General features: G+C 41.1%; 4 protein-coding genes across 10 annotated transcripts; 3 read left to right on the plus strand and 1 right to left on the minus strand.

The window, feature by feature from the left end:
• Positions 1–496: 496 nt before the first annotated feature.
• On the plus strand, positions 497–62531 carry pou6f2 (POU class 6 homeobox 2). Its single transcript, XM_034214162.1, has 9 exons — positions 497–698; positions 14387–14484; positions 19196–19415; positions 33365–33720; positions 45546–45686; positions 50308–50517; positions 52218–52371; positions 55525–55693; positions 59770–62531. Exons 1-9 carry the CDS (start codon positions 527–529, stop codon positions 60275–60277), a joined length of 2028 nt encoding a protein of 675 aa, XP_034070053.1. The 5' UTR covers positions 497–526; the 3' UTR covers positions 60278–62531.
• A 9496-nt stretch (positions 62532–72027) lies between these two features.
• otulina (OTU deubiquitinase with linear linkage specificity a) lies at positions 72028–73931 on the plus strand. Its single transcript, XM_034214146.1, has 3 exons — positions 72028–72252; positions 72455–72576; positions 73331–73931. Exons 1-3 carry the CDS (start codon positions 72139–72141, stop codon positions 73752–73754), a joined length of 660 nt encoding a protein of 219 aa, XP_034070037.1. The 5' UTR covers positions 72028–72138; the 3' UTR covers positions 73755–73931.
• Positions 73932–74482: 551 nt separating this feature from the next.
• Positions 74483–87353, plus strand: LOC117544715 (glutamic acid-rich protein). Of its 7 annotated transcripts, none has more exons than XM_034214051.1 (12): positions 74483–74596; positions 74757–74829; positions 75333–75667; positions 76277–76867; positions 77849–78064; positions 78518–78856; positions 79497–79564; positions 79667–79773; positions 79870–80013; positions 84234–84365; positions 85036–85305; positions 85796–87353. In XM_034214051.1, the coding sequence occupies exons 3-12, from the start codon at positions 75519–75521 to the stop codon at positions 86006–86008; spliced, it is 2229 nt and encodes a 742-aa protein (XP_034069942.1). In that variant the 5' UTR covers positions 74483–74596; positions 74757–74829; positions 75333–75518; the 3' UTR covers positions 86009–87353. The 7 variants fall into 7 exon arrangements, with proteins under 7 accessions (XP_034069942.1, XP_034069947.1, XP_034069948.1 ...); XM_034214056.1 differs by having other exon boundaries at positions 75379–75667; XM_034214057.1 differs by having other exon boundaries at positions 75382–75667.
• A 317-nt stretch (positions 87354–87670) lies between these two features.
• ankha (ANKH inorganic pyrophosphate transport regulator a) lies at positions 87671–96595 on the minus strand. Its single transcript, XM_034214058.1, has 12 exons — positions 96023–96595; positions 94812–95028; positions 94514–94632; positions 94173–94256; positions 93915–94085; positions 93678–93812; positions 92949–93041; positions 92779–92871; positions 89259–89388; positions 89047–89170; positions 88753–88852; positions 87671–88548 (listed from the first exon to the last, which is right to left on the minus strand). Exons 1-12 carry the CDS (start codon positions 96116–96118, stop codon positions 88417–88419), a joined length of 1494 nt encoding a protein of 497 aa, XP_034069949.1. The 5' UTR covers positions 96119–96595; the 3' UTR covers positions 87671–88416.
• Positions 96596–117574: the final 20979 nt, after the last annotated feature.

Genomic DNA, 117574 nt, shown 5'->3' on the forward strand with positions numbered 1-117574 from the left:
TGTCACCTTTGATCTCATTGTGAGTCCCCAAATGTAGGCAAATTGATATAATCACTGGTGTGTATTTTCACTCATGTTTTCTAGAATTCTATTTATTTCATGTGTTTCTCAGCGCACAGCCTGTGGACCTCTTTGCAGACTGCTGTCAGCTTAGTGTGTGCTGAAGATGAGGCACATGTCAGGTAGTAATGAGCCCTTGGAGACGGATGTAGGACAGTTTTAGGACTGCAGGGTATAATGGTAACGCCACACGATCCGTAACCGTTCTTCACCAGGCAGCAGCCGGCAGTATCAGCGGGGTAGCACCAGCCTCAGATAAAAGAGAGAGCTGGAGAGGGAGCGAGCGAGAGAGAGAGGGAGAGTGATGAGTGAGCGATAGAAAGGAGAAGCTGGGTAGAGAGAGAGTGAGACATAGAGAAGGAGCCGTTGAGGGTGAGACGCCAAAGCACATCTAACCAGGAGTGTTTTCTCTTTTTTTTCCTCCTCCCTGTTTCCCACCTGGGCTCCCAGCTCCCTCCAGGTCCCGATGATTACAGGGCAGCTGAGCAAGCCGCTGCTCTCCCTGCGCAGCGACATGAGCGCAGCAGAACTCCGGGTGGACGACAAAGCGGCCACCCCAGACAGCGATCTGAACGACGAGCCCCTGCTCCTGCCCTCCGAGGCCACGGACAGAGAGGGCACTCCAAACAAGCTGTACGGTATGTCGGCTCACGTCTGTTTCCTCTATTTCATAAAGTGTCTGTCTGAGGTCTGGTGCTGAGAGCAGAGAGCTTCCAGTGCTGGGACAGGTGTCAGCAGTGTCACGCAGCAAACTAACTTTCAGTGCAAGGACCAAATCGATGTTCGGCTCCCTCAAAGATTGGATATCTGTTTTGGGAAATTGTATTTTGTGTATTAAGATGTTTCATGTACTTTCAGCCTTCAGATTCTCCGATAGGGCAGTTCCTTCTTGTAGGGGACAGTTAGAAGTGTAGTGACAGTAATGCGGAAGATGCAGTACATTTGTATTGCACTCTCTGTCTTTAATATAGGATACACTGCATGCTTTATTACTGTTGCATATTTTGTGGCAGGAGCTCTGCATGGCCCTTCTGTATATTAAAAGTATTTAAAAGTTTAAACTGACAATTAAAAGTCAGATTGGACCTGTCAGGAAAATGTGCGTTCACCCCCCCGCCCCTCCCCCCTCACAACCCTGATTGTGTGCGGTAATATCGTTTCCTTTTTTGTTAATTCCAATGGAGAAAATATTATGTTTGTTGTAATGTTTGAATTAATAACAACTTATGCTGATACAGAATAACTTAGTGCTGCTGAGTGAAATTAAAACCTATCATTTATGTTTCTATCATCAGATGTATTATCATTTTATACTTTTTTAAATTGCAAGGACTTTTCAGTTTATTATCTCATTTTTGGTCTAAATGTTCAGTTTCAAATGATCTTCAAAATTAGCCAAATAAAAATAATCATCAAGGCTCATTATTTTTGTATTTAGCTCATTAAGATGACACTTTTTTTTTGGTTTTCTTTAAATTAATTATTACGTGGTCTGGACAAATGAAATCCCTGAACCTCATTATTTAGCAAAAAAGCATCATTGTATAAATTACCATTTTACTAAATGTATAAATTATTTTAATTTATACATTTGCTAAGATTTGTAAATATATGATAATGTAACTCTATAGTTTTACTGAGAGGAGAAAGTCAGAGAGATAATAATAATAATCATTACCATTATAAATGATAAGAAATCATTTAAAACTGAAAAGTAGGAAATAGGAATCATTTGCAGTGCAGTAACAGCAGATTAAAACAATGTGTCCCTGATGGATACATTTTACAATTGTATCTCCACTTAACAAATTCATTCCAAAACTCTTTTTAATTTCTTGAACACAGTAAGAGGATTTGAAGAGACCATTCTACATTTTTGCAAATTAAATGTAAATATTTTAATTATTTGTTTTTCATTAGGATGCATGGTGACACAAATCCCTCTCTCATTGCTTTAGATGCTAGTTTTTGTTTTGTACATTTATACAAACTATCTTGTCACTTCAGCTTGTCTGTTTTTCATTTTCTGAAAGTGTAACTGTGTGTTTATTTGTGTTGTGCAAGTAAGAGTGTGTAAGAGTGTGCAACTCTGGCATATACTTGTGTTATTCATTTATACTGCAGCAAACAGTGCATACTTTCAGTTGTTCTCCATTTCAATGGGAGTTGTTAATAGAATACGGTGTGTGTGTGTGTGTGTGTGTGTGTGTGTGTGTGTGTGTGTGTGTGTGTGTGTGTGTGTGTGTGTGTGTGGTGTGTGTGTGTGTGTGTGTGTGTGTGTGTGGTGTGTGTGTGTGTGTGTGTGTGTGTGTGTGTGTGTGTGTGTGTTGTGTGTGTGTGTGTGTGTGTGTGTGGTTGTGTGTGTGTGTGTGTGTGTGTGTGTGTGTGTGTGTGTGTGTGTCCTGGGAAGTGGCAGAGTATAGTTCCTATAGCTTTGCTGAACTTTGGTGATCGCAATAAAATAAGGATTTAGGCAAGGGAAAGCAAAATATAGCAAATCAGCGAGAGTTCAGCTGTCTTTTAAATCCTTTTTTCAAGAATAACCCGAGGCAATGTACTGCAGGATCTAAACAAGGGCAATGTACTGCAGGATTTGTCTCAGAAGTCTTGCAATTTGCTTTAATAAGCATCAAGTCTCTCTCTCCTTCTTTCTTCATTTCTGATCAGTCTCTATCCGAGTCCTCTCCTGCTGCTTTCTTGTTACTTTCTGCTTCTCTTTTCCAATTGCACACACACTTAAATGTTGTTAAATGCTTTAATATTCATTTAAATGTGCAGCTTTTTCGGTTTTATTAAATCGTATTGTCAATAAGAAGTCATTTAGGGAAACAGTGGGTATTACATTTGATCTATAATAGGATGTTGTCCTTATTTCGTGCTTCTGTGATGGCCTGTGTGATGGCTGGTTGCATCCTCTCCTGTGAGAGTTTTTCGGGGGAGATGGTTTCTCTCTGGCCGGTGGCTGAGCCCCGGGCGGTGCCATCGGCAGGTTTGATTTGGGAAGCGTTGCCCACATGACCTGTCAGACAGAGAGAAAGGCTGGGCGGATGTGGAGACGTAGCACAGTCGTGTCTTTTGCTGGGGGATATAAGAGGGAAGAATGAGAGAGGGTGGGGGTGGGAGGAAAGAGACTCAGCAGTTTTCAATACATTTCCTTAAATGCTATCAGACAGAAGGGAATGGTTTGCTGATATAGATAGTCACACATGTATTTTTTACTCATTTTGGAATCTGGTTAGTAATCTTTTTTAATATTTATTTGAAGATTGTGTGAACCTTTTGGACATTTTAACTGAATTACATTACCTACTGATTGAAGTCTGTAAAACCTCTCTAAAACCAATAAAGTGTAACACATGTGGCCATAAAGGTAAACGTATCCTGATTATTGACATTTTGAAGATGTTCACGTAAACACAAGCAGTTAACTCTCATGGTCATTAGGAGATTATATTATAAGTTTTCAATGTTGCAACATGAATGCCACATATATAAAAAAACAACCGTGAACTGAGCCTTTAAACTAAAGGCCTTTCATTATTCACTGGTTTTCTTTATGTGGTTCAAAACTGCGAAGAAGCCACCATATTACGTTTCTTTCCCCTTTACTTGCAAGAATATTGTGTAACCTCAGTTTTAGAGTATCCAAAAAACCTTGTTCGTCTTTACTGCTTTTATTTAGCGTAACCTCTCTGATACAGTGCTCCAATTTAATGACAGACATTTTCACAAAGACATACTCTCACCCAGGCACACAGCAACAGCACACACACTTAACAGTTTCAATGAAACAAGTCATGTTTTCAAGGAAATGCAAATGAGACCGAATTTGCTCCTCTAGAATTCAAGTATTACTGTATCAAACAATGAAGACATAACAACGAGGATTTTGAATGCAGTAAAACTGAACCCATCTTTACTACTTAGTTTAATAACATGCACACACACATTAATACACAGTGTATGATTGACATAGTTGTATGTTTAGCCTGTAAGTAAGTCTCCTGCTGATACTGCTAATTGGTTTTATACTCCCTTAATAAATATGCAAACACTTTTGTCGCTGGGGTTTTTTGTTACAAAAAGTGTAATAAAAAAAATGCAAGTTGTACCTTAATGTACTCACTAGGGCTGCAGCTATCTATTAGTAATGTATTAATAGGGATCAAGTGTTCTATCGATCATTTTAATAAGTAATAAGCACAAAAGAGAAAATAGTACAACTAATAACAACTAAAATAATCTACTTGTGTTTTTCTTAAGTTGTATAAAATATTATCCGGCAAAACTAAACCCATTTTTGCATTTCATTTCCAAATTACATTCTGATTTAGAAGGCTCCAGAGTAACATTTCCTGCCACCGTAGTGAACAATTGCTTTGACATTGAACATGTTTAATCAGCTTTGAACTCTGATATCGCTGCATGTGTACTTTGTGCTGCAATAACATGTGCCATGGTATTGTGGTATTTGTTTTGCTACCTAGAGCGCCCACCACAACTTCTCCTCCCTGCAGAGTTGATGTATGACTTTAGTTTTAGTCCCCTAATACTATGTATAAGAGCTGAGAAGGAGGAGGCAGTCGGAGACAATGACAGTAGCGGTCATGTTTGCCTAGAGTAAATTGTCCACCTTCTACACCCACCACATGCTTACTGCAGTGGTGAAAGGGTCGTTCTCCTAAAAGCTTGCCTGTGCAAATAGTATTCCACTTCAGCTAACAGGGGCTACGAGGCACCACAAACATCCTGCCGCCGTGTATTTATTCCAAGTAGAAGTGGACATTAGGTGGGAAAGCTGTGGTTAGTAGGGCAAGCCATTTTTTTCAAAGGACGGGATGGTGTTGGATGCGTACAGTTTCTGTCTTCTCTTCTCAAGCAAATCTCCCCCTTTCAGACATCAACAGACAAGATAATAAGACACTCAGAGCACAATTCCGTATTATATTCAGCAACCAAAGGCTCATCTCTTGTCAGTTTGCATTTACTCTCCCAAGGATGTGACGCTTCTATCATCATGCTGTCAAAGGGAGCCAGGCTGGAACGACAGGAGCACTCATTTCATACACTTACTGTCTACATGAAATGGTCTGCACTTATTCGGATTCTGCCAAAATGGTGGAACATTTTCACAAAGGTCACCTAGAGATCCCCCTCCCCAAAAGAGCAAAAATGAATCTTTCATTGATTCCTGCTATTGGAGGTCATTCAGAACAAAAAGTCCAAACCAAATGCCACAGCTTCTGAAATGCTGTTCCTATCTTTTATGTATTTCCAGGTCTATTAGGCTTCACTTACAATAAAGTGATATTCATTTTATCTGGACTTGACTGATCACCCACACAGGACTTTGTATGGAGAGTTCTTAGAGACGCATGATTAGAACAGTTGCAGACCTTCTTCCTTTCCTTTTAATAGTGCGTTAAACACATTTTAAAACATTTTTAATTGTTTTTGCATAGTTCTGCTCCAATTGTCACCTTTCTGATATTGTATTTGGCTTGAAAGAAACCAAATTCAGTTTACAGTTTACAAGAGGTCTGTTTTTTGCAATAAAACAGTTTTCTTTTTGGAGATAGCTGAAAAAAAGAAAAGAAAAAGGCGACAGTGGTTAGTCAGCTTCAAGCATATAGAAAATACATCATTTAAGTTTTCATAAGTTTCTTTGCTTCCAAATGGGAACTTGACTTCAAAAGTCACAATATGACTTTGATTAGATTTGACACCATCTTGTATAATTCCTTCTTATTATAAAACTGAAAAATACACTATTTGTGTATATTCATTTTGCATATTTAAATAATAAATGCATACTTCTTTGTATTATCATTATTAGTGTAGATATGGGATAAAACTACTGTCTTACGTGCAAATTCTCACACACACCAAGAGACACACACACACACACACACACACACACACACACACACACACACACACACACACACACACACACACTGCTGGAGGCACACTTTCTTATTATTTTTGTGTAATCAGCTTAGTGGGCAGGATGCATGATGGGATAGGCTGCTTGCTGATGCAAAGAGCCTCGTAATGTTGTGTGGTGAGGTTAAGTAATAAAGTGGCGCAAACGCAGCGCTGAATGGGCCGCGCAGAGTAAATAAGAGAGGATAAAGGAGACCGAGGAGGAACACGTCTCTCCCCAGGAGGTGGATCTCATTATGAAAACAAGCTTAATGCATGTCTGTAAAGTAGGTGTAATACATCTGCTAATGTGCCCGCAGTGCCCATGGCTACAGCAACACAATCGCTGCGTGGCACGGAGGACAGCAAGGATGAGCACAAGGCACACTTCTTGTTTTCAATGTGAACAGCAGTAAAGGTCATCAGGTTTCACGGATGCTTGCTTAGGCAGAAATGACTTTGAGCAAAACAAAGAACTTCCTTATAACTGCCCATATAATTCTCTCTGGTTGGTGTATTCAAAGTTAAGAAGATTATTGTTGCCTTGACTAGAAAGTATTCCAAACAAAAGCACATAACAAGTTCTGTAGGTACATAGCTGTGGCGAAAATAATTCGAATTTCAATATGCATTTATTTTAGCTATACACTGTCTTTAAGTTGGGAATTCATTTTCAGATAAAAACACGGTTTTTTTGTTCAGCATGCGCTCCATAACCAATATCAATAAGCCTTTCATGTAGAGCTAACAAAGAGGCGTCACATCTCCCCTGGCACGGACACGGTTGGTGTTGTTGAGATGTAATTGAAGCTACAAGGGTCACATTTTCGGAATAGAAATTACAATCTTGTCTTTGACTTGTGTGGCGTGAACCAGAGATGCATCCCACAGCCCTTGTGTCCTTCACAAGCCTTTATTATTTATAACGCTCGCTCTTTGAGCAATGACCAGTACTAATGCATAACCTTCTGTCCTTCTGGCTGATTCGCTTCCTTTGAAACCAAAGATTGAGGCAGGAGAAGTGGGTGTATGGTGGATGAGGCAGGGGTGTGGGTGGGTAGAGGAGAGGAGGGGGGGTTGCTAGTATAGGGCAGTGGAAATCCAGGCTATCGAGAAGTTATTATGTTTTTTTCCCTTTATATCTGAGGATGTGGAATAACACTGTGATGATTCTTTCCTCCAGAATAGAGTTATGGGCTTCAAAGCAATACTATTTCCAGACGTCCCTCCTTCTACTATTTGTCTGCTCCACCAGAATAATGTGTTGGGAGGGGTTGTGTGTGATGGGGTGGGCTGGGTGTCTTTTAGCTACATGATTATTTGCTTGTTTCCACCTTTACCCACTGATCTCTGTAAATATCCCTGCAACAGGGGAATACAGTAACAACTAATGCAGGAGCTTTCCCAGATAAACTCATTTCTACATCAAGTCTGATTAGCTTGCAGTGAAAGTAAGATATAGTTGTGTATCACCTGATGGTTTCCTTTAGTGACTGAGCCTGTGCTGCAGCGCGGTTGTGATCCATTGTTATTATACCTCTATGACAGAAGGACCGGGTGAGGAGGGGGGAGAGGTGGAGGCTTTGAGGGGCAAGGGGTAGAAAGTGGGACATAGGCAGCATTAGTGCCGGATAGCCTGGGGGGCCCAGGCTGATGTGTCAGGCATGACATGTGGGTGTCTAGCCCCCAACGCACACACACAAACACACACAAACACACACACACCGCAGTGGACCATCCTCACACCCCACTGGCTACTTTTAAATGTCCGGCAGCTGACCAGACGCAACGCAGGATGGACACAAAGCCAGAAAGATGCTGTTTAAAGTGATTACAGTTGAAAATACTGTGTTGTACTTCAGCTGCGACTATTGATTATTATTCAATTCTGTTTACTATTAAACAATTATTTTCCTAACTCTTTGAAAATATTGCATCTCAACTATTTTCACAATTCTCAATAAAAGGGAAAACAAATATATTTTTGATTTACAACAATGTAAAACAGAAGAAAACCTACATATCCTCAATTAAGCTTGAAAAGGTGATTGTTAGACTTTTTGTCTTAATAAATAACCTCAAATGATGATGTTTTGGGAATTATTGTTATAAATTCATATATAATATATATATATATATATATATATATATATATATATATATATATAATCGATTTAATTATAGTTAAAGATGCCAATGATTTGTTATGGATTTGGGTTTTTTGCTAGGAAATAAACTTCATTTTTTTATCAACTAACTAATTGAGAATCATTTTGACTGTAGGCATAAAAGCCTTGGCTTTCTCCACAGATCAAATATGAGACACTTGAGAGAGGAGAGCCTTTATTCAGCACAGGGTTGCAGGCTGCCGGCAGCAGGATCCTATTTACAGCAAATATCATTGAAGTAATTTAGAAGGAGGAGCACCAGTGAAGCAGGCTTCTCCTAAAAGGCTTACAGCTCTCTAAAGCTAGTCTTCCTCTCAGCGTCCTGCCTTCACTGACGCCTGTAAAAGGATGAGAAATAATTTGGATTGTTATTTGCCTCTTTCAACCCTGAGCTAATCAGGTTGACATTGCTTTGGGAATGAGGAGGACGCTCTATAACAGATGTGCTCATGTGCAAAGTGTCCCAAGTCCCCCCGTGAAGATGCAACACAAAGCCCCCCCCTCCTCTTTCCCTTTCCCTTATCCGTCCTCCTCTCTCCATCACACCATCTTTCCTTCTTGACCTTTGAAATGGGCATTGCCTCACCAATTTACCTCCCTCTGGTCCCTCTCATGCTTGTGCTGCTTCCATCTCCACTCCAGCATCAGGGGAGAGGCAGGTAAGAGCTGGAGCACTCTCACGTCAAAGAGCCTTTTGGTGAAGACCTGTGGCCCCCAAAGAGAGCATAAGTGTCGCAGCACAGGGTCCTTACTGCTTTAAGCATCCTCCGCATGCAGATCCTTCATCCATTCATCAGAAAGTGGCCGCTTACTTTCACAAACTGAAGTGCACTATTTTTGCTTTGTTGTCGAGACATCTATAAAACCATTGCGTCCTCTCTGACTGTCCTTCTTCTTCTGACCTCTGAGTGACACTGCTTGTCGCTTAACAATCACCTCAGAAATAGCCCTAGAACCGCTGAGGTGTAAAATCCTTTCTGTTCGGCACACTCCACGGCACCACCATCTATGTAATTCCTTAACTCCATTATTCCACTTTGTGCCAGAATAATGAATGAGATAGATTTTTTTGTTCTCCCCTGTAAGGTCTCCCTTCTCGCAGGATGAAGAATCAGGCTTTAATGTTAGAGGCCCGCAGAGAGTGCTGTGGCCTCTTCTCCCTCTCGCCCTGAGCTGGCTCTTAATTAAGGAAATGACAGCTCTCCTAGCAGCAGTAGCCATAATGTAGCTAATAGTGTTACAGGCAGCCGCTCAAAAGTCCGTCTCTGGTGGTTTTCTATCCCTAGAAACACTATTGACCTATAGCAGCGTCTCCACCCCGGCCTCTAAACAGAGTATTACTACCCTGCTGGTCCAGAGGGAGCCATCTGACTAAGAGCACCTGGAGTTATTGGCAGCAGATTATGTCCTGTGTTATTGTTGAGGGCTTTGGTGGGAGTAATGAAACACTGAGCTAAATCACTGGTGAGTTTGGCTCTCTTACATTCTACAAGGAGTTAAGTAAATCACTATAAAGCAAACATTTTATGTTATAGTCTTCTTTGCAGCGCCATTGGTTGTTTGTAACATTACTCTTTGGGCTTTAGATAGAGAAGTGTAATGAGCTGTCGCTCTACATTTCTTTCTATCTCAGCTCTCTCTGCAATGCAACATCAACTTTCAAAGTGGTATTAACAAAATCAATGGTCAAACAATCTGGGACAATTGGTTGTGTATTGATGGAATTAAAGCTTATGTATGATGCATTTTTTTCCTTTGTATGTCGGCCCATTCTTTACGCTTGATTAGCTCACAGATCGCTGTCCCACTAACGCTCTGAATCAACAGCGCGACACACATTTGATGATAAAAATGATACTGCTGTTTTTGTGCTATAATTCTCTACTTTAATAGTTCAATTTATTATAATAATTAAGAATGTAATCATCTTATAATCTTCGCTCTTTTTAAATGTGTTCACATGTGAAATTGTTTTCCGTGGATTCAATTTCAGTTGAAAATGATTGACACCATCTTAATAGCAAACACATGCACTCAGCCAGGCATTTTCAAAAGGACCATTATAAAAATGGGGGTTGGCTGTTCATTCTGAATAGCCTGAATCGTTACCAGGCCTCTCTCGTACATTTGACAACTTACATAATGCATTTCCACTAAAATAGCTTAAGTGTTAAAGCTTCTTTTATGGGCAAAAATTGATTCATGAATGCTTTGAGGCAAAAGCTAACATGAACACAAAGCTTTCAATAACAATTTTTTTTCAGACTGTCAATGTATGAAGCGATTGCATTAGACAAGGTGGCATGCTGATTGCTTTATGAAATCCAGGCTAATTGTTTTGTGGTGTAGTCCTTGGGGCACCCTGCATTAAGACCGGCTGAACCAAGTCAAATAAATATGGCTCTTTGCCCCCCCCCCAGCACGCACACACACCGCACAGAGAGACCTTCAGCCTTGTGTGGCATTGAAAGTCGCTCTCCAGTGGCCACTTTAGTGATCAATGAAAGAGAATTTATATAGTGGTGGCGGATATTGGCAATATTCCCATGACATAAGTCACATCAAATGGCACTCTGTGTTCTGTATTAAATATAATAGTTTCACTTGTGTAAAAATGTTTTTTTCATTGAATATAATACATCAGTATGCTTTTTGAATTGATTAGACCTGATTCAAGTCATTCAAGTCATCTTCTCACTTTCAGTATAGGCCTTGAAAAACGTGCGTATCTACATTTAAACTGTTACAACGCCATTTAAACTGCTAAGAAAGATGAAGCCTGAATGTCCCAGATGAATGTAAAGCTGTGTTGAATGTGCATCGCCTGTTCCTTAATCCAATTGGCCTCTTCTTTCATCTCTCCTCACATCAACGCATATATTCATTCCATTTTACTCATTGTATAACCTCTGTATAGAACTTTCTTTTTAGTCAAAGTTTGATCAAGACATTTCCCCCTGTATATTATATTAATCTCCATCTGGAAATCCATGTAATGATCATTTACATTGCATAAGTACATTTAAAGTACACAAAAGAAAAGCAAAACATGTACACAATTCAAGTAATAAAAAAGAATTAAAGACCGACTCCCTGGGCTTTTCTCCTGTCAGCTATTTAATTTAGTTAAAGAAATTACACAAATCCTTTGGGGGTAGATGTGCATGTGTAGTTATTTTTTATCGATTGTTTCGCCCGCGATAAACGTGTTAACGTTACAGATATTTGCAAGGGGATGAAGCTTTCTAAGTTATTGTGAAATGAAGGCATCAAGGAATCGTTATTGAGTAAGTCTCCCACACTTTCTCTCCGATAGAATACATTATTCACAACAAACGTCTTAACTACAGTCATGAGCAATACAGTTTAGAGTCATTGGTAATGTTATAAAGTCTCATCCCTTCATTATAGCTGGATACCTTCATTTAGTTAATTAGCTTTGCTATGATGATAAATAGGTAATTTACTGGCGCAAAAGTTTTCCTGTAGCACTGCTGCATTTATTTCATGTTATCAAAGTGTGGCAAATATCCTTTGAGGTGGTTTAAAAGTGGCTGTTAAACGACATAGAAAGACTGAAAGGCATAACTTAAGTGTGATCACATCCACGGTGAGAACTAACTGCTCAGACTTTACCTGATCAAATCCGGGAAAAAACTAATATTGCCTTCCAATGTTTACCCTATAAAAACAAATGTGAATTTATACAGCAGATTATGATGAAATTGTTCTTTATCTGTCACTTTATATCAACTCTAATCCAGCCACAAAGTCTTTGCTGTATGTTCAGATCTTAATGCCAGATACTGAGTGCACAGGGTGGGGCTAGCGCACACCGGGATCCATAATGGGTGAAATAATTGGTTAAAAGAGACTGGCTTGTCAAAATATCCCCGCGTTGCGAGGTTGATAAGCGAGAGGATGTGGACCTTCATCGTGAAGCAGGGCCAGCAGCCAGAGGTAGAAACCAGCTCGAAAAGCAGGCTCCCCCTGGGCTCTCACATCAGCCATCAAATGCTGGAGGTTTGCCACTCACCAATTATTTGGATTTTATGTAAAGATGAAATGATTTAAGTTGGCGGACGGGAGGTTAAAATGTAATGCTTGAATATACTTGACAGGCAATGAGATCTTTCTGGCAAGGCTTTTCTATAGCCCGCTTTGCATGAAGCTTTTCGAAAAGGACTAGGAAACCACTGCATGCAACGTTTAACAAGAGAACAACGTTTCATTCCTTAAGACACAACTTTTCACTGCTTTATTTTTTGAAAAGCAGGAAATATTCCATTTGGGAAATCGATGGAGATCAGTGGAAATGTGATTACATTTTTTTATTCATTACCAAAATTGTGTGAATCAATGAGGTTTGTGGCCTTCAAACACATTTCCACATAGATAGCAGGACTTCATTTACAAAATGCACTTTTGCTGTTGCATGAAAGAAACTTTAAAATATGTATTATTGACTTGTGAGGGGTTTTGTGTCATATATTTTAAAAGATCATTATTTGTGAATAACCTTTTTGAAAAATGATCATATTAGTGTTTAATAATAAAATAAGCCAATTGTATTATGCCACTGTACATGTTTTACCAGTAGGGGTGTAATACATGTATCTGTAGTTAATAAAGCCATTTTGTTGTTCTTATCTATGATGAAAAGGAGACATTTCTTTTTCTTTTCAAAGAATGGATTAAAAAAGCTTTATCCACCTCATGTGTATTTCCTCTATGTCCCTACACTTGTTTAACACTTCCTGTCTATTTAGCTAAAGTCCTTTTTTTTTTACATATTAATGAAATAATTGAGTTTCTAGAGCTCCTGAAAGCTTCCAAATACTTATTTCTCTGTAACTTGAAATATGACTAAATAGGCGACCATCAATTCAAAGTTACAGTGTGTAGGATTAAGAGCGATACAAGCTGAGATTTAATATAATAATCATAACTATGTTTTCATTTCTTAATAATCACCAGAATTATTTTCCATTTATATAAACCAGCAAATAATACATTTAAGTAAAGAGCTGATTAAGAAATAATGCATTTTTTAAATGTTGTTTAAGCACTTCAAAACAAATACCTTATGTTTTCATCATACAAAGAAATGCCCTTCACGGCCTATTCATGCTCACAAATCAATTAGGACTGGAGATGTAATTCCACTGTATTGACATCCTCTACGAAAAGAAACATGGGTCCTTGTTTGTAATAGCAAATAGTTGTATTTGTTTTCTTCAGCAACTTCACCATCTTATAACAAAAGACATTCCTCCTCTGAACCAACATCTTTTCAACACTGAAATTAGAAGACCTTGTCAGAAAATCATCCACTATGTCTTTGCCATTTTGATTGGATATATGTCCATGTCTATTATAAGTTTGGCACACTCTTGCTTTAGTACGATCTAAGTGTGTATCACATTAAAATATTCCAGCGATTAGTTTCTGTCCTTTTAAATGAATACTCCCAGAAAGTTAAATTAAGTCATTTTCAGTCAGGTGGTATTTCTCTTCTGAACAGTCAGTTTGGTGAAAGGCATTCCGAGAGACATTTACATTTTTCTGACAGTTTTTTCTGCAAGATTTACTCAGAGAGCTTTTGTGTCAACACTGAGGCATCATGCCATCTCGATATCATCGAGGTCAAAGGGTGAGGGTCAAAGAGCCTCTCTGAACTTTTACCAGGATCCACACTCAGTGCTAAGAGAGTCTGTGAGATGGTGATCGGCACGATATCCAATCGGCGGGGTCCTTTGTTTTCCCCGCAGCCATCAGCAAGCTTATTATCATGTCCCCGTCTGCTCCACTCCACTCTGCCCTCATAGCAAACAGGTCTAATTGTGTCTCGTAGCTGCAGGCTCACAGTGGAGGGGGTGGGGGGGAGTGGGTTTAGATGAGTAATACTCGGTGATGTAAATGGCTGAATAATATGGCCCCAGCGTTTGTGGTGGAGCTCTATCTCTCAGCGGTAATCTAGGCCATCGGGGACCCGCCAGTATGCATCATCCCCCATCAATGAGCCTCTCCGCTGGCTGGTCATTTATTCAGCGCTGCAGCGGTTATTGATAAAGCACTTAAGTACAAATTCCCCTCCTTTCCCAACTGCCCTCCTCCGCGTTGTAATATCACAGCGTGGTCTGTGTTGTGTGTTTATCTACTTATATTGTCTGTGTTGATCTAAGGTGCATTCTTTGTTTGTTTGTTTCTCTTTCTGCACGTTGCTCTCCCAGGAGCTTGTGACGGTTCGGTCCAGTCTGACACCAGCAGCAGTCCTTCTGAGCAGAGTCATCTGGGCCATTCCCACCCAGCGTTCTCCATGGGTCAACAGGTGAGTGAGGGCCAAACACAGCACCACACATTTAGTAAAGCCAAAACTCCCTAAATAACTCAAGTTGATATGAGTTGTGTCACCTCTACTATAAATGTTAAGGTTTGCCTCTTGCTTGTTAAGCTTACAGAGGTCTGGAGATATTCCTTTTCCAAATAACCCTGACATAATAAGATGTAGGACAAACAAATCTAAAAAAACTTTTAAAAATGTGCGCTGTTGAAACCAGGATTTTCAAGTAGCAGTTTCAGGTGTTTTTACACAAATCCTGACATATTATTACAGATATAACACATGTTGGAGAAGCTACTCAGATGCAATAATAGCCTATTTTATTATCTCCAGATTGGCTTTTGTTATATGTCTGTTTAAAGTGTCTGGAATCTGGACTTTAAGTCTTAAGTACATCAAAATAACATGTTTTTATTACCTTAAATGACATCCTATTCTACCTGACCGATGACCTTCTAAAAATACTGTGAACAATGTAACGGACTGAAGCAGAGAGCTGCCAGCCTCATCAGGTTTAACCACCTGCTCCTCGCCTAGAGCGCTCAAGAGGGAATGGGAAAAAACATGAAGGCGCAATACTGACATCAGTGAACATTTCAACCACATGTTTTATGCCAAACAAACAATTAAACAAACCCAAATAAGGTTATCATAAAGGCCCCCTGAACAAATAAGGATGAATACATAGAAATATGGTCACATTGTAACGTTATCGTCCCATCCCTAATGGCAGCCGTGATGTGAGTGACTTGATAGTTTCAGTTATGAAATCCTATTTCATTGGTGAGTGTAACACTCTGGAAGACCCTCACAGACACACTGATAGACTGAGGGTCATTTTCAGTTAGAATGTGAAATAGTAAAGTATTTTGTCATCTCACATCAAATGTAATTGAGTGGTGGCACTAATGAGCCGACAATACAGGCCTTGTCATAACAAGCAGGACAGCAAAGAGCCCGAGCCTGCAGCCCTGTTAATAGCTCAATCAGGCATTGTCCTATCTGATTGGATTTATTGGCCTGGTGGCTCTGCGATGTTTAATGAACATTTATCTCATTAGTGTTGCTCAATGTCACCGCTCAACACACACTCAGAGCGTCAGGTTTCCTTTACCGTCTTTAATAAGGCCATTCTCCCTGCACTCAGTGTAACGTACTGTACTGACAGTCAATCCTCATCGGGATAAACAAAAGAGGAAACATGAGAGGAGGAGAGTCATTCAGTTTCGTCGGGCAGGTTTACAGGGTGAGGAATCCCCAGTGAAAGAGTCAATCTGCTGCGAGCGGAGATGAAGAATGAGCTTAATTAAAAGCACTTTTCTGATTACCGACACCCTCGCTGGTGAGAGTCGCAGTTTGTGTAATAGATAAGAAATAAACACTAAAGGAAAGCATCTGCAGCAGGCAGTTACAGTCTGAGCCGCAGCAGGAGCCCTCAACAGTCACCATCTAATATATTAATGCTGTCAGTACAGTCACTGTGAAGCTAACACTTTTCAGAAACAAAGGCGCTCCGCACGACATACCCAATTCTCTTGTTCCAGGATCAATATGTTTTGATAGATTCTCGCTCCAGAGCCGGATATTGTTCGAACAACCATTATCCGATGGTAGTTTACCCAACATGAATCCACCTTCCTTCTGTTCCCCACTTGCAGTTAGGATGACAAAAGTCTGCTATCTGGGTGATTATGGGCAATTTCTCAGTGCCAAAGCTGCCAAGCAGATAGAAGGGCCTATTCTCCCCTGATGGGCAGAGAGGCTGGGTACCGCATCCTGTCCTGAGTGGGGCTGCTTCCCCATCCAGAGCCCAACACACACCCTGTCTGTGGGCCCCTAGGAGACCACTTCTCAACACTCAGCTGTCAGGCCTGCCAAGCACTGTACAACAGCACCTATGGAGAGGAGGAGTGAGATTATCAGGCGAAAAGACAGAAAGTGAGCTGCTTAGAAATCTAGATGAAGGATGCTGGGGATCCTCATAGAAAAGGCGTTTGTTGTGGCTGCAGAACTGAGCTAATTGTGTTCACGCTAAATGTATTATAATATCTCATTTTGATGTTTACTTGCACAGTGTTCTCATGTTGGATGAAGATCATAATCAGTGTTAAGCCGGCACAGCAAACAGCCTAAAGACCAAGATTCTTTGCAAGAAAAAAAGGCTTCTCTTGGCAGCTGCCTGTGTTCCTAACAGCTGCCTGTTTCTCCAAAGCTGCCTGTAATGATAAATAAATCAGGGGCTACATCTGATAATTGCAGAATTGTCTTTTAATGTTATTCCCTTCTATGTGAGGCTGTCTTTGCTGTCAAGCCTGGCAGTCTCATTTTGTTTGACTCAGAGATGAAATGTTCAAAGAGCGTCTTTGATTATATGTTGCTTCGGTTCGAGATTACATTTAGTTTAAAACGCAAGATTAAACATATGTCACTTGCAGCTAACAAACGTCCCGCCTTTGTTATTGTCCTTTGAGGATTCTTTGAGCCTTCAAATTATTAATTCATTTTTAAAGTTAATGGCAAATGTCATTTTGGATGCTCTCAGATGCGTCAGATATTGTCATTTGTTATGCACGGTTGGGTGTATCAAAGCAAATGTTGAGAAAAGAAGAATCCTATATAGTCTGTATGATTACTCCTGCCAACAACAATCACCTGACAATGCTCTTTTATTCTTTTAACAGCTAAGAGCACAAACAGGTATACATTTGTTTTAGAACTCGCTCTGAGGTCCCTGTGCACGTTGTGGCCTTAAACCCATGTGACCTCGTACCTCTTAAACTGCAATCACGGATTGTGTCGGAGTGGGTGCAGGCACTCTGCGCCCTGCAGGGTTATCACAGTGACACGCCTGTCACCCCGGAGCACCAGGTCTGGGCGTACGGTGGTCTTCGCACCAGGCAGCCCGCTCTGCCTCCTGTGCTGCACACACACACACACACACACACACACACACACACACACACACACACACACACACACACACACACACACACACACCATGCAGAACAGAAGCAGATAGCTGACAATTGGAGTTAAAGGCTTGTGAACTTAAGTCAGAGTGCAGGAGTCAACACCGTGCAGCCATGCTTACCTGGCAGCGTCTAAAGGCTGCTTTATTGTGGACTCAACACAACCCGACAGTGTGCTCTTACTATTGTATTCCAAACAATTCAATTCAAACTGTAATTCTGTTTGATTTTTACAGCATCCTGTTTTATACCTCCTGTGTAAATTCAGTTTGACGTGCTCAAACACTGACATCATTTGATTATCAGAAAGAATCAAATGTCCTCCCTGTGTATTTATGGAGATGTTTTCACCGTGGAACAAACATCACCACTTCTGGCTCAAAGCTCTTGATGAAAAATGTGTTGGGGTGTTTTCCAAACCCACTTCCTCGGAAAATACATTGGAGAGATCTTGTACTGTGCAAAATATCTCAGAGCGACACCTCTGATAACATATCTTTCCCTCTTTGGGTATGACTGCACCGAATCCACTTGAACTAATGTGAATGAAAGGATTCATGAAGAGTTGGGAGTGGTGGTTTATATCCCTCATCAAAGGAGTAAAGTACTGCTACTACTTTTTTAAGAAAAGCACAGTGTATTTCAGGCTCATTTCTGTGGTACCGGAGATTTGTTCAACGGGATAAAACATGAATCACTCTACATCTCTGAGAAAGAAATATTTGCAGCGCTTCCACAAAGATTGGATGAGATCTCTATCAGTAACAACAGCAGAGTGTTTTCCCTGTCAGTGTGTGACAGCACATAATTCATCTGCAAAACAACTGCATTCATCAAAACACATTGATTAGTGAAACAGTCCCTAAGGCGACAGCTTTACTCGTCTCAATTAAGCATCCCAAAATAGTTTAGATATCTTTAAACCAAATGTGATGCCATTTTTGTTATATATAACGGCATTATGTATTCTGCGGCACACGAAAGTTAAGTCTCCCAATATTGGACATTATCCTTTTTATTCTTGCTGGTAAATATTTTTAAAAGATTGTTGTTAGAAACAAGTGGGTTACATCAAACTAGAAGTTGACAGTGTAAATATACATTTAAAATCAAATTCAAATGGATGTTAGAGTGTGTCTTGCTTTCATGGTGCGATGTTTTTCTAAAATGTATCTAACTGCTTCAGAGATCAAGATGAGTCATCAGAAATATTCTATCTTTTACAGAAAGAGAAACAAATAATTTCCATGAGAAACCCTCAAAATAAAAATGTTTATGGATATTTATTGAAATGTACGAAGACATCCATGACCAGGGACAGGTGATTGGAATTTACAACATTTATTTTGACTTTAACAAGTGCCATGCACAGTCCAGATTATAATGACTTGTATTTTCTATTTGTTACTTTAATTTCAGTTTTAAGTTATTTAATACAAGAAGAGATAAGATATACTTTATTTATCCCAAACTGGGAAATGCTAAAATCATTGCAGCAGCATGTAAAACACTATTGAAGGGCCACATAACAGCAAACACATTATGAAAGTAGGATATTATTTACATTTGAATTCATCAAAAGCAATGACCTTTCATTATAAGAAACATTATATTCCACAAAACTTTCCATTTGACAATAATGTATGATCATTTTGGTCCTATGAAACACACAGAGAACCACCCATCTGTGATGATATAACCAACAATGCTGTATGTTGCTGTGTGTGCAGTCTCTCCTGGTGGCCCAGCAGCTGGCCAATGCAGTGGGTGGCGTGATGTCCGGGGCGGCGCAGGGCATGAACCAGCCCATCCTCATCCCCTTCAACGCAGGCGGACACCTGGGGGGGCAGCAGGGCCTCGTCCTCTCTCTGCCCACTGCCAACCTCCAGAGCCTGGTGGCTGCTGCTGCTGCGGGGGGGCTCATGACGCTCCCGCTCCAGAACCTGCAAGGTAAGAAAGAGGGCAGAGTAGACATCCGTCTGACTAAACAGGGTCAACTTGATGTCCCAGCACGAAAGGAGAAAATAATGCAGGCACTCTAGGAAGCTGATGGATGTTCTAAAAAATCCACTCTCTGATGCTCATGAAGGTTTTTCTGTATTACACACCATGATTCATAAAACATGAGACACCAGGAACTATTACTCATAAATACACCACGTATTGATCCCAGCTAGAGATGTTCTATGTCCATGTATGGCACAGAACTGTTTTTTTCTGTTATGAAAAGGCTTTACAAAGCCTGGTCAGGTAAGAATCCTTAAGGGGTTTGTATCCCAAATAGCGGCTATCCTCAACTTGCCCAGAGGAACAGCCATATTAATTACAGGTCAGCGTTTTGCAGCGCAGCGCAAAAGCACTTTGTGCCTCTTTCCTGTGCATAAGAGTGCACTGTACTTCACTTTTCTATCTCTTTTCCACCTCATCTGTCCATCCACATGGCTGTACTTATCCGTTCCTTTTAAACTTTAATGCCCAAGTGTTCTCTTTTGATCATAGTTGTAAATGGTTTTCATTTTAATGTTTAAAACATTGTCTCTTTTATACCATTAGATTGAGGGATGGATGGGGAAACCATCAGTCATACATCTTGGATGAGATAGCTGCACTAATGTAAAAAGATGCCAGGCTACATGTAAAGCAGTGTGTTTTTAGAATTGAGATTACAATAATGCCAGTGCAGCACAAAGTGCAGGGAAAGCTTCCCTCATGTGGGGAAATGGATGGACAGATGCCCTGAGTGAGGAAATGTGGAAGTAGAAGCCTAATGGACACAAACATGCATAAATAACAGCAACCATCGCTGTGGGCAGAGCTTTTAATAAACCTGCATCTATCCAGCGAGCCCTTCAATGTATCCATCAGTAGTGGACGATAATGGGCCCAGCAGGCCCGTCTGACTCACACTTCAACAGATCTTCGTCCTGGTGCGTGAGGAACAACCCAAAGGCTGCAGTGATCTGATGAACTGATCGACAAACTCATTGTCAGGGTGTCAGAATGGCAATACAAACAGCCCTCAGTCATACTTATTGTACACAAACAAACCAACAGACAGTCTGGAATCCAATGTCCTGGTAAAATTCCCCATCCATGAGAGATAGTGAAAAAAATAGTTGTGGAGAAATGCCTCTGTGGCAGATCTTTTTTTAAGCATGACAGACTGCCTGTTCGCACGTCCTCTTATCTAAAGGGGATGCATTGAAGGGACCTCCATGGAGAGAAAGTGACACAAGTCACGAGTGAAGCTAAATGTCTTGACTGTGTCCGGGCCCCTCTGGCCACGCGGCGCTCCTCCACTCTCCGCTGTCTGACTTCATCACAGCTCCGCTGAATGAGGCCTGCTGGCACAGCACCTCTGTCAGACAACTGCAACTCTGGCCTCTGCCCCCGCACCCCCCCCCCCCCCCTCTGGGACTCCAGGCCTGATTAATCACACATATAATACAGCGGCACACTGTCGCCGGGGAGCAGTCAGCTCGTTTCACGACCTCAGGAGCAAGTGTGTTTTACAGCACACACGCTGCTAGCTAATTAGTGTCAGATCAGACACAAGACAACTGTGAGGCAAAGTAATGAGACTGCAAGCAGCCCAGCCAATGGCTCTATTTAAATGTAATGAGGCGGCTAATGACCCGCTAATAAGGCTGTTTATCTTGGGAATGGAGGAAATGTATTCTTCACATTACAGCCGGCATAGCTATAAACTCAGTCTTTGTAACAATGCAATGTTTAATATTTTACATCAGATATTCATTTGGGTTTTTCTGTCTAGATGGTTCTTGCATTTCATAAATAATCATATTCAGTTTTAATGAGGAAAAATAAATAAAAAGATCAAATCAGAACAAACAGTAACAGTCTTTGATCCCGTTTTGATCAGACTAATCAAAGCAGGAATGAATGTTGATAGAAGGAAGCGGCTGTGAGCTTTAGGAGGGCAGCACTCTCAGACTGTGATAAATAACTCACTGTAATGGGGTTGTGCTATACATTTGGAGTGGTTGCTTAAACAACACTGAGCTGCATCTTGTGGCAGACTCAGTAAACACGGGCACCAGTGTAACTGGTTATTTGTCAGAATGATTTATGCCTGCAAACATGCAGTAAAAACAAATTCCCAATGAAACTAAACAAGGGGGAAAGTTATCTTTTGTGACAGAGTGCACACAATTCTAGCTGACTTCACAGAGGCAAAAAGTAGGTTGGGTCATGCTTGAGGTCTGTAAATGTGACGGCTCATGTGAATACAAAATAATACGTGATTTTCACAATTTGTATACAACTATAGAGTAAGTATGTACTACTGAAGCAGACACAACATCTACAGATTGTTTTGTTGTTAGATATGATGCTAACTTGATGCATTGTTAATAGGTTTTCATTTCACATGATTTTATAACAAGCAAAGCATGATTACCATACTTGTAAGCGACTTGTATCAAAGCATTGTACATGTAATGCCCAATGGGAGGAAGCAGAACAAAGTCTCAACTGTCGACTCCTCTTCTCTAAGACTCACTCAAAGGTAATGCAAGAAGCTAGTTTACTAGAGCTCCTTCATATTAATAAGCATATCCCATCTTATTTGCTCTCAGCTGAAAGACAGGCAGCGCCGCACATCAGAGAGCCGAGTTCTAATGGTGAGGTGAGAGCATTGTTCCTCTGTACTCGTCCGCAGGAAACACAAAACAGCACTCAGGCTTCCTTCTAAAGGTCGGCATCCCACTCACCTGCAGTAATGAGACCCGGTGTCAGTGCCAATCAAAGGCATGTCTGTCGTTTTGATGAAAACGCTCAGCGGTGTCGTTCGTAGGGTGTTGGTACGGTACAAATTAGGGAAATCACTATGCTCATTACACCACCAAAGGGTGGGCTCCTGGGGAAGAGCCAAATGTTTCCACACTAGTAAGACATGTCAGACTGCATCTCTTCTGCCTCAGCTGACTGCTGCTCCTTTAAGAGGTGAGATCACCGGGCCGGGCACTGACTTAACCTCTGTCTGCTGAGGGAATGCCTCTGTGTCCCTTTACCCATTACATTATCCAAGCTTGAGAGTTACAACCATCCTTTTTTAGGCTTGTTATGGTTGCTCATTGTGAGCTTCTTTTCCCTCATGTGTATTTGTTGAATCATTTTTGGATAAGGAACATAAATAAGCCATTGTTTGTGTGCACAATGAGCCTTCAGAGATGGCATTAAGAGGACCCAGTGCAAGCGGTTTAAATTTCCACACATCAACATCTGCCACTTTAACACAATAGAGGCCAAACCCATCCCTTCTCCCTTATCGCTGTTTAATTTGAAGTGTTTCTCAAGCACTATGTATTCCACGTCGTCCTTTAATGATTTAACTTTGCCGTGGTTGTAAGATGACTCGCAGGGGAGAGAGCTGCATTAAATAAATAACAGTGATAAAATGTAGACCTCATACATTTCAAAGCTAATGCAACTAGCGGTGCAATAGGAGCAGCTGCACACAGTCCTGGAGCGGTAATTTGATTGATTTGTTGTGACAGCAGCCAAATAATTGAGAGTGAGAGGTGCTGCCGGAGATGAAGCGCAGTGCGAGGCAGCTTCGCCAGGCAGTCCCAGCTGATATGGCACCCGGGTTCTCATCTCTGCCATTGATATCTGCCACTGGTTTATTGTTTGTCTTCAATAAGCAGCTTGCAAATGTGTGGGGTTACTGCCTTTGTGACACTTTGGCGCGGGAAAAAAAATATCACCAATCAAAATGTACAGAGGAGCGATGAGAAGATTAAAATCAAACACACAAATTCACACTGGGGCTGAATCACAGGTTTACTGTACCTGCACATAGGAACACACACACACACACACACACACACACACACACACACACACACACACACACACACACACACACACACACACACACACACACACTCCCACGAGACTCATGATTCATACTGTGATGTTCTCTTGAAGCTAAGATGTGAGCAAATGTTAGCCCCTGGTGTTTCACTTGTTGAAGACATGCTAATGATTTGTTCTGAATTCAAGTTACATATATTTCATAATTGCACAAAAATAACAGAACAAATGACGCACAGTGTATTTGAATATAAAGTGATATTGTTTTATGTATGTATCCCTAGATATTTTTATATTTTACATCACAGTAGTTCCTTTTGTCTTAACCTTCTGGCTCCTGACTCGTGTTTGGTTTCTGTGGATGGTGGCAGTGTCACTCTGGCCATGCCACAGGACAGCACAGCCACAGCCTGAAATATAAATAAATAAATGGAGGGGGGGGGGGTGGAATCTTTATGGCCATCTGGAGGAGGCAATAATATTGTTAATCAGATGTGGCTGTGTCTGCTCCTCCACAGCAATCCCTGACATCTGCCCTCACTGGTAAACACTGAGGGAGGCTTTTTGCAAACCTCCTGCCATAAACACACACTCTACAAGCCAGTGTCCCACTGCCCGCACTGTAGTGCATTTGTTCAAATGAATTTTGTAGTAGAAATGAAGTTTGTTGAATTTGTGGTTTTGATGCCACATTGACAAATGACCCATTTTCAAACAACTTCCAATACCATTAATAATTAGGAACATGCAAATAAATCCATTTTAATCAAGCTTCCTTTATTTTCCTTAGCTTTTGAGATACAACAGAAAACCCTCTTAAGATGTAAATATGTTTTTAATTGTAAAACAGTGTGTTCCATTCTTCCAAATTCACAGTTTGCCATTGAAAAATATCACAAATGGTGCCATAATTCAAACCTCAGTAAAATTAACTCTTTTTTTAATCTTACTTATTCTGGTATCCTTAATAAATAATCAGCATTTAAGTTTGTTGCATGGATGGATTAGACGTCCTAAGCAATTACGCCCAATCAATAGTGTTCATCTTTTAATCATAATAGCAATCAGCCTTTTGTTCCTGTTGAGTGGACCAGTCGATCAAGTCTGAGGTTTCAATAAATAAGCGAGTGGTGCATCTAATAAAGATTAGAATACATAATAGTGTGTTGTTTTCATTATGTTTTATAAAATGCTTCGAGTAAATGCTTTGACCACTTGGCCCCAGAGTTGTTTTGGAGAAATTACATCTCAGGTTTTTCCTCCCTTTTCTGACCACACTGTTTCCACAAGATTTGCTAAAGGTCTGTCATATTGCTGAGGCGCAATTCAGAGGCTTTCAGCAACAATCTGTAGTCAGGCATTTTAAATGAAAATTGATTTGTGATTTACATGGTCAGTGAGGGGAAAATGAACTTATGAAATGTTGTAAATGAAATATTAGACAAGGTGCAGTGGGAGAGAGCAGACAGAGATGGTAATCTTGTGGAACTGGAATTCCCGCCTGGCAGAACTGGGTGACATTTTACATTTATCTGTGTTCTGCATGAGTTGTAATGTTAATGGTAATTTTATGGGACTGAACCGGAATGAAAATGGTGTTATCACCGATTGCTTCAAATGTGGAATTGTGTAAAGTAGCACAGCTGCATCCTTTATTTCCCATTCCCCAGTAATGTGAGTTATTGCATGATCTGTTCTCTGAGGTTGAATGTGAGTATTCAGCCTGTTTTTATCTGTCTTTCTACTCAGAGCGCCTTAAATCACACACCTCTGCCACAGGATGAAATACACACACTGCTGGATCTTACATATTAGTATAAAGGCCACATTTGTTTTAGAATTGTCATCCATTTCTTCAGTAGGTGTTTGCTTTGTAAATACTTTCCCACATCACAAAAATAACAAATTATTGGATTGTAATGGCTGTTTCCTCACAAATTGTTACCTTTATAATTGCCTAATATGAATGATAATGTATTCGATAAAACTAAATTAAAACTCCTATATGTACAGCATCAATTTAATATGTGCTCACTTTCAAAATAACATTATAATTTGATGTAACATATTTTCAATATGGATCTATCATGGACTTAATAATACAAGCGAATCAATGTAGCATTACGCACTAATCAATACTAACACTCAGCCCAGATGTTCTAATTTTGATCAATACCTTGTGCAGTGAATGTTTCCTATTCCCTCTCTGGCCGTGTACAGCTTGTATGGATTTTCATAGAGCTCGCTCCTCCATGTTTGAAAGAGAAAAGAAGCAAAGAAATGAGTAGAACAAACAAAGTGGTGGTGCAGCAGCAGTAGTCTGGATCACACAGAGGTCATTTTTAAACACAGCTCTCCAGTGTCCCGTGTGTGAAACCAAAGAGTCCGCGGTGACATTTGTCAGCAGATGGTATGGAACCAAACCCCTCACCAGCGGGGACGTCTTAGCCGCTGCTAAAAGCTATCTGTGGTTACTAATTGCTGACCAGGGCCTAATTACCTTAATTAATGGCCGAGGTATCTGGGGGCCAGATTTGTGGGGGCTTTTATGAGTATCAGTGCAGCTTAAAAGGTCCCGTAGGAGGCCTGAGGAGTGTGTAAAGTCCCCTGGGTGCTATTTCTGGACTAACAGCAGACACATCACAGATGGATCCTGTGGCAGAACAGGGCGGCATGTTTGGGGAGAGAGATATCTGTTACCTACACATCAGAAGTAAACCTCACTTAGGCGGGAGAAGAAAAAAGGCTTTTCTTGCCTCTTCTCTCTGGACATATATTCTACGTTTTTCCTGTTTTACACACAAGCCCGTTTCCTGAATTGCACAGCCGTAATTCACAATGACAAAGTAGACTTAGCACCTTTTTCCACAGACCGTGGGGGGTTTTGTTCAGTGAGCTCTCACTGTGAAATTAGCCCTGTTACTTTCATTTTCCATCTGCAGTGAAATGGTTAAAAGACACAGATCAGCCAGTATGAAAATAGAACTGATTCAACAAAATCTGCTGCTCCCTCTTGCTTGCTCCTCACCCATCCAGAAAAAAAAACCTCCTGCCTATTCTCCCATTTCCCCCTTTTTTTGTCTCCCCTACCCTATTCTCACCCCTCCCCCAACCCCGTAAGGCACCGTGTCCGCATCTGAAGAAGGCTTGTAAGTTTCAGGTGCATACATTTCTTTTGATGATATATTGTCCCGGTGCAGAATTTCATTTACTGCCGCTGCCCTTTGCTGAACCTGTTGCTAGTCAGTGAGCACGATAAGCGTATAAGTAGCATGCTACTTCATTCATCATACATCGTTCTGGGCTCTCAAATATCTCATATGCGATTCAGGAAGAAACTACTAAACCGGCACAAAGGATCCCACCAGGATCAGCTGAGGTTCCATTAAACGCTGTGTACAAAATGCAGCCCAGTTGGTACTTGTTATCAAATACACGTTTTCACTGTTGCATCTGCGCAACATTAGCCTTCATTTCATGGTGTACACATTGTTTATGTAGCGTGGGGGAAAATGTATCTCAAGTGCAGTGCTCGTGTTGTACATAATTCCGTTCACATTGCATTTTGAGTGCATGCATTTCGAAATCTGTTTTTTCCCTCAATCATAGTGGCCGCCCTGTGTTGTATTAAACAGCATTAATAATCACAAGAGGCTCAGTGTCACTCAGAAGTCTCCACATCACTAAGGCAGACAGTGTTGTGCTGCTGGGCATGTTGTGCTGTGTGAAAGTGCTTACACGCTCCCTCAGACAACCAAAGGGAATAATTAAAGACAGAAGATGGAGGCAGAAGAATGGAAAGCAAATCCCATTGTTTGGGGTTATTTCATCCCACTGAATTTCTTTTTCTCACTTTCTTTTCAATCTCTTCTCACATTCCTCCCCAAATGCACTGTGGGTATGTGGCACGCTATCAAAAGCATATGTAAGCGAAGCGGCGCAGAACAAAACCCCTATGATGTCCTCCCCATACCCACATTGTCTTTTGATTATTCTACAATCATTTTATATCTTGTGTAAATTGGGGAGGAAGGGAAGGCTTACTAATGCCATAATCTACAACACTGTAGCTGCTCAGAAACCACAATGCAAGATGTGTTTTAGACAATTTGAAAACTAATAGTGTAATTTCTTTAAGCCCTCGATGTCTAAGTTGTTACCAAAATAATCCACAATGAAATTCAAATTTAAGGTGAACTAGACTATTAAAGCAACTCTACTACACTCCATTTTCTCCAGCAGTAAATGTAGCCCCTCAATCTCTCTCAGCTTTTACTGTCAGCCAGAGAGCACTCAGTCATCTCCGTGCATCAGGCCCGCAATATTGATTTTTCCACCCACAGAAACAGCCGCATGAGCATACATTTTGCATGAGGCTTTTACTCGCGGCCTCCGCTATGGTCTGACGACACATGATGGGACCATGAACACGCTGTAAAAACCCAGTCTGTCCTGCCAGGCAGACAAGCAGGGGGGGGGGGATCCAACACCTTGTGGACCTTGAAGGACAAATGCAAAGGACCCCTCACTGGGCACCAAAGAATTACAGACAGAATTTAAAAGGAGAGAGAACCTTCTCTGACCAAAAGAAGGGGGATATGTGTTCAAAAGAGTTTGTGTTATCATTCATTTAGAAGTGTCTGACACATTGTATAGCAGTAAAGAGAAATTCTTGAAATCGAAACCATTGAAACTTCCAGGAAATTTGTAAATCAAGATTCATAACATAAATGTTGAGGTATCTAATCATAAATATTTCCTAAAACAAAGGGCAAATATTTCATTGAATACGTTTTTTTTTACTAAATAACTACATTGCAGACAGTCGACTAATTTCACTGATTAACAAATCTTCAAGTAGAGAAAGTTCAATTCATTTTTTAAATTAACTTTAAATAGATTAAACATTCAAGCTGTCATCCTCATTAGAAGTTGTAGTATTGGACATTACTGGCATGTATACAATAAGCTTTATATATTCTCTCTAAGGAAGAAAACCATGATATTAAACCAGGCTTGCTTGGGCCCCCTGGATCTCTCTCAAGGGCCCCTAAAATTCCCTGGACCACACTTTGGAAATCAATAACATGGCGTAAGCAACACACGAAAGGGCAACATTATCGAGCACACAGGGATTTTCTTGTGTGTGTAACATCTCCATGGAGAGGATTTGATTCTTTGAAATGCTTCCCCCAGAGTGAGAATTCTACAACACAGCTTGATATTGCCTTGCATCACAAAGTGAAAGCATTATCTCTGGATCCCTACAAGCGATGCGGTTTACTCTCTAAAATCCTGTGGCTCTGCGACTCCACTCAAATCTTAACTGCCTATATATCTTTTTTTATATATCTTGTTTTTGTGTATTCACCGAGTTCCCCCTGCAGCAGGACTGAAACACTGGTATTGCCTGCTGAGGCTCTTCGTAATGTTTTTTTTCCCGGTTGTTTCTTCAACGTTTTATTTTCTCCATGTTTATTCCAGCCCTTTCCATAGCAGGGATCTGTTTTCATTTTTCTTTGTTAAGCTACCAATTGTATGGATCACTGTTACAAGGAAAACACCAATTTGTGTTCCATGTTGTTAGAAGATAAAATGGTATACTTGTTTTATTAGAAGATAAAATTCCACCTTTGTATGTATTCAAGCAATTTAACAAGAAAAATACAACACATTAGGGCATCAATAATGATGATCCAATAAGATACTGCGTAAAGTGATACTATAGCACATTATGCGCACTTCTACTTTTAATATTTTAGACACATTTTTCGAATACTTTTTCAATGCAGGGCTCATATATTATCTAATATATATGGATTTCACAGTACTATTATTTGTAAAGGTTTACACTACAACAACAAAAACCCACAATTGGCAGATTGACCCTAATGCAAATGTTTTGTCACGTGGACGAGTGTTCTTAGTGAAGATACAATTCAGCAGTGAACCGGACAATTGTGAGCAGAAACAGTGTTGCTACCCACTTCATCAGTGTGCGAGTGCTCAGATCTAATCCGCAGAGTAAAAATGACCTTCCTTTGACCACCTTTGTAATTACCAGATCTCATGCAGTCTAAATCTCCTTACCTCCAGTGGAGTAATTATCAGTGTGACTCTCTGAAAAGGCAATTGAGACAGTGCTTTATGGACTCCCATAGTGGAACGTGAGGCAGAGCAGTAATGGGGAGCTTGTTTGTCCCCTCTTGTTAGAGAGCGACAGCTGTGTTTAGACTCGAGCAGTGCCTTAAAAATACAGAGTGAGTCACATTGGACCATTTCATTAACTCCTGACTGCAGCTTCTTAAATTGCAGCACGCCTCAATTCCGCCAAAGAAGTTCAGCATTGCAATTAAGCATGATTTCCTGTCATGATTTAATTATATATCTGTGCTGAGTATATGAGCTGATATTTCAGAAGCAATAACTTAACAAAAGCATACAGAGTGCTTCATTTTTGTAAAGCACCTGTGTTGAAAGGTGCTTTATAAATAAACTTGCCTTGCCTTGCACACTTACTGATTTTGCATAAAAACTAAATGTATTCATACTACTCAATACATTGTCTTCAAGGTTTTCACATTATGTTCTCCTTTTTGATTCCCTTTATGTTGAATTCCTGAGAACATGAGGCAATCACATTTGTTCTTTATTCTGTATGAAGCGTACCCATTTAATATTTATTTTACACTGTAGTTAGTTTGAGATGAATCAGGAAAGTTATGTAGAGCACATCTTACAACTTCATGTCATTGGCATGCAAAGACATATCACATACTGTGCATTCGTGGTCGTTTTGAACCAATAATGTCCTGCTTGTTCCTCAAACTTCACATTTAGGTTGAGTATCAATTGTCTAAAAAGTTTGCCCTGAATCTCCCTGCACACAAACCAAAGATAATATTACTGTTCGGGAATAGGTGTTGTGCGTTGGGAGGAAAACAAGCAGTCGAATCAGCCCCAGAGAGAAAAGTGCTGTAATAGGGGGGCTGGCAGGGACTACTGAGATAGCGCTGGTAATGAGAGAGCAGGCTGCTTCCCCCCACCTTCACTCCTCAACCGCACAGGAAACAAAAATAGCATTTTGTCTGACGAATGAGCCGGCTTTGACCTAGCCTTTCGACCTCTGACAATCAGTCTCGCTTCGTCCTCCTGTTCTTCAGAAGCCGGGGCGGGACAGTCACAGATAACAGTTGATTTCTTCCGTGGCACTAAAAAGAAAAGGGAGATGGCAGACACTTTCTCAAAGCACTGAGGTTGGAGACTTCTCAGTGCTGGAGTTTCTTAGTCCCATAAGATTTGTGTTAAATGGTTAAATGGAGCATAAAAATAACACAGTTCAGCGTGCATCTGATCATTTAGCTTCACGACTTCCCTCTATGATCTGGCTCATTCCTCATTATAAACATTAGCATAGGCGAGTTGTGACAACAGTGAACGTGGGACCCCTTGCTCTAACACCCCCCTCGGGCGTCATGATCAAGTGGGAGCGCTGCTTGCACCACAGTCGGAGAACTAGTGAATATGAACAACAAAGAGACAGTGGGAGATATAATGAGCAGTGTAGGAGCCCCGGCAGCCTTTTGCCCTCTCTCCATCATAAGTGAAGCTACCACTCTCATCCTCGGCCCCGTGTCTGCTCGAGGAAGGAGCACAAACAATTAGCTGAGACAAGCCGCTTGGATTATGTGCTCAACCAAAGCAATCAGACAGCTGTGGTTAAAAGAATGAGCTTCAGAATGCCAGTTGCCCAGTTAGAGGGGAAGGGAGGGTCAGCGGCCCTGACAGTCTTAACAAGATGACAGAATTTATAAAGCACTGCTGTTAAAGAATATAGTACCTGCGGTGTAGCCCTTATAATAAGGCCACATGGGGCTTCTTCCATATTCCCTCTGTATTTGTTTTCTTTTGCCTCATATTTTTTTGTTGTACCTCTTGTTTCTCGGCGTAATGGTTAGCGCTGCAGGAAATTCTCCGATCGTCTTTGATCTTCGCCTGGTTCCGATAATTTTTTGACAGAAATCTCATTTTATACCCCCCCCCCCTCCTTTGTTTTTCTCCGTCTTTGTTCCCTCTTATACCGTCTTTAAATAGGGCTCAACATTTTGTCGTTGTGAAGTTGCAATAGGAAAAGAGCCCGGTCCTGTCAGGGGCTCGGCGCTCACTAGATAACTTGCCCGAACATTTGAAGTGAGAATTGGACTCTTGCCGTTTGCTCAGGTGATATATAATTCACGATGGGGGTTTGAGAGAGGTGTCAATGTGTCAGGAGGTAGAAGAAATGTAAAAGTGTAGTGTTTACTGGCCAAGAGACACTGGCTTTCGTTTGCCGACTTCTGCAGAGTGAGGGAAGCGGAGGATGATCTGATGTTCATCAAATGTTCATACGTGCCTGTCCTGCAGTCCAAGTGACCACACTAATCAAAGACTTGTCTGCCATGATCTTTTATCCATATTTTATGAGGCAACCATACTTAAATTATTTAAGTGCATTGATTCTGTATATATACAAGCATGTCTACGCCTTGCTTGGCTGCATTATCAATAGATGTTCACAAACACTCTTTTGTTATCCAGTCCTTTGTGTTTCAAGTTTTCATAATAGTGCATTGTTTATGTGCGTTCTCATAATGCTGTAGATAGGGTGTAGTCTTTCAACATAGTTCAAAAACATTGTACCTTTTTTGGAGTTGAAATGCTTTTTTTCTCCTTTTTTTATATCAAAATAAGATTCCAATGCTTTAGTTCTTTAACAATTATTTTTAAGTTTAATTCTCTACCAGTTTGTTGCTTTTAAGATAGTGGACTTAAAGATAATAATAATGTTCTTTTTTCCTTTCAATCCTTTTTCCATAAAATCTCTAGATAGGATACCTTAGAGTTCAAGATTAAATATTAAGATAAAGATCAGGTTATGTCCCCTCCAAGCTGCATTATCTTCTAAAACACTTTGGATTCTGTCATCTGTTTTATTCATCCATTTAGTAAAGCTGTAACATTACAGTCAGAATAACTGAACTAGTCATTATATGAACAATATATTCTAAAGGACTATGATCTGTGAATCACCATATACAGAACTGTTTTTCTTTATGGAATATAGTTCCTTTTAAGGATTTTCCAGTGTGTTTGGCTGAGAAAAGGCTGTCAGCAGCTCTCTGAGTGTGAGTGCAGGTATAAAAACACTTTTCTATCCATTATATCTGTGTGGAAACTGAGTTTGTCCTTTACTGCTGTGAAGGTCAGTTTAGCTGTTGTTTTTGGCTCAATTCTCCACGTATAGTATTACTGTTGATACCTTTAGTATTATATGTTTTCTATGTGTTGGTATGGATATACTGTATGTGTGGACTGATAGAAGATCCACCATATTCTGTAATGAGATGTTATCGAGTGAACTGACTGCCATAGAAAACCACCATGAAGTTGAGGTGCACCTGCACACCATATTTGACATTATGGGGCCATGGGAGTATTTGCATGTAGGTGTGGCTGCAGCCCGGCTCACCCTTGAGTGTTAACCGTTTTTTTTAAACAGCATAAAAATGTAGAATCATTTAAATGTAGAAATTAGGTTCTAATGGTGAGCCATTATTGGATCCAATTAGTTAATGGGTTTATTTCTGAAGTCTCCCAGTGAAGATGGATGTCTCTTTCCTATGAGATTTTAAGCCATTAAACCAAAGATTCTGACATTCTCCAATTGACAATGAAGACTTTTGGCTCCAGAGAGAGCAATTATATCAGTCAGGCTTGATAGCTTTGTCCTCCAACTAGCTAAATTAAATTCACAGACTCTATCATGCAAGCTAAAAACCCTGGAGGACCTTGTGGTGGCTCCATGCAATTTACATCTGTCTCCCACTATGCATCCCACACCTCCATGTGTATATGTATCTGGGGTGTTAGCATATTCTTCAAATAATGAGGACTTTCTGTTTATATGTAGACATTTTTTTTGTCAATCCCAATTTCATTTGCGTATGTTACAGTGTATGTCGAGAGTTCAGGTCGCCAGCACAACAATGAACCAAATAACTCTCGGTTTTTTTCATCAACAGCTACCTCAACTCTGAACTCCCAGCTCCAACACCTGCAGCAGCTCCAGCAGATGCAGCAGCACCACCACCACCAGCAGCAGCAGCAGCAGCAGCAGCAGCAGCAGCAGCAACAACAACAACAGCAACAGATCCAACAGATCCAACACCATCACCAACAGACCCTCTCCCACAGCCACAACGCGCTGCAATCCCAGCATCACATGACCCCGCCCAGCCAGCAGCAGACCTCCATCCCTTCTCCGGGCTCCACCTGCTCCTCCACTTCTGGACACCAGCAGCACTCCCCACCCCACCGGCCCAACCACTCCCCGGCCCGCAGCCTTCCTTCGCCCGTCACCCCACCCATGCCTCTGTCGGTGAGTTCATAACCTGCACCAATCCAACTCTTACTGATACCTACGTTTGTGAAAAGGCCTCATGGTGTTTTGGTCTATTAGTTTTTATATTTTTTGGTAAAAAAATGGTTTCTCTCACTGCAACTGATTGATCATATTTATTTGTGTAAAGTAACATGAGGTTAAAGATACATAATGCCTCTAAGCTATCATTTGAAATGGTCATACACCAACCTCTTCAAGTTGTATTTTGTATTACTTCATAAAAGAAAAAACTATAAGTGTAGATTGCTACTTCTGACATATACCGGATTATATTACTCTAATATGTTATCTGGTATCAACAATACTGATCCACTATGTTAAGGCTTAATTGTATTCATATTCACTAGTTATTGGTCTTAATACTTATTATGGCTATAGATACAGTGATACGAGACTACATATCTTTTTAGATTTTTAAATACTTTCATATGGCATAAGTGTTTCCGAGTTTTAAAGGCTACATTACCCTTAAAGTTTACTACCCTAATGCTTGCTATTGTACACTACACAGATTAAAGGCTCCAAGAAGTGATCAGTTTAATTTACCCCATTCATGTCATTTTCCATTAAAAGTGAACGGAGTACATACAGAATACTAAGCTAATTAATTTATAGTAAACTAGATTTGTAATTCCTGTAAATCTCCTCTTAAAAAAACAAAGTGCTGCTTAAGCAGTTTACTATACACTTGATTCTCTGTCAGCACTTGATCCTAATCAAGAGGCAGCTTTGGAATGGAGGCTGTCAATGTGGAGCTATTATGCATCTTGTTGCTGAAGCCTTGACGCATTTGATCACATCCAACCACACGAGGCACGACTCGCTCGGGAGGAATTCTGAGGTGATCTAAGCTTAATAATCAGTCCCTTAATCTTCGCTGCTCTTCCTACTCAACCTCCTTTTTAGTCACCGTGTACGTCCATCTATCTCTGCTGCTCTGTCCGTCTGGCTGTCAGTGTGTGACGATAATAACCTATTTTATATCCCTGTGGTTTCATTTCTGGTGGAGACTGGCCAGGGTCGCCTTTCTGTCCCTGGTCACATTCATCAGCGTCAGACCCTTATTGGGTTGTGGTGCAACCTTCTTTATGACCAGGATGAGTTGGGCTATTTGTTTCCCCCTCGCAGCCCTCTCCGGTCCTGTCACGGCCTAGTGAGACTCAGCAGGAAAAACAGCCTCTGGATTTAATGGGCTCCCGCTACATCGCACCAAACACACTGTCCAGTCTGACTGTGGATACTGACCAACATACCGATTCACACATTACGCCTGCATCAGGCAATGTACAAAGACCTTGGATAAGAGATGCACTACAAATAGACTACTAATACATCTCTAATTTAACTTTGTTACATTTCCTGGAATCTGTGAAAATGTCTCTGTGACTCACAAAGACAGCAGGGGTGCTCTAGCTCTCTGCAATAACAACACTGAGACCCTTAGCTTTAAACAGATTGTCTTCTTCTAAAAGTAGCACGGAGGCTGATTATGATGACTGAGGACAGAGCTCCCTGAGGGGGGCAAAGAGGCCACATCAGGTATCATTAAGATATTGGCTCATCAAATAGGATTATGGAATGTGTGTGTGTGTGTGTGTGTGTGTGTGTGTGTGTGTGTGTGTGTGTGTGTGTGTGTGTGTGTGTGTGTGTGTGTGTGTGTGTGTGTGTGTGTGTGTGTGTGTGTGTGGGTGTGTGTGTGTGTGTGTGTGTGTGTGTGTGTGTGTGTGTGTGTGTGTGTGTGTGTGTGTGTGTGTGTGTGTGTGTGTGTGTGTGTGTGTGTGTGTGTGGTGTGTGTGTGTGTGTGTGTGTGTGTGTGTGTGTGTGTGTGTGTGTGTGTGTGTGTGTGTGTGTGTGTGTGTGTGGCAAGGAGAAGAATGGCCGTAAAAGGTTTAGTTTCTCTGGGTCAGTGCTGGTGTTTTCAAAGAGTGTGTCACCCAGCGAGGGGCTCGCCCAAGGACAGGTCGCAGCCACAGCACCCACTCAAGGCTGCAATAGGATTTAAACAGCGGCTCCGCCCCTCTCCACCGTCTGGGACAGTGATTGGATTTTCAGACTCAGAGTCACTGAGCGACTAACAGGTTAATTCTCTTTTTACGTTTTTAATTCTGGGAGAAAAGAGATTGTGTCACAAACTTGTGAATTGTCACCATGATCTTCCTTTTTTTAAATTATAAGTGAAGACATAAGGACATTCCTGGTGTTTCCATGCTTCACCCTGAGTTGATTACCATAATATAATCAGCATTAAACAGATAGCACCCATATTTCCTATTTGTATTATTCACACGTGCAGAGTCACTCAGCCAGAATCCTACAGCACAGAGCTGCTGAGAAACAAACACTCATTATGTTCCAATTAATGTCCCATTGTAATTATCTTCTCATGGGAGGTGTGATCTTCTTCGTCAAGCCAAAGTGAGGAAATCCTGAGCATTCATTACATCCCTCGTGTTTTTAGTGTTTTAAATTTGTGGAACATAATTCATTAATAGGCTCATAAATATCCCGATTATACAAATACAAATCACACCCCAACAGACCCCTTGAGTCAGTGGTGTGAACTCAAATTAAATCTGCTAATTTGGTTAAGCAGAGTAAGAATGTACCTTTGCACCCCGCCCTCTCTGCTCCCCATGCAGAGTACAGTAAGATGCGGCCCGTTGGCTGCCTGGAATAGCCACCACAGTGATGACAAATAGACGGGGGGAGATTATGAAATTTCCTTAAGTGTGTTAATGGGCTGATTGCGGGAGCCCGCTGGATTTTGCTGGAAGTTGATTGATTAGAGCTGCGGGTTTTCTCCACGCCCGGAGAGCTCAGGGATTTGACGGGGTAAAGGCGCTCGCCAAGTCTGTTACACCGGAATTGATCTTAATTAGATCTGAAAGACCTGCCACAGCAGAATGGTCGCGGCGATTAAAATGAAAAACAGGAGAAATTACTGATCAAATTAATCATAATGTCGGGCTACAGCTGTAGGTCTGGTGTAATTTGCCACTCCAGTGAGTTACATCAGCCCAGGCAGGGAGAGGAGAGGTAGTACATACTGATCCGTGGCAGCGGGAAGCTTAGGCCAGCCTATCAACTCTCTTATTCCAGTTCCTGAGCCCCGGACCCACATGACCCTGCTGCGCCATCCAGTGGATCCCCCACATCTCTCCCTGGCTCTGATACAATTGCTCCTTCTTCCCTTTTAGCCAAATCCGTCTACATTATGTCTTTCTTCATTGGAGAGCAACGCTGCTGCTCTTGTCACGGCCGTCCTGTCACCGGCATGTTGTGTGTTAGCTAATAGCCTCTGACCTTGGTCCAGTGTCTGGCTGGCTGGTTGTTGGGGGGGGGGGGGGTGTCTCATGGCAGGGAGATGGAGGAGTCCTTCTTTCCTCCTCTGTCAGACTCCTGCCGTCTGTCTGCGCGTCTGTCTCTACTCCTCTCCGCAGCCGTCTCCTTGATCGCTGTCAGAGCCCCACACTGGGCCTGTCCACTCTCCATCCGCACACTCATAGGGGTAATTACAGCCTAGGGGCTTGCCTCCCATCCCCGTGCTCCACAATTTACCACCAAAGCGTCCACAGACATCTCTCTCCTTCCCCACTGCACCCCGACATCACAGGACCGCGGGGCCTCAGACCCACAAGTGCTGCAATTACCTGAGCCTCCCCTCTATCCTTTTCTCTCTCTCCGTCTATTCTCTCTCCTCTCCCCTCTCTACACCTTGGCTCCCTCACTATTCCCTGGCAATCAGCCTTCATTAGAAGCCTCTGGTGAAAACCCATCGTCACCAAGGTCAGCGACTGCCAACCACAGCGGCCTTTCAGAGGCTGGGCTGTCAGCACTCTCCATCTCTTCTCACCTCCTTGCCATTCTCTCCACCTCCTCCTCCTCCCATTCACTCCACCATCCAACTCGAGTCCTGGGCCCATCTCTGACGCTTTTGTCTCCAGCTGAGGCCCCTTCAGACACTCATGTCATTGTTTTCCACTGCAGTGCACTTTTACTTATGTCACCCGCTGTTAAAATCACCACTGTCCAATTTGCTCAAAATGTCTCTTTTTGTATGGCCCGTCTCAGCCATTATATTAACATGTGTATTAAATGAGCCCTGCACATCGATTAATTGATTTTCCAGATCAGCACCACGTCTATTCAATTTAGCGAAACAGGCTTCCATCATTTCATGGGGTATTAAATCCAAATTAAAATGACATGCTCAAATGTAGACCCAATGGCTCACAGTGAGGCTTGTCGATGAAACTGGCAATGCTTAAGTTGGGAAAATAGTCCATTATCTATCAAACATCTCATGACTCAACTGTGGTTCCTGTTGTATGAAAAAAAAAAGCTCACGGAGGATATTAATAGAATTGTACAGATATTTTACATATTGTTTCTTGCAATAAATACCATATGCATATAATTGAGAGCTAATTTGTTATTTTAATTGTAATCAAATGTATTTGATAATGAGGGTGCTGAAGTCATGTGCTCCTAAATGTATTAAGTATTTCTCCAAGTCTCAAAAAAGTGTCTTAGGGGGTTGGGGTTGTGCCATAGAAATCAAAGTATTTCCTCAAATGTTGTATCTTACGTTTAACATTTATATTAAGGCAAAGTTGCAAAAAATCTTACATTTGAGCTGTATGAAGTCTCTCATTTGGACATTATCTATGACAACTGTTTAAAAGTCCCATTTTTTATAATAAAGTATAAATGGTATGTGTTGCCAGACTGCTGCTGGTTGTGGCAGTGTGGTTCAGAGCGTGAGCAGGCCCTCAGCTCTCCAGCAGCTCAGCCTCTTATTAATGCACAGGAGATCCGGCTCTTAAGAAGGCAGAAAATTGCCTTACATAACAAGCGCTCCACAATTTAGAAATACAAATGTGCACTGTTGACTGAAGCAGAAAATAAGACTGTTGCCCATCAACAGAACCACATTTCATATGAATAATTATAAAGCATGGGCGCTAGATGAGGAAAACAACCTGACCATGACAGCTCTACTACTTTTATTTACTTCAAATGAGGGATTAGGCAGGGAGAAAATCTACAGACTTAAGGACCAACGATGAGCCCTGAATTTATAAATAGGGAGAAAGTTACATTTATCATATTTCACAATGATCATTTGGAGAGCTGTGAAAGAAAAAAATTACGCCTACAGGCCACTTGCACTTACTTTTTGGCTTCTCTGGTTTGTTGTTGGGTTTTGAGACCTCACCTCAGTTGATGTTTTCTTCGCTTTTTGAGATCTGCGATTCTTCTTAACGTGGCTCCGCGATTCCTGTGGTGGTCAGAGGGCTTCCAACTCTGACACCCAGCAGAAAGGCACAGCTCCCTGATCAGCCCACATGCACATTGGGGGCAACACGCATTAGACGCCCACAGGGGAGCCCTCAGACGGAGCAGCAAGCTAGGGCTCACCTAACAGTGGATAAGGAATAGGGTTTCTTTAATTATGAGGCAGGGCTGTGACATTGAGTTCCCCCCTTCCTCCTCCAGCAGGCTCCCAGACACTGTCTAAGTGCTCCGCTCCGCTGAGGAGGCCAGTCCCCCCGCGGGGCGCGATTCCACTGCCTGTAATGTCTGATGCCCATTAGTGACCGCAAACAGAGCACCGGTTCACACAAGGAATACAGCCGCGCCGCCACTGCCACGCTGTAAAAGACCCTTCTAATGCAATGTTATTGCATTATGCCCTCCTCATAGACCAAGTCAAAAGTCCCATTTATGGTCCCTGCTGAATATTATCAGAAATTCTTCTCCGCTGTGTTTTCAGCCGTGGTCAGCAGAGGCTAGATTTGGTAGATTTATTTTGCTATGTACACTGTAGTGTAAATTGAAATTCCTCTAAACGGTTCTCTGCTGCTTTGAACTCTGAGGTGCATTTAGCATTTTTTTATTTATTCTGCTGGGTGATTTTAAGCCCTCTTTTATTATGGGAAACTGCAATTGATGGTTTTGTAAATAGACTCAACTAGAATGCAAGAATAGTGCATTTACTTAAGTTATCACCCTAAATAGGGGAGCTTTAGAAGTCAGAACTGGAGTAATCCATACAAATACGCCTGTAAATGTCAACAATTCATCTCTCCACTTATGCTGATTTAGCTTGAGCCGACCATTGTGTATATTTTGGAGAAAAAGAGAGAGACACAGTGAAGCAGAGAGACAGAGGGAGGGGAGGGAGGCAGATTTATCGATCTAGGGTGACCACATCATAGCCACAGAGCCCCTCTCTCGTGATTAATCTTAGGGCTTAGAGTTGGCCAATGACACATGACAGGCCTCCCCCTCAAACTCCTCCATTTCTCTTCATTACTGGCCGTATTTTTGGACACCACGGTGGAGAGTAATCATTTACCTTTATTGTGTTTATAAAGCTGCGGCATGGATGACCCTTCCTATATTGAATTGAGGACATCAAAAGATCACTGGACATTGATTAGAAGGATATTAAAGTCATTCAAATGCTATATTTATATGTCAAACAACAGCAGAGTGAAAGGAGAAGCCATTTCCAACTAAACGAAAACAAATGGGTTGCAGTCAGCGCAATGGTTATAGAACTCCTAAAATCAAGAAATATGTTTTATAACATATTGAATAATTGAGGTAGGGATTCTTCAACAATACAAAGAAATAAGGGCGCTCATCATTTCTGTATACTCTTTCCTTCTGATTATATTTTTCATTTTCTCACAGCAACCAACAAAACGTAGCCATGTATCCAATTTAAAGTCATAGCCAGAGCAGCAGGAGATTTACTGCAACACCGGTTTAACGCTGCTGTGATTTCCAACCCAACACTAGCATGGTACAGAAATAACTGCACCAAATATGTCACATCATGAGCTGAAATGGTCAGCACTTTCCCGTAGATACTTAATCACCAAGTAGTTCCAAATTGAATACATCTGGAAACGGCTAAATATTATAGATCATTGCTCAGGAAGAGAAATAGTGGACGAGGAATGCAGTATAACTTATATTTTTACTCGCAGTGTCCCCTAACCAAAGGAAATCTGCCGCTGCCGTGATGGATGACAAAGAACCCACTCTGAACCTCCGTGCCTCACAATTATCAACAAATGGGCTGGAGCAGATTTTATGTAATGATTAAAGCTGCTGTTAATTTCACATGAGGGTAATGAGTGGGGAGATTGACGGCCACTGTCTGGCACTCCATCATCCCTTTATAGTTAGTTTAAACGTTTTCACGACTCTTTCCCTCCTTCATTTGCATTTTGCCTCATTAGATATGGCCATTTCTGAGGCTGCTCACGATATCCATTTCCTGGAGTTAATGCATTTATTTGATCAGCCAAACCTTCCCAGTTAACTAGCTGACATTCAGCCGTTTCATATGACATCACTCCATTAGCAGCCGCCATGCCACCTCCACATCCACACCCGCTGCCACCACCATCCCTCCACTGCCTTAAGCAATTACAATGTGCGACTGTCTCCGGATGCAGCGTTATTGTTTTTCGCCGGGTGTTATCTGCCCCAGTTGTTCTATCCGTCTTTCACTTCCCAATATTTTCCCTTTTTGGGTTTTATTTTTCACAAGGGCTGTAGCAGAGGTCCACTGGTGAGCAATAGCCGGGGCTCCGAGGACTCAGAGTGCACGGCCACAGTGCGAGGCCCCGCTAACCGAGGGACCAGAGGTGTTTTGGAGGGCCTAATGGCATTTTGATGTTCATAAGCACAGAGGATGTGAGGGAGGGGAGACAGGGAGGTGGGGGATAGGCCGTTTTAGGGAATAGGAGGAGGTGGAGAGTCAGCAGAGGACTGTCAGCGGAAGACTAGCCGAGCCCTGACAGACAGAGAACGTGTTTTCTCATGTCACAGCTGATTACATTCACTCCGGAGTGGGAAAAGAGCAGGGAGGAGACAGAGTTGTGGGGCCGGGATGAACAACGTCCATGTTGTTCCGAAGATACAGGGCATCGGCTCAGAGACAATAGAACTGTTTAATTAATTTAATGAACACTGTTTGGCTCACTTTTGGTTGCAAGAAAACATGAAGACTTTGATCCATCTTAAATGTTCCCAAACATACCTCAGAAGAGATGGTAATTAATTAAGTGAATTTGCTAAATAATTTCTGTGCCCTTCTAAGTTGTATCTAATGTTTTAGATAAAGGTTTGTTGTTGAATCATACATTAGAAGAGTATCACTCTCTAAACTCTGCTGAAGCCTTAGTGTCGACAAATCCGCCTTCCTGCTGGTGTCCGCACCACTTTGTCCATTTATCTTTGCTGTTCTTTGTCTTGGCCCAGACAAAAAAAGCAATTAAGTTTAAAAACGGCCACATGAAAAGAGCACAAGCAAGAATAAACTCCAGTTAGTTTGTGTCAGACAATTTTGGTTTCCAGGGGTCTCTCCACGGTTAGTGGGGACACTATTTTTCCTTCTATTCCTGAGATTACATGGGTTGCTGCACCAGGTGACCCTCATGGTCAAACAGGCGACGGAGAGCCCGGCAGAGTTTAGATTCTCTCCACTTCAAAACGTTTGGGGAGAAAAGATGCATTTTTAACAATTTGGGTTTCTTTCTGTCCTTTCAGAGACACTTGTTTTGTGTTTGCTGATCCCTGTGTAACCCTTTTCTATTTGGCTATATGAAACTGTGATGGTGCAGCAATTCATGGCAGTTGTGGTGACTTAAAGGTGACGAGATGATGTCACATGATATAATGGAGGCTTGAGCAGAGCGCAGGTTATTGTGTGGATAATATGAAATTGTAACATTGAGTTTTAACATTTCCTTAACAAATGCATGGCTTCAGTTTATTTGTGTTATCCCCACACTAACCCCAGTGGCCTAAGCTGCTGACGCTCCTATTCATGGGGAATGAAAAGAATGAGACACAATGGTTAACATGCAGGCTCTGCAAACTGGGAGATCACTGTTTATCTCCCCCAACACATGCAATCAGGACAAATGCTAGGCCAGGTCTGTCATTTTGTGCCTCCCGCCGAGGTGTTGAGAGGAGTCACCGTGGCGGAAAATCACCTGTTTAGGTGTTGAACACAGCCTCGCCTCTCCTTATTCCTGGCTCTCCTTTCAACTGCTATCCATATTACCCAGTGCCAGGAAGATGCAGCAATAAAGCCTGCTCTCCTTTCACCTACGTTTACCAGAATAACATAGCACCTGAAAGGGCTATCATCGAATGAAAACACAATGATAATATTTCAAATGAATCTGAAAGCTTCTCCAACAACCTATCACTCACACAATGACACCAAGCACAGCAGATTTTCAGGGAGACTCTGGGTGTGCTCGCCCGAGCAGATCGCATTATCTTTGTGTTGATCTGTGGCCTCTTTTTAACTCTGTCTAACCTGCCCTGTTGGCTTTTCTCTGTGCCACAAATCACTATCACAAGCTCTCTTATGCTTTGTTTTAACCATCATGGCTTAAAGACCCCTTCTATCAACACTTCAGAAAATATTTTAAACTCACAAAACACTGAGAGTAGCTGGTCTGGGATTGATGTTTTCTTCAACTTCTACTACTCCTAGAAAATTGTTTGCTAAGTGTCAGTTTAGCTAAACTCCTCGATCCTTCACTTTTTGTTGAAGATCGTGATTTGCACTTGCCTAGTCACATGCTGGCCAGATCTATCCTTGTATATACTTACATATTTTAACAAAATACCTCTTTGCACTATTAAAATGTAGATAGTTCAGCTTCATTGTGTTGGCTGCAGCTCTTTTAAATGTTAAACTGATTCTAAAAAACAGTATCAAATTAAATGTGTTGTGTTCAAAAAATCTTAGAGAGGATTGTTTATTTTCTGTCACTTTATATTAAGGTACACAAATTAACCATCAACTAGTTGTTAATTAACATGCATATTAGCAGTATATTGGCTCTTTAGTAGTCATTATAAAACACTTATTAATGCCTTATTCTACATGACCATATTCTACAAGTAATAAGCCATTAGTTGAGAGTTTTTCCTCATTAACCCTCTAATTAGTGCTTATTTATTGCAAGTAAGGAAGTTGTTGTCCATGAGTTTTGGTCTTAATATGCGCTGCTCAATACGGGCCTAATAAGGCAGTAGTACCACAAGAATAGTAATTCTCCCATAATAACACTTAACAAATATGATCTATTCTTATGGAACAAGACCTGAAACTATAAGTGTTAATTGTGTCTAAATAACTTAAAATTAGGTATTTATATCTAAGAACATGTTCCCTATTTTAAAGTGAAGTCTTGTTCATAACCAATAAAAGCTAGTAGTTTTTAAGTTAGCAGTTAAGGCTAGGGGACACTGAAAATGTCAAAAAAGAATCTTTCACACACAAAACATATATAATATTATTTCTTTAGTTTGGGCTTATATATTATCCCATAGGTATATGTTTGAGAGCATACTATTAAAGGTTACAGCTTGCTCTGTGATCCTGTTACTCCTGCATGTAGAGTCAGAATCAGTTTTGTGCTTCTCTAACATTTGAGGTTTTCGAAGGACATCCGCTGGACACATAAAAGACAATCTTGCGATTATCGAGGAAAAACTGGATGACTTTCAGACGACGGGAGACAATATCAATCACGGCCAATTTGAGGCCACCTACATGAAATATGATTTCATAAGACAAATGCAGTGTCATTCTTAATGTGCTTAACCTTTACTGTCAATGAAAAAGTATTGATCGCTCCGTGGCATTTTTTCATCATTTGATTTCAGAAAGTGTAATAATATATGGTGGTGGGGTAAGATAAAAGATAAATGGCAACTGAATGATTTCAGACGAACAAAGCTGAATTCCCTGCAGAGTACAGACAGTGTGGAAACATTGATGCTTTCATCCAAACAATCCCTTTTTCAGAGCATTTTATGTAATGACAAATAAATCACATGCAATGTTATTTAAAAAAAAAACCTTTACATAAGCTCTTCTTTTCATTTCAGCCTTTTTGTTTGAATATGTTTCTAACTAGTATTAGCAGCAGGGAACAGACAGCCTGCTTCCAAGCACTGTTTCTATTATTCCTCTATTCTGTTGAGTAATTGGGAGGTATCCTATCTCTTCTTAGTCTTTGATCTACTTACTCTACCTAATAAGACTTTGCTCTGCTGCACTACAACCAAATCAGCAGTGCATTTTCAGCCCGCTAATAAGTGGTTAGCTTGATTTATATGGGTAATCTCGCCGATGTGGCTTGGCTCTACAACCTGTCCCCAATACAGGGAACCTCCTTTCACAACCGCAGGCCAGACCAGATGAGTCCATTACATCTGGGGTAAAGACGGTCTCTCTAACCCTCCTCTCCTTCAGAAGGAACAGTGTGCCATTGCATTATGAAGCACGAGGAATTAGTCGAAGCGTATTGAAAGCGCTGGCGATACAGTGATGCATGGCCACACTGCCTGGCTCTATTGTGAAAGCGGGGAGCAGTTGGGCCGATGCTGCGGGTGGAGAGGCTCGGCTCGGCCCGTGGGAGCCCCGGGGGCCAGAGGAAGCACTTAGAGTGGTAAAATGGCCACTTATTCACAACCTCCCTCCCGTTCTCACTGCTCCTCCCTACCCTCAAGCCTCCCACTGGGTTCAGGAGCACAGGCCTCTGCAAACTGTATGATGGACTGCATAGCCCACTCTATTGGACTATACAGGCCTCACTGCAGTTAGCCTATTCTGGCCATGGCAACAACAAAGACCCCCCCCCATCGAGCCCTCCTGAACCTCCTTTTCTTTTTAGGAATTTGCAATTAACATCTGGACAGTTGCATAAACAGATGCAGTTCTGAAATATGGTTTCTCTGCTCTTTACCAGCTGAACCCATTGGCCAGCCAGGTGGCGGTAGCGGCGGCAGCAGCAGCCATGGGATCCATGGCCGGGTCTCAAGTGTTTGGCAACGCCCTGTCAAACCTGCAAGGAGCCACCGGACAGCTGGTCACCAACGCACAAGGACAGGTGAGTGCTAATTAATGGACGCTAAAATGCAAAAAGAATTATCTTGTATACACACACCTTATTAGACACTAGGGTTTTGTGGTTTGCACTTGGTAACAGATCTGTAAGAGATATTACTGGACCATCTATCATGTACAAATGTGCAGCTCCAAATAAAACATTTGTATAGTATTTCTGATCTTTCCACATTGATCTCCAGTGTGTTGTCTTGAATCTGTTTGTCACTACACTCTAGTAGCCAGTCCACCATATATTAAGCTTTTTGGGAATAAACAAAGCCCTTCTTTCTGTTATCCGCATGCGCCTGTCGCAGTAAAACGCTGACCTTGTCATATTTACAGGGTGGCTGCAGAATTGTTCCATCAGTAGCCAGAGGCTTGAACGATGATGCTTGTCATTGCGGGACCCTATCTAATGAATCATCTTATCACAGGTGCACAAGGCACGTATTAAAGGAAAATTGTATGGACAATGTGCCCTTTCATGCCACTCTTGTGTTATGTACCTTAACCCCTGTTTCAAGTCTTAACGCTTGCACTGTCCTTAATGTAAATGTAACACAAACGTGATTTCTCTACAAAAAAACGGTTCATTTTTAATTATTTAACTTAGCCTTCTTGTATTAGGTTTCAGTACCACCCGTGTTAGGTGTTCTCAGTGTGCGAGCGCTTGATGCTAAATGTCGCTAATGAGACAGTATGGACTTCCCTGGCTCACAAGGTGCCTGGAGCACTGGGGACAGATCACTGTGGATACGGACTTGATGGGATGCTCTGTGCTTTTGTAGTGTCTAGGCGGCTGACAGTCCCTGACATAATCAGGTCACAGAGACGGTCAAAGCCGTGGGCTACAGCCTTTGCTCCCCTCCTCATTATTCCACAGCATTATTCAGACGGAGGGCTCTGAAACATGCACTTCCATATCAGAAGGTCCACACACCCCACCCCCAAACACTGAGGAGATTATACAGGCTAATACGTACCTCAAACAGGCCAGGAGGTCCAGCAAACACACTCTGAGAACTTATGTCAGCAAAGAAAAGCTACAAAACCGGAGGCAGTGGAGCAGCTTTTATCTCATTTGAGGTTTTTGCTAACCAGAGAACTGCTTTTATACATTAGTCGCCATTCTTGAATTTATAACACGGTATACCGTCTTTGACCTACTAATTTCCTCTACAATTCTGTCAAAGAAAAAACCTTTTCATAAGCGAGGACTCAGGGACCTTGAAAAGTGCCGCGTTTGATAGACGTTTGGAGTTCAATATGTTTTTAAACCTTAATTATATTGGCCCGAGCCTCTTTATTCTCCAAGGAGAATCAATGAGGCTCTTTCATCCTCGCCACCTCTGCAACAGTGATTAAGGCTGTGGATAAAAGCCACAATATTTTTAAGTCACTCATTTCTGAATTTTTTCTTCTCCTTTGTTCAGTAAAAATTCTCACTTTGCCTGCCGCCTTAAAATGGCAGTAAAACTGTTGGGTAATGAGGACATTAAGGGCTGTTTCATTTAGCGGAGCGTAAATCCAAAAAGGTGTAAAAACCACTGAAGAGGTTTGTGTGTGTCTTATCCCAGTTTGCTAAACCCTGGCTCCATAGCTCTGTGTACGGAAACCCTCTCCCTCCTGAATTTGGGCTATCCATCCCTTTAACTCCCAGCATTCCTAGCCTTTGGGGTGAGGTCTTTGGCCCCTAATACTAAGAGAACATCAGGTAAGGAACACATGCACAGTCAACCTGCCAAGCTAGTGTGCCCTTTGTATTGATGGAAGCCTCCCATCTTTAGGTCAAGTGGAACTGCTATTGTTAGGCTACAACTATTGATTATTACTAGGAACAATTATTCCGTTGACCCTCTAAAAGGTTCTAAAGTGCATATTTAGTTTGAACAAAACTCTGAAAAACAAATATATATTACATAAATATCTAAATATCAAATAAACACAGAACAGCAGCAGATTAGTTTCTTTGAGCTGCTACAAACTGTTAGACGTTGTTGTCGGATAAATAAACAACTCATCATTGCTGCAGTAATCTACTGAATCTGCATCTTGTCAGGTATTTGAGAAAATAAAATGCAGACTTGTACACCCTTGAGAAAATACCCTTCCCAGGAAATGTCTTCTGTCTAGTGTACCATTTTAAATCTGCTTTTTAGCCTCTGATTTGCTCTGACTGTTGGTTTTTTGGACATGTGTGTTGACACAAGTCCAAACTCTCCAAACATTTTCTCTCTCGGTCTCAATTCGCCGCTTGAACAGTGGAGGAGAGAGAATGGGCAGAGATATTGCCTGGCGACCATGGCTAAAGACACAGATTGCCCTGGCTGGAGAGATGAGATGACATTTCTGTGGAAACAAAGAGCAGCATAATCTTAATGAGTTCTGCTGGGTGGAGAGAGGCACAATACTCACAAGCCATTCGAAGTGGAGCGGGGAAGCCAAATAAAGGAGAACAAACTGAAAGATAACTGAGGACAGAGGCCTGGCAGGGACTGAGAGAAGGTCCTGAAAGCTGCCTATTTATGAAATAGTGGTGAAATGGAAATGATTGTATGGCTCCATCAAATATGGGCTTTTTGAACAGAGAGTGAAGTACCTGCTGGTTGATTTGGTGTACTGTGCAACCTTCTTAAGAGGAGCAAAACATGAGGAATTGATAGCAAGACCTCATATGTTCAACATTAAAATGAAGATTTAAACAGAATAGGAGTGTAACATAAGGTTTCAAAACATAAGCATGGAGGCATAAATGATCATGTATAGTTGTGAGGTGATGTTTTATATTTTTTGGCAATACTTATTTAGATACCTTAGTTTGCAGAATATGAACATGTTGCCAAACTGCCTTCTGCACCAGTGTTAAATGAGGAACTTTGTCTAAAAATAAAAATAAGTAAAAAAACATCTTTGACATTTCTGTTGAAGAATGAATAACCTGAGGATCCGACCAATCCATTTGACCAAACATAGATTATCTTGTATTATAAACTATACTTTTCTAAATGCTCTGTACACCTCAACATTGAATGTAATACTTACCATAAGAAAAGTAAAATAATAAAGTATTCTATATTGTATATAGTCTGTCTATAAATTAGCACTGCTTCAAGAACTTTACTCTTCCAGCTTGAGCTATCTGTGAGGCACTGCCATGAAACATCTGCCTGAGATACTCAGATGGAGAAGCATTGCATGGTGGGACAGGGACGAGAGCTAAGCTGTCAGTTGCCTGCTCTTTTATTATGCTTATAGAACAACCACTTAGTCCAATGACGATGAATAATTGAGCGGAACAAGTTCCCTGCCACAGTGGCATGCAAAGCGGGATCAGTGGGACTCCGGAGACAAGAGCGTCAGGCAGTGCAATAAAATATGCTAAGTGATAGGAGAGCATTACAGCGAATTTGTAAAGCCGGCGCGGAGAGAGAGATAAATTATCTCTCCCTTAATGCGAAGCAACGTAAGCAAATGAGCCGTGGCCATGGATGAATTACAGATTGTCGGCCCACCTTTCCCTCACTGATCCCTCCCTATTATGTCAAGGAGAGAGGGGGGGAGGCAGAGGAGCACCAGGCGCTGAAACACATCAGTGTTACCGGCTAATGCAACAGGGAAGCTTCTTGTTGAGATAGTTCTGTGCTGAGGTGTAGTAGCTTGCACTTAAAGAGTCAAAGACAGTCCAATTTGTTTGCAAAAGTAGCCCAGTTGCCAAATAACAGAATTTGGAATGATGGGCGTCTCATCCATGCTGAGTTGCTCTCTGGTGTAATGAGGCTTGGTGGAGGAGCGGTGTCAGCGGGGGGGACAGGGCGACGGCTGCTCAGAACCAGTCCCCAGATGACATTAACCTTCATCATGGTGAAGAGGCGCTAAGTCCCCCCTAAAGCTCCACTCTCGGCCACACTCTGGCTGCTCTGAGAGCTAAAACGCTGCAGTGACACTCTGCCGCCCCCTTTGATCTGCCCTTCCTGATTACAGCCACAGAGGAGAGGAAAGCATGGACTGGAGGGGGTGAAGTGCCCCTGGGACCCTGAGAGTTGAATTAGAAACACAGGGTCCTGTCTCACTCTCCGATGCTCCTCTTCTCTCCCTCTTATTGTTTCTTTCTTCCCACTTCTGTGTGTGTGTGTGTGAGAGAGGGTGGTTTCTGTCTCTCTGCAGCCTCACTCCTTCTCACCAGAGACTGACAAAGACACTTAAGCAAAAACACACTTAGACACACACAGTCACACATACGCACAGTCTTGGCCATGTGATGGATAATACAGTCAGTGGTGTGCACCATCACACACAAAGGTATTCAGCGCTGACCTTTGCAGTGCGCTCCCAGCAGTCTGTGCCGGCTTCACTTGGTGTAAAAGCACCTCAGTGACAGATCATCAGCACACACTTGGGCATGTTTGTCTCTCAAAATGTAAAAGAATATTCTGATTAACCTCGTCATAACACAGTGCGATGACCGTCTCATGCTTTGTCTCTGATCACTCGCAAAGAGGCCAGAAAGACTCACAGCGAGAGACATCATTAAGACTGATATCTCCAGTAGCGTTTACCCTCTCTGCTCCATTTTCTTTTTTAACTGCCCGGCTGATTTTGTGTCCTCTCTACCCCCTTTGTAGATAATTGGAACAATCCCACTGATGCCCAACTCTGCAGGACCCTCCAGCCAATCAGGGGGTGGCAACCCAGCACTGCAAGTACAGCCAATTACACCTCAGCTTCTGACCAACGCTCAAGGCCAGATCATCGCCACGGTGATCGGCAATCAGATCCTGCCTGTCATCAACACCCAGGGAATCACGCTGTCACCAATCAAGCCTGGACAGCAGGTAACACACACACACACACACACACACACACACACACACACACAGAGGAAGATAGAGGAGCTTATTATACACTTAAACTGATGTTTCAACATTGATCAAGAGCTGGCTTTAAAACTGTTGAATGAGCAACACCTAGTGGAGTCACACCAGAGCTCTGTTTATTCATCAAAGTACATTTCCCAGCACTGCTAGTCAGGTCTGCTTTATGCTAAACACCTCGGTTCTTTATTGCTTCAACTCCCATAACACTTATTTGCATCATTCCACTCGGAAAATTGAAGCTTTTGGTGCACAATGTGTGTGTCTGTGTGCACATTTGGAAAGCACTTGTCAGACAACCTTTCAGACTCTGCGCCCCTGTAGAGCCCAAAAAAACAAAGACACACTTTTCAGCACCCCACTTAAAACTCAAACACTAGTGTTCTCCACCTCTCCCTCCTCCTCTCCGTCTCAATCACTCTCCAACCTTGTGTTTTGTCCTCTCTGACCTGAACAAGAAGTCTTTTTGTTTTTGATTTAAAGGAAGACGCGACAAAACAGACTTCTTTTGTTTCTTTTTGTAGAAGTTTAAACTGTTAAATGTAGAAACTCTGAAACGACTTCTTCTGAGAACTTAAAGATCTATACAGTGTTCAATTGCGGAGTCAGATGCATTCACACGACAATGAAGATGTTATTGACTTGATAATGACGATGTCAGCGCAGAATTACAGGGTAAAAGTTCACATTGAATGCCCGTGTAATGCAGAATGGATGAACTCTCCGCAGATGGACGCCTAATTGTGGCTCGCCAAACCCCAGATCATACTCTTGAATGAATTATTGCATTCGTAATAATGTTTATGCTTTTGTCTCCACTTCAAAGCCCGCATGTACACATTGTTCCTCGGGCATAATTTACGGTTGTCAGAGCCGGCAGTCTAGAATATTTCCAGTGAAGCTAGATAATTCTCCGAGCCTGTCAACAGTCCTGACAGTGTGTGCATCGCTGTTGACACCTCCCACCATCCAAACAAACACATGCCAGGGAGAAAATAATTAATAGCAAAGAAGGAGAAGGGGAGCCGGCCTAGCTTACGGCGGAGACAGCTTTTCGCTTTAAAAGTGAAGACGTACCATCTTGATCTTGTAAAAGCTATTCAATTGTGCATAAAACATGAAAATACATCGTTTTCTCGCCATCTGAGCACGTAGCTTGTGGATCATGAATTATGTTTGATATGGGAACTGCTGTGTCCACATGTTTATCTTTCACATTCAGGCTGCCATTATTAGCATCCTCGCAGGTCTGATGACGAGAGAGATACTCTAATTGTCATGAGCAGTTTTCTTTTTTTATATAACAAAGTTGATTTCTGCAGAGAAGCGTTTGTACCCGAGTTGACTCACAGTCTCCTGCAATAGTAAACTACTGCTGTAGTCTATTGAGCACACTATTGACGCCATGTTTTAATACCGCAGGCAGTAATTAACATGAATTCATCATCAGTAACAAGGTGAATCTCATTATAGTCAGCTCCTAAGTGGCTAATTGAATAGCTGTTGATTAGATGTAGTATTATAGCCTAATCACCATAATGACATGATTACTATAAATGATGATTATTGTGATGATGTGGGTCAAGGGATAATGGATCATTCTCTGTACTGCATGCTGTCAATATATTAAATCAGCTGTGTGTGTGTGTGTGTGTGTCCAGATGCCTCAGGCTCAGCAGGGTCAGACAGGCCCTGTATCGTCTCAGCCCAACCTGCTCCACATGCCCCACAGACAGAGTCCTCTCCACCAGGCCTCTTCCTCCTCCTCCACCTCCTCCTCTTCCTCGGCTCTCAGCGTGGGGCAGCTGGTCAGCAGTAAGTGTCCGACACAGCTAAACACAACATGCCTTCAAATATATGGAGCAAAGAGCCCTTCTCTGTTCTCACTGTCTCCTGTGTTGTATTATATGGCAGTGCATACATGTTAAAGGGTTGGGTCAAATTACAATGAATCATATTATCTCACATCTCTCTAGAAATGCTCAGCCAAGCAGCCACAGGAAAAGAAAAACATTTCTCAAACAGCTGGGCAATAGCTTAATTTGCAATACTTCTGTAGGGTCAATTTATTGATGGTTTTGGTGTTTTCTGACCAATTTGAAAATATATATAAAGTGATCAGACAACGTTTCAAATCAGGTTACATTTTTGTTGGTGCCTAAAACGATCGTGGCTGTCATTTCCAGAATATTCTTTAAACATTTGATCGGAAATAGGTTCAAATATTCTTACGGCCGTAGCTGCTTATTATTTTTCTTTAAAGGAAATAAGACTTAACTTAATGAAATGAAATCTTGATAACAATGGGAATTATTATTTGGTTATATTTAAAAACCTATGACAATCAAATACAGACAGAACTGGCATGACAACATGGACAGTTTTGCGATGCACATACCTCCATGAAATTGTTTTATTAATGAATGCTTTATACTGAATAAAAAGCCATTATGATACTGGTGATTGTTGGATTATTCTTAAGTAAAAGGGATTTTAGAAATCATTTTCAATAAGCTATTTTTGACACAGTACCACCTCTGAAATTCAAATGACCCACAGTGAACTCAGGTGAGGGCAACATCTCAAAACGTTGTCAACGACAGCGGAAAAAACTCTGAATGCTAGATACCAGAGATAAGAAGAAAAAAGAATGTTGTATTCTTACCCCTGTCCCTTTGGCCGCTCTGAACATTACGCTCTGTGTGGACAGCTTTTGACTGATCCCCGCCTTCTACCATTGTTTTATTTTTTCCTGCCTGTCAATCCTTTGGTTTATTAGTCAATCCAAAGTGGCGTGTGTTATGTTTAATGAACATAAGTTTCACTCTGCCTTAGCTTGGGCCTTTGGCAGAGCCTTATAAATCACTGGGCCACAGCCTGTCAGCAGGCGGCTATTGCTTTTAAAAACTCCGTTTTATTCAGATAAATTTCATTTGTCAGAGTCGATTCCCCTAAACCCCATGTAAACTCATTTCAAAGGCAGCTACACTACCACTGAATTTAATAAAAAAACAAGTCTCTATTGATCAACTCGTTGTAGACACCGTCTTTAGTTTGTGTTTACTCGTAGCATATATATCTTATAAACCATTATCGAGACTGCTACAAAAATCATTGTGGCTCTGTTCTGCCCTAAATAGAATAAATGCTTTATGCTGAGTACGAGCCATATCACTTCCCCTCAATATCATTTACAGCAAACATCCACAAAAGAAAATCCCATGACAGAATCAGAGACGTCTTCTGAGGAGAGAAGATGAAATGTCATTTCATTCGCCGGCCACAAACAAAGTGCCAGAAACAGATTAAAAAGCTGAGAATGTCTGCTTCTGTTATTTAAATATAATAAGATGGGGAAATGTCAATCAGAAAGAAGAATGTCAGCATTTTTTTCTGCCTTAACATTGTTTTTATTTTAATTTTTTCTTTATATATTGAGCCAGAGAAGCTGTTTTATAGCAACACCAATTTACCATTCCTTTCCTACCTGATCTGATCGCAGTGTGTATGTCATATCAGAAATGCTTATTTATACCAGTTGCGATTGCAAAACTCACGTATAAATACCAACTCTAAAAAAGCTCTTAAATAGCATGTGTTGCCAAATAGGAGAGCATTTTTAATTCACTTTTTCTGGGGTCTTAACTACGCACTTCATCATCATTTAGTCTCATTCAGGCTGTCAATAAACATTTAAACAAATAAAAGGCGAGTTTTTCCCCTTTTGTGAAAACAGACGGAGACAAAGGCATATAATAACATGAGTCCTGCTTGCAATTTAAAAGTTTTACTCGTAATACTTGTGTTTTACTTTACAGATACATTGATTGTTTAAGTTGTTATTGTCCTGTTTAAATTATAAAGCTAATAGTGTGTTAACGCTGTGAAGAAGAGCAGCTTTTAAACGCCCAGAAATTGATCGTTTCAATCGTTTTTTTAAATATGTCCTTTCAAAAATGTTATTTGCTTCTCTGTTTGAAAGCTTTACCTCTCTATTCATTATCGCAAAACAGATTAGAAAGCTTAAATCATGTTTGTGTTGGTGACTTCATGTCTAAAGACAAATATCCCGAGGTTAGACCAGTTGCTCTGGAGCGCCATTAGTCTCCCGGAGCACAGAGTGAATAGACTCTGCTGGGAATGATGAAGAGACGCTCATCAATGTGGAGATGATGGGAGCCGAAGCTGTGAGTGCTCATCCCTCCCCTCTAGTCGTCTGCGAGCCTCCAGTCCCTCATCTTCCAAGTGTTCACACGTCTGGAGCACGCCGCATACGCTACACGTCACTTATGAGGCACAACGAGATGGCAGCCCCATAGATTTTTGCTTAAATACGCTTGGAGGATTCCTTTAATAATTCATTGATAATGACCAAGATGAATAATTCAGAGGCACAAACTTTGCTTTAGTAAGCAGGATGCCGGGGCACCTGACATTGATGTACAATGTAATCACTTTCTATTAGCAGGGAAATTCTTCAAAATGCTCCAGTGAAGTTTTTTCAGATGTGCTCCAATGTGGAGATTCGCAAACAGCATTTCTTTTGAGTTGTGCACGAGGCTGGCCGGCCTGAACTGACTTCCCACCGGGTCAGAGAGTCTTTATACACTCATGAATGTTTATTTCAGACGGCTACCTTTAGGATGTGTTTTCATACAGACACAGAGACATTAGAAAAATACCTCTTAAGATCTATTGAATTATATTTGTCCGTGGGCTTTTGTATGTGTGTATAAAGATTTACAATTGCAAGTCAAAGCTATAAACAGCCTGCATTCACACATAAATGAATGTATTTATCCCACAGTATTTGCTTAAAGCACAAGGGCAGAGAGAAATAAAAAGATCTGACCCAGAGCTAGCTGGTTTAAAGACACTCACGATCATATATTTCTGAATGTTTGCTTCATTCAGTCTGAGGAAATGAGCGACAGAGGGCTAACAAATGAGATGTGTTTTGTGTTGCAGACCCGCAGACCGCCCCCAGCGAGGTGGACGGGGTCAACCTGGAGGAGATCCGTGAATTCGCCAAAGCATTCAAGATCCGCCGCCTGTCCCTGGGCCTGACTCAGACTCAGGTGGGTCAGGCGCTGAGCGCGGCCGAGGGTCCGGCGTACAGCCAGTCTGCCATCTGCAGGTAAGAGCAGCCAGGGAGGAACATAAACGCTTCATCATTCCTGATCAATATGTCCTAATTCTGTCAAATGAAACCAGATAAAAGTCTCACTGAACTGCCTGGTTTTCATCTATTTTTCATCTCGTGTTTTAACAGACATTACTAAGATATTAAAATACATAATTGACTATCACCACCCTGACAAACGAAGCTCTCATGCCTGTACTTAGCCGTCTTCCCGTTCCCCTCGCTGACATGACAGCAGCGCGTTACTTATGCAAAATACATACACAAGTATTACACGAAGCACTTAGAGCATTTAATAATTACTAAGGCCTGACGCCGGCTGCTCGTCTGAACATGAGAGAGCTTGACGGCAATGATCTGTTAATAAGATTGCCATGTTTTACCGCTGCCACCAGGACAGTTTAGTCCTAAATGCGGCATTATATATTCATGAGACTATCAGACAATCAGTGTTTCATCCCTACTGTTTTTCCACATGACTAACATTTAGCATGAAGACACCAAATGAGCCACATTTCCCTTTCAAGTCAGAATAATTTAACTACATCATGCTCAAATAATACTCTTTAAATGTCAAAAAAGTGTCAAATGAATTAAAAAGTCCACCGATTAAAGTCAAATGTCTTTTCTAAGATCCAAACAAAGTATAAATATGTATATGACAACTTTTCTTTGCCAAAAACACAATAACATAACACAAGTGTAGCCTGTGTTGCATCCGTTTTTTGAGAACTCCCCCTAGTTTTTCAGGTCTTATTCCTGTATTCATTTGAATGTCCCAGTGCATGTGCTTTCCTGATGACCTGTACTGTTAATCTGACAAGGCACTGCCATGCCCTTTTAAAAATGTCATCACATCAACATCAAACACCCGATAAAATGTGAAACTGTACAGGGGCCGGGGTTCTTATGAGGCCCAGCCATCTCTGACTAATGTTTAAAGTCTTGAAATCACACATGAAATATTTACAGCCAGGCATAATTCAAATATTTATAACATACATTAAAAGCCATTAGCTTCAAAAATAAACACTCAGTGGGCTGTTATTCATGCCGTTAAGACCAGACCATTTTTTTGTTTGTATGACATTGGACATGACATGGTGATGTTTTAAGTAGAGGCCGAACTTCACATGCTTTAGTTTAGTTAACATCAACACAGACATGAAGTTTGAGCGGGACGTAGCTCTGGGGCTTTGAACCAGACAGAGAACAGACACTGACAGATGCCTCCATCTTGTCTCCTTTCATTGCTCACTGTGTTTCCAAGCTCTTTATTAGTTTATCTAAACAGGCACAGACATTACACGAGGGCATCATCAAACCAATGATAGCCACTGTGCTCTCCTCTGGTTACAATGTGCTTTGTTCAGGCTAAAATGGATATACACTGTACACGTGTTCAAAATGGCCTTCAATGCAGCATTTCAAACTCTTTGATGGTTTCCTCATGATTACATCTTCCAAACTAAAAAGTCCCAGCTTAAATAAACATGAGCAGAATATTAACTAAATAATCGACCAATAAATATAAACACAGTAGACGGTACAGTAAGCTCACTGATATGAATCTGTTGAATATGGAAATCTACTTATATCATAAGGGCAGATTCTCTTTCTATTTTGTTTTATATTGCATGATCAATTCCTAAAAAAGCAAAACCTTTTTTAATAAATACTTTTGATTGTACAAAAGAAGCCAAAACGTTATACTCTACGTGAAGTTGCCTCCCAAGAACAGTGCCTAACAACATTTAAATGGGCTAATAGTGTGCTAACCCTCCTAATAGTTGGGTTAATTCTAATAAATCTGTATAACATATAGATTTATATATTTTTATCAATGTATCATGAATATATCAATATATCACATGTTTGACTCCAGACACTGCTCTTTAATTACTTTTACAATTCCAACAATGGTCTATAACAACCAGAGATACTAAAAGGTTAAATACCAAAGTATAAACAGTGCGGCATCTCTGAAAGAATGAAACATATATTTTCCTCTCTGAAGGTTTGACAGGATGACAGGGAAGTAAAACAGGTGATACAATGTATTACACAATAATAGATAATAGTATTTATTGTAACTGTTTGTCGAGGTAAATTCTCCTCAGATTTTAGCCCTCATGTAACCTCGTATCCGTCTCAACGACTTTAAACCCGGAGGCAGACTGAAACTCAACATACAGGTACTTTTAAAAAGAGAGGCTGGAGGTGCATTCAGGGCCACTTCTCCCTCGTGCTGATGCACTAGAGGAGGGAGTGCATACCCCAGCCGAGCGGCTCTCAACTCATTTTAGTCTCTGCGGTTCCTGTTGATCCATGAAATGTCCTGTCTCTGGTGACTCCTCATATTTACTAATGTATTCCCTGCAGTACGCAGCCTCCTCTCTCCACTGTTTAGGACGAGGTTATAAATAATACCGCCTGTCGACAAGGAGGAATGCAGCGGCGAGGTGTAGAAGCAGAGCAACTTCATGCACGCATGGTCATCGCTGCCTCTCTGGTGTTGTCTGCAGCAGCTCACCTCCCATTAAAAACATCTTGTGTGCATTGTTTGTTCCTCAGAGAGCAGATCTCAGAGCTGCCGTCAGTCCAGAAGCTGCTTTCCTAAAAGCATTCACACACGTCACACTCGTGTTTGTCCCAGAAACACTTTCAGTTAACTCATGTGCGCTTATTTATTGAAAAATGCTCGGAAATCTGAGTTTAAAAAGCAGCTTTCGTATGAATTTAAATCCTCCTCTTTTATATTAGATTTTGCTTCAATGTAATTCTATTTTTTATTTTGGAAACCTCACATAGATTGTTTTTGAAAGAACGACCTGAGGGTGCATCATGTCACGAGTTGACAAGGTCCCTGGTTTCAGTCCAGCTGGGGACCTTTGGTACATGTCAGCCCTCCTCTCTCCTTAATATTGTCTGATAGCAAATAGAGTTTAAAATGTGCAAATATACATGATCACACAACACAAACATCTCTCTTAAGAAATGGTTGAATCTGTCATTGATTCAATGATTACTTGATCTTTTTAGCATTCATATCCTTCTCCCCATGTTTCCTGTTGCTTTGTCAAAAGACAAAATGTCCATAAAACAAACAACAAACGTCAACGGAAACCTCTCCAGTCCGATCAGTCAGCATCACTTCAACTTGGAAGCATTGTTGGCTCCACACTGTAAATGATAAAAGACCCCTGCCAAACATTACAGACATGTAATAACTGTCAGGGTGGTGTTCATGTATGAACTAAAACCATGAATACAAAATAGTTCAATTTAAAGTCAGAGCGCTCCTATCTAATAACCACATTTAAAGGATCCTCATCAAAAATGTGTGCTGTTGGTTCACAAACAAATAATGCCATCTTAAAGAAAACTGAAAAAGATCCTTTTGCTGTCAAATAAAACACCATTAGGATGTTTTCCTATCACAGGCTGGCAGTGTTTCTATAAAAGCCTCATTCTGCAGTCTTACGGTGACTCTAAAATGCGGAGTGTTTGTGAAGTCAGAATTACGCGGGCCGCAAAGTTGCAGGAACTTCCAGGATTAGAGTGTGCAAATGTATTAAATATAAAATGAGACGTTGAGAAGGAAAGAAAGTTTGAAAAATGTATTAAATGTACATTTTGATTAATAATTCAAGCGCTTTTGGTAAATAAATCATGGTGCCATATTTAACTGCATGCATTAGTGGATTTTTGTTTTTTTATCCCCTGAGGGAAAGAAATGGGATATTTGGGAGTAATTCCTATTTTTGTTTATTTAACAGCATTTTGAAGCATAGTAGTTAAATATAATGCTTTTGGTTCAACTGGACCTGATTTTAGTCTTTGGAAATATCTCTTTGTTCCATTTTTTGGACAGAGGCCAAGCCCTCTTCAGAGAATTAACAAACTGCTGGCATCAGTCACCTGCAGCTGCTGCAGCTGAGGGGTTTCCAGGGGCAGAATACAGGGGTTTGGCTCGGATGTGTACCTGGATGTTAGTCTCTTGGTCTAAAAGGCAGGCAGCTTATCCCTTGTTCTGGCAAGTAAGATTCTTTTTTCTCAATTCTCCCCAGACACACCATCCTGAGAAGCCACTTTTTCCTACCACAGGAAGCCCAAGAGAACACATTAGGTAGCAGTCTGACAGGCAAACTGAACCCTGGCCTTTTATATCCTGCCAGGTTTGAGAAGTTGGACATCACCCCTAAAAGCGCCCAGAAGATTAAGCCCGTTCTGGAGCGCTGGATGGCCGAGGCTGAAGCCCGCCACCGGTCCGGCATGCAGAACCTGACTGAGTTTATCGGCAGCGAGCCTTCCAAAAAACGCAAGCGGAGGACCTCTTTCACCCCGCAGGCGCTCGAGATCCTCAACAGCCACTTTGAGAAGAACACACACCCCTCCGGACAGGAAATGACGGAAATAGCCGAGAAGCTGAACTATGACCGGGAGGTGGTGCGGGTCTGGTTCTGCAACAAGAGACAAGCTTTAAAAAACACGGTAAAGCGTTTGAAAGGTCCGGAGCTGGGCCCGGCCGGAGCCATGGACCCGCTGTCCGACTCTCTAGAGGAGCTGCCCAAATGAACCACAGTTTAACAGTGGAGGGGAAGAGAGGCAGCCATTAATAACCAGAGGGATGAACTCATCTTGAACCGAACAATGTTACAGAGTCACCTGGACGGACAGTGATGAGTTTGCAAACAAAAACTATGTGTTGTCAGTGTGATTACCACAGCTATGTAAATGACCTTGGCGAAACCAAAAACAAGAAAAAAAGAGATTAATATCTGAGAATTATGTAAAAACATACGGTGTGCTGTTTCAAAGAGTTTTAGATTCTGGCCGTACAGACCAGACTATCGCCCACATTTTGGTTCCCACCAGGAGGGATTTAGTAAAGAGATCATACCAAATCAAAACACTATTTACCAAAGTCTGTTGCATCTGAGTACTAAGAATAATTTTGTAATGTAAATGTGCTCTAAATTTCTACATTTGTACTGGCAAATCTAAGCTATATGTGTGAGGTTGGGTATACATTTTATCTTTGTCTCGCTTACTTTTTTCTTCATTGTTTGTATGTAAATATCTGAAAAAAAAAAAAAATGCTGTCATCCAAGTGAAACCACTCTGATAAACGTTCTCTTTTTGGACAAAAAGAAAATGCTGTTGAACAGTTGCATTATGATGTTGTTTGCCTTTGTGTTTCATCTGCAAATATTTTTCAGTCACAGTGTAACTTTGTACAACTTTTACAGGTATTTATTAATAATCTCAGAGTGTTTCAGAGGACAGACAGTCAAATAAGGACTTTCAGATGATGATGATGAAGGGTTTCAGTGTCTGTCAAGTCTGCTGTTTTGAGCTACTGTGTCATTCTGTTGCCAAAGCCTGATAGCCAAAGAACATGTTAGCTCAAGGACTGGTGAAGATTTTACCTTTTTATTTTCTGTTTCACACGGCTTTCTAGTTTCTAGTTTAACACTACCATCTCAAGCAGCTTTAAAAACATCCACACATCTGCGTCTGCATGCTTCATGTAGGATTTGTCTCAGATCAGTTTCACCTGGCAATCCAGGATTAACATTACCTGCTTTTTTCTTACCTCACTGAAAATAACATTCTTTATTAACATTATAAAGACTTTATAATGCCCTTAAACTAAATGAACATGTGTGGTTGAAGCCTGTTTGTCGCCACTGACCAAACTACTGAGCTCATTCCAGTTCAAATGTTTTATAACCTCAACAACAACAAAATGTTCCTTTGTGTTCTGCATCGCTGTCAGCTTAGTGAAGTTTTACAATCAACTATTTTAATGGGGAAATGTTTTTTAAATGGTTAATTTTGACAGATTATGCTAAAATGTCCCTTGATGTGTTTATTGTTTTTGATTCCAGTCGATTGTGTCTCCAAACTGTTCATTTAACGTGTTTTTAAATGTCAATATTCCCATCCATACAAATATGTCGCTCTCTCGAAAGCCCCTCACAGGAAAAGCCAAAAAAACAAACAAGAGGTGAATGTTGAGAATAAGTGTCACATGTCAGAACGAGTGAACTTAATTTGAAGCGAGGCGAAATTTGATGCAATTTATTCAGAATCATGTGTCTGCTCGATATCTGTCCCTCTATGTCACATTGGTTATCTTCAGTGCTGCGTTCTTCTTCTCTGCCTGGAAAACACGCACGCAAACACACTGTCAGAAAACACATGACATGTTTTTAAAGATACAAAGCAACTATTGACTCAAGTATTTCAACTACATTTCCATCTTTTGATTGTGATTCCACCTTTACGTTGCGTCCATCTTCCATTCAGGCAAGTCTTTGGCCAAGAAACTCCACATCTGCACCCACCCACTCAAAAGAAATCTGAGACATTCTATCTGCAGGTAGAATATGGATCTTTTCCGAGGCTTGTCAATAAAGCTGTAACCAAAATAAAAAAAAGAAGTTGACTTCTCAATGCTGGACCAAAGCTCTATAGTTATGCACATTGTACAGAGAAATAGATTCATGATGTTGACAATCTTTTAAAAAAACTGAGATAAAAGAATTGTACAGACGTTCATCCAAGGTTTACCTCAGTACTGTTCTTGTGAGAATCATACAAACGCCATGAAGCATCAGCAGGTCAGAAAAGACAGACTCTGCACTGTGTGTGTCGATGTTCACCTCCAACGTGTTTTATTTATTTATTATTATGTGACACATGATTGTTTTATTTTTGTGAAGTGGTTTCCTGAGCCACACGTGACTCTCCGTTATTTCTTTTCTATCTTATTTGCATTATGTTTCATTTGTTGTGCCGTCCCCTCTCAGTCCCCACAGACCTGTAGCCCCCCCCCCCCCCCTCGTAGAGGAACAAAGGAGATTACAGTGTTGTTGCTCTGGATTAGGATGATTTTTAAATCACCATTAAATGCTTTTGTGACATTTTACTAACACAAACAAAGTGGTTTGCCGTTTTGTTAATAGTGGAAGAACTCGAAACCAAAGCTGAAGAGCCCGCAGAGGTCGGTTTTCATTTTTTTATGGACTGAAAACTGTACTTAATCTATAGAGCAATATCTGTTTGGTCAGTTAAGCAGCACTTTGTGTATTTCCAAAAAAAGAAAAAAGCTTCAAGTCTGTCACATTGATTTGTACCATAATTAGTAATAAACAATTGTTTGACATGAATTGTGTGTCCTGTTTTCAGTGGAGTTATTCTTTAAGATAGAGTCTGCCCTATATATGCCATTAGAATGTATTATAAATATAATTATTCTATAACAAAATATTCCATAAGAAATATATGTACATTTGTCACAGACACAGATAATTTTTTTGTTTTTTTTCTATTTATTTGATGATTTGTTTCCTTGCTGTAATGCTTCATTGCAAAAAGAATTGACAGATACACTGAAAAAACTACTTTTTCTACTTTAATTAAATGTATTATGTCAACAGACTTCACATAACTAAACTGTATTAGGTTAGTTGAAAGCAAAAATATCAAGTTTAAATAAAAATAGTAGGTTCAACTTAATATTTTGCTTTCAGCTAACTTAATATAGTTATACTAAATGTGTTGACATAATACATTCAATTAAAGTCAACACCTCAGTTCTTTCAGTGTCATATAGTCGGATACACTAAAAGAACTGTACTTTTCTTACTTTAATTAAATGTATTATGTCAACAGATTTCAAATAACTGTATTAAGTTAGTTCAGGTTCTACTAACTTAGTTCTAGGTTCAACTTAATATTATTGCTTTCATCTAACCTAATACAGTAATGGGACATTTGTTGACATAATACATTTAATTAAAGTCAACGTTTCAGTTGTTTCAGTGTATCTGACTATCTATCTATCTACACTGAAAAAATGTAAACGTTGACTTTAATGTAATGTATTGTGTTAACAAATGTCACATAACTGTATAGGTTAGTTGAAAGCAATACTATTAAGATAGATAGATAGATAGGTAGATAGGTAGATAGATAGGTAGATAGATAGATAGATAGATAGGTAGATAGATAGATAGATAGATAGATAGATAGATAGGTAGATATATAGATAGATAGATAGATAGGTAGATAGATAGATGGATAAAAGGATAGAAGGGATCAGATAGATGTAACACATGTACCTCTTGCAGAGTTCAAAGATTTCAGTAACATACAAATATTCCATAAACATGACTTTTCTTTTCATCTTCATCTTTTTCAACTCCACACATAAACACGATGAAAAATAAAAGATATGTCAAATAAAAAACAAACTTTCTCCGAGAGGTCATGGTCATCTTCAATCCTCCTGCACGCACCTCGCTGTTTCTCTTACCCCGTGTACGAGCTGACTATCCGGAGTGTTTAATGAGAGGAGGGGGCTACAAAAGGAGCCCTCCATACAATATTTAGCCTGGCTATTTATTTAGATTTCCTCTGGGTCAGGAGAGAAGAATACTTGTCAGGTTTGCTTCTCATCAAAGCTTAATGTGTTTGCCTCACCAAATAACAACAAGACAAGTGTAAAGAAGGAGAGAAATATATAAATAAACGGGGAGAGAGCTCTTTTGAAACTAAACTCAAAAGTTTGATACGGCTTCCCTGTCCGCGATGCCTTTGAAAAACGGGCAGGCTGCTGAAAAAGAAAGTAGTAAATAAATAAATAATAATAATAAAAAGCACAGACAACATACATTATTAACATTAGACTGAAAACTGATGTTCAAGATGCTTTCTCGTCTTCCTTTCAGCCCCCCCCCCCCATTCATTTCGAGATGTATTTGTGAGTGGTGATGGCTGCACTCCTCTCACTTATTTGATGTTCTTTTGTTTTTCCACGCGCGTCATTTTCCTTGTGTTTCCCATTAACTATATAATTGTGCAGATGCAGCGCCTGACCCATATCTGTTTTCTCAAACTGTTTGTATTCTGCCGCTGATAAAAGTTTACTTTCTATCCTCTGTCTGCGGCATTTTCTGTTTGAATGAAGAGGAACAGGAACAGGATTATTACTGGAGGAAGTGTCAGAGTTTGAGCTTCGCATCAATCATCGTTAGACGTCAATCTGATCAGATGTTCCGAAAGTTCTTACTTGTTTTAAAGTTTTATAGCATCCTATCAAAAACTACCATAAATAAAACATGAAAATAGTATCCTGTTCCTAAAAAGCTTCTTTTTTTTTAAAGCCTCTTCCAACTTTTACCTAGAAAATTGAACAAAATCACAGCAGGCGGCGAATGCTCCAGACTTCAGATTGATAGGGGGGCAAAAGTTAGGGTCATTTAATTAATTGTTCGCTTCAGAATGAATGAATACAGTATATTAGCGCAATATAAATTGAAAAAAGGCATTTAAACTTAAACTAGACAATATAGTAGGGCCTCAAGATGTAAGGATTTTAGCTCAATTGCGCTTTAGATGAATTTACTACAGTAAAATGATCAAAAAGGCCTACTTTTCCTGACTAGATCCGGCTATAAATGCTGTGTGAGAAACTGTTCCACACTATTCAAGTGTCCTCATGATAAAACATTAAATAAACAAATTATGTTTGAACTCTTGATTTGGATCAGGGAAACCCAAACAAAAACCTTTAAAGTGCAGAAATCTCAGCAGGAAGAACGCATATGCAAAAAGCCAACACTAATAAGGTTAATAGAAAATGAAGTATTCTATTCAAAACATAAAATGTGATTTCAGGCTTTGCAGAGATCTAAGAGCAGTACAGTAGTTTGAGGATTCACGCAGAGCCTTTGTTGTGAGATGTTTTTTCTAAAGAGTAATCCAGTAAAGAGGAGTTTTGACCTCTGAGTCTTATTGTTACTTTCTGGACTTACAGTAGGAAAGATCTCCTCCATCTCTCTTCTTATATATTCCTCTCGAATCAAAGTGAAGTCTGCAGCCCGACTTGTTGCCATGAAACATACCTGTTCAATCTGGAATTGTCCCGACTGTGGAGAGGGAGGTAGAAATATTATGACATGTCTGCGCTCCAAATGGATTATGTTTCAATATCAGTCAGGACGTGGCGGCAGAGGGGGGGGGGGGGGGGGGGGGGGGGGTTAGTGGTGTTGGATGCAGATGCTTTTAAATTGCTGCCTTTGTTTTCCATCAGGCATGAAGCATCCCCTTCCCTTATCTCCCAGCAGACACCGGGCTGATGTTCTGGGTAAATGAACTGTCGGAGTATCCCTCACCCTCCTTCTTGTTTTCACTTCCTGCCTCAAGGTTGAGATGTTGGTACACCCGAGCCGCTCAGGCGTCTCCCACTTTGCACACCCTGATGCCTCTGGGGGGGGGGCAATTACCAATCATCATGCAATCGGGGTCGGCCATGCATATGATCCCCTTTTGCTTTCACTCTTGTTCCTGTTTTTCTTTTTTCTGCATTATTAGCAATGACACGCTGAGGAATTTACAGGTGGAGGAGATAATAGGCCGGTTTTTACAGAGACACCTGTCCAGCTGATTGTCCGTTTTACTCTCCTGCAGCTCACTCTCTCAATGCCTGTGAGGTCTCTGTTTGCAGCACTCTGCTTAGTGTTCCGGGGGGGGGTAAATAGCGCTGCATGGATCTAGTGTCTCCTGAAAGTCTCAAGAAAACACAGGGAGGCCGTTACAGATGTTGATGCACACCTGCTTACCACCTATTCCACTTTATATTGAATACATTCATCAAAGAACTCTACCCAAGTATACTTGTGTTTAATTTGAGTATTTCCATGTTCTACTAATTTATACTTCTACTCCACTGCAGCTTTCTTAAACCTCCCAATTCAGATTTTTTTTTAAATTAGATAATTCATCTTCAATATGTTATGCAATTTAGTGATATCATTGGGAAAGTGTGGACAATGTTCCAAGACTTACACTGTTGGAATCATTCAGTCTTCTTCAGACACATTCCTCTTTTAATTGGTGGTTTAATTTACACCACGATATGTTTGGAAGAGATTCATCAATAAAGTTTTAAAAAGATATACACTTTATCTATCAAGAATAAGTCACATTGTCAAAAACATTCCATGAGAAGCGCTAAAAAATAATGTATTCCAACTTTATGGGCAACATCATACTAAGTGATATGGGTTTAATTAGACTTTATAACGTCAGGACACTTCAGGACGCTATGGGACCTGTATAATGAAGTGTTACAAAAATTGCAAAAACTCAACCAATTACAAAAGTAAAATGTCACTCGTATGCATTAGCAAAGACAAACGTATAGTACATCTCTGGAAAAAATCAAGAGACCATTCCAAATGTTTCTTAAATCTCAATATGTATGGCAGCCATTTCATCCCAGTGTCTGTTGAACTCCAACACAGAGAAATGTTGTCATTAGTTTATAGAATAACGTTTTTTCCCAAACTTTAAAACCTATCCATGCAGGACTTTAACTTGAAATAGTGTATTATTATAGTGTGGTATTTGATAAGGATACTTATTCACTCTACATTTCTATACAGTTGAAGAGAAACTAATACCATGGATTTTCCTTTTGTCTAAAATTCACGTCAGGCGTGCACATCCTGAATGAGTTTCTTCTGAATGCAGTGATAGTCAAAATCACAAGGACATCACAGCAGCAGTTTGAACTCCATCACATTTGTGTCTTTAAATACTGTCAATCAGTGGCGGCTGGCCCATAGGGGCGCTAGGGGCGCCGCCCCACCTCTTCCCACATTCAAAAAAAAAATAAAAAATTTAAAATTAAAAAATATATATATATATATTTTATATTTTTATTTTTAATGAACAAGGTAAATATCATACAATTGGTATCAGTCAAATGTATAATCTACGATAAAATCTCGTTTAAAATTGTGTTACGATGTCTAAAGTTACTGATAAGTCACATGTTTCCTGCCTGGCCTTGACCATGGCATTAGTTTATCATTACCGGGCGGAGCCCCCGAGACAAACAGCAGCAACCAGCACGTTGCAAAAGTCTCAATAGTAAACTGTGCCGCCGAAACATAATTTCAGCCAATCAGCGGCGTCAAATATTTTGGTCACGAGGGCGCTCACGTTGGCGCCCACGTTGCTTACGTGACGTGAGTTGTTTTTTAGACTCGTGAGTGACCAAGGTGACGCAGTATTTAGAATGGTGTGCAGGTGGAGTCGCCGGACCTCGGTCCGCACCCAATTCCGTGCAAGAGCTACTCTCCAATCCTTTCCAAAGGAGAAGTTTGGGAGATAAATTGATACTTAAAGACCTTGGACCGGACCAACCCGATTTGTATATATCACAGCAAGCTCGTGAAAAAGACAAAACGTATCAACGAGGCTAGCTGGATGCAAACGATGCAAACAGGTAAATTCTATCTTTTGTTTCCCATGCTTGCTCTTCAAACAGACGCGATCTGTTCAGAAACTAGACAAAAGTTAAACAAGTACAAACCACAGACTGTCTGTGTCATGGAGAATACAGTCGCTGGTTTATTTATGTCTGTATGACGTTGTTGTGAGTGTGGACGGTCGGAACATATATAACGTTAGCTTAGCCAAGCTCCATTCAGAAAACAAGCATTCTAAAAGGTTTTTCGCCTGCCGTCTGTCTGCAGACTTGTCAAAGCATCAATTCATGCTTTTTACTAACCGGTATCAGTATGTTGTTACGTCGGCATCATTTAGAAACGTGTATTACAATTTAATCACGGTAAAATATGTTCATTTTGTTGTAGTTGTAGCTCCCGAGCCAGCGCGTCTTGAATGATGCGAGTAAACACAGCTGGCAGCCGCGGTGAAACTCGAGCGACTTGAGCGATGCGATAGGAGCGTTTAGAGCGAAGCGAATATTCGCATCGCGTCCGGTCTGAACGCAGCATTAAAGCGAGCTCCGTGCTGCACTGGAAACGCGCCATTACATCACCAGAAGTCCTAATTTAAGGGGTCATTTTACTCACTATATCAAAAGCCCCACCAAAAATATTTTCCACCAGCCGCCACTGCTGTCAATGGTTTCATTGTGTATTTAAGATCGCAAGGCCGGAGTAGTTTCAATAGCTCTATGCTTTGGGCTCGCAAAGAAGAGTATAGCTCTTTTTGTGTTGACCTTGAAGATCATTCTATGTTCTATAATATGTATTACATTATGACTTTAGGTCATTTGAAGATAAAGATGTATTTATCTACTTGCACTCCGCCTTAATCCTGATTTTATCATTATTTCATTTTGTGTTTAATCTTAGCCATCTATATACATGGATGGGAGTTTAAATCCACACATTTGCTTTGAAATTAAATGATTGTAAGTATGAGGGGAACAGGAGGTCAGTAAATTGATATTAAGGAACAAATAAATAGCAGAACACATAACAATAAATGGTTTATCATCAACCCAGAATCAGTTTGATACAATCCCTTAATATCTAGGGCTTTATTTGAGTTTTTCATCATTGATTTATATCATTTATCATCTGTTCATTGTAATGCTGTTTAAGGCCACATTGCAAGTTGGATGCCAGGACAATTTATTTCTAAAGAAATATGTTTTGATGCATCCTCTTAATCAATTCAAATTTAAAGTCCTTTCATTTCAGTTCATATTATGAGTTGTTAGTACTTATTCCCAAACAGATTCATGGTCAATTGAATGAAAGCAACACAGTAACGACAGTATCTTCATGTTGTAGGTCTTATGTATGTTTTCAATCGGCTTAAAAATACATTAAGAATATAAAAGGACATTAAAACCTTTCTGTCTTTTATGCTGTTTGAAGGCCAGCCTGAAATCTGTTCTCACTTTTCTAAACTTTTGTAGTTGCTCTGCTTTTGTTTAGCAGCCAGGTGGACATTTAATTGTAAAGGGTCACAAAATACAAAGGTCAGGGATCAGTATTTTTGCGTGTAAGTGAATCTGCTGTGGCAAAAACATTCATAGTATTTCAAGTTTCTTGCAAAACACCACCGTTTTTAAATTACCACAAATTACACTTAGGGGTCCATCCTCCCGAAATCTCTCCATGGTTACGGCCCTGCCAATGTATAATAGTGTGCTCCTTCATTTAAAACATGACAAAAAAGCAGCATCACGCCTGAAACAGATGAGAATGAGTTCAAACTGAAATTGTTTCCCCTCCTGCCAGGTAGTTTGTAAGCAGCGCATGGAAAACCCTTTGGCAAAGTGCAACTCTCCTGCTCATGGGTCATCGCAGCGCTAAGAGCTGGAGGAAAATAACCGGGCCTGCCCTCCATCATCCTCTCATCCTGCTGACCTCTTTATGTATGTATACGAAGAGGAAGAGGGGGGAGAAAAGAGAATGATTGCATATCTGAAGGCGAGGAGAGAGCAGATATGGATGGGAGAGGAGTGACATGGTCGGACACATCTTTGCTTTCTTATTAGTGAAGGTCTGCGCGGACACTTTGGGCCCTTTTCATGGGGGGGCCATGATGAAACCCTCTGTGGAAAATGGCCAGGGGAAATCACAGATGAGAATCACTCAAAGACAGGGAGATGTCAACAGGCACATAATGATAGCTGATGGCCCCACAACACTCTCTCCCTCTCAGCCTGATACCTGCCCAGGTTGCACTGTAACCGCAAAACATAGTTAGAGAGACGGAAGCTTTATCTCTGTAAGCAATGCTCTTTGTTTTAGACATCAGGGAGTCTCCTTTTTTTCTCCTTCTCGATCTCTCTTTCTCTTCATGGAGAGGAGAGAGGAGGAGGAGGGGGTGGGGGCTCCCTCTGTGAGATGCCAAGGTGCTCCCAGTCCATTGTGCTGCTGGCTGTCAGGTTAAATTAGGGAGTACAGGCTCCGTGAGTGTAAAAAAATCAATACTTGATGGAAGATTGCTCCCCGGAAAATCTGTTTTGATTCCAGGATTAATTCTTGACCAAAAGGCTCCAGCAAAATGACATGCCATTAGCTGGAAAATGAACACATTCTGCAGTGGAAATTGGATGGAAATGTGTCAGGTGATTGCCCCGGTTTGTTGTTTTGACTCTTTTAGCGAAAGGTGTGGTTGCAGAGAATGAGGCCTCCATTTCCAGAACAGCTCCACCGTGGCCTCGGAGAATTCTCGAGGCCTTTGTTGACCGGCGGCTGCAAAATGCCTTCCACATGTGATGAAAAAATGAGATGATCTAGAAATAAAAACATCCCTGTACTCAACTGTGAGGGGGAAAGGGAGGTGAGATGCATTATTGATGGATGGATAATGTGTTTGTCATGACCGATGACATTTTCTTGTTGAAAACTTAAACAGGAAGCTTCAGATGCACAGGACAGTGATTTGAGCAGCTCGAGATTTCAGGCTGCACTAAGTGTTTCATAGAAGAAGAAAAAAACAACAACAGCAGACATGATTTCTGACACTCTGAGGATATGTTTCCAACCAAAACATAAAAGATGCATTTATTTTTTCCAGCAATATTAAATAGGATGATGTTGTTTTTTATCACTATGATTATATAGATGCAAAACATGAGTCCCTATGCATCACGCTTCTTATGTGGAATTTATGAAAAAAAATGCGAGATATCTTCATTATTAATATGTAGGCCTAATGTTGTTTGTAATGTTTAGGTTTATTCCAAAAAAAATACTTAAGCAAATGTATGTTATTAATAGGACTATACACTATTTTCAGGAATAACTTTTAAAAATATTTTTTTAAATAATCTATCGTAACACAATGCATTTTTTAAATCAGAAATTCAGACAATTTAGGAGGGTTATCAGAAATCAAATAGGGTCCTATAATTTATCCAAAATACATGAAACATCTAAAATATTCAGACACTTTTCATTGATCAGCAATGATACATTTTACATGTTTTAACTTAACCTTCTTTTAACTTTTTCTGGAATTTTGACTCTAGTGAACTATAAAAACTCTGAAACAGAAATAAAAGACAGGAGGAGACAAAAGTAAAACGTAGAAATAGGACATATATGTAGCTTTAAAATCGTTCGCACGTTATCTGCACACGGTTGATATACAGGAGGGTGTTTGATGGTTAGTATCAGTCATTCTCGGTATGTGTGGACCACACTCTGATTTACAGCGAGACACTAGCGCCCCCTGCGGGACATAAGCAGTAACATTATCTGATTTAGGCAAACACCACAGAAGAAGTGTGTTTTTAAAGGAAAAGTACACCCTAAAAGAGCATTTATAAACACGTCAGAAAAATTATAATAATCATAACAAAGAGAGAAAAATAACAATACAACTATTAATTATTTTTTAGACGTGTTTCATTTTTACAAGCTGCAACCAGTAAAGTAAACCATCAAAATCCGTTTGAGGGTAGATTTATTTTTTCAGGCGCATGTTGATGACGTACTTGAGGATAGCTGGTGCTTTCTCAGGAAGTACATGTGAAAAAAGTGTCAACACAGGCTTCTGCATGGTAGTGTTTTCGGGATACGAATGAAATAATAACCGTTTATTTTAAAACATACAGTCTATTTAGAAACTTTTTTAATACTCCCATGATGTCTTGGGTTAGAGCTGTTTCGACCAGCGGAGATGTGTTTGATGAGAATGCGGACGAACTTAGTTTGCAAAGTAAAGAGTGGGCATCTAACATGAAGAAGCGAGTTAAGGTAAAGCTAATGTAGCGTTAGCCTACCTCGATACATACCTTAAAATGTGTATTTTAGGAAAATGCTCAACATTGTGTGACATTCAGTGGTAACTTGCTATATCATGTTTGTATTCCGGTTATTAAGTGTTTGTAACAGAGGTTTAAAGGTGAGTTAAGCGTGGTAATGTGAGACTTTCCCTCCCGACTGATGTGATGGACAGGACGGGTATGTGGACGGAGTGGATGCCGGGGAGGATGCCTCGCTTCAGGCCGGCTTTGACCTCGGATTCCGGGAAGGAGCAACTCAGACTGTGGCTGTGGGCCGGCTCAAAGGAATTGTAAGGTAAACTATCATTTAATTTATACTTATTGTGATATATTATCAGATTTAAGATTGGGTTAGAAGAACAGTAAATGTAAAACGTTACATGTGGAGTGCCAATATCAGTTATAAAACCCTTTTGTTATGGACATTGAGAATCATTCTCAAAGGGCCTTTAAATAAAGCAATCCAATTGTTGGTAAATCTGTTAATAATGTATGATTTATTTTAAATCCATAATCTGTGATAAGAGATTATATAAATACACTTTGATTTATTTTTGAAAGGTTCGCAATCCCAAGCCAAACATGATGAGAACAACTGGTTTAAGTGATATTCATGGTATTATACCTATCATTTTTCACTATAATTTATTTAACTTGCTGCCACCCAGTGGTGACTGTAAATATTAATTCTGGTTGAAAAGTATCTACAAATGTTTTATTGCCATATTCTTTGATTCCATCTAAAATCGGAGTGAATACATGTTTTACATGGGCTGTTTATATTTCTGTCAGGCAAGTGGTTAAGTGTTATTTTAGACGTGCCAATTAACTGCTGATACTATACGTTAGTTTCTTTTTTCTTTTTTTCTTTTTCTGTACTTTTTCCTCCCCCTACTTTGGGAAATACAAACATGTTTTGCACAGAAACATCATGAGCCTCTTTTGTTCTGGTCAGTATTGAAGACTGTTATTTCCAGTAGTTGCCTGTCCCAGTCTCTTCTCTGTACCATTGTATCCCACACTGTTGCCTCTTTGTGTTCCCGTCACAGTGCTATATGGTGCTGGTGCCAGACCCAACATCCGGAAAGCCCCCTGCCGGCCTCTGTAACCCACCTCCTGCAGCAGGTTTCCCAGCATGAAGACACCATTATGGATGGCATTAAGAACACTTTGGAGAATCCTCCTCCCAGTGTGAGCGCCGTCTCTGAGAGCATGGAGGATCTGGAGGTGGAGCAGGCAAATCCAGGCTGTGAAGGAGAGGGATGTAAAGAAACAGACTGCTGTAGAACAGGAGACAAAATGGATCAGGATGTTCCTCAGCAGCCACAAAGGCTCTGTTCAGGGTCTACTGACTGCTCCTCCCGCTCCAGTGAGACCCTGAAGTACCTCCTGCAGCGCTGCATGGATCTAGTGTCAGAGCTGGGACTGCCTGAGGAGCTGGTCAGCCACATCCAGGAGCTGAACAACGTGTAGGGTGTGCAAATCGGACAGTACTTGGATGAGCATATGAACTTTGAAGTAAATTGGATTTTTGTGTAATCTTACACATTCGCAATTAAGTGCTTTCGATGTATATAATGTAAAATAAAAATATTGCATTCCTAATTTGTATAACAGGGTTAGAATGAAAATAAAAATACATTTTCTGTATTTGACTGCAGTTTTGTTCTCATTACCGAATGGGTTGCCCATCTTAATGAAAAAACAACAACATCCATGTTATCTCTATTTATATTTTTTTTGTAATGACTAATGCCCACCAATTTGTTTTAATATCTAGGTAATGTTTTGGCCTTTTTAAAACTATTTAAAACTCTTGTCAAACAAAACCACAAGCTACCAAATAAATATATATTTAAACCACACCATTTACACCTCAACTATTTAAAGCATCAATGCATCTATTATGTACTCTTTAATTGTATTTGTATGTATCAATTAATTATTAATTCTATGTAAAAGAAAAAAGTGAAATTCATGATGCCTCAAATTACTGGTTTTGTATGAAAACTATCCAAAACACAGATATTCATTTAAAAAGCCATATAAAAGAGAAAAGCAGCTCACAAGCTAGAAACAGTGCATCTTGGTTCATTTTGCATAATTTAATTGTATTCAATTTAAGTCTACCCAATCAATCCAGTAATTGTTATGTGTACCAGGGTTGGAGTGAAGCTTGAGAGTCTCCGAGGAGCACTTGAACGCACCAAAACCCTCGGCGCTCATGAGAATGACGTCATCGCTCGGACCGAGCCGTGACCTGCTGCTCTGGCTATGCTAGGGGTCCGTACAACAGATGTTCCGCCAACAGTAGAGTAAATAGCCGTTCTTTTTTTAAATGTAACGTATCACATTACAATGCTTTTGTCCTCATTGCGGTGATACTCGGGAGAGGCGTTCGGTATTTAGTAGCGCATGTTTATCATTTAAGTTTCCCCCAGCTAGCTGACTAGCTAACTTAAGCTTGTTTTCCAGCTAACCAAAAGTGAAAGAGAAATCGGAGCTGCATGGTTGCACGCTTGCGGAGTTTGTCTCTAAATAAACTGAGGTACGGTTTAACGTCATTATTAACATGGGAGTGATAGTTAAATGTTCTGTGTGAAATGTGCTGTCATTTATCGATACTTCCTTGCATGTGTTGACATTAACAACACGATGTAGCTTTGCTTTGAGCTCATTTTACACTGACATGTATACTGTGGAAACATAGTAGCAGGTGTTTCAGCCACTTCAAAAACAGATTGTCTTTTTCAAATATTGAACATTTACTGTTTTGCGATTGGTGATACCGCAAACAGTGCCCTCTTAGTTTTAAGATAGGGTCAGACATTTTGATAGATGTTAACCAATCAAATGTGACAACATGAAATACAGAAAGACTAACCTCTGGCATCTCCATTGTTGGCAACATCTATCCTAATGTAGTATGTGATTTAAAATGCAGGTGACAGAATCTAATTGGTCACATAATATAGTGTAACACTTGCTATATCACACATGGAGGAGTGCTTTGACTAATTTATTCAGTGATGTTGCACATTTTGCTTTTAGGTATCATCACTATAACAAGACTACATATGGTTGCTCCTGGCTTTAGCAGCAGCTGGACCCCCCCCATCATGGCCTCCTGAGATCCCCAGGCTTCAGCGACGCCTCAGGTCGCTTGGGGTTGTTTTGGACCCGAGGTCAGTGTCCAGACTACGACCTGTCTGACCTCCCAACAGAGGGAGCGAGCAGATGGGGAACTGTTGCTGTCGCACTGAGAGTCCCTGTGGCAGCGCGGAGGAAACGAGCGGGTTACTGAAAGATGACTCCAAGGCCACGACGCCCGCAGGAGAAACACTTGTGGGGGGGTCCTGTGGTCCTGAAGGAGATGACAACATCAAGTGAGTCTTTCAGTCTCATTTTTGACCTCAGCACCACTTATGTCTCAATTTGATTGGGTGACTAAGTGTCTACGGCGAAAATCCAAATTCCAGTAAGACACCTGACTTTTTTGAACACATTTACACATTGTTGGAGCTAAGCCTTTTCAGACTAATATCATAGTATATTTGAAAACCTACTCCGTAAAAGAAGTATCGAACACAGACATTTTTGGGCTGTATTTTAAACGTTGGTTTGACACATTTGACATCATGAAATTGCCTCTTAAGGTTTGACCTGCCACTTTTAAAAAAAAGAACCTTTTAGTTTTCCCCCCAAGGTTTGCGTAGGTTGTTTTAATGTAACCAAATCACACGGTGAATGAGAAGTGATGGTGTAGGAGGGTTAGGGGACTTCCTAAGGTCTTAAAATGTTAGTCATTTCTCCCTTAAAGTGAAAAAGAGTACTGTTTTGATTATAGATTTTCCATCTAACTACATAACAGGTTGCATTTTGAAACATTGGCTGCACAATCTCATCTGTGATCACATAACTACTCCTGTTTTCCTGTTCAGCATGTTGTTGTCCTATGATGTGACATTGCTTCTCCTCTCTGTTATGTCACTCAGGACAATGCTTGATGAGGATACGATAGAGCCGAAAGAGGCTGTGAAAGTGAAAAAAAGTGTCCCGGTCGTTGTGGAGAAAGAGCCCAATAACACTCAGGAGAATGGAGCCTTTCAGAAAGAGGTCATACAGAAAGCATCACCCTCTCCAAGAAAAGGCTCTGAACTAAAAGAGAACTCCACCGCAGTGAAAGATGAAGTTATAAAGGACAGTCCTGCAGACGGTGGACAGGCTGAACCCATGCAATGCACTTTAATCTCTCCGCAGAGAGAATATGCCACCGCAACAAATGTGGCACCAGAAGAAGAAAATCCAGCCTCGGCGCACGACAAAATCCCTGACAGCGGCTCAGTAATAACTGAGGCGGTCTGCCCTGAGACAAACACAACAGAGCACATCACATCAGACACTACTCAAGATAATGAAGAAGAAGAAGCAGGCTCCACAGTCACTACTGAAAGCAGTGCTGTAGCAGAGCCATCGGAGGAGCTCTCTCCAAACAATGAGGGTCTCTCTGAGCCAAACCCTCCGCCCACTGCAGCGGCCGGGCAGATGGCGGTCAGACAGCAGGGTGACAAACAGCCTGCGAGCTGGTGAGTCACACGCAGAGACAAACTGGAGTTTTGTTTTCTGCTGCTGCTCGGAATGTGGTTTAAAAAAAGATCAGGAGGTTCAATCCAAAATTCTTCCTTACGGAAGAATTGTTATTTATGGTAAACGTCTGTCATTTAGTTTGCATTTTCACATGTAATGGTCAAAATAACTAATATACTGTAAAGCAAATTCTGGAGATAGACCAGTGGTTTGAAAAATGGCATTAAGTTAAATAAAATGTCATGTTGACATTGAAGGAAAATTGGTAATCACAAATGTAATAATTAACAGCTTGGTTTAAATTACTTGATTCAAACCAAAGTAGGCAGATTCAAATTACTTGATGTATTCATGTTAAATATTTGTTTCTACTGTGCAATATATTTGTAAGCTCCTGCGCCTTTTCTCTAAAACCGCATGGCTGTCTGAAGAGCTGCAATGCATTTTGGGGCTGCTAAGTATGTCCACTTGACTCACTTCTCATACACAAATCACAACATACTTACATTTGCGTCAATCTATACAGAGATGTTACAAAACAAATATTCTGTGAAGCCAGATTTTATGGAAATCCTGGGAGGGGAATGGGATTTATGACATTTGCTCCATTAAAAAAAAAAGAAGAAAAGGCCGGAGGAAAATGTGTGCAAGTGAAATTTAGTTTGTGAAATATGTAAATAAACATAGGAAGGTAGCTAAAAAATACTTGTACAAACGTAATATAATAACAGTATGTGTACAACCCTAAGAAGTAAAAGTGTGCATTGTACAATATATAACAAAGAGGAATATGTAAACATGTCTATTACAATAAATTCAGTGGTGTATTAGTAGGTATACAGATATGAATTCTGAACGGCACTACACAGAGGATTTAACCTGCTCATGGTGAAATAAGTCCAGTGGTGTTCGCTGGTGTGCTTTAGCAGAATGGACCCCTGATTCATAGTAATATCTGTCTGCTGCCATCCTGTGTCTAGTGCCCTGCCCGAGGGTCCAGAGAACAGCAGCTCTTCAGCGTGCGAGGAGGCGGGACCTGAAGACACAAACAGCCCTGCGTCCTGTGAGTCCTCTCCTGGATCAGAGCCCTCAGAACCGGACCACAGTGAGGAGGAGCAGGAGGCCTCCAGCTGTGTCAGGGAGCCAGAGACCACAGAGACCACAGAGACCACAGCGCCAGCAGACGCCAGACACAGGTCAGCAGGTCCAGAGTTGTGAAAACAAAACAAGATGCTTGTTTACACTAACTGTTTGCTTTCGTTTTTGAGCCACACTGTCACCACAAGGGGGCATTTAAACACCACAGCATGCAAACGTATTGTCTATTGCACACCTTGTTCTTTCTTATTATGGGTTTTGTATTTGTACAACTAAATATATATTTGATGGTATAAAGTGTGAGTTGTGCATTTAATAATTTAATAATATAAGTTTGAGATGGACTCAAATATGTATATATGTTCATTTAATACATTTCTTATTTTAACAGTTACTTACCTGTATATAATTATATTTGTAATTGTATCTTTACTGTCCTGTTGTTCAATCTCACGCTGTTGCTGCTTAAACTCCTGCATTTCCCCAAAGGGGTTAATAAAGGTCTATCTTTATTGAGGAATAAAAGTACTGAAGATGTCTTCTCTTCCCAGCTTAAATTCCGATCAGGATGCACAGGCAGATCCTGAATGCTCAAAGGAGGTCCCTTCCTTGGAGAACTTTGAACAGGATATTGAGGAGGAAATGTTGCTGAAAGGACAAGATGAAAATGGAGATGTTCCCAGAGTGGAGGAGGAGGAGGAGGAGGAGGAGGAGGAGGAAGATAAGATGAAGGTGGAAGATGCTCTGACAGAGGCTGAGGAAGATGCTGAGATCCAGGAGGTGACAGGAGAGGAGAAACAGCTGGCAGAGAGCACAGCTGATGTGAAGGCTGAGGATGAGACCCCTGTCCCAGAGAAGGGGGACTCTGCTGGAGACGGCCTGGAGAACAGGTTTGGAATGACCTTTTCCTTACGTGCGTCAAAGAGTCAACATCCCGTCATGTGTTTGGCTATTTGAACTGTTGAAAGATTGAGTCAGAGTATCACCGATTCCGTCATTCTAAAACGAGATGTTGAAGTAGGACACAAAACAGGAAGGGAACTGTGTGGAAATGTAGACTCAGTACCACATGTTTCATTTGTAGCTTTAAAAATGTCTGACATCCTCCCCGAAGAAGTGGACGTGTGATATGTTGTCTTTCCTGTATGAGCATACCTGAATGGTAACGGTTCTTATGTGTTATCACTGCTTAGAAAATGTCACTCAGGAGCAAAGAGTGAGTTTGTTTGGGGCTATTTCCAGCTTTGGGCTTACACCAATTTGGTGCACTTCAAAGCAGCAGGAGGGTGTATGTGGGATTAACTCCAAATAAACTACAGTAACATTAAGGAACATGTCACCCAGTGAGGGTCATTGGTGTGTTTGATAGCTTTGGAATACAATATGGCACAAAAGATTAAGATATCAGACTTTATTCTTTAAACAAAAAAGTAGACATATTGGTTTATGTCTTTTTCAAATAGATCATGGCCTCTCTTACGCATGACTTAGACAGCTCAGTCTCCTAAATGTGTTTTTTCCCTTTTTTAGTGAAGAAGACCTGTACAGAGGAGCCGAGGAGCTGTCAGAATCACAGACAAATCAACCAGAAAGTACAAGTCAGTATATCCAAATCACACTTCTATCACCTGACATTGGTTTTGTCTCTTTAAAAATATAAACTATACCAATCATTTTCTCTCCCTCTCTTCATCCCTCAGTCTTCAAGGTGGAGGACAGATGCAGTTTGGCACCAGCGGTGGATATTCTGTCGTACAGTGAGAGAGAGTGGAAAGGAAACACTGCCAAAAGCGCTCTCATTAGAAAGGTCTGTGCCCGAGTGTTTCACATTAAGGCCAGTTGTTGTTGTTTATTCACATGAATGTCTAAGAGACTTCCTGTGGGGTCCCGGGTGCGGCTGCAGGGTTATAAGGAGATGTCCCAGAGCTTCAGCAGCTTGAGGAGAGTGAGGGGAGACAACTACTGCGCCCTCAGAGCCACCCTGTTCCAGGTGCTGTCCCATAGCACCCAGCTGCCCCAGTGGCTGCAGGAGGAGGACGCTCACATGGTAAACACACACTCGTAAACACACACTCGTCAACACACACTCGTAAACATCAGTTGGTGAAGCCGTTTCGTTAGCGTTGTTTGCATGTTAGCCAGTTAAGCCCCCGGTACCAGGGGCAAAACTCAACATCTTGCAAGAAACAGCATCTGAAGGCTTCTTAACATTTAACAAACTATGAATGTGTCATACCCACTTAACGGGAGTAAACTCAGCTATCAGACAATATGAACCATTTTTATCTGAATGTTAATCCAATGTGTCTGTGTCACTTTGAAATGATTACTGATAATCCATCATTCCATTTTAGTCAAAAACGGAGATTTCATATTGGCTGTTATGAGAGCTACAACCCAGCTTCCGGTTTTGGGCAAACTGCGTGCGCATCACTCTCACTCCTCAATGGTAATGTTTAGATGGATTTGAGGAAGTTCCCCTCGATTCTATTGGCTCTAACGGTTCAAAAGAGGTGTCAATCAAAATCGACCGAGGGGGGCCAGAGATATGGAAAATGCTAAATCTCTCTAAAAAGGTCAAATGTCACTTGTTTTGCATCAATCTTGATACAGAGTACTTATTATATGTTATAGTTTGGATTCCTCAAGCTTTTAAGCTACCATCCCATCATTCAAGGGTGGTTTTCACTATAAGTAATGGTTTTGTTTTTGGACGGACACTATAATTTAATTGTTTTTACTATGTTCAATCTGATTTACTTTAAAATAAAAAAAATCTTTATTGATTCTGACTTTTCTACATCCAACTCACAAGTTTATCATTGCTTTGAGAAAAAAGATTATTAATTTACCCCTTTTTTAGAAGTGAAGTTATAGTCATTTGTTCTGGGAATGTCATTTTTTCGAAACCTGAAAAACAGGCTTGGGCTTAACTGGTTAAACAGACATGTCCTGGAACGGCCCGTAACAAGCACAACAGGTTGGACAGTCTAGTGACAAAGGTTAAGATAGTCCATCAACAATAGCAACTTTCACCATAAACACATTAAACACATTGTGAAAGACGGTATCAGTAAAACTCCCCTTTAAAATGTATTTATCATTTTGTTTATTATCGTGCTATTTGTGTTTAGTTCAATTTGTTTAAAAGAATGTTGCAAATATTGTTAATTTTACAATATTAAGCAGTCAATCAGCAGAAAGGCAGAACTGTTTATTTATTGCAAGTAAAATGAATACTCAACAGTTATTTGTGTGTTCCCTATTTTGTGCGGCCAAAATGTCTGCTTATAGTCCAGGCTTGTCCGAAAAGTTAGACTGTTGCTGAGAGGTTTCATTAGTTGTAGCTAAGCTAATTATGCTAGCCAACTCTGTGGTTTGAATACACTGATTTAATTTTGAATACATGTAGTACTTATCAGGGGCGATAGGTAATTAAAGCTAGAGAAGGCTAAGCCACCCCTATATAATTGGTCACTAGACTTTTGTGCACCACTTACAAAGATTATTGGCAGATGCTACGACTTACCAATGTTCTCTAAACGTCTCATATGCATGTTACTGCTAGGATATATTGTCATGTTCAGAAGCTCCAAATATCCGCCAGTGATATAAGCCTTAGTTTCCTACATAACTATATATGTGTTCATCAGAGAACTCATAAGAACGTAGCACTATTATGGCGCGTTTCCACTGCAGGCCTCGTTCGGCCTCGCTCGGTTTGGTTAGGCCTTATTAGGCCCGGCTCACTTTAATGCTGCGTTTCCATTACAGTTTAGGAACTGGGGCAGTTACTATAGTAACGCAGTGTAGGCGGAGCCGTGACGTCATCTTCAATGAGAGCCCCAGAAAAACAACACAGCCGTTAGCTCTCAGAGCTCACAGCTCTTCATATCTGTTCAGAAACTAGACAAAAGTTAAACAAGTACAAACCACAGACTGCCTGTGTCATGGCGAATACAGTCGCTGGTTTATTTATGTCTGTATAGGCCGTTGTTGTGAGTGTGGACGGTCGGAGCATATATAACGTTAGCTTAGCCAAGCTCCATTTAGAAAACACGCATTTTAAAAGGGTTTTTCGCCTGCCGTCTGTCTGCAGACTTGTCAAAGCATTAATTCATGGTTTTTACTAACCGGTATCAGTATGTTGTTACTTCGGCATCATTTTGAAACGTGTATTACAATTAATTCACGGTCAAATATGTTCATCGTGTTGTAGTTGTAGCCCCCTTGCCAGCGATTCTCTCTCTAGTTTAGCATACTCAGCCTGGTTGTTCCTGGCCCTAGAACCACGATTTAGTCGGGCCAGAAAAAAGGTGAAAAATTAGCCCCGGGCCAAAACTAGGCCAAGTGGAAACGCAACCAAAAACGGGCCCCGCACGGCTCGGCATGCTTAAAGCGAGCTACCCGCTGCAGTGGAAACGCGCCATTAGAGCGCTACAATGTTTTGATTCTGTCCGAATGAGTAGAATGAGATTGTAGAAACAGTTAAGCAGCATTTACTCACAACAAACAGAGCTGGTTCAGTATGGGCTCAGAACAGTCTCATAATACACACATGCATACACAAGGATTCACACTTGTATTTCCGGATCCACACTTGTGTTTTTCAATGCACACACAAATGTATTCCGTTTCATATACATGTAAATAAAATCCAAATACAGAAAAAAGTTTTACATGTGTATTTTTGATCCTCACATATTTGTTTTCCGTTTAAAACCTCTGCACCTGCAAACACAAACCGCTTTCTGTGCACGGATCGCTGTGCATTCGTGTGTGGGTTTTTTGAGACTCCCCTGACGGTCAGCCGATTCGTACTTGTAATTATTTCTATCTATAGCCAATCAGATGTCTCCTCAATTCTAAGCCAATCACATGAGCGCGCCCCCACGAGGGTAGATTTCTTGCGTTCATGACGTTGCGCTTCATGTACGCATTTTGCGCAGTCTGGAGCTGACAGCTCCATGGAGCCTGCCTGCAGGCGCTAATCTCAGGACACCTCCACTATCAGTACAGCGCCACTTTCCGAACAGGAAATGCACGCAAATACAAGCCTTTATATTATTAAGGTACAGCGCCACTTTCCAAACCATTGATGCATGCTTGTGTGTACACAAAAACGGCAGGCAAAACCGTTTTAAATGTGTGTTTCCTGTATGGCGAATACAGCTGCTTTATTTATGTCTGTATGAAGTTGTTGTGAGTGTGGAGGGAGCAGCTACAGGTTAGCTTAGCCTAATCGATCAGTGCACTACGAAGCCAGTGCTTGACAGTGACCTGTTAACGGGGGGGGAGCCCCGCCGGTCATTATCGGCCGATATTCACTCTTAATAGTTTGATCGGTGCTCTCTATAAAGGCCGATCAGGAGAGCTGGATCTGATCGATATGGACATAAACGCGAGTGAAGTATAACCGGACGCAAGAGAGAGATCAGATCAGCTGCTGAGTCTGACGGAGACACGCTGCTCTGCATGATCACCTGAAGCTCCGCCCTCTGTTTAGCGAGCTGACCGGACTGCGCAAAATGCGTATATGAAGTAATCTTACCCTCGTGGGGGCGCGCTCATGTGATTGGCTTAGAATGAAGGAGACATCTGATTGGCTATAGATAGAAAAAATTACAAGTACGAATCGGCTGACCGTCAGGGGAGTCTCAAAAAACCCACACACGAATGCAAAGCGATCCGTGCACAGAAAGCTGTTTGTGTTTGCAGGTTCAGGGGAAACTAATATGTGAGGATCAAAAATACATATGTAAAACTTTTTTCTGTATTTGGATTTTATTTACATGTATATGAAACGGAACACATTTGTGTGTGCATTGAAAAACACAAGTGTGGATCCGGAAATACAAGTTTGAATCCTTCTGTGTGCATGTGTGTATTATGAGACTGTTCTGAGCCCATAGTTCAGAGACAACAAAAGCTGCATTATTCTTATCTGTTAGTGCTGTGAGCTCAACGTATGCTGTGGGGGCTATTTGTGTTTGCACAGTAACGGTTGGTGGCTCTGAATTACCAGCGCATTTAGCTCACAACAGCATTTAGTAAATATCACCTTTGCCCCAGATGCCCAAATGTTTTAAAGCTTTATTGTGTTAGAAGACGGAGAAAAGGGGTAAATGTCCCAGGTAAAAATCATGTAAAAACAGCCTTGTTATAGTGTCAGAATATGTGAGATCAGGCTAACAATGTGTGGCTGCCAGGCTAACATACTCATGTTTTCAGAACAGCTGAAATCTCATCTCGGCATTTTAATTACAGCTGCCGAAGCGCCTTGAGACCCAGGAAGGTCTGATAAGCCAGTGGACATTTCCTGGAGACTGCCTGCAGGGAGATGGGACGGGAGATGCTACCCTGCAGCTAAAAGGCTACATGGAGCTTCTGAGGGATACGGTACGGAGTGAATACTGAAAATATGCACAGAATAACCACTGCACTATTTTTATGCCATACGTGAACACTGAGGGTATTGATGTTCGTCCGCAGGGCTTTTAGATGTGATTGCTACCATATGGAACAGTCTTTTTCTAAATGCTGCTCTGCTCATTCTCTGCGTCACAATTAGGAGGCTAACTGGACCCTCCGCCTCAAAGAAACTGTTTCAACTTTGAACCGCAAATCACAGTGCCTCCCTACTGTAACCATATGAGGACCCAAACTTAATTTATAGTCAGGCGCTGCCACTGTTGGCTAGTGAGGAATTCTAGCTATTACTGTACACACATGTTTTAAAAGTCAGGCTTCATGAGAGGTAACTGTGAGAGGGTCTGGATTCCATACAGTCGCTGGGAATAGACCGTGTGTTGTGTAATTCTGGTCTGGGCTGGTTCCACAAATATTTATAGAACTTTAATAGAAGTATGATGAAACTATTTTTTGGTGTTTTTTGGGGTCATACTTTGTCTGAGAAAAAGGGTTTAAATAGAAACTGCACGGTATGTAGTAAAGCTATATTTAGCAGATATATTTGGCCATAATTAGCAGATATTTTTGGCCATTTGCACTTGAGAAATGACTACAAATATGAATTGTTTTTGATTGAATGTCATCCATGTGTCCCCAGTGGCAGGCAGCCTTGGACTGCCCCTCTGCTGTGGAGCGGCAGCAGCTCTGTGAGCGGGTGTTTCAGGGTGGAGAAGAGGAGCTGGGGCTGATGGAGGCGCTGAAGCTGCTGATGCTGGGCCAGGCGGTGGAGCTGCACCGCTGCATGCAGGGCGAGGGGGAAGTCCCGCTCTTCTGCTGGCTGCTGTTCGCCCGCGACTCCTCCGACTGCCCCCGCTCCTTCCTCTGCAACCACCTCGGACACGTGGGCCTCAGCGCCGGGCTGGAGCAGGTAGGAAGAACCCAGGGGGGGGCTTTTTATTTTACTTGTTGACCAGCCAACCGCAGACCCACTTCAACGAGGCATTTAAAGACCTGTTTTACTAGCTGCATACAGTAGTTTCCTGCCAGTTATGAGCATTTACATGATCCTTTTTATGGTTTACAAGCTGCCATTTCTTTTTTTGTTTGAATCAAGCAATACATGTCGGCTGAATAAACCGCTGTCATGCAAAACAACAAAACAACTCGTATTAAATGTCATGAGAACGGGTGTGTAATGCTGGCACCTGCTTTCTGTGTTTTCCATGAATCCCGGGGGTGAGCAGGCTTCAGCTGCTGCTGAGTGATCTAATTGTTATTTTCACTGTTTTGATTGAGGCTTTTAGAGGAAACATGCATAAAGGAACTCCACCCATAAATACCATGTGCTCGAGCAGCTGATTAAACACATTTAGAAATATGTGCTGTTTACTCTAACCATGCTATTATCTCCCCGACAGGTGGAAATGTTCCTGCTGGGCTACGCCTTGCAGTGCACCATCCAAGTTTACAGACTGTACAAGGTCGACACGGAGGAGTTTGTCACCTACTACCCAGACGACCATAAGGTCGACTGGCCGTGTGTGTGCCTCGTCACCGAGGACGACCGCCACTACAACGTGCCAGTTGTAGAAGCTGCGGAAGAACTACACGAGCCGCTCAACTCGAGCTGATCGCCACTGCAGAGAAATCTCCTGCCATATAAACAAAGCACTCCTCAGGTCGATCCAGATTATTACTTTTACGCCAATTAAAGAAATAGTTTGACATGTTGGGACATGTGCTTTTTGGCTGAGAGTGGGACCGATCAATACCACTCTTGTCATGTCTGTTGAGTATGAAGCTACAGCAAGCAGCAGATTAGTTTAGCATAAAGACTGCAAACAGTTGGAAACAGCTATCCTGGTTCTGTCTGAAGACAGAACCAGGATAGCCTGTTGTTGTTTCATATTAGACATGCAGACTTAAGAGTGGTATCAATCTGTATATTTAACTCGCAGCAGAAAAGCATGTGTTTTTTTCCCCAAAATGTCACTTTATTCCTTTAAACAAAGATATGCTGATTTGAGACCCTGTGCAAGATGTGGTTTACACATTTTTGTACACACTGTACTGTATACAGTTTTCTATTTGAGTATGTGTACGTATCTGTGCATCTGATTTTACAAGATCATCTCAGTGAGATCCAAATTAGTTTGGAGGGTGTTATTTTGAGGTGGGGGGGTAAAAAAAACCCATGTTTTGTTTTACATTTTTTTTTCTCTGTTACATTGTGATCAAAACACAACAGAGCTGCCAACAGCGCCAAAAGATTAAATGGATGGGGTTCACACTGGAATTTGGGCACTTTAAGTTGCATATTAATTTATTATTTTTCCATTTTGTACTAAGTGAAATGAGTGAAGAGCGTTTGATGACTTATCAGGTTTAACAACAGCTCACACCCGACTGGTGGATTTATAGGAATATTTATCACGACCTCTGCGTCAGAGGCGTGATTTGTGATGGTCTGTGTGTGTGTCGAACTAAATGTGTAACATGTTGCCTTTTAACCAAGCTGTTCTGAAGGGAAAAACTTGCCAAAGTTGCTGCAAATACTGGCAACAGTCCCACCCACCAGCCACTGGATTCAGTTTGAAGCTCGCTTGGTCCGCCATGTTGCCTTAGGAATAATGCACAATAAGAATGAATGTTGGTTATTACTGATAAGAGGCCATTTTCTCGCCCTTATTCCAGAGCAGGTGAAGGTGATCTGTTTGCAGTAAACATTGATTATGCCATTTTGCAGGAATGTTTTCTCTGTTTATGGATGGCATTTAGATTCAACTAAAGTACAATTTTTGTAAAAAGTCTTTTTTTCTCCTTATGATTTAATCAGCTTGTTGAAGCCTTGCCTAATTTTGTGAGAAATTTGAACAGAAGTCTAAGAAGTACCATACAGAAAATAACATTAAGTTTGTTTGGGGTCTCTGTTTATCATGGTTGAATACAATGAATTTTCCTATGCTCTAAAACTGATGTGTGTGTGTGGACTGTGCTTTACTTTATTCAGCAGCAATACCCCTCCCAAAACGCTATATAGGTGTTACAGGTAATGTCATCCGTTTGTTCATTACTTTTTAGGGATACATAGCCCATATAACATTTCGTATAATAACATGATTTATGGTCATTTCCGTATTTTGTCAACTGTGGCAAAGGAAAGGCTTACCACTTAAACTTGTATACAAATGTGAAAATAGATACACTTTGCTATTACTAACTTTTACACATCCAGCAGTGGTGTCTGAAGTACCACACAAAACAAAAGGATTTAAAGCAGATGTCAACAAAGCAAAGGTTAATAATAAAGCAATTTATTTGCCAAATAAGAATGCCTATACAGTATATACAGTACATACGACAGAAACTACCAGGGAAAATGCTTGGCAGAACAAAAGTAGATGGACTCCCAGACTGCATGGAAAGTGAACAATCATAACTGTTTTCTGTAACACACGCAATGATATAAGGAGGGATTCCTGACCCCTCAGGGCATTTAAATATACACATTGCATTACCTATATAAAACAACAATAATCTGTACACCGGTGTATGTAAAATACGATTGCACAACCCAACAAGTCCCACAATATGTCTATTTGATTTCAAGCAACGCTCTTGTCGCTTAATCTTGATATAATGAACTCAGTATTTTTGGCAACTCCACTACCACTCATCAGACGTTTCATTCTTGTTGCTGAGGAGGAACAGTTCTCCTGTGTCGTTTTCCCTTGTTTACCAGTAAACACAAGTGGTGAATACACCGCCTGATGTGATGATGCAAAACTATGAGAACGGAGGAAAAAAGGGGGGTAGACGTAACGGTATTTAAACTGATTAATGATCACTTTGAGGTGCATGGCTTTCTTTACAGTGTGCGTTTAATGGTGTGCAGGTCGACGCGAAGAAGACTTTGTCACCCTTCTTCAAAGTCTGTCGGGAGAACCTCTGAAACCAAACCATACAGTAACACTGGAAAGTCTCCTCTTCAGCAAAATTCCACATGGAGGTCTGCTTTACTTTCCCCTGCAGTCGCAGTTCACTCCTGTTCCTCCTCCTCTTCCTCCTGGAGCTCCTCAATGGCGTCCATCTGAGTCCTGGAGCACACCTCGCTCATAGGGGCGGAGTCCTCGCCCTCCACCACCAGATCATTGGACATCTCACTGTTTTTCTGCAGAGACGGTGGAAATAAAAACCACAAAATCCTTAAAAGTCGCTGAGAAAAGGAGAACTGGTGAGTCTGGCTCACTCTAAACGCTATTATGATAGGTGAAAGACACGCGTGGTTAAAAATGGTTGCCGGTTGGATTTGCAAAAGCATGGAAAAAGGTGTGTACTCTCACACTTGAAATGACCTAAACCCAGATGTTCTCACCTGTTGTCGATAAACATAGCACGCTGCTATGGCAACCATTGTCGACTCTCCTATGAAGCCGGCCAGGAGGGATCCAACCCCGAGTGTGGCCCCATGGACCCTGAAACACAAAGGATTATAATGAAGGATTATATTAGAAGTGTGGAAGTGAATCATCCGCTCCGATCTATCTTTCCAGGAATTAAAATACTTGTGAAAAACAGATTTGACCAGAATAGCTCACATTATGAGGAAGCCTGAGTCACGGTGCTGACCTTTGTGACCCTGACAATGTTCTCTGAAGTTTTGACTTACCCCATATAAGGCAGCACAACCAGACTGGTGATGAGGACAATGATGCGGAGAACTGAGCTGGGGGCCAGCACAAAGGTCTTTTTCAGGGTCATGAGCCATCCAGTCAAATGAGCCCGAACAGTCACTGCAAACACAAAAAGTGGAAAAATCACCCCACTGGTCCGAGGAAAGCAGCTGGACACTGATGCTAAAAAACTAATAGAGTGTCTTACCTGGCACGGGAAAAAAGGAGAAAATTCGGAGCGGGACCACACACAGATCAGCAAAAGATTTATCCACTCCAATGACATCAATCAGGATCTTCTCTGATAAACCAGGAGTCCAAAACACCACAAAGCAAAGCTGGACACAAAATGAACAAAAGCAACATTTATTTTTTGTGTTCACTGCTCAATAATAGAATCGCCCGGCATGCCTCATTAGATTTCATCGGTTCATTAACTCAAGAGGTATCAGATTGAATGTGGGCCTTTAAAGCCCACATAAAACAAGAGAGAGAGCAAACACATGACAGACAATGCTATTGTTTCCAGAAGCAGGAGCGGAGGCACATGCAAAAACCAAAAGCATCTCAGAGCTTTTAGTGTATTATGAACATTTTAGGGAGTGTAAAACAGAAATATAACCTTGTCTGATCTCGTGAATTTGTTTAAAATAGCTTCAAGATATTGTCTCTGCACTCCAAATTAAGATTAAGGTGTTTTCCCGGAATGTTTGTGTCATTCAAGGCCAACACAAATCTCACATCCGTGCAGAAAACCAAAAATACTGATAAACTTTCCAGAATTCCTCACTCACTGTCAGCCTGCTGTCAATAAAGCTGATGTCATCCCTGTCTTTGCTAGCCAGTCACATATTATACACACTAGCCCAGTGAAACCTAGATGCGTCCAGAAATCTGCTTCTCCATCTGCGCTTTCCATCAATCATGCTGCTTGGGCATCAATGCAAGGAGGTGAGACAGGCTTTCTCATTTTTAACACATCTACATATTCCACTGTTAAAAGTGTTCCTTATTTGAATAACATGCAATCAGCTATCAAACTCTTTTATTGTTATTTTGTCTCCAACAGGACAACAATTGTGTTGAGGAGTCTGGCATTGGCCATTGTTTTTCTTCCATCACTGAACCCTGAGCTCCAGGTACATTCCACAGTGTTTAAGCAGGCCCCAAGCCTTGTTGTTTAAGCAGGTTGAACAAGACAATCCTGAACTGACCTCAAGTTAAAATCTTCATGCAGGTCTCGCTACTGCCTCACATACACACAGTTTTAAAGCAAGTCTCAGGTTTAGATTTCCTCCCTCAAAACAATCTACTTGAATTAAACCAATATAATTTCCACTTCTTCTTCACTGCTGTTAGTGATTAAACGGCAACGCTGAGACCTCATTTAGCTGGAACTGCCGTTGGCCTTTGACACAGAACCACAAAATCATCCTGTCCACCCAATCTCGAGTACAGCACTGCTCTGGTTTCTTTCTTAAAGAGCTTAGTTTTCACAGGGATTGCTTAAAGTAGTTTGGCAAGGAACGAGTCAGAGCATCAGTTTCTTTACACTGGGATACCGCAGGGATCTGTGCTTGGTCCCCTTGTTTTTTAATATACACCAAATCTCATTCCAACACAAGGATTTCTCAAAAAGAAAGACGATTGAATGTTGCTTTTAACATAGTGGTTCAAAATGGTATTATCCAGTCGCGATTTATTGTACTCGATTTAGACAAACGCTTCTGCTTATATAACCTTATGCTGCTGGCACTAAGTGATACTTAATGGAAACATTGATTAAGTGAAAGAAGAAAGAAGACATCTCCCAAAATCAGGAAAAAATTCATTGAGCAAAAGCCGTTAAGAGGTGGTGTTGTGGTTTTTGATCCCTTGAACCAATATAAATGAACTTGTAACTGATTATTTCATTTGGTATCACCTTACCATCTATCATTATTTTAGCAAGATGGAGCCACATAACTAATTTGTTTGGCTCTAGTGAAACCACTGTCTCCCCTGACTCAGCTGTGGTTTCTATAAACAAGGTGAGACATCCACACTCACTGCTTCGACAGCCTAGAGCTAGACAGTCTGTTTTCATATGATGACGGTTTTGTTATAGAACATTAGTCAGTTGCTTTCTTAAATACACTACGCCTGCTTCTGCTGTTGTTGTACATTGTGTTTTCTCTTTTCCATGTATAATCAGAACAAGTTCTGGCTTGACGGCTGTCTGCTTGTGTTTTCAACAACGATACGATGATATCTATCTGCCTGTTCTGCTGTGTCAAGCAAACACACCCTCACATGCATGTTTACAGCACTGGGATTCCACATCTGGCGAGCCACACTCCTCCTCCCCCTCCTTAAAGACCCAACCTTGGCCACAAACTTCCTGTTTTTCTAATTCGGGTTGCTACAAAAACTGGGACAAAGTCTCTTTTTTTTTTTTGTATTATCATTGACTAGAAAATACCTAGATAATACAGTGTTTTTGTCAATCTGCTGGCATAATTATCTAAACTTTTTGCAACAAAAAAGCAACAGCGTGTGACTGCAGCAATCATTCTTTAACCGAAAAAGTTCACCTGTGAGGGGCTTTTGAAATGTGTTAACTCATGTTTTAAGTGAATGTCTTTTTATTAAGCTTTTAAAGCTTGGGTGGGAGTGTAGCGGCGGGAACAAAAGCCCCCTTAGCCTCTTCATAAATTCCATCCTAATGTGTCTCCCTCTCTCAGCAACCTGAAACCACGACAGGATGGAAAAAGGAAAGTACATTTAGTACGCCTGCAGCTGAGCTAGGGACCCCCATCACTTTGAAAATTAGTGTACAGCTGAAGCAAGACGATTACCTTGAAGCTCTTTTCTAAGAACTCCTAAATGTGTCTTAGTTTCTGAAATAGGTCACGTTCAGTATCTCATAAAACATGTTGACAGCACTGCCTTTGGGAATGTTTTCAAAAATGTGTCAAACATGTTTGTGCATAACACTGGACTGGTTCTGCCAGTCTTTGCTCTGAACCCTGACCTACAGTACATGCAAAGGTAATCATAGCAGAAGTGTTGTGTGTCAGGGAGAGCGTTCTGCCTGTGGGCGCGTGTTTTTACTTTTTCATCAACACGTGCAGAAATAGATTTACAACCCCAAAATAACTATCTATAATAAATCTGCTGTAGAAAAATATGCAGTTTATGCGGCATGAAAAGCATCTTAAATACATCTTCGAAATTTAAAACGACTCGCTTTGAATATGACTTAAGGCACTCTGTGGGACAGCTGACACCTACTGTAGGACAAGTCTCATTGAAGGACACTTCAATGAGACTAAACAAATACACAGCAAGTGCAGGAGTGATTATTATGAAAATGAATACTGAACTTAATAGTAGCTGTATCAATTTCCAGGATGACAGCAATGCTTGCAAAGTAATAATATCAGTTACTTTATGAGGGCTGTCAACTTTGATTGAGTTAATAAATCATCAGAATATATTATAAATGAAAAAGCACTAATTTTGCCAAGAGACATTACATTTTTAATAACATTTCTAATGATATCTGCATAAAAAGCTAAAGACATCACAATTGTTGCTAATGTTTTCTTTAAATATTCCAGTCAGATGCTCGGGATTGTATCCAGACCGTAAAAACAAACGGTTCACCGCACATTCATGCTGAGCTCATTGGTGACATATTGTGAAAGTTTAATTACGTGTCAGAAAAATATTAAATCTCATCTTACCGTCAATGATATAGCCAGACAGCAGGAGGTAAACTTCTTAATGTGCGACTTGGTGACAGGGGAGCCAGCGTCCAGCTTATTGCTGGGATTGTTCTGTTGGTAAGAGAGTAATATTAGTGGTATAAACTGTTACCACTGCAGCAAACACTAGTAATAGGAGTGTGGATTACCTTGTCAAAGGCAGGGTACACTGCTCTGAGTTCGGTTAACCAGCCGTAGGGCATGTGACCCACTGGGTATGTGGCCGTGAGGACAGCCACAGCCTGGAATGACAAAGACAGTGTAGGTCATCATCGCGCCACTACTGTAATGTTGAGAATACCACATGCGGCACACACAGCTAAATTAATGACAGGTGTTTTACAATAGCAGTGTATGGTTTCTAACAAGTTTACGATTGTAAAGCAGCCTTGAGCTGGTCATTGTGTCCCAAACAATGGGCAGTGTCCAGCTTTACGCAGGAACAGTAGGGCCATGAAGGAATGTTTTCACTCAATGTAATCATGCTCTGACTTCCACATGAACGTGGTGAATCACCCAAACCACTGACAGCCTGTGTTGACTTCCAGTTCGTTCTAGTAAACAGCTTTGTGTTGTCTCCATTAGTTTAGGGTCTCTGTAAGCCAGAAAGCTCCAGAGGGAGTGTGTAAGCATCTGGCTTTTCATCTGCAATAACTTGAGGGGAAAATTAGCCCAGTGGCTTCACAATGCTGTAAAGTCGTTATTAACGATGTCCACCAGCAGTGTATAATTATACTTGTGTTATGTTTAAGTAATTTGTGGCAGCTTTAGTTATAGCATCCAGATTTTATGTACACTTTAGTTATCCCTATGTCATGATAAGACGTGCCAGGAAAAAAAGTAGTTCAGATATGTTTGGTGAATTAAATTCCTAATACCTCTGTGGATTCAGAGGTCCCCTTGAGGTCGCGGGACACAAAGAGGTTGACGATGGGTCGGCTGATACGCTGAGTGGCCAGGATGAGGGCCAGAGGCCACCAGAAACTCAGCATCTTTTTGATAGTGGCATCGCCCTGCAGGGATCAAAACAAAGCAGATAAATCACTGTTGTTTTTAGAAAAGACAAGTCTAAATCCTTATTTTATTATTTAGAATAAACAGCAAACAGCACTTACGCCCACATCCATTCCACTGGATTCTGGGATGTTGTCGTGGATGTTACAGTAGTAACCCAGACCCACAATGGTGAAACGGACCAAGGCACCCATGTACAGGGAGAGGATGGGGATGAGTAGAGGCTCCACACATTCCAGGTTACTGTGGAGGAGAATGGCCACGAACACAATCTGCAGGGAAGACCAGTGATCAGAAATCATCAAAATCTTCAACTTTTTTTAATGTTCTGAATTAAAGAAAAGAATGGATCTCATTACCTGAGCCACAACATCAGAGATGGAGGCTGAGCCCACTATAACGCTGTACTTGTGCTTGAGAAGAATCCCTGCGTGGATCCACGCCTTCAAAACAGAACAATGGACAGAGATGTTATCCCAAGCTTTACACTCAAAACAAAGGCTCTATGTTGGGCATTTTCTCGACCACAAGCTGGATGACAGGCTATAAAGCATAATGAAAGAGAGACTTTAGCACGGGGAATGCACCTATCACTTGAAACCAGCCTGGAGAGGAGATTCAAAAACAGCTTTCTGTAGGTCAGGTGTTTAAATCCACGACTGCATTATGTAAAAATAATTCTGCAATACTGTACACTCACCATTGCATCCAGCAGAGGGAACGCTGCCAGGTAAAGGAAAGCCTTTCTTGTCTTGTTGCCCACAGAGTCATCCACATGGTGGAGCTTATTAATGATATAGTATCCTAAATCTGTGTAAGCTATAGACACAAAAAAAGGAAACCACAGGTCAGTGTTTTGAGCAGTAAAGAGGAAGAAACGCTGTCAGAGGGTGATACAGTAATGAAACTTTAGAACTCCACAGATACTTAACTTTTACAGGATGCGGTTCAAGCACAGCGTGTCATCTGATTTGCACAAACAACCCTTAAACACACACCTATCAAGATGTGCAGGACGAACGCGATGACCCCGGCCGTCACCATGCAGAACACAGCCTTCCTCCGGTCCCTCTTGCTGTTGACAAACACCAAACCCACATTCTTGAAGTCGCTCATGGGTCCAGTGAAGAACTTCATCAGGGAATAGGCCAAGCCGTAGCTGGCCAGCATTTCAATGGCATCCTCTTTGACGGTGGCTATGCCCCTGTTGAGGGCCTGGAAAGTATAATATGGGTTGGAGAGGGTGAGGTTTCCGGGCAAGGAGACAGCACATGAGGGAGGGGGAAAGAGAAGTTCAGTATGGCAGCGTGACCAGCCCACATGACCATGACTTAGCCGAACCTTATCTCTGACCAGATGGCCCTCCATCCCATTCAAACTGAAGACCTGCATGTGCTTTACTGGCACAATAAAAAGTGAGACCTTGAACTAGTGCAAAGCAGTGAGTGCCAACATAATGTCAGGACAGGAAACACCCACACTATATTCCAGAAGTGTTTCCATTTGGAACAACTACTACAGCTGCCCTTTTCCTTTGCATGACTGTGTGTGCTATTTATACCAGCTAACAGAGACATTACATAAGCTTAATCCTGACATGAGCAAGCCACAATGTGTGTCTCACACTATCTGCTCTTGGGAGAGGGCAGCCTCCAGATCAGTCTGAGGAAAGACAGGAAGTGTCCAAGCAGGAAATGACAATCAAAAGGAAATCAAATGCCTGTACGTTTTATCCGTGTACGTGATCCGCCATGACCGAGATGTCCTGATAAATCATTTGACAAACAAATCACAGGCAGGTAGTGCATGTCTAGGTCAGGCTGGTTAATAAATGAAAACCCGCAGTAGCTCAATACATTTGGTGACAGAGGTGACAAAACATCTTCTCAGAATAAACACAGGCCCTCCCTCTCTTCCTCTTCACCCTAAATAATGTATATCTATCCTAATGGGTGCCTGTCAGCTAAGCTAACTGTAGCTACAACACAAGCCAACCGTCTTTAACTGACAGCACCAGGGTCGTCATTATCACGGTATTATCTGGAGCTTAAAAATGCTGCTCAGCAACAGCAGAGGTTGACACACACAAACACAATTCTCACAGCGGTGTATAAAAGGCGTTTAAAGCGTTAGCCACTGCTATCAAACGGCAAAGCTTGCCTTTTTGTTAATGAGTGGAAAAACAACGCTAGCAAATGAGAAACGTTACCTGCTCTCCGAGGTCGATGGCAACATTGGTGATAGCCAAAGGCACCAGAAAGCGGATGAGAGGCCAGTAAGGACTGAGAGATGGAAACTCCACCATAGTAAAATCCGGGATGACAGAGCGAGGGGCATCTGCCTCGGTCTTGGTTGATAAAAAAATGAAAGATGAGCGGCTAGAAGAGTCACAGCACGGGTATCTGTTGCGATGCAGGGAGGTTAGGGGCAGCGGCGGGAGCCGGGGCGCTCCTGTGGCAGCGCTTCACAATGCTTCGATGCTGCTGAGCGGAGGCGAAGGTCAACGAACATTTCAGACAGGCGCATCTTCCTGGCAAATCATCATCAAGGGGGTGGGAGAAGCAAGGTGAGATGAAAACAGCGCCGAATTTGAGAGAGGAAGCGTCCCACGCTATCGGCTGGTAGAGGTTTGGATACAGGCGATAATCCGACACTCGTTGGATTATTTGACTCGCTCCGCATCTGACTGCGCCTGTGCTACGCAGTCCTTGTTGTTGTCCCCGAGGCTGGAACACACTGATGCCCGCACGTGGGCCAGGCATCCCGGCCGTGACATCATCAGCAAGTCTCAACCTGGTTTTTATGTGTACTGCCTGTACACACAAGACTGCATAATAGGTGGTTACAGTACAGCATGAACATAAGAACAGTGTTTCTCTGACTATTGCTTTAGCTGGTGGTCAATGTGACCAGGCTAAACATTATTTCGAGGGGATATTAATTCATGATGTGTCAGCCTCCAACATTTTTGAAAAATGTAATTGGTCCCTTGTACAAAAATAGAATGTGCAGCTGGATTAACATGATGTCAAACCCAAACTCACTAAAATATTAAAATGGTTCAAGCATGAAGAAATGTTGTGTGGAATGTGGAAAATGTTTCATATTGTAACCCTCTGTGGGAACAGAAATTAGATCGAATACACAAATAAACACTGATAAAACCATTTCTAGTTAAATACTGACCCCTACTGGACAAAGAAGCAACATTCTTCCAATTTCAAAGCCATGTATAATTTAACTCATTTAAATTGTTTTGAATGCTAATGCCTAGTAAAAAAACGTTTTAAAGAAATGCAAATAATATGATAATATTTGGTTATAAAAAGTATATGATGTACTTCTACATCACATGCTCTGGGTTGGGAGTATTATTGTGTGAGTCTAACAAAACAAAATAACATAGTTACTTTGATTTAAGTCCGTGTATCTACCGTCCATTTGTTTTTCTTTATTAAACAAGTAAACGGAAGAGCGTCTGAGAGGCGTTTTTGCTTTTTACCTTGAGCGAGGGGCGGGGTGAAACTCACGGAAGTGATTTCAAAACAAAAGCACTCGTTTGCTAAAATCACACTTTGAATCACTACAGTATCCTGCTGAAGGAACGGTGATCATTATAAACAAGGGGAATTTAGCGATCACAACGAAAACGGTCAAGAAACATATTGAGCCCAGAAAATGGATGTTATTAAGGGCTGTAAATATAATAAGCCTATGTCTAAACATTGTCTGGACAACATTGTTAGGAGATTTAAACAATAGCCTACAGCGATTCTGCACTGCGGTCAACTCAGCCGCCTCTCGAGTTTGTTTTTTCAAATCAGCTGCTCTTCATTATTCCTGCTATATTTGACGTGTGATACAAATATTTTTTACCTCAAGTTCTTAAGGAAACTGTTGGACTCGGTACTAGTTTGACTTCTACCAGGAAAAAAATGAAGTACTTTTACTGTGTAGGCCTACTTATGGCGCGTTTCCACTACACGGCCTCGCTCGTTAGGACTGGCCTGCTCGTTAGGACTGGCTCACATGGCGCGTCTCCATTACAGTTTAGGAACTGGGGTAGTATCTATAGTAACGCAGTGTAGGCGGAGCGATCGGCTTGTTGTTGTCCTTCACTACGCGATACTCACTCTTCATCTTTTTCAGTTTTTCCCTACACTGCAAGACAGTCCTCGGGTAACCGCTTCCGCACATCAGTGTAGAGACCTCCTGAAATACTTTCATATTGCGAGTTGTCCCGTCGAGCTCCCGCTGGATCTTGTCATCTGCAATAAAATGTAGGAACGTCGTAACTTCCTCGGCGGACCACGGTATGCTTTTCTTTGCCATTTTTGTTGATCCTCTGTTAACAAAAATGCTGCAAGCTTCGCTATATATAGGCTATATATATATATATATATATATATATATATATATATATATATATATATATATATATATATATATCAGTGGCGTAGCTACCATAGGGCCAGGGTGGGCCCAGGCCCACCCAGTTTACTAATTGGCCCACCCTGAGAAAGCTTCGGTGTCATTTAAAAAAAAAATGTTTTTTATTTTTTTTAATTATTTTATTATTATTATTATTAAAAAAAGTATTCACCCATTGACAATATCCAAGAATTCAAAGTGAAATTCAAGTGAACAAATATCGAGTTTAATTAATGTTGTATGTGTTTATTATCCTCTGAACCGAACTCATTTACAGTAAAAACTGATTGTTGGTTCCGGCGCGCGCCATAATAACATGAGAGAGGCAGAGAGCTGCCTGAAAAATAAATGATGGCTCAAAGTTCACTAATGAACTTTGTTTTGTTTTTTAAAAGCCAGACTCCAAGAATAGCCCCCACTGCCCTCATCTAGCAGCGATCTATACGATCATTTTCTGATAACGATGAAATAGCCCCGCCTCCCTCTCCCCACCTCTCCTGCTGCTGGGCTGTTAGAAGAAAAACAATGTTAACGGAAACTCTGCTGCACGGTTCCCTCGTCCCTTGGAAAAGGTGGAGAGGTGGGTGTTTTTCATTTGCTGGTGGACAGTCCGGAGAGATATACACAGGGTTGGGTTGTAACGGAATACATGTAACGGCGTTACGTAATCAGAATACAAAAATCAAGTGTATTCAGCTGGCGTTACATTTGAAAAATGAGTAATCTGATTACACTTTCGTAAACCTGAAGTGAATACATTTTGGAATACTTATTGGAATTATTGGTGGAAAAGTTTCCTCAGAAAATGTAATATTCATTGCCGGCAGAACCAGGCCCGGCTCCAGGACGAAATGACTGAGGGGGCTGATAAAAAATACGAGGGGGCGATTCCTGGCAATGTAATGAATTGACACACCAAGCGTTTTTCCTTCTCACTGCTATTCTGGATTGACCCCTCTCATTCTGTTATTTTCCTCTGATCTTTAACGATAGATAGTACATTATCAGATGGCTGCACTTTGGTTAACAGACTAACATTGATTTCCTCAATGTATAAATTGACAGGCTCTGTAATTATACCATAACCGTTTCTCCTCTATCCCTTAACTCGTCTTCTTATCAGATTTACTATCTACTCTATATCAGGATTTTCTATAATCTGGGGATTTTTTATTTCCAGGATTGAATGTTCAAATTAAGGCCTAAAACCTGGCATTTCATAACAAAGTGACTAATATATAAACCAAATGTAATATTAGATCAAATACTACACCAAATGGATAGTCCCCTGGTTTGTCTCTAACTGCCATGAGAAAAATCAGATCAATGTTCCAAAATCCGTCACTAGATGTCGCTCATTGTCCCGATACGGTCAGAGCCGGCCCGACCCATTAAGCGACATAAGCGGCCGCTTAGGGCCCCGCAGCCACTAAGGCCCCCCTAGCAAAAAAAAATAATAATAATAATAATCTCAGTACACCGTCGCCGTGATAAGTGTGTTTAATTAATTGTGTTAATATGCCTAGATTGCACTCTCAAAGTCATGTATTATATTATTGAGTCAATCATATATAATACATTAACCGTGCTTTACCTGAACCTCATCATGACACTAGAGAGGACGGCAGGACTGACGGCAGGATTGTCATTTCCCGTGTTCAGTGAATTCAAAGGCAAGACACCACCAGACCAACCAGAGAGTTGAATGGAAATGTAATTGCTATAGCAACTCCAACAATTGGCCTAGCAACGGCTTAGCAACCCCATTGTTTTGTTATGAAAATGCATCTATATATATTTATACACATTCTCGCGAGATCTATCAGGGGTCGTTGTAAGTTAAAGCGTGAACTGTTACTTGGCTAATGTTGTTATAATTCTCAGTATGTGAACACAGATCGAAAATGGAAAGATTTCTCACAAGTCGCTAGTCAGTGTAAACGACCGCGATCTCCAACATCCGTGTGTGGGTGTGTCTGTCTGTTTGCGGTGTGGTTAAATGCCACAGCATGCCAGTTGAAACAGTGAACGATCGTGTACTTGTATGCTTAGGGTGTAATGGTATTACATTACATGTCACTTGTTAAACACTTTTATCCAAAGCGACTTACATACTCAATACTGTGGGAAATCCCCACAGGAGCAATTTGGGGTGAAGTGTTTTGCCGAGGGACACAACGACATGCTGACTGCAGTGGGGTTTGAACCTGTGACCCCTTGATCCGAACACCAACACTCAACCCACTGCACCACACGCCTATTATACACAAATAGGCCTATTGTAGGAGCACAGAAACAGTGTTCAAATGTTGCTTTTACCAACTTATGTTGGTTGTGCTTACCTTGCAAAGTAATGTTATAAGTGTCAAAGGAATGTTTTAATGTAAATATTAATGATATTATTGTAGCGTGTCCAAGTTAATAGTTATGTCAGTTATCAGATGTGCACAGTTTAGTACATTTGTAAAGTTATTTAGGCAATGTTGTTTGTGGGAGTTAGTGAGAGACCGCCCCTTCCAGGTGTGTGTGTGCGTTTTCCGGTGTGTGTGGAGGGAGTATGAGACGGTAGGAGTTGTGTTCGAGTGTGGGGAAAAGTCATAATGAGTGTTATTGATTGGTTCTGTAAGGTGTGGCTGTGGCCGTCAATAGGCCTACCAGAAAATAAAGAGAACATGTTCGACATTGAAGGCTCGTGATCTGTGATTTTGAATAGCTACAATATGAACAGGCTCGTGCTTGGCCCACTGGTATTGTTTGTTTATTTATTTTGAAAATTAACTAGCAACGCCGTGCTGTCATATAGCAACTGCTAAACTACTGCAGCAAAAAAATCCTGGCGCCGCCCATGCTGCCTGCCCACATATCTGATCTAAACATAGTAACGTGTGTTGGGGGAAATAATTATTTAAAGTTATTTAATAATTGTGACATTTATTTTACTTTTCGATGGATGAATGATGCTCAAAGTGAGGGGGCAAATAATACAACTGAGAATGCCCAATGCCCCCTTTTGCCCCCTTGTGGCGCCGGGCCCGGGCAGAACTGTGTGCACACTGCACAGCGCTGCAGCATGTCTGTGAGCGAGAGAGAGATGCAGCGTGTCTGTGAGGCCCCGCCCCCGCACGCAGATGAGAAAGAGAGATCTCTTTTAAAATATAATGAAAGTTAGAAACGGAGATGGTTAGATAAAAATGTGCAAGATAACGTTTATGTAGCATTTCTTTATTGTCGAAATGATGACATTTATAACGGGTGTTATGGAAATCTAAAAACCCCAATACTGTAGAGTACAAGTCAGAAAACAAATAAATGGTGAATCAGACACAGTTGTCTTTCTGGTGATGTTTATTCGAGGCCTCAAACAAACATCAGATACAATAAAATATAGACACAGGTCTCACAGAGTATAGGATACTCTGCCCGAGTGTGCGCAGTTTAATATAATAGCAAAGCAATATAAAGGGAGAGTAAAAAGGTGGGGAGGAGAAGAAATCTTCACACGGTCACATTGTTATTAGACACCTGGCCTTGAGCTGTAGAAGTTCTCGTGTGACTTTGTGTGAGTCAACTCAGTAGCCAAAAACAGCTCTGTGGCCTTGAAGTAGAGAAGATAGAGGAAAACAGCACATCTAACCAAATGAGAAGCATTTGGTTACTTTGAACATATCAGGATATAATAAAATGTCCACTACATTCCCCACTTTTGATCATACTTGATCAATAAAAACAAATGACAGGATAGACTGATATAACACATCAATGAATACACTCCATCGCTGGTTTAAGTAAACACATCACAAATATATCATAGAAAACTGGCTGTTTGTGTGGAGGACAGACTCCAATATAATGTAAACATAAGAGGAGAGTACACTCGATTCACATGATTATATTGATTATATTGTAGTGTCGGAATCAGACTCTTCTGATAAGAGCTGGTCTATCTCACTGTGGCGCAAAGGATTGTCTTGTAATGGAATAGCAGTACACTGAACGAAAGCTGAGGATACCATGCTGGAAACGCACTTCTTCAGTATTGGGATAATCAAACAGACATATAATATGACACAGGTCAAGAGCAAATTGGTGCTGCATGAGCATATTCTAGAGGCTATTATGAATGGGGCATGACCTGGAAGCCTTGCGTCGTCTCGTAAGTGAGGTTCTCTAGCCGAACGTGTAAGGTATCTATGTTATGGGCATTGTTTACTGTACCCCACCATGGAAACAAGCCACCAAAGAATTTAGCTCCAGTGGACGTCAGCTCTCTTTTTACCTTGTGGTGGTCCGGGTGTTGGAACTCTGGGTAATGATGTGTCGTGTACATTAAGGACGTGAGGACCGTGACTGCTGGATTCAAATCCACTAGAGTGCATGTACCTATCCAGAGGGGAGCCAGAACTTGATAGAGCTTGTCGCCGCACAACCAAACGTAATCTTGTGGCGAGCTAAACCCAGCATCACTGGGCCAGGCCAGTTGGAGGGAAATATGGTTAACATCAGGGAATGCTACGTTAGAAAGGATTCTTCCAGGGACACTGAATATGCAATACGAGATATTGTAAACACTGTAACTGCACTGTGCTATCTTCCCCATCCCTTAGAGTAATGTTACCAATCCCTGTCTTGACCAGCCCCTCTGCCCATGTGGTTCGCCCTGCTTTCCCCATGTACCTCTTAGATACCTCGATTTCGGCTGACATGCTGTGTGCTGACCATGGATACATAAAATATAGGACTAGTCCTAACACAACTATCATGGCAAATATGCAGAGGAACCATTTTATGATTGTCCAGGCTCTCCGGTAGTATTGCTCACGGTTGCGTTGTCGTTTTCCCAGGCGAGCCGTCATCACGAGGTGGGAATGCTCCATGGGGTGTGTGTGTGTATTCCCTCGGTCGATGTTGTGACACAGACAGTCAGACTCCGCACACCGGTAACACAAACGAGGAACCAGAGGGCATATGGAACCGCTCAGCTGGCACTCGCTCGTGATACCTTGTGTGTAGTGTGTTTTGGTGTATGTAGTGCAAGTGTGGTGCAAGTTGGTGATTAGGACACATCACTTGTTGTCATCTACTTCTGTTGGTGATTAGGACACATCACTTGTTGTCATCTACTTTTGTTGGTGACTAGGACACATCACTTGTTGTCATCTACTTTTGTTGGTGACTAGGACACATCACTTGTTGTCATCTACTTTTGTTGGTGACTAGGACACGTCACTTGTTGTCTTCTGCTTCTACCGTTTCTCCTTTCCTGTGACTACGACCTTGCAGTGGCTGGCGTGGACCCACGTAGCTCTCTCTCGGCGACCTTGACCGCTGTCTGGTTGACCAGACGCAGGTAGGGGCCAACGATTGGATTTCCAGCTCTTTCTCCGGAAATCCTTGACCAGCACAAAGTCGCCGGGTTGGAGATGGTTAAGTGGACCAGTGGCAGTCGCTAAAGTGGATGACAGGTTAACATACAACATAGCAACATAGCATCCTCACACAAAGTTGTGGAGGGAAGAGGACATCCTGGAGCCTTGAGTCCAATCTGTGGAGGAGCCCCAAAAAGGATTTCAAATGGCTGAGTTGGCTCCATGTTCGTTCCCACATCCTCATGTACATCAGCACAATGGACAGAGCTTGTGTCCATGACAGACCTGTGTCTGCACAGCATTTTGCTAGTTTGTTTTTGATTGTGCCGTTCTCTCTTTAGCAAAATGTGAACCGTTGTTCTAATTTAAGATGTTCTCTGATGGGCTAAGCTCAATGAAATCCAGCATTAGGTGCTAAATGAATTTTGCTTAATGCAAATTACCCCCCTTCACCCCCCTTCAGAACCACTCCTGATTTATAGCCTCTAACATCTGATTTATAGCCTCTAACATCCCCCCTTTTTACACATTGTCCAACCCATGTGTCAAAAACAGCCCCAACAGCCTTCCACCGAGCCTTCTCAACTGGTGTAGCTAGCTGCTGAAGTGACGACATGTTGTCAGTGAAGGAGGAGACAGGCATTCTAACAAATGAGTGTAAGGTGCGTGAGGTGCGAGAGGAATCAGACTCTTCCTTTGCGGCTGAGTCAGCAGATAAATTAGCAGACCCAATTTCTTAGGGAAACTGGGTCTGTACTGCTTGCAGAAATTGTCTACACTTCCAAATAGCCACAAAATCGTGCACTACCCCAAAAGCATAGCGTGAGTCAGTGTAAATAGTCACGGTTTTGCCTTCTGCAAACGTGCAGGCTTCAGTTAGTGCGATGAGCTCTGCTGCTTGTGCTGAGACATGGGATTGGTCCGGAACAGAGTACAGCAGAATCTGAAACAACAGGAAAACACCCCACCCGATTAGTGCCCCCTTGGTCGCGAGAGGCAGACCCATCAACATACAAAATGAGGTCAGCCTTGGTCAGAGGAACGTCTTTTAAGTCCGGTCTAGGTGTGCACACAGTCGTGTTCGTCACCTTCAGGCAAAGGTCAATAAGAGGTTTCTTACACCTTTTCCAAAGTCAAATTCAAGCACTTTTCAAGCATCTTACAGCTGTTGTAAATTACATATTTATATGCACATACTCAAGTGAGTATTTCCCTACCTCACATTAACTCAGATGTTCTTTATGCTATAAACAACCAAATGTGTGTTTCGTGATAGCATTCTACACGAGGATGAAAAATTGAAGAAAAGAAAACTAAGTTTAATATTAATATCAAAATGAGTGATCTGTACATCTAAAAAATTCAAGCGACCTTTCACCTCCACTTAATTAAATGCACTGGTTGCAAGATAAAAAATGTGAGTTAATTGATTTTAGATAAACAGTTTAAGTTGCAACTTAATTGTGTCATTTGAACTCTGATTTCTGCATTAATTGACTTCACCCTAAATTCAAGTTGAGGTATTGTAATGCAATTGGCTTGATAACTTAATTGTTCTACACCTTGAGTTAAGGATTTCAAGTCCACTCCCACTTAAGATGCCTGGACAAATTCCCACAGTTAAGACAAATAGAAATATACAAAGGACATTTTAAGGTGAGCGTCATCTTTTGTCATTCAAATACAACTTGAAATTCAAACTCTCCTGATTGAAACATCATGTGTTGAAATAAACAACTGCAGTTCAAAAATAAAAAAGTGAATTGCCTAATATTTTTGTTGTGGAATCAATTAATTTATTTCTTTAAAGGCAAAAACATGAATAAGCTAAAAGGAAAACCCTATTGAATACAATATTATTTGGAGCAACTTAATTTACAAATGGCTGTCAACTTAAAAACATCTGTCCATGTTCAACATGTGGTAATTAAGTATACACAACTTAAGATTACATTTAAATAATACGGTAAAACAAGTTGGAACGTTTGGAGTAATCAACTTAAAAACTTGTGTTTATGCTACCAATTATTAAGTAAGTGGTAATTGAAAACACCTCTGATTGTAGAGGAAACGCCTTTTCCCCTAACTCAAATAACTTTGTTGCTCTAACAAAATGTCATTAGAAGTTGTCTTAACTCAATAACCATCGATGCAACCTATTGCCTTGATTCTCTTTGTTAAGCCAAGCATTTGTTTTTAGAGTGTACGTAGACTGGGCCTCCCATATAACCTGGCTGAGCTGATATAAAAACAATCAGCCAAATAACTTCTCAAAACATCATTGATTACTATTTAAAAAAAAAATACTTTTAGGTTAGCAGTAAACATAAGTCAGAGGTACCTGGTGTACTTTTCCTTCACTTAATTATTTAATACCTTTAGTTACTTCACAGATCTGGATGAACGATGTGAAATATAATCAAGTGATATAATCAGATTTTAGTTCCACCTGGAGTAAATCCACAAGCTACCCTGCAGTATACAAAGTCATTCAACCTAGCTGCACCTTCACCAGCTTTGAGAACACTTTCATGATCAATCATTATAAAACATATCATATATATTATTCTGAAATGGACCAATCTGCACAATGAATACTTTTACTGTCGCTACTTTCACTATATTTTGATAAGAATACTTTTCTACTTTTACTTGAGGAACATTTTGAATGCAGGACTTTTACTGTACCACTCTGGTACTTCTACTTTTATTCAAGTACAATATCTGAGTACTTTAGTCTGAATTTCTAGCTACAAAATCACGCAGCGCTGCATACAAAATAACCTCACAATGGTAACAAGTGGAAAATAATATTTACAAATGTGTACAATGATTTGTAGGTAATTTTGACTACTCAAAACACCTGACTTATACAAAGGAAGACTGTGTTCATTCTACAATTACATGGGATTAAAGTAACATGTAGTTTTACTTGTATAATATTTCCATTTTGTATAAAAGACCGTTTGTTTTCATCTGTTTTAGAATAAACAAAGTATTGGCTTCAGAATACCAACCTTGTTTCGGCAAATTCAGATGATAAATACAACTTTGAAACTTGTAACGGCATAATTACAAGCAGAGAACGGACTAATGTAACATCACAACAAGCATAACAACAGCCGTGTGTTATGAACACTGCTGTGGGTGCGCAAATCATGAGGTCATCAAACTGGCCTTGTATGAGAGCGATGCCTTTAGAAACTTGGAGAGAGACCAACCTTGTACACAATGCCTGGTTGTACACAGTAGCCTTGACACAAACGTGTGAATCTGTAAGGTTTACCCTTATATTCAAATGTGAACAAAACACTGGCTTGACTGTCTTTGTGTACAGGAACACTGAAAAATGCATTTGAGAGATCTTATTACAGTAAAAAAATGCTGCAGAGGCTGGAACTTAGGAAATAATCAGATAAGGACTTGGGACAAGCGTGCATAGCTGCATAGCATTTACAGCTGTAAATCCTGGACAAATCTCCACTCGTCAGGAGGTTTTGTCTCTGATCTTTTTGACAGGAAACACTGGAGTACGTACCGGAATCGTTACACGGAATAATGACCCCTTGTTTAAACAGAGAGGTAACACTGGCTGAATGCCATCAACAGCTTCACGTTTCAATGGGTACGGGGGTTGATTTGAACGGAACGTGGACATTAAACATACGTCATATCTGTGAGCTGCCCAGAGTGAGTATGGCCCATCTGAAAGCGCGGCAGGAAGCTCAGAGATATGAGAATTACCCCATCATCCACAACCAACAGCAATGTGCGCAGAACGGCTACGTTTGTGCACATTTTCATCTTATACATGTCACCTGACATATAGTACATAACATATTCTGTGTGTGTAGGTGTCCAATCAGTGACTGACTCCAAATCTTTAACGATTGGATCCAAATCCCTCTATCTATCAGTGGGCCCCCCTGGCTAGTGAAATGTGTGGACCGCCCCTGGGATTTGACACAGTTTGTGTTGTGTGGGTGTGCAACAGGAACCAGCGCTACGCAGCAAACTCCAAGCATAGTTTTAAGCATGAGCTCCTCATTCACACATTCTAACAGAAAACTCTCATCATTCCACATCGAACCACATTTACACAGATTAACAACATTAACAACGTTAGCACGTATAATACAAATGAGAAGCCTCCATGGACACAGCAGGTGGAAAAACACGTTGATCAGTCAAACGCAACAACGCCTGAGAATCAGGATATGTCAGCAGCCATTTAATACACATTCACACAGTTCTTTATCATCAAAAGTTTTTGAACCATCGTAGGAGATGGCTGCCGGACTTTAAACCCCTCATTTGTGGAATAAATGAGGCCTAAACCGAACCGGAGTTTCAGATCTCTGCCCAGTAAATGTATTAGGCAGACGGAGGATAAAAGAAACTGTTTTTTTTACTGATGTGGGAAATGGATTGACTATCATCACCGTTATCTCCACTCTGAAGTGATACAAAAACTTCTCCTTTACTGTTACCCCAGCCGCTCCTATTGAGTGCATACATCTACCACTAAATTTGCAATCAGGCAAATCTGCCCTTTTTACTATAGAACATCAACACCCATGATAGCTAAAGTTAGTGTGGGACATTTCTCAAATGCTGTTTCACTGTCATATTTCAAATATGTACCCTCTTTAACCACAGGCATGTCTTCTACATTTTCCAATTTTCAATAGTAAGATGTGTGTGTGTGTATTCACTTCCCTGGTTCGATGATGCTGGCTGAATTTCCATATCGCTCGATCGGGTCCCCTCCTCCCCATCTGGTGTAGGTCAGTCTGATTGTGAATGGCCCCGTCCTTGCTGTCCCCCTCTCTGCCTCCACTCGCCAGTGTTCTGTGAGCAGTCCCATAATCCAATGTTCAACACTGCCACACTTGAAACATCTTTCGTCAAATGAAGGTCTTGCTTCTCGTCTTCTGCCTCGGAAAACCTCTTCTGCCTCTCCCTCGGTATTGTGACCGACCAGCATTCTGCGTAGCTTGCTCTGTGTCTGTGAGTCCGTTGAGAAAGGCATTACTGAGGTGTGTTGCCCAAACACCTGCTTGGGCTTGGGTTTGTTTATCCCGCTGTTGTCCCCATCCACTTGGGGCTGATGGGGGTGGACGAGCTTACGGGGAGTCTGTTGACTGCATGGCTGGGACTTGTAGTGGCGGTGGAGGTGGTTGAGGTGGCCCAGCCGGATTGCCAGAGTTGTACCCCGGGGGAGGGAAAGGATACCCAGTCGAGGAGAGGTCATCCAGGCCTGCAATGGAAGAACACAGAGATGTCTGGGGTTTACATGGTTTTGAAAATAATTTATTTTCCTTATTTTCTTCACATTCATTCCAACCTTAATATTTTCTTTAATGCCCCAAGGCCAACTGCCTTCTTTCACGGCATTCTGCTTAATCCTCCCAGTATTTATTATAAACACTTTCTGTGAGTGTCCAGTTTTCTATATAAGTCTTTTACTTTAACTTTATTTTTATTTCTACTTCTTGTTCTTGTAATTTATTCTTTAGGTTCTTGATTTTTAATTTACTCTAAAAAAACCTCCCTTTGGAAATCCGAACATTTCCGTCCATATATCTAATTTAGACAGACTGTTTTCACCATTTCTTACTCTCATGACCTCTACAATCGGCCCCCCAGGAGGTTGTACAAGCCCCCTACTTTGCCTTGCTCCCATGACAAAATCTGTGATATTTGTTCCCCAGTACAAACCACGCAAAAACTAATCGTAAACCCACGATCTAGGACGGGATAAACCCTCTGTGATATTTGTTCCCCAGTACAAACCACGCAAAAACTAATCGTAAACCCACGATCTAGGACGGGATAAAACCCTCTTCGAGCAGCCCCTTTCATAAACGTCATGGAGTTTTAATTACGTTTAACTTTAAACAATTTAGACATTGTACATCTCACCCAGTATTGGAAAGCCTTTTTAAGTCCGTTTGATCTCGTGAAGTCAATCAGTTCCACCCCCGGCGCTGGTCCTCTCGTCCCATACGGTTTCTGTCGGGGTAGAGGAAGATCCGCGGATCCTGGAGCGTCCACCACCAGCGTCCGGAGGTGTTCCCAATCGAACTTGCAGAGACCCTGCTCGCAGCGCCAATTGTTATGGAAATCTAAAAACCCCAATACTGTAGAGTACAAGTCAGAAAACAAATAAATGGTGAATCAGACACAGTTGTCTTTCTGGTGATGTTTATTCGAGGCCTCAAACAAACATCAGATACAATAAAATATAGACACAGGTCTCACAGAGTATAGGATAGTCTGCGCGAGTGTGCGCAGTTTAATATAATAGCAAAGCAATATAAAGGGAGAGTAAAAAGGTGGGGAGGAGAAGAAATCTTCACACGGTCACATTGTTATTAGACTCGTTCTCGTGTGACTTTGTGTGAGTCAACTCAGTAGCCAAAACAGCTCTGTGGCCTTGAAGTAGAGAAGATAGAGGAAAACAGCACATCTAACCAAATGAGAAGCATTTGGTTACTTTGAACATATCAGGATATAATAAAATGTCCACTACACGGGATAAAATCAAAGTGAATGGCCTGCTGCTGCTGAATGCATGGGGCAAGTGACTGGAAACAGTTTTAAAAGTTATTACATCGTTTCAGATAATAATAATAATAATGATAATTCATTCTAATTAGGGGCGCCTTTCAAAGCACCCAAGGACACCTTACAATTCATAACATATTCTAAGGAAAGGTTTTAAGACAGTACAAAGAATGCAGTCCGGGTGATGTTTTTTATGTGTGGTGCAGATGAGAGAGCTGTCCAGAATGACACCAATATGTTGTGTTTGTGCTCTTGATAAGCCATTAAACAGTCAAATGCGTGTCTCCTGTTCACCAAAACATACCCATCTGTTATGGAAAAAGAAAGTATTCCAAAAGTAATCTGCCACCGGTACCGGCGGAGATTGTTGTTAGCTTCTGATGCGCAGAAGAAAAATCTGGCCCACCCTATTTTTTACAGGCCCACCCTAAAGTACATTCTGCCTACGCTACTGATATATATATATATATATATATTTATATGCGACGATTCTCTCTGACCAATCAGCAGTCGAGAGTGACGTCACAGCCTGGTTGGTCCTGGCCTTAGAACCCCGATTTTATGGGGCCAGAAAAACTGTGAATTAGGACCTATATATACAGTCTATGATTAGGACCCACTAGCCGGTACTAGGTCAAGTGGAAACGCAACCAAAAGCGGGCCGCTGACGTCACAGCCCTCTTAAACGGGGCTCCGCGCTGTAGTGGAAACGCGCTATTAGTGAGTAATCCTCTCTGTCATAGTCCCCTCCATAATGCATGTTTTTCTGCTATCTTTGATGAATGATAAACATATAATTGTACCATTAGTTCTTAATGAAATTGATACTGTTTGACTTTGTATTAGTTAGCCTACTACTTAGGCTACAATACATTGAAGTACTTTTACTGTGTATTTTTTGAGAAATACTCTGTCAAAGTCCCCTGCTGAGAACAAAATCAAGCCACTTCTGCTCAATTTGATGAGGGAATTCTTTTTTGTTGCCATTAGTTCTTCGTGAGATTGATCCTGTTGGACTCAGTTAGTGAAACCTCCACAAGTACTATGAAGTACTTACTGTGTACTTTCCCAGTACTCCTCTGTCAATGTCCCCTCCTGAGAACAAGAATGCATGTTTCTCTGCTATTTTAAATAAGTGTTAAAAAACCTTCCTTCATGAGACTGATATTGTTGGACAGAGTATTTTAAGAGGATATGGTAGACATAATATCAGCAATACTTTCAGTCAGTACTCCAGCATTGTTACCCCTTGGAAAGTCTTTAGAGACTGGCCTGGATATCCTTCAGCACACTGACACACCTTGTCACTCTTGTTGGCCTATTATGAAGCTGCTGTCTTTTAAAATATGATTATTTCTCTGCTCCTAGTTTATTCCACGCTCTTCCGTTTACGTGTTTGATAAAGAAAAACAATTGGACGGTAGATACACGGATTGAGTAGGACATTTTTGTACACAAAGTAGCCAAATAAGCTGTTTTTATTTTTAAATCAGATATGTTTTCCATATTTTTTGATTTATTTCATTGTGTACATGTTTCTACGGAATTTATATTTCTGTACAGTAGTAGTTTTTTTTTTGTGTACCAAAATACCAAGACACATTTCTTGTTTGTGAAAACCTGGCATCAAACCTGATTCTGATTTTGGTGAACAACAGAAAAATAAAATGCTGTCAGTAATCTGACCTGTCAAAGATTGGCATTTTTAAGTTTCAAATATGTTACCCAACCTTTGCTTCAGCAAGAAAGTTCAATTTAGATCTTGGAAACAGTAGTGTAACTAAAAACACATTAACGCAAAGTCATTTTATTAAAGTAGCTTACTCATAGGCCGATAGCTGATGTAAATACACAGATATGCTACTTTGCTCTGTTTACAGTTAATGTCATGTGTAAACATCCAATTGTGTAAAATCTCAAGTCTACAACCAGAGTTATGTTCAGTCAAAACAGAGAACTGTTTGTGTCTCTGCTAAGTGCCTGGGGGTGCTTCTGTAGTGATTGTAACTGTTAACACCGCCTTAATAGCAGACATGCCTTTCCTCTGCTGCTGTAACTCAAGTCAGATGTTTACTATAGAGTGCATACCTACAAGTACACTGTGTAAAATCCTAGATGTTGGGGAATATTTTCCAAGGCCCATAACTTTGACCCAGTTTATCAGTTCAAACTATCCTGACTGAGCACACGCACCTCGTAACCTTGGCTGCTGTGCTCTCAGTGTTCTGTCTCCCTGTTCCTGCCTGTTGGTGTCAGCTGATAGAGGTGTTATGATTTTATCTTGTTATGCAGCATGTTGATGATGCTCTCGGAACTAGCTAAATACATGGGTCTGGGGTAGACTTCTTCAGAATTGACGTGGCAACTCTACCGTGCAGTCAGATTGTGGCTGCTGTGACTTGTGATGTGAATTCTCCGGCCGAAGCTCCAAATAAACCATCAGTGTTTGACATCAAAGCTCCTGCTCTTCCCGTGTCTCTTTCCTGAGTCGGTGACTCCCACTGCATTGCTACACAGAAGTTTCCCTTACACTAGACATATAATATATTTCTTTAAAAACCTAGGATTTCAGAATTTCATTTCATTTCATTTCAAACCTTTATTTATACAGATAAATCCCATTGAGAGCATTGATCTCTTTTTCAAGGGAGACCTGCTCAAGTAGTTCCACATAAAACATAAATAGAACAACAAAAGGACATCATACAGCATCATTTACATAATTATCCACATAAACAGGTACCAACAGCTTCAGATTGACTAGCATCTAACCGAGCTTTAAAAACATTTAGTGGCACCAGATTGTTCAGTTTCCATTTAATTTGTAGACTATTCCAAGACAGAGGAGCTGCGCATCTAAAAGCCGTCTTCCCTAAGACAGTCCTAGCAGTTGGCACATTTAATAAAACCACAGTATTCGATCTCAGGCAGTAGCCACTTACAATAATAAGAATTGCAAATACTGCTCACAGATTTCCATAATAGAAGTCTTTGCGGTTTTCTTTCGAATGTCAATCATTTTTAAACGAGGTTGTTATTTATATAAGTGTGTTTAGCGCATTGTAAATCCAGCTGTGTGTACTCAATATTTTTGTAAGTATGATTTTAGATATCAATCATGGAGTGGTGCCCGTCCGGTTATTCTTGTATCAAACGTATGTCTGTATGTTGCTTATTAATAATAACAATAATGTCATGTGCTTCAGCATAATCTTGTTTCTGCTCAAGGAGCTGCTGTGTAGGAAGTTGCAACTTTGGGTAAGTTCACTTGTGGATTTATAATGTTTAGTTAAGTATCCAGCAGAATTTTTGAAATCATATGAGAGTTGTTGAAATATTTTTGAATGAATTGGTTTTAAGAAGATCATTCAATGAAAACTACTGAAACATTTCAAATAAAATTGTGAGTAAACATTAGTTGGATTTTCAAAAACCGTGCTGTGCAAAACTAGAAACAGTTCCTAGAGTATACTAGTCTGTTGACATGTTTATTATATAAGTAGGATTTATACTTACATACTGTTGATGAAGGAAAGATGTAAGGATGCTTTATTTCTACATCATATTACAAATACAATTCAAGGTGTTCAACACTAGCTAAAAAAAAGCCTCAGAATTACATTTAAATCAGGAGTGTCCAAACTACGGCCCGGGGGCCAAATGCGACACACGGACCATTTTTAATCGGCCCTCAGCAAATTCTAAAATTATAATGGTAATATAAATGTACAAATATATTACACAGTAGTATTCATGTGTTAATAGGACCACTTTTCAAATAAATTCAGTCAATTAAAGTTGGAAAATGTTCTAACAAATCTTAGTTGATAAGAAAAAAGCCCAATGACCTGCTTGAAACACACCCTTCCTGTTTCTCCTTATTATAATCAATCTGAGGCTTCTGTTTTAAGGGATGAGCTGCCAACACTCACAAGCATAATTTACCTACATTTGATTGATTTTGCTAACTTATAACTCAACTTACGAGGCAAAATACCTCTAGTGAGCCGCCCAGCCCTTCGTATGTTTTTCTGTATGTGGCCCTCGGTGAAAAAAGTTTGGACACCCGTGATTTAAATCATTGATCAATAAAAACAATCAAACTAAGATGGAATAAAATCACATCTTAAAAAAGGGATAGATGTGAAGAAGTAACATACAATTAAATTGACGTTATCGATACGCAAATTCAGTAAGAATAACTGTAATAACAATACTTTGTTAATTGGTCCAAATTAAATTAAAAAGAAATTACAAACCAGTAAATCAAAGTTTTTAGTCATACTAGACTCCCTCTAGTGGTCAAGTCAGGGACCAACAGCTTTTAGCACCACCTGGAATAACTGATTCAGTCATTATGAGCTCTCTTAAGACTAACATCACAAAGTGGACAGAAAACTCATCCTCACAATCATCAGAGACATTTAATGCAGTCCTGATAGATTACTGTAGCTGTTTTTCAGGGAGTTGAAATGTCCACGTGTCTTTCTTCCTGTGACATCATTTTCAATCTTCATCAAATTATTAAAAAGTAGCATCAAATTAAGCAGCTGAGTTGGCACCATGTCTATGCATGTTAGTTGTGTAAAATGCAGAGAGAGGGGGGAGAATGCTGAGACACGGTCAGGTTGTCTCTCCTGTAGCTCTTCATCACTCATCTCTTCACTTTCCAGGTGTTTCTCCTCACTGGGGATTTATGTTGTTTACACACTATGGAGCAGTACATGTGCTGCTGCAGAACACATTTCCAAATACTACAAATGGAAACAAATGACATTTGTAAGGATACCCTTGGGTGCCCTTAACACTTCCCTTTAAGTGTATTTGCCTTGCTCTTCCCTCCAATTTCCTTCTTTTCAGCTTACATCTGTGTCCGACCAATTTACAACCCAAGCTCTGTCCTACCTCACCACAACCCTATCCTGTACTGCACCTCTACACAGCTAAACCACAACTTTATTTATTACCCCCATAAACAATCATCCATTATAGATGCAGTAAGGCAGTAAAACCCATGCTCTTTAAAAACGCATGCAGATACAATATTATCTATATTCACAAGCTATTCCATCTATCCTTTGGTATAAGGAAACTAAAATATTCATTATCTAAATAAATCTAATTTATCATCGTCATAAGTGCATCAAAAATACTACGTTTTTTTATTCTACCAGCGGTATAGAAAACATCACACATTACAGTAGACTACTCTCATACAACAATATATTACAATATGATCATAAAGGATCAGACATGGTCAAACAACATTATTTAGGGCTACAATTAAGAGGCATTGATAGCATTTCTCATATCTTGTTATACTGATACATGCCATATTTTTATTTTAATCCAAGCTGTTTTATGGTACTTGTTTAAACATTATATCTCTTCTCTATTTCAATTTGATGTTGTTTGATTGAACACCCTGTATGTTCAAACTGCACGTTATGTAGCTGCTGTAAAGGCATATGTCAATAACTGCCTGTTGTCACTGTCAATAATTAATGACACAATTAGCTCCAGAGTAGTCTGACAGATTTGCCGTGCTCTCATTGCTTAGTTGGCATCCTCCTCTTACTCTCTAAGCTGAGCAGATATTGATTTCCTGCCTCATACCCAGGCATCATGCTGAACTGTGTCCTGAGAAACAGCACACTCTCTCTCTATGTGTCTGCTCATGTGTTGTATGTATACATTCATTTAGCGTGCAGATGTGTGTATATGCTGCCACATGAATGATGCAAACCTATAAACGCATGATAGCACCACCTCACACGAGGCTCGGAAGAGGAAGTGTGTTGTATGCTGAATATGCTTTATAAAACCACACAACACAGGACGTTGGATTTGTGGTCAGAAATTAAGGAAGTTCAGGAAGGAGGCGACAGGAAGGGCATAGGGAAGAGCTCTCGTGAATCATTCAACAGTTATTTATCTATTTTTGTGTTTAATAGAAAAGAGATCGGCAAATCAGTTTTCTTTCATGCAGGCTTATATCATATGCACATTAAAACTTTTTAAAGTCTTCTGCAAAATCCTTTAGTTTCTCTCACATGGGCAAGAAAATGAGAGTGAAATATTCCTTTGTGTGAGAATGCAGTAGTTCGTTTTGGCTTTCTCTTTGCATATAATGAGTTTTGCCTCCTGCATTTGAATTTGACTTTAATTTTCACATTTACTGTAACACTCTATTATTTACTCTATTATGTATAGATGTAAGGCCCTTATACATCGTAATTGTTTGAACTATCAGTAGAAAATTCAGTGGCATCGTTTTAGACTTAAGGAATTGTTAAGATCAAAGTGGGAGCATTGCTTTGTTGGCTAATAGTGTAGATGCTGTGGATATCAAATTATTTGTTTCATCTCCTGACTTTTTGACGACATTACATAAATGTTTTTAACACTTCAGTATCCATCCATCCATCCATCTTCTCCCGCTTATCCGTGGTCGGGTCGCGGGGGTAGCAGTTCCAGCAGAGAGCCCCAAACTTTCTTTTCCCTGGCGACATCAACCAGCTCTGACTGGGGGATCCCAAGGCGCTCCCAGGCCAGCGAAGAGATATAATCCCTCCACCTGGTCCTAGGTCTACCCCTTGGTCTCTTCCCAGCTGGACGTTGCCTGGAACACCTCCCTAGGGAGGCGCCCAGGTGGCATCCTAACTAGGTGCCCGAACCACCTCAACTGGCTCCTTTCGACGCGAAGGAGGAGCGGCTCAACTCCGAGTCCCTCCCTGATGACCGAACTTCTCACCTTATCCCTAAGGGAGACACCAGCCACCCTGCGGAGAAAAACCCATCTCGGCCGCTTGTATCCGCGATCTCGTTCTTTCGGTCATGACCCATCCTTCATGACCATAGGTGAGGGTAGGAACGAAAATGGCCCGGAAGACAGAGAGCTTTGCCTTCTGGCTCAGCTCCCTTTTCGTCACAACGGTGCGGTAAAGCGACTGCAGTACCGCTCCCGCTGCTCCGATTCTCCGGCCCATCTCACGCTCCATTGTTCCCTCACTCGAGAACAAGACCCCGAGATACTTGAACTCCTTCACTTGGGGTAAATTCAGGTACACTTCAGTATAATTTAGTAAATGTATTGCACTTAGCAAATAAAGATTGATTTCTGACAAAGCCTCTGTCATTGTGTTCAGCTGCATATAATCAGCTCATTATGCTCATTCTCTTTTAACCAATTACATTCCACCACAATCTCCAGAAGCCAATCATCATGCTGCAGTCAAACTTTAAAATTGTTTTCCTCTCTCCTGCAGTCAGCTGCGATTGCAGGTGTTTATGCTGCGGCCGCCTCCAGCCCATCTACCTCCTTTCATCAGCTAAAGCAAATACCACATCTCCTCAAAACCAGATCTTCAGCATTCTCTTCTTCCCATTTCCTC

Source organism: Gymnodraco acuticeps, unplaced genomic scaffold, assembly GCF_902827175.1.
Source record: "Gymnodraco acuticeps unplaced genomic scaffold, fGymAcu1.1, whole genome shotgun sequence".
Classification (NCBI taxonomy): domain Eukaryota; kingdom Metazoa; phylum Chordata; class Actinopteri; order Perciformes; family Bathydraconidae; genus Gymnodraco; species Gymnodraco acuticeps.

Bases quoted from the DNA above. Each gene is read 5' to 3' on its own strand.
- ankha (XM_034214058.1), bottom strand. From the start codon at position 96,118: ATGGTGGAGTTTCCATCTCTCAGTCCTTACTGGCCTCTCATCCGCTTT. The intron at 94,086-94,172 runs GTAATGAGATCC...TCTTCCCTGCAG, and splicing joins TCTCTGATGTTGTGGCTCAG to ATTGTGTTCGTGGCCATTCT. The intron at 93,042-93,677 runs GTATTAGGAATT...TTGTCATTCCAG, and splicing joins GGACCTCTGAATCCACAGAG to GCTGTGGCTGTCCTCACGGC.
- pou6f2 (XM_034214162.1), top strand. From the start codon at position 527: ATGATTACAGGGCAGCTGAGCAAGCCGCTGCTCTCCCTGCGCAGCGAC. The intron at 19,416-33,364 runs GTAAGAAAGAGG...TTTCATCAACAG, and splicing joins CCCGCTCCAGAACCTGCAAG to CTACCTCAACTCTGAACTCC. The intron at 50,518-52,217 runs GTAACACACACA...GTGTGTGTCCAG, and splicing joins CAATCAAGCCTGGACAGCAG to ATGCCTCAGGCTCAGCAGGG.
- LOC117544715 (XM_034214051.1), top strand. From the start codon at position 75,519: ATGGGGAACTGTTGCTGTCGCACTGAGAGTCCCTGTGGCAGCGCGGAG. The intron at 78,065-78,517 runs GTCAGCAGGTCC...TTCTCTTCCCAG, and splicing joins CCAGCAGACGCCAGACACAG to CTTAAATTCCGATCAGGATG. The intron at 84,366-85,035 runs GTACGGAGTGAA...ATGTGTCCCCAG, and splicing joins TGGAGCTTCTGAGGGATACG to TGGCAGGCAGCCTTGGACTG.
- otulina (XM_034214146.1), top strand. From the start codon at position 72,139: ATGATGTCTTGGGTTAGAGCTGTTTCGACCAGCGGAGATGTGTTTGAT. The intron at 72,253-72,454 runs GTAAAGCTAATG...TGTGATGGACAG, and splicing joins ACATGAAGAAGCGAGTTAAG to GACGGGTATGTGGACGGAGT. The intron at 72,577-73,330 runs GTAAACTATCAT...TTCCCGTCACAG, and splicing joins CGGCTCAAAGGAATTGTAAG to TGCTATATGGTGCTGGTGCC.